A 144,179-nucleotide genomic window follows, 5' to 3' on the forward strand; every position below is an offset into this window, starting at 1 on the left:
CTAACCTAATCATGTTTGACAATGACTTTGAACTTAGTATATGTTTTTGGAGGTTTTATTGTTGTTTGTATTTACCTTGCTCTTTGACACTTTCACAAATGCAATTACTCTATATTAAGATTCAGGAAAATTAAGTGTAAAATGTTCGTTGATCTGCTCACACATATCTTTTAGTTTTAGCTAAAATCTAAACACTTTTAAGAGCTTTTGCAAATACTCCAATATTCTTTGTCAAAGGGAATGGCTTGGTGTAAATAAAACATTCAAGTTCATGACTAGCATGGGTCATTATACAATGCACTTGAAGATAGTGTTCATTCCTGTTATGCACACAATTTTAAACACTAACTTATATATATACATACACACACACACACACACACACACACACACACACACACACACTCATATATATTCCATCTGGAACCAACAGTCATCCATGCAATTATCTAATCAGTCAATCATGTGGCAGTAGTGCAGTGAACAAAATCATGATATGGGTCAGGAGCTTCAGTTAATGTTCACATCAACCATCAGAATGGGGAAACAATGGGATCTCATTGATTTGGACCGCAGCGTGATTGTTGTGCCAGATGGGCTGGTTTGAGTATTTGTGTGACTGCTGATCTCCTGGGATTTTCACGCACAACAGTCTCTAGAATTTACTCTGAATGGTGCCAAAAACATCCAGTGAGCAGCAGTTCTGTGGACAGAAATACCTTGTTGATGAGAGAGGTCAACAGAGAATGGCCAGACTGGTTCAAACTAACAAAGTCTACGGAAACTCAGATAACTGTTTTGGGGGCACGAGGGGAGCTACACAATATTAGGTGGGTGGTTTTGAAGTTGTGGCTGATTGTCCAATGAACAAGTAAATTTTTTGAAATGAGGAAAAACTGAGTATGGTCATAAAAAACACATTTGTGCATGGAACTACTTTCTTACACGACGGATCAGAATCTGCCCTTGCTGGTTCAAACCAACTGATGCATCCAAGCCTCCATTAGTAATTCAAAAATGTCAGTTCAGAAACAGTATCACGGCTTGTGCTCTTTTGAACAAGTTAGAGAGAGACAGAGAGAGAGAGAGAGAGAGAGCATGTGCGATCACCTGTTGCCACACCCAAGAAGAGATACTGTCAGCTTTCTGAAGGTCAGCTTTCTCAGTGGAAAAATAGCGTCCAAGCGGGGGTATTTCTCCCTATTTCATGGTAGCGGGTGTACAAGAGTTGATCACTATAGAAACCGCAATGTCCTCTGTCATTTTAAACAGCACACATTGTGTAATTAATCAGTCTGTTGTGTCTCTCAGCTGTGATGAGTTGTAATGCTGAAGTTGTTCGTTTAAAGCTATTTAAAGCTATTTCCTAGCTTTATTAGTGTAGTAGTAATACAAGCAATCAAGAAGAGCTGTTGTAAATGGCTGATGCAAATTCAATTCATGTCACTTAACTTGCTCATATTACACACAAAAATTATCTTTTGCCACCACCTGCTGGCTAACATATGTAAAAAAAAAAAAAGACAAACAGTAACACATATGCACTGCTCTTACACTTTAGTTTAGAATGGCACAAATACAAGCGGAGTGATACACACACAGTGAAGCGTCAGAGTGCTGATGGTGTCAGACCATCAGTTTTCACGGAACGTCTCTCGTCCAATCAGATTCGAGGATCAGAACTAACTGTTGTATATATATTTAAATAATATAAAATTATAGAAATTGGTATGATTATATGTATTATATATATAATCATACCAATGATTATGTATTAATACAATGCTGTATTAAACAGCTAATACCACAACACATAAAATAATTGTCTCATGTCTCATAGATCCAAATCTATTGCTAAAAAAATAAACACCTGGAAATAATGAATGGCCAGTTTTTCAAATTAGAAGCTAGTGCATGGGATATGATAAAATAAAAAACCTGCTCAAACCCAAGTTGTGAAGTTATTTAAAATCCACTTTTAAATAATTTTCACTTAATTATTCTGATAAAAATGTATAATAATTGGATCTTCTTCTTTTAAAAACGTTTAATATTTGATCCAATATATTAAAACATACGTATATGATGGGGACATGAAAATGTAAGGCATAGTAGGAATGACCCATAGACAATTACTGTAACTGCATAGTTATTTATCATCACTACACATTATCAGTTACACATCTGCTAATTAATTCACAAGAAGTAAGGGTTCAATTACTGCATACATTCTAAAGAGCTGCATTTTTTGTACAAGTAAACATCCATTCAGAAAAAGACATAAAATAGAGAGAAATACTATATGGATGTATCATATGAACACATGATAATTCATAACTCATAACCCATAAAGGTTTACTTACCAAAGTAAAGACTGAACATTCTGTCCTTGCTATATTTGGTCAGAGAATTATACTGCCACTAAATTGCTAAAATTGCATGAGCCGGTGCGCAGTAAATTTAACATCAGTACACAGCTCCTGTGGTGTAGTTATGCATGTGCTCATGTGCATAAAGTATGTCACACATGTGAGTCAGCATGTCAAGATGAGTTATGATTTCTATCGCTTCTGATCCATATATGGGCCATAACGCCCTGACCTGGTCATACCAACAGGCACAGAAGATGTCTGGTCTTGGCCATTTAAAGCTTTTGGAGATTTTTTGCTCATGCATACAATTGTATCCAAGAAATCCTAAAGAATCATTTAGCATTATATTTGATCTCCAAACCACCATGGCATATACATTAAATATTTTGATAAGCATCAAAACACATGCTTTATCTTTTTTCTTCTATAACTTTTTGTTGTATTTGAAAACTATTTGGTATTGCTTATATGTTGTTATACGCATTTAGTATTTTTGAAACAGTACACAAATTCAGTAGGCATATATTTACAAATGATACACAATTTTTGGAAAAAGCATCATCAATAAAAAAAAATCACAATTTTCAAGGCTCCTACACTATCGTTCTGAGTAGCACAATCTTTTGTTTTATATTGTCTTATATGAAAAATACAGCATTTTTTTTTTACATAGTTTCCACAAATATAGCCACAAATAATGCACATTTCTTAGGAAACAAGAATCAATATAACTGTTTTCTTAATGGTTCAAGGGTAACTCCAGCTTACCTTTCTCGGTGCATCATTTAAGGAAGCTTTTCCCTTTAATGCCACTGCTATGTTCGACACTTTCTCCTGGAATACAAGTTGCCTGATTTTGAGAGCATAGTTTTTAAGACCCTCTCTGCTGCATTCTCCAGCCTGATTCAGTATCAAAAGGAGGAGTCACCCTCACATCTTTGATCAGTGCTCAAGAGTAAGCCTATCCTTCAGCCATTACCCCTAAGGAGCAACAGGACACCTTTAAGGGCCATCTTAAGCAGCGGTGGCAAAGGTGAAGAGTCCTCACTCAAAGCTGAACAAAGGGCACAAGACACACTTTACAAGTAAGTTCTAGTCACAATCTTTAGTAATTATACTTCAATGCTAGATCATATGCAGAATGCATTGGCCAATCAGCATAGTTTGGGGTGTCCTAATTATCCATATATTCCTTGGATCAGTGCAGATGATTGGATAAAATGCCGCTCTGTCTTTGATCAGGTATCTATATTGTTAATGTAGGGATAAGGGAATTTGCTCAAAACTGACAGCATCATCCATGCAGATTCAAAAAGTGTGGCGAATTCCCATCTACTACATGTGTTTTGTGATGATTGGCAACGGAGCAGAATAAGTTCTTTCATGATGTAAATGGATTTTAACAATGTGACTGTTATGTAAAAAGAAAAAAAAACAGAGCAAGCAAAATGTAAGATTCCCACTGAAGAATGAGAAGCCCTTGGTAAGCTGAACAGATACATCTGTTGGTACAATTTATTTTGTCTTTATGTTCTCTATTCCAGTCAAATGGCTTTGATATTATAATTTTGTGACCAATGGATGCTACACCATCTTTTTGTTTAGTTTTGAGCAGGTTGTCAAAAACAAACAACATACAGTTTCATGTATATTCAGATGTAGATGCTTAATTAATAATTGCATTGCTTACTCTATTTAATCATTATGTCATAAAATGTACTTTTATATAATGACCATAAACGTGAGGGTGCTTCTTCATATTCTGACAATTTCATGTCCCATTTCAAGGTCACATTTAAACTGACTAAAAACTTTATTTTTTATTTTTGGTACTTTTCAAGTGATTTTTACAGTACTTTGTACAGATTGTACTGTTTTATCCTTGTCCCAGAACCAGACTTTAAAATATTAAACTATGAAATTATGAAAATACAAATTATTACATATTTTAAACTATGATAATCCAAACAAAGTGTAATAAAATAAACCTTTTCAATGACTGTAACCACACCATACAATTTTGCCCCTAATTAAGTTTGTTTTTTAAAAGTGAGTGTACTTGCTGACAAAAGCATCAGTGAAGAGCATGCTTGAGATTAAATATGAGAAACTTCAACGTAAATGTTACTTGTAAGTAAAATATTTCTTGTGATTGTCATTTCTAATGTTTTGGAAAATGATTTAGCAATATTATGCAAAAAGTGTGAAAAATAATTTTAGGATACATAAAATGTTAGCTATGAAATAATCCTGAGCAATTTGACCATTTTAATTAAAAAATGTAATTAAAATAATTATTATTTCCATAAAAAATGTAATTTAATATTTGATATGTTTTGTTTTTGGAAATTACACTGCAGTAGGAATTTTCATGACTTTCAGAAAAACAAATGACAAAGAGTTAGAAAGATTAAATTCTAAAGAAAGACTTCAATTTCGACAAATCCACAGAATGAAGTGTTGAAGAAACAACCACTAATGGTTAGTGATGATGACATTTAATCACAACATCCATAAATGTAAACTGCTCTACAAATGTTCTTTATGTTCTAATATTTACTTTTAAAACTCAGAGGGCAATAATACCCAAATATTTACCCAAAAATAACAACAATCCCTTTAAGGCCAGTGTAAGGGTATGAAAAGAAAAAAATCACTAAGTTATAAAATATTACTTAAAAAAAATTTCAAAATAGTACTGTAGGAGGTCCCGTGGATTCATTAGTTGGGGGTTGACATATCAGGTCACAACCCCTTGCAGGCATTCCTTGGGCATATTAATAAATCAATCATATGTCTCTGTTGCCAGGCATAAGAAGAAGCTGTCTACAGATAAACTTGATTTACTGCTTACACAGTGAATCAACACCTTATATATGGTGGTATGATTAAAGTATGTTCTTTCTAATAATTTTTACATTGCTGGTGGTCCATGTAAATACCTGTGTATATCTTTACAAGGAACATGTAAAATGTTTAATATGGTAAAGTAAAAGTAATTACAAAAATAATATTGAAATCTCTGTTTTGACCCCTTTTTGATTGGATTGCAAAAATCTTAAATTTTTTACAAAACACTGGAAAATAAAATTTAAAATAACAATTTATTTCCAAGATGATAAATGAACGACACTCGCATGCAACGTGATGAGGTAACGTGGCATACTAAAAATATGTAACGTACTACAGTTATGAAAATCATAATATTTTGCATACTATTTAAATCAAATAGTAGGCAGTATACTGTACAGTAGTAAAAGTAGTACCATGTAGTATAAGCTCATATTCCATAGTCTATATTTTTTTTCATATGCATACATGTATATTTGTGTACATAAAATAGATTTATGCCAGAAACAACTATAATAATTACATTTATTTTGAGAATTAAAAGGGATAATGAAGGATATAACTAGATTTATCCCCAAGGCTGCTAGCTGCCACAAAGAGATGATAGAAATATTAAAGGATTACCAATGACATTGTTTACGAAACCTTTAATCTGACTTCTATGTAGCACATTTGGGAACTGTATTACTATGATATGAGATCATGAAGAAATAGATCTCTTAAAAAATGTAGACACACTGCATTTGAGATGAAGGTTTGCGTCAGCGACAGCATTTTGATGGATAGTTTTATGAGGTATGTGACCTATAACAGACAAAAACATGCAGGGCTACTTGACTCACACCACTGAGCACATGCTATACAGATATAATAGGAAGTCCTCAATGTACCATTGCATTAAATTACTTAACTACAGAAAGCAGCAACCTTTCTATATATCGGTATCATAGCACTTCTAATAACACATGTCTATTTTAATTAACTACATGCTGGTACTGTATAACATAGAATTTGACAACCAAGTGTACACTTAGCCTAGTGTTTAAAAGGGTTTCAGTTTAGGGTATTTTAATATATATATATATATATATATATATATATATATATATATATATATATATATATATATATATATAAGTAAAATAAGGTCTATGGTTAACATTACTTGATGAGACTTTCAAGTTTTCATCTACAACATATATTATTGTATATGGGCGGCTGTGGCTCAGTTGGTAGAATGGGCCGGCCACTAATTGCAGGGTTAGTGACATGACTCCACATGCCGAAGTGTCCTTGGGCAAGACACTGAACCCCAAGTTGCTCCCAATGGCAGGCTAGCGCCTTGCATGGCTGCCATTGGTGCATGAAAGTGTATGTGAATGGGTGAATGAGTCAGAGTGTAAAGCGCTTTGAATACCGTTAAGGTTAAAAAGGCTCTATATAAGTGCAGACTTATATGAACAGTATTCAAATGTAAAACCATTAATTTGCTTTCAAACATACTTTGCTAACAAGTTGCAATAAGGTCTACAATTACCACAAGTATGGGATTTGAATTGCTTGAAAAATCTGAATAGAGATGCACTGATATATCAGCCAAGCATCGGCTAATAAAAGCAATTACATTTTTGTACTATCAGACATCGGCTGATTGTTTTAAAACAGCTGATTATCAGGGCCGATTATTTCCTGACTTTGTATTTTAGAATTTCACAAGGTGGAACAACCTTTAAAACTTTGAACAATTTCAACGTATATGATTGCTCACCTTAAAGCTCAACACAGAAAGGAATATGGCGAGTTTGTTAAATCTAAAGCGGAGGCTGCGTCAGCTAAAAAGATCCTTGTATGAAACAAGGTAAAAAATGTAGAAACACCAAACTATTAGGACTGGTATCGGAAGATGTTGTTCCAAATAACCGTTTTTTATCGGTATCGGCACACAAATTTTGTATTGGTGCATTCCTACTGAACTGTTTAAGCCCTTATTAGTATATTGTTACTTACACCAAAATTGATGTTTGAGATATGACTGTGTGTAATTTATGTGAAAGTTTCTTTAAGTAATGTTAACATCAGACCTTATTTACTCGAAAACTGCTATTCTAAAAAAAAAAAACATGGAAATTCCAGTGGAAACCCACTGGAAAAATCTTTCCAGTTATTATTTCTTAGTAATAATTTAGAACTGTTTTCTTGCACTTTCAGACACAATTACTGTCTTTCTCATGATTCTAAGAAACCCATCTAATAGAGACTTCAGCAGCAAGGGCAAGGTTTACTCAAAAAGTGTCAGCGTTACATTCCTATAGTAGACATATTGCTTAAATTCTGAGGTTGCAGATTGCTGTAAGTGACACTGTTGCCAGCTTTTTCCCTGTGACTGCCTCATGAATTACAACCAAGACAGCTGGAGTCTTCATAATGCTGCTGAGAAAAGCTGACAGCAGCTCTTAGCTCGACTTCTAAGCGCCATGGTCTCTGCCTCAGGGAACAGACCTGATTAGAGTCAGATATTCATTATGTTTTTTCATCAGATCCACATCAAGCACATTTTGAAATGCTGCAAAATCTTAAGCTTTGGTCTAATTTCCCAATGATATCAGAATTTTAAAGATTAGCTGAATCAAGGCAACAGTCAGGGAAACTCATCAATTGAACATTTATATTGTTTAGTATTTTTGGAGACTGTCCATTGCTGATTATTGATACCAAATGTAACATCCCACAGGAAAGGGGTTTCTGAATTCCACATGCCACGATGAAATTTAGGAAAAGTAAGGATGAGGAACCCACTGCACCTGGGCAAGGTAGATATCCGGCCATTTTAATTTTCAGTTTTAAAAGCTTTCATTGAGTTTTCATCAATTAAGTTTCATGTGTATATTATCACAGCTCTTTGCTATCTTTTCATTTTCTCAGTGGCAATTAGGAAGCGATCTAGAGTTCCAGGGGTAATGATCACCCAGTTTGTGGAAGAAATCCCAGAAGGAAAAAGTCACCCTGATTTCACCCGCAAACCTATTGCCCTTACTATTCAGGAAGGTAGAGTAAAGCTGAGTAAATGCCATGCGATGACATTCATGAGAATTTTGAGCTTCCAACTTTGTGGTAACATTTTTGTGAAAGACCCTTTTTCTTCTCAAGCATGACAATGCCCTTGTGCACAAATCAATGTCCATCGCAAATTATTCACTGAGTCTAGTGTAGAATACCTTGACTGGCATGTACAAAGCCCAGACCTGAACTCCTCTGAAAACCTTTGGGATGAAATGGAACACTCACTGACTGTGAGACAGGCTTCATCACCCAATATTAGTGCATGACCGCACTGATGCTTTTGTGTCTGAATGCGAACAAATCCCCTTTGTCATGTTCCAACATATAGTGGAAAGCCTTCCCACAAGAGTGGAAACTATTAGGGTGGATTAATACCCATGTTTGAATGCTCTGCAAGAACATATGGCCGTGTTTGGTGCTTGGGTGTCCATACAATTTGACAATATTGTGTGCCTTAGTTCCTAATAAATTATCAAATAAATCGCATGACTGTGGTGACATTTCTGCAAAATGATATTATGTGGCTTTAATGACATATCAGCCATACATTTTCTCCCAAACAGATGAGGTTTTAAACTGAAGGTTGATGGCCAATCAAATTTTCAAATCAACCCCTACCCCTCTAACCTAAACTTTAAACTTAAACTTAACCGAGTGTCATTAAAAGCAGGAAAAACTCAACTGCTGAAGCAACCACACCATTTTGTGGTGCTTCTACGACACTTTCGGCTCAGGTGTCGATGTGTGCATTCTTCAGTTCTCATACACCATACATATGTATATATATATTTTAGTAATGTTTCTATGAGACTAGATTGTATGTTTTTCAGCAGTACTTAACTGACTGTGTTAACAATTTCACAGGAAAGTTTGGGTTTTTCAAAGCCATTACCACTGGAGATCCAACACCAACAGTGACATGGGCTAGAAACAATGGAGACATATCTGATCCTGAAAGATATAATGTTTTGGATGATCCACTTACAGGAGAACATCAATTGCAGGTGCTATACTTGTCTGTAACTTGCATAATGGCATTAAACTAGATAAAAAAATATTTAGATAGATTTATAGTGTAATCATACAGTACATTTTAAAAGCAACAACATTAACATCATATCTCTTGCTTGCATTTTTGTTTGTGCTACTGTTGACACTATATTAATTGAAACAATATTTAATAGATGCCCAATGTTGGAGTTGATCAAGCAGACACCTACAAGTGTTTTGCAAATAATGAATTTGGACGTGCTGTGGTCACTGTCACACTCAATGTGATTGAAGGTCAGTAGAACATAACTTTGTAGATCAATGGTGTCATAATTTCAGAAGTACAAAAATTAAATGTACTTACCTCGGACATATGTGGCAAGCAGCAAGCACATATGCAAATACCGGTTTATCAATTTTAAAATTTCCTAAAGTTTAATATTTAAGAGGTGAGAGATACCCAGAGGAATGACGCCGAGCCATATGAAGAACAAGCGGTCTGTCATGTTATTAAACCAATCAGGTCTGAGTATACGGGTCTACGAAAACCTCATTTGATTAGCTACTAGAAGCAGATAGACCTGCCTTCCTCCTTGTGCTTGCAAAACTCTTTTCAGTGAGAAATTCATGCCAAAAGTGTGAGCGCAAGAAAGGGAAGATGGAACAGTGTATATTGGATTATTTCTGGAAAATATTAATGCCACAAACAAACACAAGTCATTTACATGTTTGCAGTAGTTTATTTTACACATACAGACTGATTCAATGTGGTCTATCCGTTTTGCTGTTCATGACATACTTTCTTTGCTTTCATATCGCTGATTGTAAGTTTGCAATGTTTTTAGCAATGTTTAGTGCCAAAAGTGCCAAAAGTGTAAGTGTGAAAATATAGGAAGTCTGAAGAATACACACCAAATTTGTTATTATGCAATTACAGAGTCCCAACACATGAATTACACTCATGCAAAGCGTTAAAGTATTGTTAATATTTTTTTTTTTTACACTTGCAATTTGATTTACACTTTTACAAAACTTTCTGTGTGCATGCAATTTATTTTTACACTTGCAATTTGATTTACGCTTTCACAAATCTTACACTGTGCATGCAAATAATTTAAGCACTATTATACCTTCATATCTATGTGTTTATTGATTTTAGATATCTTTAATATATAACTTGTTACAAAGCTAATTAATATTCTTTGTTTCAGTTGGATTCAAGAAGAGCAAAGCAATGCAGGAGTCACGATTAGGTCTTTTGGCATTCAAGTATTGGATAAGTCAAGCAATGAGAAAAAGAAAACATATTTTAAATATGACCGCTGTTCATCTAAAGATGAAGCGTGTAAATCTATTTCTTTTCAGAACAAAAAGAGAAAGCAGTAGCCGATTTAAAAAAGAGCCTAAGGACTCGGTAAGTTCATACTATCATGATGATATCAGCACAACATGCATAAAGAAAGACTTCATTAACTGTTTGTTGAAATGCAAACACATATGCGCCCAACAATTACAGTGATGAGGAAACCCCAGAACTGAGAATGTGTGCTCTGATTCATTAAATATTGTTGTTTTTGCAGAGCTGATCGCCAAAAGGAGGAGAGGAAAGATGGAGAAGTTGATGATAAATTCTGGGAACTGTTGCTGAGCGCTGATAAGAAAGACTACGAGAGCATCTGCGCAGAATACGGGGTGACGGACTTCCGCTGGATGTTGAAGAAACTGAATGAGAAGAAAAAGGAGATGGAGGAGCAGCGGTCGCAGGTACAGTGCAAATTATTGCAACAGTCAAAAAACACTACCTAGTGTTGAAGTATATTCATTTTAACAATTTTCTTTTCTTTCTTTTTTTTTTTTTTTTTGCCAGGCTTAAATATGGATCAAACCCATTAAAAGCTATTAATGTTGAAATATATAGCCTATACATTGGAATCCAAAAGTCTGAGATCATATTGAAAATCTGTTGTTCAAAATTGAATTTAAACAGAAAAGTTAGAGATTATAATATATAAGATTCTGCAATAATTCTAGGCCATTAATCAGATAAGCATTATGTGTGACACTCTTTTGAATAAAGGCTCAGACTGACTTGCTTACACTGAAGCACAAAAGATGCTCTTTGGAACATTTTCAAGTCATGCTGAGATAACATGGATCATCAGGTATTGCATTAACTCAAGTTCATGCCAGCCCAAATGCAAACTGTCATAAAAGCAAAAGGGAGGACAGATTCTGAAATGTTTCAATTGTTTTGCTTATAATATAGTTTAATTATAAGCAATAACAAAAACACTAATTCAGAGATCTTAGACTTTTGGACTCCTCTGTACCGCACCTGCATAAATGTTGATTTGTTTACAGGCATATGATGATGTGTGAAATACCTGACCAAGCTCTCTTACTAATTTGGCTTGAGAAGTGCATGCGTATAATGCCTCTGTAAATCTAGCCCTTGAAGTATCTTTTGAAAGTTTGTATATTTTTAACTGGTCTTTCCTCCTACAGTATGTTGAACATCTCACCAATCTGAGACACATTGAAATTAAGACGCCAGGATGTGCTGAATTTGAATTTGAGATGGCCCTTAAGGATCCCAATGCCAAAATCTTCCTATTCAAGGTTAAGAATATAAATTCATTATAATTTAAGTTTCTGGCTGGACTAATCATTTTCAAATACTTTATTACACTGTGTCCTTTGGAGAGAGCTTTTGCGTCCATTGCGCCTGACACTATTATATAGTAAAAGTAAATACATTGCACAATTTATGCAATAATTTCTGCATTTATGCAAAGGAAACAATGAAAAATGTTTTCTTGATTTCATTTTGTGTCATAGGATGGTGTTCTGGTTCCATTCAACAATGAAACAGATGAGAAGCATTCTTTGCGCCAAGTTGGCAGGAAATTCATCTTTAGTGTTCATGGTCTGAATCCTGAGGATGCTGGATTGTATCAAGTGGATGTTGAGGGGGTCAATGTCTTCTCCACTGACTTCAAAAGTGAGCTTTAAGGATTTAGTTAAATATATTTATACATATCTAGCTTTTTAAAGTGCGATATTATATGGTTATTTTACCCAGAAATGAAAAGTCTGTAACCATTTACTTTTTCAAGCTCTATATTTCTTAAATGAAACACTAAAGTGGAATGTCCAAGCTGCTCTTTCCACACATATTTCATTTCTGAGGGTGAACTAGCCCAAAAATAATAATTATAATAATAAACATTTATTTGAGCTAAAATCTAAAAGCTAATTGAGAATGGCTAATATTTGGGAGTTAGTATTCCTTTATTTCAGTAACATTACACTAAATATTTTCTTTGACTTGAATAAAACCAGTTTTAGATGTTACCATTTTAGATGGTACCACATGAAGTACAATATTTGTTCAAACATTTTATAGCATATACCAAATGATCTGTATCTCTGCAGTTCCAATGGTGGACTTCTTGGTGAAGATTCAGGAAGTGAAGGCTGTGGAAAGACAGGATGCAGTGTTTGAGTGTGTCTTATCTGCTCCACTCCCTAAGATCTCTTGGGTGGGAAAAAATGCTTCTCTGGTACCTGGTGAAAAGTATGACATCACAGTCTCTGAGGATATGCTAATCCATAGGCTGGTGGTGAAGGACTGTATGACGGTGGACAAAGGCATCTATGCAGCTATGGCTGGAATTAAGTCTTGTAATGCCTGGCTGCTAGTGGACCGTAAGATAAAATTCAGACATTATCCACGTACATTTATTTTCTGATTAACTTACACATGTTAACATGCAGATCCACACCTTTGAGAAATATACATTAACTGATATCATGACACGTTCAACTCCCTGTCCAATCATTATTTTTTATTGTTTGAATGTCTGCTTCAGAAGATTTGATTCATGCATTCATTTAGAATCCTTTATTCATATTATAGTCACATGCTTCTACTTAAAGCAACATGATTAAGTTGCATAATAGTAAACTCAATTATATAGTTTATATATGGTCCAAACTTTCAAGCACTCATAAACTATTAGTAATTTGAAATAGCAAAATTGACCATTTGAATAAAATTATTCTTTGAGATATATCCAAATGAATAAGCAGCACAAAGGAAATTGATTGCTTGGATTGTTCACAATGGCCATTTAGGTCCTCTGTATCATTGAAAGCAGGAAGTACGTGCGCAGCACCATGTAGACATTCTGAAAGTTTTCCACAGAAGGGTCAGAACATTAACACCTCATTCCTATGTTGGTCTGCCCTTGGAACAGCTGACCCGGATCCAAACAACAGGGGCAAGAAAGCAGCCCGCAAAACCACCCAAGCAGGAGGGGGTGGTGCAGACCTGGTCAAGATTGCGGCAGAGCAGCAGGAGAAGCTGCAAAAGCAGAAAGAGGAAAGGATGGAGCAGCTGAAGCAGATACAGGCTGAGGAGGCCATCACCAAAAAAGAAGAGCCACAAGAACTGCCAAAACCAAAAGATAAACCTGAGCCTAAACCCAAGTCTAAGCCAGAGCCAAAGCCGGACTCTGATAGCATAGCAAAAGAACCAGAACCAGAGCCGGAGAAAGCTGCTCCACCACCTCCAGAGGAAGAAACACCCAGTGAGGAGCCAACTAAGAGAGTGAGGACTGGACCCTTAGTCCCAGACACCATAATCGGTAAGATGGGAGTACTGATATACTGTAGTAACCAAAAGTCATAGTAAGTTGTGGAAAATGTCAGTTATAAAGAATGTGTACAGGTGTCCAATCCTTTGACTGGTAGTGTGCAATAAGTGTAAATGCTTATGTAGAAATACCAACCTTTAATCTGTTTTCAAAATAACTGTTGTTCAGACCCAGGAGTTCACTTCATCGGTGGGCTGTCAGATATTTATGCCATCATCGGTCAGACAGCTGAACTGGAGTGCAAGCTAAGCCGTGAGAACTGTGATGGCATTTGGTATAAGGATGGAAAAGAGGTAAACAGTGAAAAAAAAAACTATCAGTACGCTAAACATGTAATGCTAATGTATAATGCTCCGAACTCCAGTTTAAGAGTTATCTACAACATCTGCAACTGTAACACACCAATATTTACAAATGAGAAAATAAAAAATCCTCTAAAAATTATAAAGGACAAAGAGGATTTATTTACACAAGATCTAGAGAAGTGAATGTGGTTAGTAAGTAATAACCTTGCTGAAATATCTGTTTAGATAACAGCCACAGATGATCTGAAGATCATCAAAGATGGGGCATTTCATAAACTAATCATAACTAACTGCACAGATGAGGATAATGGAAAGTATCGATTTGAGGCAGATGGCCGTAAAACGGAAGGAATATTGGTGGTGGAAGGTAATTTTCATTAATCACTGATATAATTATGTCAAACACATAATTACTTGAGATGACTTTGATAAACAGAATACAATTTGTTTATTGTATACTATTATTTCAGACCCACCAAGACTGAATCCAGATGACTTGGCTAAGTTCTCCGAGCCTGTGATCATTAAGGTTGGCCAAAATGCAATTTTTAAACTAGACTTTGTGGGACGTGAGCCAACGAAAGTGCAGTGGTATAATGAAGGTGAGGAGCTTCTTGAGGATAACCATGTCAAGATTGAAAGGACTTCCAGTCACAGTCGCCTTTTACTTGTGAAATGTCAACGCAAAGACAGTGGAGAAATAAAGCTCAAGCTCAAAAATGAGTTTGGAACCATTGAAGCCCTTTCAAGACTGATTGTTCTAGGTTGGTATATGAAGGCCCATGATATTCTGTACAGTTTTTTTAATGCAGTAAACACTGAATTAATGATTGGCCACACTGAAATCAAGCATTTCTTAATGGAATTTGTTAATATAATCCAACTGATCTATTAGACATTTGTATACACCACTTTGAACAACAAAGACCAACAGTACTTACAACAGTAGACGTCTTCTTTTAATTGCAGATAAACCCACCAACCCATTGGGACCTATTGGGGTAATAGAGGCATCAGCATCCTGTGTGGAGTTCAAGTGGAGGCCCCCAAAGGATGATGGAGGTTCTCCTATTATAAACTACAACATAGAGCGTAACCAAATTGGGCGCAACACCTGGAAAAAGATTGGAAAAATCCCTGGAGAGCCCCATTTCAAGGACACTGATGTGGACCATGGAAGAAGGTACTGCTATCGAATCAGGGCTATAACTGCAGAAGGGACCAGTGACAGTTTTGAGACAGAGGACATCCAGGCTGGAACCAAAGGTGTGATCTCTATTTACATTTCTATTTTGTAAGTTTGGCTCTAATTAATCTCTCACATTCTTGGACATGATTTAACTGAATTATGGGATAACATCTAATGATTATTATTAGGATAATTCAAAATTGACTAATTTGTTACAGCATATCCTGGACCTCCCTCTACACCCAAAGTGGTCAGTGCCTTCAAGAACTGCATCACTCTGTCATGGATTTCTCCAGCCAACACTGGTGGAACCAACATTGTTGGCTACAATATGGATAAACGCAAAAGGGGCAGTAACATATGGGGTCAAGTTAACCCCCCTGACCAGCCAATCAAAGGTTATTGTCTTGTGCAGAAAGAAAGTAATTTTTTCAAAAGTTGAGCATTTACTAATGCCTGCTTCATCCATTGTCCTCCTCAAGGCAAACAGTATGATGTAAAAGATGTTGTTGAAGGTATGGAATATGAATTCCGTGTGTCAGCCATTAACTTTTCTGGCGCTGGAGAACCAAGCACACCCTCAGAATTTGTGATGGCCAGAGATCCAAAAAGTAAGTCTATGGCAATCCAATAATTAGCATAATTTGTTTTAAGAATTATTATGATGTAAGTTAAATGATGGTATGAATCTGCCTATTTAAAACCCAAAGAAACAAGAAGCCAGAAAGAGAAATATTTAGAAAACATAACTACACTGAGCGTTGCTTTGCACTTTAATTTGTGATTTCAGAACCTCCTGGTAAAATCATTGATCTGAAAGTGACCGATTCAACCTATACCTCATTGTCTTTGAATTGGACTAAACCAAAGGAAGAGGAGGGGGTCCAAGATGAAGCTAAGGGGTATTTTGTGGAATTAAGGCCAGCTGAGAACACAGAGTGGGGTCGCTGCAACTCAAACCCTCTCATTTCAACTTCCTATACAATTCTTGGTCTTAAATCTATGGCAATGTACTGGGTAAGAGTGGTTGCAACCAATGAAGGAGGTGATGGGGAACCCCAAGATCTGGACAATTACATAATTGCCATGCCTCCACCTGGTATCAAATGAATATACATTTTAAAATATATTATTATTGCAATCTCTGCCATCCAAAACAAGTATTATTTAATTCAAAGAAACATGAATTCTTGAACTCTTCTCTTTTCAGTACGGCCAAATTTCACAGATTGCAAAATGAAGAGCTTTATGGTTGTGAGAGCTGAAAATTCTGCTAGGATCAACATAAATTTTGAGGTATCGCAATGTCTGTTACAGTTACAAATGGTGGTATTACTGTTATGTATTTGCGTAACCCTTTACATACAGAATTTAAAACACCAAAACAATGTATCTCATTGGCAGGCATCCCCTATGCCAACTATAATCTGGCTGAAAGATGGAATGCCTGTGTCCAAACGTGTAACTGTGAGCAATACAGATGGGACATCCCAGCTTCTAATTCCATCTGCTCAGCGTTCTGATACTGGGATCTACACAATCATTGTCAAGAACATTGTAGGTCAGGAGACATTCAGTGTTGAAATCAGAGTTACAGGTGAGATATCAGTAAATGTATCAGGTTTAATGTTTTTTGTTTTATTGTTTTTTTAAGGATCCCCATTAGCGGATGCCATGGCAGTCAGCTAAACTTCCTGGGATCCAAACATGACATACTTCACATAACATTACATAAACTTAATTGTATATACGTTAAATTGCATTACCATAGTGTAAATCAATATATATATATATATATATATATATATATATATATATATATACATATATACACACATTTATAGAACATTCATATATACATTTTAAAGCATTCATTTGGTTTTTGTTAGTCTTTAAGCTGGGAACCACAATGTGACCATTACCAGCAAATCTGGTGTTGTGTTTATGTGTGTCCTTGCAGTAAACTATTTGTTCGAATAAAAATGTTGGCATCTGCGAATTAATGATGCAGCTGAAAAACGTGGCCATACTAAAGGAAATCCTTTGCTCAATAGTGAGCCATGCGGTGGAGTGCAATTTTTCGGTGCTAGTTCTAATAGAGCAGCCCAGAATAAGTCTGACTGCCCTGTTTTGTGCATCTTGTAATTTTGCAAGATTTAATTTGGATGCAGATGACCATACATATAAACAATATTCCTATACACAGCATGTGTGACTGTACATGAGGAGAACAATTTCTTGATATTGCAATACCTCTTCCCATTTTTCTAACAAATGAATTGATGTGCTCAGTCCATAATAGTTGACTATCCAAGACTGTTAAATGTATCAGGTCTGAAACATATTTACAGTGATTTCACCAAGAATGTCCGTTGTTGGTCCTTGAACAACATTCATATGAACCTTTCAGATTTTATCAAATACCTCTAGGCACCCTTTTGAAAGTTCCTAAAATATACTATTCCATGGATTCCATTTTGAAAGATCCCAAAAGAGCTACTCTTTTGAAAGGGTTCCCTAGAAGTTTCTTGAGGATGCTGCAGGTGTGGCAAACTAACAAAACCAAAAGGGGTGAATTAAGTTGTTTTTTCACAGTGTTGGGTTAGGCTTAGGGCTCTTCAAGCTTCAACAACATTCTTATCAACCGTGATAAGATTGCAAGAGTAATTAATGGTTAGGGTTGGGATAGGACTATGTTTCTTTGAGAAGAATGTTGTTTCAGGACCAACAAAAGATGTTGACCAAGGAACAATTCCTATTGGGCAAAACCAGCAATATAATACTGATTAATATCATGGATTGTGTGGATTTACAGATGACCCCAAACCACCTGGTCCAGTGGAGCTGGAAGAAAATGTCCCTGGCACCTTGACAGTTTCCTGGGACTCGTCTCCTGATGAGAAACGGGATGATCACCTGCACTATATAGTGATGAAACGGGACTCCATCAAACGCACCTGGCAGACAATAGCGGAGCGTTTGTTCAATAACAACTTCACAGCTGTTAACATCATGCCAGGAAGGGAATATAACTTCCGTGTGTATGCCAAAAATGACATAGGGCTCTCGGTACCATCAAAGTCCCAAACATGGGGAGTTGTAAGGAAGAAAGGTGAACAGGCTAATGCAATTTTTTAAGCTCATTCTTGATGAAGAATAATTAATCTACTCTTTCAGATTCATGCTCTATTTAGCAAATATTTAAGCAGTTTCACACAAGTAAGAGTGACGTAGTACTGTTTATCAGTATCAGTATCGAATATTATGCTGATTTTCAGTACAACACCTAAGCTGCAGGTGTATTATTGCTTTTATTCAACAATCCTATAAACAAGAAGTTAATATCAAGTCACTTATATTTAAGACAAAATATGGCCAGTTTGCATATTGTTCCAAAAGAAGCCAAAGCATCAAGCTTTGCTTGTCACCAAGCAATGCACAGAATGTGGAGCGACAACAATTCCCTCGAAGTGTTATGCAATCATCTGATTTTCAATAAACCTTCTCCCCGTTCCGGTTCCACTCCGCAACACTAACATACTGTGGTCTGGATTTCTGCGAACACAGACAAGCGTCCCAGTACTGTTATACTACTAAATATATTAGCACTTTTGGAAAGCCTTTTGGCAAATGAAATTAGTGGACTGGAACTAACTGTTACATTTTCCTATATCCTGCAGAAAAGTTCAGTCTTAACATAGCCCCATCCAAACCCTGCAACTTTGATGCTGCACCCATCTTCACGGTTCCATTGAAGACACACACTAGCCCAGAGAAATACGAGTGCTACATGAGCTGTGCTGTGAGAGGCGACCCCACTCCCTATGTCACCTGGTACCACAACAACGTCAGCCTCAACACGGACCCCAACTACTACATTTGTAACTCCTGTGGTGTCTGTTCCCTGCTTATTTTGACAGTCGGAGCCAGAAACAACGGAGAGTACAAAGTAGTGGCAGAAAACTCTATAGGCCGTGCTGAATGCAAGACACAGCTGAAAATCCGAGGTATGTTGTTAGAATGTGTGAAATGTCTGAGCTTATGAACTTTGTTAAAACTTTCATCACAATGGTTTTAAAACCAGCTGTAGTTTGTTGCTGACTTTATGCCAAGGGTTTGATCTACATTTACATTTATGCATTTGGAAGACGCTTTTATCCAAAGCAACTTGAAATGCATGCAAGTGCCATTCTACTGGTGTGAAAAGTATTGAATATACAAGTTTGAAGAATAATTTCTGCTTTATCGTTGTCTTTTTCAGAGTGAATTATCTGTGTGACATCTTGAAGCAACTCATCTTCATTTAAAAGATGTCAATGGAATCAAAAACCATGACTTAGCATTTATAATGTATTCATGTGAACTGCTCATGTATGATTTGATTATGTCTTTTTGTTCTGCCAGGAGAGTTTATGCAAAAAAAAAAAAAAAAAAAAAAGATATCAGTTGATTACTGTGTGCATTAGTGTGTCTTTGTCATTAGTGATGTAAGCTAAATACAGTATGAAATATAATTAGTGCATTTAACATTATAGACTATGAAGTGCATCAAACTTACAGCATAAAATAAAATATGGCATATATTGGCCTCCATCTAATGTCCTTTTTATCCTATTATTAGAACCATTGTCCTTATACTGAAATGTTTTATGTGACCCCACAGGGGCAAAGGTTTTGAACTCTTAAAAGTAAAAACAACTAATATTTGCTCTTAATAGCTAGTAAACCTGCTTGCAAATGTCAGTGTTGTGCAGTAACTTTCCTTGTAAATACTGTATTTGAAGTTGGCTATAAACCATGATCATAAAGAATCCCTCCAATCTGACAGGAAGGAATGCTGAAATCTCCCCCTATGGTAGAAAACATTTCCGAAATCATTGGAAAATATGTTACTCTGAGGCATTTTCAAATAAATGTCACAAATTGAAAAAAAAAAAAAAAAAAGAAAAAACATAAACTTGTTTTATTTATGATAGGCCTGACGTTGGTTCTGGCTTTATAGCCTTCTATTATTAACTTTCTTCTACATGTACTGGCGCACATGCTGGTAGTAAAAGGAAAATGTGCAAAACTGGTATAGCAGGTGTATGGGTTCACATGTACTAGGGAGAGAAAGCGACTGGGTCAAGTTTAAAGAGGACAGCTGGCTATGGATCTGCAGATAGGGATATGGCCTTTAGTAGTTCACTGAACACTAAGTGGTCATATAGGAAAATGTGTCCGTGTCTGTGTCTCCGTCGCTCTCGGTTTCATAATATACGTTGTCAGCCTTTTTTAACTACCCCCGCCCTTTTCTTCCTCCATGCCCACCTGAAACTATTTAGAATTTTGAGTGACCAATAAGTCAAAACAAGCCACTCTGGTGTTCTGTACTGATATTACCCAAAATTCATATCCTCTGTGTGTGCGTGCGTGCGTGCATGCATGCGGTAACATTTTAGATTGCATAATACATTTAATATTAAAGAGCGGTAATTTCAAGTTATTTATCAAGTTATGGCATGTTTTATACACATTTATATATTTACGTTTTTGAACAGCTGTAATTATGTTAATTAAATTTTCAGAAAGACTCATTTGGGTTTAGTGTACAAAACACAACACATGTTTTCATCTAGGTATATTTCCCCACTTGCGACAATGTGATCTTATTTAGATGAATTGTATTAGGGCTATATGTGGTCCGAAATAGATCAGGACGAAATCAAATGAAAGAAAGCCCATTTGGGCTAACTTAAAGGAGACCTATTTTTACAATATGTAATATAAGTCTCAGATGTCCCCAGAATGTGTCCGTGAAGTTTCAGCTCAAAATACCCAACAGGTCATTTATTATACCATGTTATAAATGCCTCATTTTGGGTGGAATCAAAAACACGCTGATTTTGTGTGTGTCTCTTTAAATGCAAATGAGCTGCTGCTCCCCGCCCCCTTTCCAGATGAGGGCTGTGCCTTTACAGCTCGTACTTTGGATACTACAGCAACAACAAATCAGAACCATTGTGACTGACAGCATAAATGCCGGAGTTCAGCATATATGTATGAATATATATGTATATCTGGTCTCTGTGAATACATCAGAGACAATGCTAACTTTAGCTGCATTAGCCATGGAATCAGCTAACAAGCACATTCAGAAAGGCGAATTGCAAACATTCACAAAATATAAAGTGCGATACTTACATTTCAGGATATAAAGCTGGAACACAGTTGGTACTGATCCATGCTTGATTTTTTGAAAATCCTGCTTTATATTGACACAAAGCAGTCCAGTGTAAAATGATTTGCACAAACAAGACTCTAAAGTTCACTTTTACAGACAACAACAGAACATTTATGATGATTACGAAGCTGAGACATTCTTCTCACTGTATCTGCTCCAGCAAGGGAAAAAATGCCTGACTGTGTGTAGATCACTCAGGGGAGGATCTATGATAATAGGGTGGAGTCCGTCACCAGTTGTGGGCGAGGCCTGCTCTAACGTGACATCACTTTAGAGCAGAAATTAAAACCATTAATTTTGACACACTGTTTTTGATTAATAGAAATATAAGAAAGAAAAGTGGGTGGACTTTTAACATTGTAGGGTGGTTGTGTACACACATTGCTGATTCACATTTATGAACAAACACCATGTAAAAGTGAATGCTGTGCCCCTTTGAATGCTGAATGCTGTGCCCCACGACGGGCCGACCAGATTTAGTCCAAAAAACAACGTCCATATGATGTCTGCTGCTTGGTGGTAAGTACTGATATTTATTTTTCCCTTCCAAAAATATCCATTGCTGTAACGGTGTATGCACAGCACAGTAGGTTTATACAGTATTAAAACTTTATTCCTTATTTTGGAGATGGCTAATCACAACCACTCTTCCACAGTGAGGTAAACTGTAATTTACATAATCACACTGTTCTTAGCAGTGTTGGTGGCTGCCACTATATCATTTATTAATGAACCAGTCAAAGTTCTCAGGTCACACTTATAAAGCGAAAGTGGGCGCACAGTCCAAACTGAGTACACGTCATGATGTAATTTGCTTAGTCCGTTAATGTATCTACAGAAATGAATCCAAAATCGGACATTAAAAAGAAAAATGAGTAGAGAAAGAGCAGGAGGTAGCAGACAATTGTTTTACAGAAGAGAAGTGAGCCATACCTGTCAACGTAGCTAGTGAGGTGATTTGTTTGATATCCATGTAAACATGGTCCAAATTCAACACCTGGCATGTGCCAAATGCAAGGGAAAAAAATGCTTTTGCCGAAAAAATAAAATGGAAATATTCACCAGGCGGTAGGTAACATTATTAGCAATTGCATCATTACATGCTTTTCATTAAACAGTGAACAACATTCAGATGCTTGCTTAATAAATTGACGTGCATAATTGTCCAACATCTGCCGCTACACACGCATCTACTGTATAAACATATTTTACTTCAATGCAAAATTTACCATCAGATGTTTATCTATAATGCTAACTGTATTTTTTTTCCAGAACTCCATGAGATACATATGAAATTTAATCACATTAAGCCACAAAAATAATATGTGTGAAACAAAATCAATTGAGCTCAGATGCCATTGTCTATTTAAAGAGACAGTACCGATATAGCATGTGTACTGAGTTTCAATGTAAATAGTTGTTATGGAGTGGTGGTGGTGTAGTGGTCTAAGCACATAACTGGTAATCTGGTAATCAGAAGGATGCTGGTTCAAGCCCCACAGCCACCAACATTGTGTCCTTGAGCAAGGCACTTAACTCCAGGTTGCTCCGGGGGGATTGTCCCTGTAATAAAGGCTCTGTAAGTCGCTTTGTATAAAAGCGTCTGCCAAATGCATAAATGTAAATAAATGTAAATGTTGTTAATGGAACAATTTATGCAGCTTGATTCATGTTTCAATTAGTCATGGTATGGGAGGGAAGGTTTGTCATGTTTGTTTTGATTATTGGGGGGTTACCTCCCCCATCCCCCCTGAATCGATGCCCCTGTTTCTCTCTGTCTCCATTTGAATACACAGCTGTACTAGCATGACAAAACATTTCTGCATGGATTTTTATGAATATAGCTTCCGATCGACACTACTTGCCTTAAAAGGATTTGGATCTGGTAGTCAGTCTCCTTTTCCTAAAAATATTCATGTGAAGAATCTACCAATAAAATATTGATACAGAAGGTAATATATATATATATATATATATATATATATATATATATATATATATAAAATAAATAAATAATACCCTCAGTTTCCTTTTCCTAAAAATATTAATATGAAAAATGTAACCAAAAAATATAGATTCTTGGAATGAGAAAAATATCGATACAGAAGGTAAAATATTTCCCCAACAACCCCCCCCACCCCAGTTTTGCCCCTAAGGTGCCCTTTATCAAAAGTGATGTTCATCCTCTCCTGACAGCGGTCAGAATGTATTGGTTTTCCTGCTGGGGACCTTAAAAACACTTTTTGCTGCCTCTAGCTTGTGGTAACATTCAAATAAATTTGGTTTCACTGGAAGGAGTTTCCAGCTAATCTTACCTGTCCTTATGTGAACCTGGTGCTTGGCATCTTAGAGACAGCTTAATGAAATTAATATATTGGATTTGCTGTGATGATTGATACACTATACCTAAATGTAAACCCTAATCTACTCAGCTGAAACTTGGACATCATCACCAAATCTGATTTATGACAGGTAATTAAAAAATAACTTATTGCACCTCTCTTTTCTCATGAAATTATAAAATGAGCCTTTTGGATGTGAGCCATTATAATTGCCAGCACTGAGAGACTCCAAAGTGGCAGTTAAAAACAAACTTAAAGCAAGAGTTTATCAGCAATAACCTTGAGGTTTACAAAACATTGCATAACCCTGTTATGAAACCACCGATGACGCCAGTAAAAAAAAAAGAATATGGTTGAAGGATGTGACTGAAAGTTTCTGGTTTGAATAAAATTATCTAATGTCCTGATTATACTCTAAGCAAATCTATCCATACTGCCTTGTTTGGCTGCCATTGAAAAACTGGACTGGTATATGCTGTTTACACTTTCAATGAAATAATTTCTGACTCATCCTCGACACATTGTTGAGTCATTGTTTGATGTGAAAAATGAGCTACAGAGTTCAATTTAGATGATAAACCATCCATGTTACAGCAGAACATAGCAGAAAAGTGATATACTATAACTTAATATGAACACGTTACATTTACATAACACACTGTGACAATGAAAACAACAATATACTGTACATTTATTTTCATATGAAAGAGGAATGTTCAATAAATGACGACCTTATTCATAAACAGAGGCAGAACATATTTGTATTTAAATTGCTAGTAAAAACCATTCTTACATACATTGATTTGCCACATTTAATTAAATGGAACACATTATGTAAGAATGGATTCACTTACACACATTTTTCTGCTCGTGTTTCATGAATCCATGTATTTGAAATCTACCTGTATATAAATGTACTGAATAACTTACTAGAAAAATACTAGGTTACATTAGTAATTACAGCCGAATTGCACAACACACTTTTTATATGCCCAATTCATGAGTATAAGAGCCCTAAAGTGCTCTATATATTAAGCTGTTTCACCCATTTAGCCATTTTATTGCCATAAGTGCAAAATACTGCCTGAAGATGTATGCTTAAGTCCTAGACTTGTAAAACTTTTATTTCAAGCAAAACACCTTGTTGATCTCTTTCAACCTGTGTTTAAAGCACACTATTGCTTAAACACTGATTTGAGCATTATGCATTGGGTCACTTATGGGTCAAAGATATGTGCGGCTCCATTACGTGATTCTCTTTTATGTTTTATTTTGATGTCACTCGTATAAGTATAAATAAGACTTTAACATGCTAAAAATGACATTACTATATGAAATAAACATTTTATCACACACAAGCTTCTGTATGCTCTCCTCCCCTGCCTGTAGGGGGAGCCATCTCACTAAATGTGGTGACCATTACCTGGCAGTTACCGGGGGAGTTAAGGGGGAATGCTATTAAATTCTTGAAGGATTTATTCGTTTTATGAAACACTGTCCTGGACAATCAGACTGTTAAGCAGAGCTTAGTGAGATGACTTTATATGGCTCTTGGTAAATTAATTACCAATCTACTGTTGCTCTGTATATTGCTAATAACTGTTGCCAAGTCATTGTGGAAAATAATTGGTTTTTACAGCTGGTCAATATCTTAAGCAGCTTTAGTACTTGCAGGAGTCCAGCAACAATGATGCTTATACTCTCAAACTTAGTTTGCAAGTTTTGCCATTTGCAGTCTCAGCAAGTTAAGTTTTGAACTTTATCAACTAACAATCATAAACTAAGCGAAACTAAAACAATTAAATATAAACATAGAATGTACCTTCTATAAATGTAATTAATGTTAACAAATTAGACATCATTTCAAAGGTCTAAGGATTCAACATTGATATCAGATCTCTGTTTCACAATAGCAATGCTCCAGAAACAGCAATTTCGTTATTTGTGCCAGGAGTACAAATGAAAACATGCAATATCAAAACGGGACTTCATACATTTGTTATGAAAACGCGATCGCCGTATGAATCCAGTTCGCCACACTTGGGTCAATTGTCCATGGCAAGCGTACATTGAAAAACATCCAATAGCACTTTTTGTCCATAAACAATATTGATATATTCTCCATTGTTTACATGAGATCTCGCCTGAAAGAATTACCTTTCGTCATCGTTCTTCAACAATCTGAACAGCATTCATGTTGCAAAACTGTATATTATCTTATATATTAGAGTCCCGTAAACAAAATGAGACTGTCTCCAAAGACTCATTTAAAAAATGCGCCATAGTTTTATTCATAATAGCACATTTTAAGGCTTACATTCATAATCAACTACGTTTACAAGCTTATTCAAGTGTGACTAAGTTGTGCGGTCATGCAACTAATAGAGTGTTGGACTTTGAACGTGGAAGACCAGGGCACAGGACTCGAGTCATCAATAAAAGAACAGAAAGTGTTTAACTATCTTTTAGGTTTAGGTGTGGGGTTTAGGGTAAGGGTGTCTGTTTTGTTCACCTTATATTTGCTTTTTATTGCAATATTGGTTAGGTTTTGGTTAAAGGTTTAAGTAAGGGAGGGAGGTTTTATTCATTTAAAATTCCATAGAGCATAAAAAATGAAATATATATATTTTGGGAGAACATTTAACTTGCTTTTAGTGCCACACAGTGAACATTTCTCCTCTAAACTGCAGCATTACATGTAATTTCATTTTGCAAAAATGTAGCCGCAGACACATAATTTCATGAGATCAGGCTGTGATAGTGTGCGTATAATTTTTTTCATTACTTCAATCTGCAATCATCATCATCATCATCATATACATTTAAAAAATATTTAATATTAAAAGAATGTTCGGTGTTCAATACAAGTTAAGCTCAACAGAAAGGCATAATGTTGATTACCACAAAACATTTTTTGACTCTTTCCTCCTTTTCTTAAAGTGAGGCATTACAATGGAAGTAAATGGGGGCCAATTTTGCAACATTAAAATACTCACTTTTGCAATATTATAGCCACTACACGTGGATGATATGCATGTAAACATGATTTTAGTGTGATAAAATCACTTACAAACCTTTTCCATTTAAAGTTATATACAATTTTACAACTTTGTTACATGACGATGTACTATCAACAAACCCTAAAACCCTAAAATGACTGTAAAGATTATGATTTAAACTACTTAACTGCTCAAATAACACACACGTTTTAACAGAAGAATTAATGAAATAAATAAGCTTAAAATGTGTGTTTTTTTGCCATTTTCCCCATTCACTTCCGTTGTACTGTAAGTGCTTCACTGTAACTCTTTTCTTTTTTAATGAAAAGGAGGAACAAGTCGAAATAAATATTTGTGGTAATCAACGTTTCAATTGAGCTTGACTTGAGCTTGAGTATTGAACCCGGAACATTCCTTTAACAATGATGTACTGTAGATAGATTTTTAACATTTATAAAAGATTTATTATGCATTTTAAACAAATTTATATTAATTAAATATTAATTAAATACATTAAATTATTAACTTCGTAAATGTCCAGTCCCATAAATAATTAATCTTAGCTGATGAGACTGTTATGAGCAATTGTCTCCGCTCCGCTCTACCATCTGAGCTATAGAAGGCACAATGCTTACTTCGCATGTTCCTAATACACAGATGCATGTTTGCATGTGCACTTTATATAGGTATATAGGTATATATAGGTATTTTATTTAGTTGTGTAGTCTCATGTGGTTCTGTGTTTGTCCTATGTTGTTTTTATGTAGCACCATGGTCCTGGAGGAACGTTGTCTCATTTCGCTGTGAACTGTACTAACTGTATATGGTTGAAACGACAATAAAAAACACTTGACTTGTCTTGTTACAGTTTGTAACTTCAGATATGCACATTGTATTTACTTGTGTTTTCAGACTAGTTGGTGTCCTTGATATATGACTTTGTTAAAAAAAAAAAAAAAAAACAACAACTAAGTTTTGATTTGATCATCTTTCTGTAATCTCAAGCAAAGGACTCGGGAGTCAGTTGCTAAAATGATTCAAATGAACTCACTTCAGAGTTGAAAATCATGAAACACTTTTACCACCTTTTTAAGTCTTTTTAAGACATTTTGACTCTGTTCCAAAGACAAGTGAGCTGTCTTGCTGTCTACTGCCTACATAGGCATCTGTCTTGTTGAGTTTAGTATTAACATGTTGCTAATTCTATGACACACTAATAAGCATAAAAATACATAGCACATGCAAATGTTGTGTAGAATGGTACATTTTCAATTAAAACTTTCAGTTAAACAAATATTAATATATTTGTATTGAACATCTCCCAGCATCTACATCTCCATTTTTTTTTAAAATCAATTTCTACCAAAAAATAAGCATCATAGCTACTAAATATTGGCTTGGTTAATTCTAAAGCTCGCTTGAATTTGTTTTAGCTTATTAGACTGTCATTATGGTGCCTTGGCAGACTGCCTGAAATCAGTGTCCTTCCGAGATACCTTTACGCACGCGCAATACGCTGCCTGTGAAGTCACTAACTGACTGTGCAGTGAGGCAGCAAGGCAGCTGCCTTAACTTTCGGAAGCAACCAATGCCCTTGCTAAGGCCAGCCAAGAGTATGTGTGGCAGGTGACTGGGGTTAACATTAGCATGCTTAACGTTCCATGTGGGCCCATAAAAACTAACCTCTACTACATCAGCCTTCTGATCTCAAATACGTTCTGTTGGAGGACTACAGATTAGCACTATGTCCAGGTGGATTCAGAAGGCAAATGTGCAGTGGTGGACGAAGTACACATACCATGTACTTGAGTTAAAGTAAAGATACTCAAGGTAAAATATTACTCAAGTAAAAGTAGAAGTGTTGCCTTTAAACATTCACTTGAGTAAAAGTACAAAATTATTTGCCTTCAAATGTACTTAAGTATCCAAGTGCTATGATTTTTTATGGCCATAATGTCCTATTATAATTTGTCACAAGACTCTTGCTTAACTCAGTCTACATGAAGACTAATGTCACTCTTGGCACACCAATCTATTAATAAAATGACATTAATTAGTCATATATATATATTTGAATTGAATACATTTTTTGTGTGTTTAATTTTGGAGGGAAGGGGACTGTTCCCATAAGGTATAATACATTTAGAGTATATATTTTTCTCGAGTGTCTATGGTCATAATTATTAACATCCTAATGTTATGATACATTCACATAAACCTGCACAACACCATTAAATATATATATATATATATATATATATATATATATATATATATATAGACACACACACACACACACATATATATATATATATATATATATATATATATATATACATATATATATATATATATATATATATATATATACACACACATGATATACACACATAGAATATATATATATATATACTATGTTATGGAGCAGCTAATTTCCTCCAAAATTAAACACAAAAACGTATTAATACAGTGTTTCTGCTACTCCCCAGAAAAAAATGCTATTATATGCAAGTCATTTTAGTGTCAACATAATAAGCAATGTACATTATGCGTCAATATTTACAGATAATTGCTGCAATAATAGCTGCTGCTCTCTGCCCCGCTTAAAATCATTGGCAACGCAATTTGTTTGGAACTATTGAGAGCTACACGAATCACGTGACCGCGCGGCGGCGACATCACTGTCGCAAGTTAACCGTCTATGTTCTCAACTCTCAAATTTAACGGCTCTGGGGTGCGTTTCCCATACAACGACGTAACTTGCTGCTCCACTACCGTAGTACGATGCAGTGTTGAAGAAATCAACTTGCTAGTCACGACTGTTTCCCGAAACCGTATTGTCGCAAATTGGTTGTTCAACCACGTTGGTTAATGATGTCACACATGTGGTGGAGTAAAAACTACTTTTAATGAATCTGTTTGCGATCGAATTAATGCTAGATGTTTTGCTATAAATTATGGACATGTCATCTGAGGACTATCTCATATTTTTCTCAGTTATCTGCTTTATTTCCAGATTCAATCATAGGCTCGTTCTTATGCCCTAGAGCACGTTCACACATGCGCACTCTTCAAAAACGGTGCTTTAAATCTATTGACAAACTAAAAGACATAAAGGACATTTGTATGTCTTCTAAACAAAAGATACTGATTGTACTGAATGTCATCTTGCTTATTTGGCTCAAGATAATAATGTATTAAGCCCACATGTTATAATAACAAGAAACTCTGCTTCTAACCACAGGTCGAGAGCTGTCGTTCCAACCACACAACTCTGCGATGCTGTTTGCAAATGTTCGTTGGAACGATGGTTTCGGGAAACACAGACTCGTTGAACTATGATGATAACGACGGAACTTGCGACCATAGTTGGCTAACGATGCTTTTGGGGTTCGAGCTTAGTAAATGCCGCCAAGGCAAGTTCAAAACAAAGCGCGCAGCTGTACTGTGATTGGTGGCTCGTTTGACCAGTTACGTTTTTATCCACTCATAAATAAAAAGGAACGACTGATTTTGAAAATGTAGTAGAGTAAAAAGTAACATATTTGACTTTGAAATGTAGTGGAGTTAAAGTAAAAGTCTCCCCAAATTTAAATACTTCAGTAAAGTACAGATACGCAAAAAAGCTACTTAAGTACAGTAACGAATTACATTTACTTCGTTACTGTCCACCACTGCAAATGTGTAACCAGGAATGTTTGATAAAACCAAGATTAACACTATATTAACAAGCAAAACAATATCTTCTCCACAGTAACTGTAAAACAACTTCAGAAAGATGATCTTATATCACTCTTACCCAACTTTTCCATTATTGATTTTACACTAATAAAAAATTCAGTTCATGCCATAATGCGAGAGCTTTCTGCACGGAAAGTCCAGCATGCGAAAAGAGATTCAGAGTTGCTAAGATTTAGAGAAGGATTTAGAGGAATTTTTTTTTTTTTTAAAGAGAGAGTGAGAGAGAGAGAGAGAGAGAGAGAGAGAGAGAGAGATTAATTTTTGCATCTACTTACAAATGTTTTTTAAGGGCACCTCTAAGTCAGTCTTTCCGATCAGTCAAGGAAAAGTAGAAAGTGCAAATAAATCACATAGTGATTTATTAGAGCATAATGTTATTTATGGTGGGACGATCATGTTTATATGTGGTATGTGACCTATCAAATGACTGCGTAACCTGCTGCAAGACCAAAACGCCCAGCTTAGGGAATCCTATAATGCCACACATACAAGGACATTTTATAATACTTGAGATGCATAAATCAAAATCTTAATATATCTTTATTAGATATTACTGGTAGGTCAAAAGCAGGGTTAAGGAGTGTGATTGAAATTGTACCAGTCTAGCATGTAAAACAACTACTGTCATTTTTTAAACTGAGATATAGCTGTAGATAAATACAATTTTTATTTATAATTTTATTTATGATTTCATTTTGCTGAAAAAATGGCTTAAACCATGCAGCTTAAGTTGGTTTGCTAGTCTTAGTTGTTTTTCAGTCTGGTCAAGGTGGTCTTCAATTGGTTTAGCTGGTCAACCAAACTTGGCTGGTTTAAGTTTTTTTTTTTTCTTTCAGAAAATTTCCTTACTACCACCACCCAAAAAATAAATAATAAAAAAAAAAATTCACATACGATAGACTTCCATACAAAAATAAATATATCTTTTTGACCACATGAATAGTTCAACCTAGCTTATTTTTTTCATAAACAAAAGAAAGCTATAGGTTTTTCAAAAACGACTTTTCAGCTTTCTACCGTGTTGTCAATATAAGATTAAATGTTTAAAAAATTAAAGCACTCATGACTCTCTCAGGACAAAGTGGCATACTGCCCGCAACAACTCTCTAAAATGAAATTTCCACATTGCTTGAAGAGTCGAACAAAGTCTCATTTGCTTTTCTGACCTACGTTTCAGGGGATACACTCAGCAAGATCAGAGATCACTCAAAACCTGTCAGCATTGCACAACACAGTGATATGTGTTGAACTCCATTTAATACTCAGGCCAAAATATGAATGACACCTGCTGACTTCTCCCTACATTGGGGACAGCACAAATGATGAGAGTCAGACAGGGCGCCTGTTTAATTAAATGTCACTCACAAATGTCACCTGGCTCAGAGCCTTGTTCACAAATACTGTATATCACACCACCAGGTAATGAATAGCATTTTAACTGTTATGAAGACTGTTGTTTGTCTTATACACCCCCAAAATTCCATCAAAAAGGGTCAAGTGCCCCTTCATCAACACCAAACCTGCATTCCTTTAACTTAACCCCCTGGGGTCTGAGGATGTTTTGGGCCCTGGAGAAGTTTTGACATGCCTTGACATTTGTGCTTTTTTCAGTTGCTTAAAAACACATTAATGGCTAAAGTCTGATAACACTGTATTCAGCACAAACTGGGCTACAATAATATGTGAGCAACATGTATGTACAAGTTTGTATTTTTGAGAAAATAACGTTTATGCATTGTTTTTGAAAAAAATATGTTTTTAAGTAATTGAAATAAGGCCATATAACACATACTAAATATTTGTCCACAAGCCTTTTGAGAACTGGATCGTGTAGCCTAGAGTTTTTGCTACAGAATGATGTGAAAACCATCCTGATCACTCATTCATACAAAACAATATAGTAATTTAACATTTGTAAGACACTTTTAGTGTTAGAAAGGTCATATGCGAGGAGGAGTAAACTATTATGAATATTGATTGTAATTCACACCTGAGGAGAAAAAAGATCCCTCCCCTGGCTCTATCAATGAGGAATGTGACAGAAAGAGAATGAATGTGAGGAGACTTAATTATCAAAATCAAGTTTTAACTTAAAAGAAGTAATCTGACTATACATTTTCTTTACATAAAGACTTTACCTAATTTTAGACGTACACTACAGTTTTCTATTTGAATATATTGAAAAATGCAATTTGTGATCAAAGCTGAATTTTCAGCATCATTACTGCAGTCTTCAGTGTCACATGATACTTCAGAAATAATTTTAATATGCTGAGTGCATTTTACTCTGAACACATATTTGCAAGCACAAGCTTTGTTGATGATAATGAGGCAGCATAAACACTATTGACTCATGCCATCCTTTCCTGTTATTATGCTGCTGTCAGTGACGAATGTCTTTATGAAAACATAATATTATCTTGATTTAAACATATCATTTCTAATATCACACTATCAGTAGCGCTAGAGCGATAGGTGATCATGACTGAAATTATACAAAAACATCAGTTTGAACAGTTGGGTCTGAAAAAAAAATCAGCTCTAATATTTTTAAATCATATTTTATTTTTCACAAGTTTGACCAGACAAATTCTAAATCTTTGCATCCACCACCTGGAACCTGCTGAAGTACCCCCTAGGGTGCATGTACCCATGGTTGAGAATCACTGCCATACACTGTCTGGCCAAAATAATAATCACACTTCAGTCGTGCTGAGATTTGCACCTTGTGAGTGAATTTGGACTCTGTTCAATAGACAGATGATATTTCAATGAATCATCAGCACAGCAGGGGTTTGTAACTACATGGAAGGTGCTAGAAAAATATTGTCAACAGCTGAGATACTTTAAATTTATGCTGAGACCTTAGTGATCAAGTGACCTGGAGAGACTCTTGAAATGCAGAGGTTTAAAGGTGAATGATTTATAGACTGAGAACTTGATTAGTGGAGGTACAGAGGGCATGTGTTTTGGTTACAGTATTAAGATTAGCCCCCATGTTTACCTGATTGATGAACAAATTTGAGAGGTATAAAATCACTCGGAAAGCCTACAGAAAACACTTTGCAATATAAATAGATTTCAGAACCACTTGTGGTCAAACATGTCATGGCCAAAGGTTTATTGTGCCAAGTGGATTTTGAATGTGACTTTTAAACTGTGACTTTGGGTTGTCTAAAATGGTGTGGCAGAAATCACGCATTAATGTCTAATTTGGTCAATCCAATTGAGTCGCACATCGTCCCACCCCCATGTCACTGAAATCATATGACATTGTCATCATCAAAATGCCAGCTTCTCTTTTCCATATATTGAAAAGCCATGGTGATCACAGGCAAAAAAAGAAAAAGAAAAAGAAAAATTATGTTTTTTTTTTTCAGTTAAAGAAAATGATTCCATGTAGATTTCATTTTAGTTTTCGTAAATGATAATAACACTTATATAACATGGCAAAATTGATGTTAAATTGAACTGAGGTTTATCAAATTAATCTGTAACACTTTACAATAAGGTTACATTCTAAATGTTAAATTAACTTTAAGCAAGATTAATAAATGCTGTTCAAGTATTGTTCATTGTTAATTCTCATCAAGTTCCAACAAATGGAACCTTATTGTAAATTGTTACGAATTTATCAAATCATGCAGTGGTTTCAAAAAGGTGCAAAACATGTTCATCTTCTTGCACCCAGAGAGCAATATTCCATGCTTTACAATATTTCCAGTGACTAGAAATGCTCTTGACAGATGGCTTCAGAAAAAATTCTATCAATATCTATGTTGACTCCGCCCAAACAATCTCTACATTGAAGAAGCACTATTATCCTGCAAAACAATTTCTGGTTTGACAGTGGCAGTATTTAAAAAATGACAGGACATATTTTCCATGAAGAGACCAATTTTTTTTCCTTGTCACCAGGCAGATCACTATCCATCAATGATCAGTATAAGTATGGTGGTTATTTGAAAATGCAAATGTAAAACACAATTTATCATTGCTTGAGAAATAAACAAAAGTCTAAACCATTTACAGCAATAATTTAGATAAATGACCCAAAAATGTGTACCACAAGCCTTGAGTAGGTAACAACACATACAGGTTATGTAATGTAGTGTGTTGACGATCACAATTAAAACTAAATTAAAAAAAAAGCACATTGTTTTCTCAACACTTTTCAGTTTTCACCACTTTTTGAGTCTTTTATCTATTATCACCAACTTAAGACTATCAAAAAAATTCATTTTAAGACTTTTATTAAAGCTGAAACATTTTTGTAAAAAATTTAAATAACGCTTTAGATTACAGCCCGCTATTTAAAGTGGAAGTACACCAAATTTACAGCGAACATTTTTTTATTAATAGTGTAACTACACAGTACTTGTAGGTATAACGTTTGGGGAATAAAGGGGTAACAAGCAACACTTCAATTTACATTATAATATAATACAATACCTATGTATTATTACAAAAAGGTATGCAGTATATTTTCTTTCTAAATTGCTCACAATCGTAAGATTATTGTTTAGCATAGTAGGTCATACGTACCATGTAATATTAGAATAGTTACCCCTTAGTTATAAAATACTTACTGTATAAATTATTTGTCATTTTCCTGGTTGTTACCCCTTTATTCCCCAAACTTTGCATATTGCTCCCTTATACCTATTTGCACATCTCTTTCTGTCCTTGTTAGAGCCAGCTGTCCTTTGTCTTTGAAGACTGTAGTGTACTCCTTTGTATGAAATCTTTAGTTTTCTTTGGCAATTTGAAGCACAGTATAGCCTTAATTAATCAAAGCAATAATTGACTGATGAGTTTCTAGAGAAAGCTGTTTCTTTTTTGCCATTTGTGATCTAATATTGACCTTAAGACATACCAGTCTATTGAATACTGTGGCAACTCAAAAACAAACACAAAGACAATGTCAAGCTTCATTTAATGAACCAAATAGCTTTCAGTTGCATTTGATATAATGGCAAGTGATTTTCTAGTAACAAATTAGCAATTTAGCATGATTACTCAATGAAAATGTGTTGGAGTGATGGCTGTTGGAAATAAGGCATGTCTAGATTTGATCAAAAATGAATTTTTTCAAGTAGTGATTGTGCTGTTTTTTACATCAGTAATGTCCTGACTGTACTTTGTGATCAGTTGAATGCCACTTTGGTGAATTAAAGTACCAATTTCCTAAACAGAAATTTATAGGTACACTATTATTACAAAAAGGTATGCTGTAAATTCGATGTACTTACTCTGTTAATTGTGGGCTGTAATCTAAACTGTAACCAGAAATTATCCTATTCCAGTGAAACCAGTACTGCTCGACCCGCTCTGAGCAGGATTCAAACCGACATCTGCGGCAATGGGAGGTGGGCATGCTAACAAGGAGGCTAAAGGCTACAGCCTCTAGTGTCAGTCGCTAATGCATCTATTGAGGCCAGGGGAGTGAAGTTTACACACTGCACAGCACATAACAGCTGGCTACCATTACACTCACCCCCTTAAACCTCTCTCCCATCCAGGTCATGGCACCACAGTAACCGGTCCTGCTCAACCCGCTCTGAGCGGGATTTGAGCCAGTGCCTCCAGCATGGGAGGCGGCGCGAACGATGAGGCTAAAGGCTACAGCCTCTAGTGTCAGTCGCTAATGCATATATTGAGACCAGGGGTGTGAAGTTTACACACTGCACAGCACATAACAGCTGGCTATCATTACACTCACCCCTTAAACCTCACTCCCATCCGGGTCACGGCACCACAGTAACCGGTCCTGCTCAACCCACTCTGAGCGGGTTTTGAGCCGGTGTCTCCAGCATGGGAGGCAGCACGAATGATGAGGCTAAAGGCTACACCCTCTAGCGTCAGTCGCTAGTGCGAGGGGAGTGATGTTTACACATACCGCACAGCTATCACGTACCAGCTTAATATGCAGTGACTGTGGTGTTTTCAAAAATTGCTCTGCATGTTTGAGTTTTCTAACCAGCCTGGTATAGCAACTGTAGCTCAAGCAATGGCATGAGTTCAGGGCAGGATTATCTATCAAATGGTTTCGGGAAACCTTTTTTTTGTATTTTTATGCAATTCCGTTTGGTGACGTTAGTAGAACAGAAGTTACAGAAGTCAGAATTAAATGTGTCTTTCTTTCTTTCTTTCCTTTCTCCAAAGGAAAGGTCGAAAGCAAAATGTGGAAGAAATTTACAGTGTCTGATCAGACCACAATGAGGTTGATCATCGTAATTAATTTACTTAAAACAATAAAACCAGTACCTGTGTACCAGTACAGCTGTTGTGCACTAAAGGATTTCTGACAAAGTAATCATATTTATAATGGTGGATGTAATATGACCAGTATGGGGGAGTTTTCTTTTTTATACAGATACATTTTGTAACATTCAAACATGTAAAATCTCAGAGTGTGTTGATATTTAATCATTTTGTGTCATTAGTGGGCATTAAAATGAAATCCAAAGAGTCCAGAGTGATGATCACGCTGTTTCTGGTGGAACTCCCTCACCCGCAAGCCTATTGCTCTCATGATTCAAGAGGTAAAACACATTCTGTGTGTATGTTTTTTGTTTGATTATACACTGGCGGCCAAAGTTTGGAATAATGTACAGATTTTGCTCTTATGGAAATAAATTGGTACTTTTATTCACCAAAGTGGCATTCAACTGATCACAATGTATAGTCAGGACATTAATAATGTGAAAAATTACTATTACAATTTGAAAAAAAATTCAGAACTTCTTAAATTACTTCAAAGAGTTTTCATAAAAAAAATCCTCCAAGTTGGCATTCTAGCTGTCAGTTTGTCCAGATACTCAGGTGACATTTCACCCCACACTTCCTGTAGCCACATATGTGGCTGTCTTGTCAGGCACTTCTCATGCATCTTACAGTCTAGCTGATCCCACAAAAGCTCAATGGGTTTAAGATCCATAACACTCTTTTCCAATTATCTGTTGTCCAATGTCTATGTTTCTTTTCCCACTCTAACCTTTTCTATTTGTTTTTCTGTTTCAAAATTAGTTTTTTCTATGCAATTCTTCCCATTAGGCTGAGTCTTCTCTTTATTGTTGTACATGAAACTGGTGTTGAGAGGGCACGATTCAATTAAGCTCTCAGCTCAAGACATGTGAGGTGTCTATTTCTCGAACTCTTGTTAGTTGTACATCTGGGCCTTCCACATCTCATTCTGTCCTTGTTAGAGCCAGCTGTCCTTTGTCTTTGAAGACTGTAGTGTACACCTTTGTATGAAATCTTTAGTTTTCTTTGGCAATTTCAAGCACTGTATAGCCTTCATTCCTCAAAGCAATAATAGACTGATGAGTTTCTAGAGAAAGCTATTTCTTTTTTGCCATTTGTGATCTAATATTGACCTTAAGACATGCCAGTCTATTGTATACTGTGGCAACTCAAAAACAAACACAAAGACAATGTCAAGCTTCATTTAATGAACCAAATAGCTTTCAACTGTTTTAATATAATGGCAAGTGATTTTCTAGTAACAAATTAGCAATTTAGCATGATTACTCAAGGATAATGTGTTGGAGTGATGGCTGCTGAAAATGAGGCATGTCTAGATTTGATTTTTTCAAATAGTGATGGTGCTGTTTTTTATATCAGTAATGTCCTATACTTTGTGATCAGTTGAATGCCACTTTGGTGAATTAAATTACCAATTTCCTAAACAGCAAAATCTGTACATTATTCCAAATTTTTTTTAACAGTGTATATTTGTATGATATATTTCATAGAGTGTATCTATTCCTTACTGTACAGGTAAACTAGCGGTTCTCAAGGCCATTGTAGTGGTGTAACCCGGACACACACACACAAGATGAGACAGTCACAATGTAAGTCAAAAAAACTGCTTTTATTGAAACAATAAAAGCAGGCAAAAGTACAAATGGGCAAATCCAGTGAAGAGTTGTCGAGGGAAGCGTAGGGTCAAAAGCCGGGGAATCAAAGAGAGTAAAGGGGGCAAATCCGGGAGAGTAGTCGAGGGGAGCGAGGGTCAAAGCCGGGTAAACAGGATCGAGAGGCGGGTAAACTAACAAAGGGAGTAGACAGGGGTACTAGGGGAACGAGGAGCTGGCAAGCTAAGGGGGTAATCAAGAGGAGTTCAAGAGGGGATCAAAACTAGACGAGACTAGCGGGGGCAAAGACACGGGTAACTAAATACAATAACCAACAGGAGTGAGACGAACGGGTTGTGAAATATATAGGGGCGAGTGCAGGTGTAAACAATGATAGGTGATGAGACGAGTGCAGGTGAAACTAATGTGCAGGAGTGCAGATGACGTGAGTGCAGGTGGTCATAATGTTCTGGGGGATTGGAAACGCATGAGAACTCGAGGAAGGGAGATTGCCTATGAGCATGTGAGCGAGTAAGAGCAAAGTGGGCGTGAGGGCTCGAGCGAGCAAAAAGAGCGTGAAAAGCTCGAGGGGGCGGAGCGAGCGTGCGAGCTTGAGGAGTGAGTGTGTGTGCGACGAAGCAGGGATGGGGCAGAGGAGCGGGGTTCGTGACAGTACTCCCCCCTCTAAAACGGACGGCTCCTGACGGCCGCGCTCGGTTGCAAGGAAGTGGTGCTGGACGATCCCAACAAACAAAAAAACCCTGAACAGACAACCCACAAAACACACAAACAAAATTGAGGGCAGTCCAAGGGGCACAGAGGGAAATGAGACAGTCCATGGGGTCAATGGGCAGTTTCAAGGCAAGGTCAGGGGGAACATAGCGGACAGGCGGGTGGTCGGGAGATCTAGGGGGCAGCCATAGGGCAGAGACAGGGTCAGGGGGTCTGGAAGGCGATTGGAGGACAGGGACTGGGTCCGGGGGTCTGGAAGGTGACCACCGGACAGGAATAGGGTCCGGAGGCCAGGGAAGAGGCCACAGGACAGGGAGAGGGTCAGGAAGTCCGGGCTGAGCCGTGAAAGGCGGTGCCGTCAGAGGCGGCACTGTAGGCGGCTCTGGAGGTGGGGTTCTGGAAGGCTCTGGAGGTGGAGCTGAAGGAGGCTTTAGGGGCGAAGGCCTGAAAGGCTCTGGAGGTGGAGCCGAAGGAGGCTTTAGGGGGAAGGCCTGGAAAGCTCAGGAGGTGGAGCCAATGGAGGTGGCGCCATGGGAGGCTCTAGAGGCGGAGGCCTGGAAGGCTCAGGAGGTGGAGCCAATGGAGGTGGTGCCGTGGGAGGTCCCTGAGGCGACGACCTGGCAGGCTCTGTAGTCTCGGGGGGTAGAGCCGTAGGAGGCCCGAGAAGTGGAGCCATAGAAAGCTCTGGAGTCTTTGGGAGCAGAGCCGTGAGGGGCTCGGGAGGTGGAGCCGTGGGAGGCTCGGGAGGCGGAGCCGTAAGAGGCTCGAGAGGCGGAGCCCTAGGAAGCTCTGGAGTCTCTGGGAGTAGAGCCGTGAGAGGCTCGGGGAAAAAGGTTGTGGAAGACTCGAGAGGCTCTAGAGGTGGGGCCCTGGAAGGCTCGAGAGGCTCGTGGGGGGGAGCCATGAAAGACTCGAGAGACGAAGCCCTGAGAGGCTTGGAAGGGGGTGGAGCCCTGAAAGACTCGAGAGGGGAAGCCCTGAGAGGCTTGAGAGGGGGAGGAGCCCTGAGAGACTCGAGAGGCGAAGCCGTGAGAGGCTTGAGGGGTGGAGCCATGAAAGACTCGAGGGACGGAGCCCTGAGAGGCTCGAGGGGAGGAGGAGCCCTGAGAGACTCCAGAGGCGAAGCCGTGAGAGGCTTGAGGGGTGGAGCCATGAAAGACTCGAGGGACGGAGCCCTGAGAGGCTTGAGGGGGGGAGGAGCCCTGAGAGACTCGAGAGGCGAAGCCGTGAGAGGCTTGAGGGGTGGAGCCCTGAAAGACTCGAAAGGAGAAGCCCTGAGAGGCTTGGGAGGGGGAGCCCTGAAAGACTCGAGAGGAGAAGCCCTGAGAGGCTCGAGGAGGAGGAGCCCTGGGAGGCTTGGGAGGAGGAGCCTTGGAAGGCTCGAGAAGAGGAGCCCTGGGAGGCTTGGGAGGAGGAGCCTTGAAAGACTCGGGAGGAGAAGCCCTGAGAGGCGGCGCCTGGGAGGCTCGAGAGACTTGAAAGGCAGAACCCTGGGGGGCTTGGGAGGTAGAGCTCTGGGAGGCTCGAGAGGAGGAGCCTTAGGAGGCTCGAGAGGAAGAGCCCTGGGAGGCTTGAGAGGAGCCCTGGGAGGCTTGGGAGGAGGAGCCTTGGGAGACTCGAGAGGCGGAGGCCACGAGGGCTCTGAGGGGCTGAGCAGAGGCTGGCAGAGCCGTGGAAGACTCTGGGGGCGGAGCAGAACCCAGCAGAGCCGTGGAAGACTCTGGGGCGGAGCAGAACCCGGCAGAGCCGTGGAAGACTCTGGGGCGGAGCAGAACCCGCAGAGCCGTGGAAGACTCTGGGGGCGGAGCAGAACCCGGCAGAGCCGTGGAAGACTCTGGGGGTGGAGCAGAACCCGGCAGAGCCGTGGAAGACTCTGGGGGCGGAGCAGAACCCGGCAGAGCCGTGGAAGACTCTGGGGCGGAGCAGAACCCGGCAGAGCCGTGGAAGACTCTGGGGGCGGAGCAGAACCCGGCAGAGCCGTGGAAGACTCTGGGGCGGAGCAGAACCCGGCAGAGCCGTGGAAGTCTCTGGGGGCGGAGCAGAGGTCGGCAGAGCCGTGGAAGTCTCTGGGGGCGGAGCAGAGGTCGGTAGAGCTGTGGAAGACTCTGAGGGAACCTCTGCGGTCTTGAGCACAAGACGAGACTGGGGAGAAGGGGCCATCTTCCTTCTCTTGCGTCCTCGGCCAACAGGGGACGTGGCCATGGGGACGGTCGAGGCTACAGGCGCTGGCTCGCCGACCGTGGTGGGCATGGGCGCTGGCTCGTTGGCCGTGGCAGGCATGGGCGCTGGCTTGTTGGCCGTGGCGGGCATGGGCGCTGGCTCATTGGCCGTGCCAGGCTTCGGGGCTAGAGCCGTGTCAGGCTTCGGGGCTAGGGCCATGACAGGCCTCGGGACTGGGGCCGTGACAGGCTTCGGGGCTAGGGCCGTGTCAGGCTTCGGGGCTAGGGCCGTGTCAGGCTTCGGGGCTAGGGCCGTGTAAGGCTTCGGGGCTAGGGCCGTGTAAGGCTTCGGGACCAGGGCCGCAACAGGCTTCGGGACTAGGGCCGCGACAGGCTTCGGGACTAGGGCTGTGACAGGCTTCGGGACTAGGGCCATGGTAGGCTTCAAGACGGGGGCCGTGGTAGGCTTCAAGACGAGGGCCGTGGTAGGCTTCAAGACGGGGGCCGTGGTAGGCTTCAAGACGGGGGCCGTGGTATGGAACGCTGGTTCAGTTTCTGCCTCCCCCACAGTAAACGAGGAACCAGCGTACAGTAGGGCGAGGTCAATAAACTGAGCCAGGTTGAGAGAGCAGCGACCACCTGGCATGAATGATGAAGTTGGCTCATTCAGTCCACATTGAAAAATGTCTTTCAGAGCCACCTCATCAAAATTCACCTGGTACGCCAGGGCACAAAAATCCATAACAAAAACCTCCAAGGGTTGAGTCCCCTGACGCAACCCCAAGAGTCGGGCCGCTGGCTCCTTAATGTCGAGGGCGGGGTTATGAGTTACACAACCGCTGCCTCGCATAAAAACCCCTTGGTCAGCGTCCGAAGAGCCAAAAAAACCTCTCCGGGGGTGGAGAGTTCACGGCGCTCAAATATGCATGGGAAGCATAAACGGGCTTAGGGGCAGACACAGGTGAAGCAGGGTGACAAAAATCAAAAATCGCACGTACCTGCTGGCCCTGGGCTGTGAGCGCGCGATCATGACTCCCACCGGTAGATCCTGGGGCAGAGTGCGCTGAAAACCTCCGCTCTAGTGAGCTGCGCGAATTTTCCGCGTGATGCATTGTGACTGTATACGGTGAGGTTGGTTATTCTGTAACCCGGACACACACACACAAGATGAGACAGTCACAATGTAAGTCAAAAAACTGCTTTTATTGAAACAATAAAAGCAGGCAAAAGTACAAACGGGCAAATCCAGTGAAGAGTTGTCGAGGGAAGCGTAGGGTCAAAAGCCGGGGAATCAAAGAGAGTAAAGGGGCCAAATCCGGGAGAGTAGTCGAGGGGAGCGAGGGTCAAAGCCGGGGGTAAACAGGATCGAGAGGCGGGTAAACTAACAAAGGGAGTAGACAGGGGTACTAGGGGAACGAGGAGCTGGCAAGCTAAGGGGGTAATCAAGAGGAGTTCAAGAGGGGATCAAAACTAGACGAGACTAGCGGGGGCAAAGACACGGGAAACTAAATACAATAACCAACAGGAGTGAGACGAACGGGTTGTGAAATATATAGGGGCGCGTGCAGGTGTAAACAATGATAGGTGATGAGACGAGTGCAGGTGAAACTAATGTGCAGGAGTGCAGATGACGCGAGTGCAGGTGGTCATAATGTTCTGGGGGATTGGAAACGTGTGAGAAACTCGAGGAAGGGAGATTGCCTATGAGCATGTGAGCGAGTAGGAGCAAAGTGGGCGTGAGGGCTCGAGCGAGCAAAAAGAGCGTGAAAAGCTTGAGGGGGCGGAGCGAGCATGCGAGCTTGAGGAGTGAGCGTGTGTGCGACGAAGCGGGGATGGGGCAGAGGAGCGGGGGTCGTGACAAGTGGATCCAGTCCCTACTGTAATATGGTCAAGGAATAATGGCGGTTTCAGAGCAAAAGAAATATTGAACCAAATGTGATTTTTTTTATTGTCTGAGGATGTTCCAGATATTATATTCCAAATAATCCATGCTCTTCTTTCTGTCCAATCAAGCTGATGACTACAAATGTTTTTCTTCTAATGAATTTGGAGAGGCAATGGTTTCTAAATGTCCTGAATGTAGCTGAAGGTAGGGACATTTTGCCTATTATATTCTAAACATACAGTGACCCAAAAAGTATTTAGACACATTAGTACAGTAAATCACACATAAAAAAGTATGAATTTCATTGGATTAGATAACAAAAATATCAAGCCAAGTGGCATCTGACAACAAATTATGCTAGACGTTAAAAAATAACTTCACTTTCACATGCCATTTAGTGCCTTTGCTTGAAAAGTGTATTTGTGCTTTCTGTACAATAAGCATGGTTTGACATTTTTTAAGCATGGTTTATGTGTCCAAATAATTTTGGGGGCCACTGTAGCAATTCATAACAATTTGTAATGTAGCAATCCAAACTAAATGAAATATACAACTGTACAAAAGTTTTAGGCACTTTTGAAAATGTTGCATGGTAAGCATGTCTTTAAAAATAATGCCACAAATAGTTTTCATTTATCAATTAACTTCATAATAATCCAGTAAACATAACAAATCTTAATCAACAATTGCCTTTAAAACAGCACCACTTCTCCTAGGTACACCTGGACAGTTTTTCTTGGTTAATGGCAGATAGGATGTTCAAAGCTTCTTGGAGAATTAACCTCAGTTCGTCTATCTATTTAGGCTTAATTGCTTCTGTCTCTTCATGTAATCCCAGACTGACTTGTTGTTTAGTAGGGGGATCTGTGGGGGCCATGCCATCAGAGGGTGGGCTCCCTGTTCTTCTATTTTATTTTATTCTATTCTATTTTATTTGATTATTGACACACTAAAGCTTAAGATATAAATAACCATCTTAACACAAATGGTTTTGTGAAACATCTTATAAGACTTTTGCACAGTACTGTATATGCAATTAGCCAAGCAAGAGGACTGTAAGTACAATAATTCTGAAACTCAATAATAGGAAATTCAAAAGAAAGCAAATATAATATCAGCAATTTTATGTTTTGCTTTTTTATGGCTGCAACTGATCCAAATGAGCTCAAGACTAAAAATTAAAGGGTGTTGTAATTCTTATGACGTAAATGTACTGTAGCTTTAAAGAGAAATTCACTTCAGGCAATCTTCGTGACCAATTCGTGGACAATGCTGCATTTGATTATTTTATGAAGATATGAACTGTTGAGATTTCCGACATGGTCCCCCAAAGCTTTAATAAAGTTTGGTGGTAAAAATGGTAGGAGATTAGCTTTAAAAATGTGATATCCTTCTCAAACCTTTCCTAAAATACCCTGTATCCTATAGCTATATTCTTCCTTTAATCAACTGTGAATTACCTTTCTACACTGCAGTAAAATTCATCCTAAAACTGAAGCAAAGAATGATGGTAAAATTGACCCAAAGTTCTAGGAGATTCTGCTGAGCGCTGACAAGAAAGATTATGAGCGCATCTGTGCAGAATATAGAGTGACAAACTTCCGCTGGATGTTGAAGAAACTGAATGAGATGAAAAGACAGCGAGAAGAAGAGCAAGCCAAGGTACACTAGAATGTTAATGGTGGTTTTGATTTGTTTTGGGGGTTACATTTGCTATGCGAATTTATATTATGAAAGTCTCTTTTGAAAAGAATCTTTCGCAGCAGTTTATCAAAAGCATTTCCAACCTCAAACACATTGATGTGAATCCTGATGGCACTGCTTCCTTTGAACTTGACCTGAACCTTCCAGACCCCAGAAGTAGGATTTTCATCTACAAGGTAAATTGACTGGTGATTATAGCACATCTGAGCTCATATATCATGACGATTTCAGAACAAGTGTATTCTGAAAGGAATAGTTCATTCATTTATGAAATTTATGTCATTATTTACTCCAAGTTCCAAGTCCCTTTTCTTGATATTTTTCCCATTGAACACAAAAGAACAAATATGGAGCAGCACTTTTACATAAAACAACTCTTCTTAGGGACCATGTCTGTCCAGCTCATTCCGTCTGGTCAAGAGACACAAGACAGCCACTACTTTAAATTATTTAACATTTCATATTTTAGCAAGCTATAGTAGCTATCGCAACACTGGTTAAGAAGAAATGGTTAATTATACAATTGATTGTATGAGACATGTACTGTATAGGCTACTGTGCACATCTTATTTTATATTCTTGTCTGTTTTTATTTATTTTATTTTTTTTTCACAATCTAGCCAATAACAACCTGTCATTGAAGGCAAAAATAATCCCCGGAAAATAGCCCAAGCTGGAGGGGCAGTTGGCGACATTGCAAATATTGATGCTGAACAGCAGGTCAAACTGCAGAAAGAGAAACAAGAAAAGTGGCCTTTTGTGGCAGCCAGTGTGGAGAAAAGGCAACAGGTTTTTCATCATTTCATAATTATAGAGCAGATAAAGACATCAGAAGTGATGACTCTGGAGACACCGGATTGGCCAGGAGTGTACAATTTGCTCCAGACACTGGAGCAAAAGAACAGCAAAGTTAGGAGAACCACATGAAAAAATTCAGTAGGGAAACCCAGTTTGATGCACTATTTAATATTCTGTAAAAGAAAGATATATTAACATGTTTTTACTTTATTATTATTATTATTAATGTGGTTTCTTTTCATTAGCAGCTATGCACAAGTTATTTGTCTACAAAATTAATTTCAAATATTTAAGCATAAGTCTTTATATCAAAATGTTCATGAACAATCATGAATCGTGTCCCAACTTTTGGCTGGTAGTGTAAGAGTATATCAATTCACACACTTCCAGGTGAATGCTTTATAATAACTGTCAAGGATTTGCAGCAGTGAAAGTGTGACTACAGTTTCTGATGAAGGTCTGGAGACTCGAACGGTGAGATTTGGTGGTGCAATACAACCCTAATTCCAAAAATGTTTGGACAGTATGATAAATGCTAATGAAAACAAATATGTGTGATTTCAAGTCAAATCAAGTCATCATTTATTTCTATAGCACATTTAAAAGCAACAGAGTTGCACCAAAGTGCTGTACAATAAAACGTTGAGCATATAAAAAGAAAGCATTAAAGGAAAACATGCAACGTACAAAATATAAACACATTAAATAAAATAAAATCAAAAAACTTCAACACAAAACCCTTAAACTAATATTGATCAAAAGCCAGAGAGAACAAATTAGATTTAAGAGCTGATTTAAAACTGGCAAGTGAAGGAGCCAACCTCTTATTTACAGGCAGACTGTTCCAAAGTTTAGGTGCTGCAGCAGATAAGGCCCGAACACCCTTAGCTTTCTGGCGCTTCTGGACAGTGTTGATGTTGGGCTTCTGCTTTGCACAGTAAAGTCTTCACTTGCATTTGTGGATGCAGTGGTGAGTGTTGTTGACTAACAAAGGTTTACTTAAGTCATCCCAAGCATGTTCATGATATGCATTACAGATGAATGATGTTTTTTAAGACAGTTATGTCTGAGGGATCAGAGATCACACACATTTAGAAGTGGTTTTCATCTTAACCTTTACGTACAAAAATTTTACCTGATTCCTTTAAACTATCTTGTGCACTATAGAGGGTGAAATGCACAAAATCCTTCCAATTAATTTTTTGGGGAACAATGAAATCCAGTGCTGGATTATTTGCTGAGGTATCTTTTGGCAAATTGACAAGTCTTGAATGATCCATGCTCTTTTTTGGAGGCTCCTTATACAGTATACAGTACTATGACACAATTGACCTCACCTGTTTAACATATGTTTCACATTGCCTTGTTATTTCAACTCGTTTATATCTATTTAATACATTGGCTTTAATTAATATGAGCAAGTGAAGTGCTGTTGATATTTCAGTGCCATATACGTTTAGCCACAGTGTGGCACTCTATGAATGAAATAGCATAACATGATAAGGCTGAGGGAGACAATAAAGCAATTATTCGCCAGAGATTCCACTGACAATATTAATAGCCCTTACTGGGCAGGGGAAGTTATTTAGGCAGTTTAGGTAAGTGATTTATTACTAAATTGATCTACCCGGCTGTATTCATTAGCTTCATTTTGGTAACTCTGTGATTAACTAGTAGCAAGCTGTAATTCTGCAAGCTTGCATATTTTTTCATAGATGTTATTTTGTTATATATGTGCTTGGTGCAATAGACACAGCTATTGTTTTCAAACTTTTTTTTATTTTTATTTATTTATTTTTTTACTTTGCTGCAGTTTACATACATTTATGGCATAACCTGTATTATATTATTAATATGATTTAACAGATTAACAATTACAATAAATAACCATAGTAGTATAGTTAGTCTTGCATTAATGTAAAGTAAATTATTCTACACTGTAATCAAGCTTTCACATGCTGGTTTTAGACATTCAAGTCTTAAAGGGATAGTTTCACCCCACATTTACCAGTTCACTATAGCATTTAATCAACCTTATGTTGTTCCAGACCCATATTACTTTCTTTCTTCTGTGGAACACAAAAGAAGATATTAGGCAGAAAGTTATCCTCAGTCATCACCATTGACTTTCATTGTATGAAAAAATTTTTAAAAAAATGATGCAATGAAAGTGAACGGTGACTGAGGCTATCAGTCCATGACACCTATTATGTTACGCTGAAGAAATCAAGTCACAAAGTTTTGGAACAACATGAGTAAATGTTGACAAAATGTTCCTTTTGGGCTAACTATTCCTTGAAGATAACAAATATTTGCCCTTTGCATTTACAGTAGAAATCCATCAGACCCTAATAACATAGAAAAAAATGCACACTTCAACTACATAAAGATAATATGACTTAGAAGTGTCTGCTAGATATTACTAACTGATGCAATACTGTGATCCAGGTTTTAACATTAAAGAGCTGTGTTGATACTACTGTTATCATTGAATACTGTTATCATAAATGATCTATCAACATAAACAAATGTTTTATAACTGGTTGCATATTTTCGACATGACCAAGTTTTGCTTTACTGTCAGAAGTGAACTAGCAGAACTTGTTAACAAGATGAGTGACAACAACGTTGGTGGTGTCTGGTCGAAGGATGGGGAGAAGGTTTGGCAATTGTTTATTATAATGATTATAAATTATTATACTTTGTAGATCACATGGTAGAAAATTGTGCTAGGAATGCCAAGGTTGCAAGTTCAAATCCCAAAGAACTGAAAATCCAGTGTACACCTTAATTGCAATGTTAAATACTTTGGAGAAAAGTGTCTTCCTCCAAAGATGGTGAGATTATATCAAAGGATGGTGGTAAAAAACAGTTAACAGTACAAAGTTGTTAGGATGCAGACTCGGGCCAGTATCAGTTTAATGGGAGTAAATGCAAGACTGAAGCCATAGTGACATTTTATTTTCATATAACTAGGCTATAATATACAAAAGTTTTGAAATACCAAAGTCTGATGATTTTTGGCTATTTATGTCCATTTTGTTCTACATAAGATCCAAAAATGTATTTGGGTAATCTTGAATCTGTGTTGAAAATATATCAGAATACTGCAGATCTTACGTAATTTGACCCTGATGACTTTCTGAAAATTCTGAAAACCTGTGGTGGTTAAATTGCTTCCTTAAAAATGTAATTCCCACCACAAGATTGACCGGAGATAAAACTGCTTTAAAGGTTTCCTCTGAGCTTGCTTTTTGATGGTGGCAGCATACAAGCAGAAAAGTAACTAAACCACAGCCATCTTCAGATTGCCTGTGATCCGATCCATTGTATTCTATATTGAATGTATCCTGGAATAAATATTCATTAGTGTTCCTTATAAATCATTATTCATATATTACCATTAAATGGGGGCTCAAATGGAATCCATAGTTGAGCATCAGCTGTAGGTAGGGAAGAAGATGTGGAAGAAGATGTGGGATGGTTCAGCTGATCGTCTGTCCTTTAGAGACAGAAATCTGTCACATGGCAAGTGACACATCTACAAAATCTATGCGGAGAACCATGAGGGCCTCAGTGATCCTTTAGAGATGGAAAACATCATGACTGGAGCTCTGAGAATCAGCATGGGTGCTGATCATTCATAAACATTTAAGAAATAATTCCCCCAAAAGTGAAAATTCTGTAATTATTTACTCATGTCATTGCAAAACTGTCATTGCAAAACTGTATGCAGTACCATCTTGCCATTGCAAAAATTCCATTCTGTGCCAAAATATGATATACATATCCAAATTCATATCATATTCATATTCAAATAACATCAAACACCTGAACTTTATAGAATAGAACAACCAGGGCTTTCAAATGATATAAATATATGTATGATTATTTAAGGCTAATCATCCTTTATCAATAAGATTTCACACAGCAATTTTTAAAAAATCTTATCCAGCCACCAAACTTCATCAGACAACTGCAATTTCAACCATTGTAATTACAAGCTAGAGGGAAACTTAGAGTGTATGAAATATCCATAATTTTGTGGGCAATGTAGAATAGCAGACAGATTAGAAATATAATCTGTTGTTTAAAAGCTATGACCATTCAAGTGATTAGTGTGAAAATGGAATAAACAAAACTAGCGTTACTCCTACAAATAAATGCTTCGTAAGTAAAACGTCTTGACTTTCAATACACAATATCGACAACACATGTTAAATAACTTGTCTTACCTCGAAAGATTGCCTCAGTTTTTAATTTGAAGCAGTAAATCCAACACTGGAGTAAATCTCCCGGGGCATCCTCTCTGGCTCCGCCCAGGCAAATGGAGGATGCCGATGATGACGATACATTTATTATTCATGCCCACTAACCCCTTAACCAATCATTTGTGCTTTAGCTTATATTGTCATGAGTATCTGACAGTTTTCAGAAATAAAATCGGTGATTGGACAGCAGAGAGTTTGAGACAGGAACCATGGGAATAATTGTTCCCAAATTTGAATGCTACGGCTAGTAAGGGTTAAAGCTTGATTCCACTTCAGAGTGCTTGCACATGCGCAAAGCACTAAATGGCACTATGGGAAGTGTAATCAAGCTTGAAATCATGATCACCAAGGAGACAGCTGTCAAGATGTACAGTGTAAAAGGAGTTACATTTTGGTCCGTTCTCACCCTATTGGATCGCTTCAAGCTGATTCACATAACAGTGGCTTGAAAGCAAGTTCTACTCTGCACAATAGAAATATTTAGCTTTTGAGATATTTTTAGAGCAGAGGTAAACTAGAAAATATCCACTATATGTTCATTATAGTAAAAATTTTCAATGGCTTTTTGATTACTTTTCCAAGCCTGAAAATCACAATTTTAAAATTCCCTGATATTTTTAAGGTGTCCATGATCATTGGAACCCTTTAACTAAATGTTATGCATTTTGTTGACTGCTAAGTGGGCCACAGTTTTCCCTGGCCCATCATCCACTTCTGAGATGGTCAGGGTTTTAAAAACATTTATCAACCTAACGTGATTAGGTTACCAACTGGAGAAACGCAAGAAAAATACCAAACAGTGGGTGACTCTTAACCCAGTCAATTAACCGATTAAAGGTACTTTTTATTTTAGTTGTTGAGGTAAAAGGATCAATTGTGAACATAGCTAAGGTAACATAAATGCCAAGAGCTGTGCAGCTAGTAAGCTCGTTGAAAGTATTACATGTGAACCATAAAATATTGATAGTAATTACTGTCCATCTATAAGTTACAATTAAACATATAATTGAATAGGGTTTGAATCAGAGAGCGGACATATATGTATGTAAATGTTATGATTGTTGTGTACCTTAAGTTCTATGCAATTAGAAAACAAGAGGTTTATGATTAGACGACTTCTCATTTTAAATATGACAAATAGGACGAAAAAATTTAAATGAGGTCTCTGTTTCTTCTGGACAAATGTGAGAATAAATGGAGGGCAAAAACTTCTGCTTCTCAGATTCTTCTCCAGAGAAAATGATGGCTTAGTCTAATTGCTTATTAAATTGATCACTTATGAAGTCTTAAACATGCATCAAATTAGCTTCAAGAGCTTAAGAGACTCTACATTTCCATCACATCCAGCTGCTAGGTCCCCCTCAGCAACCAATCAAATTGCTGCCCATCAATCTGAAAACTATCTCCTTATCTGAAAATGTAGACAGGTGTGAAAAATATATGTAGATGTAACCACAACTGCTTTCCATTCAGATGATCTTATAATTTTCTTCTACACCTCACAAATGCAGTTTCCATACTACACATTCCAAGAATACACTGATATCAAAGCTCATCTCATGGACTCTTTTTCCCATAACAATTTTCCCTAATGGAATTAATGCAACACAATCTCATCCATGATTAAAGGACAGTCAGATAGCCCTCTTTGATTTCCTTTGGTAGCCCTCTTTGATACTTCCTCCTGTTATTCTGGTAAACAGTGGAAATTTCCTGGCGAAACCCTAAACTGTAATGCCATTTGGTAGAGGTCTTTTTATTTGTGTTGCCTTTAATGTGCAGGATGGTGGAAAGATAAGGGGGATAAACCTTAGTCAGGTAGAATACATATTTAATTCTATGTAAATTCTATGACTTCCAATCATAAAGTCGCTCCAATGTTATGTTTTTACCGAAAATTTATCAAGGTCTGTTTGCTTGCGGAAGAGAATCTCTGACAGCCTGTGGCTTCTTTACTTCAGGCAGGGACTCGGCAGTCTCAAGCAACATTGCGCATGCACACACACACACACACACACACACAGCGTTTCTGACAGTGAGATTCACACTAGTGTTGATCTGCAAGATCTTCTGTAAAGCTGCTTTGAAACGGTGTGGGTTGTGAAAGGCACTATACAAATAAAAATGACTTGACTTGACTTATGTTGCACTGTACGAATTATTTCAACATTGCTGTACCTTGTTATGTACCTCGTAACGACGTGCCATTTCCCACATTCTGTTTATGTTTTGACGAGGCAATAAACGAAAACACAACAAAAACATGTATGTATGTCACTTGGGGGCAATCATTTCCATGTATTACTTCATAGATCTCGAGATGGCTAAAGACACTAGTTTGTGAGTGAAACGAATGTGCTTTCTGTACTTTACAAGTTGAGACTTTTCTAACATCTTGACTTATGACTATTCAATCTGTATTATGTTACATAATGACATTATGATTTTTGTGTTCACATTTCATAAGCTATACAATGAAACTGTCACAGATTAATGCTGCAACAAGTATCAGTGAATGAGACATGCATGTGCAAAATGCACGCACACACACCACTGTAGGCACAGTCTGGTTGCCGGCATAAATGTTAAACCATATTGGCCACAATGAGCTGTGAATTGTATCTGCCCAGAGATTCCATATCGGTGCAACCCTAGTTCCTTTTAGATGTGCCCCTTTCTCATGTGAGATGACTAACTAGATTCAACAACAATTTATTTTTATTTATTTTTTTGCCAAAATGTTTTTGGTCCAAACTGCTTGGTTACATTTACATTTGTGCATTTGGCAGATGGTTTTAGCCAAAGCAACTTACAGTGCATTTAAGTTTTAGTTTGTGTTCCCTGGGAATCTAACCCATGTTCTTGGTGTTACTAGCACCATGTTCTAACAGTTGAGCTACAGGTTCCTTTGGGGTCCCAATTCATTTCTTTACCACAAGGTTGCTGACCCCCTACTATATTTGTTATACTACTACTGTACTACTTATACAATGTCTTCTTCCTTTCCTCTATTGTTATGAATAATATTAATATTAATTATAAATTCTTACATATATAGAGGATTTTTAGGAAGCCGTGTTGGAAAGAGGCTAATGGGCAAATATGGCCATGACAAGGGGGTTACACCCCAGACCTTTCCTTATCTGTACATGGTTGACATGGGCTGATGAGATGTAAAATTCTGTACGCATGACATTGAACATTATTGTTTTCTTTAAGTTGACTTGCTTGCAAGTCATCTACTGTAGCTCTATTTAGTGTTTTGCTGTAAGTTATCGCAAAGTCTTAATAACTTTGACTTTAAATACCTTATTTAGTGTCTTAATTAATTATCTGTTACTTCTGTTTAGGAGGACACATTTGCTGTTTCATTTACTGTATGCATTTCGCAGACACTGTTGTCCAAAGCACCTTGCAGTCCATACAAACTATGGATGTTCTCAACATGTGTGTTCCCTCTAAATTGAACCCATGATCCTGAAAGTGCAAGGAGTTACTATACCACTACTAAAATCATCTAGCATTGGCCTCAAGTTATCAATGACTTGTTGTAGAATAAATGTGCCCCCTCCCCCCCGTTTTATCAGGAGACATTTCAAGTCATAGTGTGACGTTTGTGTTTACGACATTCTTTGAGTCCAGAGATGTATCTAGGCTATACTCAAGCACAGATCCTAATAATTTGCCTGGCTCCAGACTTTTAGACAAGCTGTCTGGGCACGTCAAGCCTGGTAAACCCCTGTCATTGTAAAATGAAACCTTCCCTCAGGGGCTGAGAGCGAAATATACTGCCCCATATATATATTTTTTTTACAAGGCCAGGGGTTTGCATAAGTCTATGAGCCCCCAGATATAATATTTATATGTTTAAAAGCTTTTTAGTTTGAGACATCACAATGGAAATGGTACAAATCTCCTTACACCTGTAATAAAGTTCTAATAATACTAGATCAGTTGACGACTTATGCCTTAGTTTAAGACCCATTTCAGATGTATTTTAATTGTCCAATAAACATATAATATGTTCGGTCACGTTACAAGAGATCATCATCTGACTTTAAAAGGCAAGCCCTGTCTATGACAAATGTGTCTACATTTAGGATGCATGTTTTCGACTTTAATGTTGATCACACTTCTGAAATGTAATCACAATTCTGGAATATCAGTCAAAATTAAAAAGTAAGTTGCTAGCATTGAGTTTACAGTAAAATCTGTAGAAATACATAACAATTACTTTTTTTCTTACAGTTTCTTTAGCAAACTTTTTAGATCAGCATCAATTCAGCAGATAAACATATTACTTGTATGGTCAAAATTAAGACAGTAAACGGTCAATAATCAATAGAATCCAAACGTAATGACCAAAACATAAAAACAAAAGCCAGTTTGGCTTTCAGTATCATAAAACTGACTGAAAGCGAATATGAACATGAAAATGAATGCGTACATGGGCTGAACCGCCCTCCCCAGCTACTCAAATAAAAGCTTAAATGTGACAGCTGATTGATTCAACTGCGTGGAAGGTTTCTATTAGGTCCATCAATGTTCTTTACAAAAAAAAACGGCACTGAAGAAGCATAAGGAATAGAAGATTTCAAGGTGAGTTCTCCTTTTTTTTTGAGAAGTACACAGGGAACCACTCAAGATAATTAACCATCCTGAAAAAAATTCACTGCTCGCCAGTACTTTTGCCTACACCTGTACTATGAATTTAATCATCTTTTATACATTTATGCATTTGGCAGACACTTTTATCTAAAGCAACGTATAGTGCATTTAAGGCAACAATTTAATCCACTGACGTGTTTTCTGGGAATCAAACCCACAACCTTGGAGTTACCAAGAAATTTGACAGTCTCTGAAATATAAAGACTTATCCAAAAAAGTTTCAGCAATAAACAATGGCTTTCACTGGGAGAAAATTCAGTGAAGAGCACAATATGTATTACCGCTCAACACTGGGAAGTCAGTGGAACCTGTAGAGAAGTAGTCAAACCACTGAGAACAATTTACTATGCCAGACCTAGCCAGCGTTATGGAAGACTTAATATCACCTGTGCATCCATCTTTAATTGTAGATCACTGCTATGAGAATCACTGCCATTCACATTTCATGACTTCAATCATTTCATTGTGGTTACCTTAGGATGTGTTATGAAAAGTGCTGTGAATAAAAATGTATGCAATTCTTTTTAGATAGAATCCAAATTTGTCCGTTTTGCAAACCATTTTTCCAAAATGTTATTCAGCTGTTGACTGATCGTGCATGTTGGTAACTGACATGAAAGACTTAAATGGAAATGTAACCTGTCCTGCAATGTGCCATGCAATACTTCATTTACATTTACTTTAAACAGCATTTTTAAATTATTTTATAATTAAAATGGATGGAAGCTGTTTTGACCATATTAATAAGATACTACATGGAATATTTGTACTTTTAAAATATATATATATATATATATATATATATATATATATATATATATATATATATATATCACAATGAACGTTCATTAACAGTTAACTAAAGAAGGCAAAATGGTGATTAAAAATGAACATAAAAAAACATAATGCTCACTTTGTCCATGCTTATAGACATGTTATGCATCAACTACCCTAGCAGCAAATCATTTGGCTTTGTTCTTTCTACAATCCATTTATTTGGTCTTGGATTGAGACAAATTAAGAGGGGAGACTTTTGGAAAGAATTTACAAGGTCAATTCATGTATGTCATTCTGGCAAGATGAACAATCTGAATGCAGGGTTAAGGTCTAAGTTTTTGTGGATCTGTCAAATGTTGGATAATGGTTTATTTCCCCTTTGGCCTTGTAAAAGCATTGCTGAGCACCCGGTGTAGCTTGGAATGCCATAATTTTTTTTTTTTTGTACAGCCAGTCTAGTAGTATATATAATATGTCTCAACTCCATTCTCAATATATCTTTATTGGTTAACTTTTTGAAGGTCACATTCACTGTTGTTACTGTGGATTGGAGATGATAGAATGGCGGATGTGCATTCTGATATGTTTTAACTGTGTCAAGAATGCTTGGCCTCTGATGGGTACTCCCCATGTTAACAGTGTTGACTGAGAAAGTATAAAAATAAGTATTGGTTTCATTCAGAGGAATGTCAATTCCAATGTCCACAAGCAAATTATAGTAAAGATTATTGTTATTTAATTAGTTAATTCCTGTTTTTATCTGTTCAATTTTGTCGTATAGTAGCAGATTGTTTGTGAATATTTATAGACATGTATGTATATACTATATATATGAATTGACAAGACATTAGACTTTATGTGTGAAAGATGTCAACAATTCTAAGTGCTCCAAGGTCATATCCACAATAATACGTTTGTACTTGAAAACGTTTCGGTGTCATAACATAATTGTTTTTCAAAGTATGCAGTATTAAAAAGCATTTTCGCAAGTGTCCGTTTTTGGAGGAGGAAAAGGATGCTCCAGTGTGGATGATAAACTTAGCAAAATCTATGTGATTTCAAACAACAACATACTTATGCTCTATGTTTTTCTGGTTTCCTAATGTCATAGTTTTACAAATGTATGCTGTATTAGAAAATGTGGTAACACTTTCTATGAAGCCCATATTTATAATGCATTTAAAGGCATTATAATACATTAGTAATTTCTCATAATACACCTTATAATGTGTTATAACTTATCATAAATATCTGTAACCACAATTATAATGCATTATAAGAATTTCCTATTCATAGTTATACCTTAGTGCATTATAACACTAGCAATATTTAATTTTAAATGCAGAAGTTATAATGTATTTTAAGTTATAACATATTATATATATATATATACAATATTGAAGTGGTAATAATACATTACAAGTCATGCTGGAAGCTATATACATTACACATGCACAAACTACAAAATAACACACATTCAAAGTATTTTTTGAGATATTATGAAAAACACTTGTAAAGCTACAAGGTGAAAATATATCAGAAACTCTACATGTGTGATCAACATTACATATTTAAACACACCCAAGAATAAAAAATAAAATAAATCAAACTGATTCTATACTGGAGTCTATTTAATAATCTTTATTGGTTGTGCATCTTATATTGAGAATTATTTTATCTCCCATTATATACGTTTGACTTGAAATATATTGTATGTTACAAGTTTATGTTATGGCTGTTTATAATAAGATATTGCTTTTTTAACTTTACTTACACTTTTAATATGATCACATCATAAAGCCTTTTGACTGATTACACTATGCTGCTTTTGCATGTTAACTTAATTAACATCTGCTGCGTAGAAATTGGATGTTGCTTGTGTTATAATGGATTATATTGTAAAGTATAACTATGCATAGGGAAAGTCTTATAATGTAATATAACTGTAGTTAAAATTATTTATGAGATGTTATAACTTATTAAAGGGTGTATTATGAGACATTATGAATTCAGTATAATGCATTTGTAATGTCTTTACTATGCATAATAAATATGGGCTTCAAAGAAAATGTTACTGAAAGTTGTATTTTTTTAAGTATCTAATTCATTCAGTGGATGAAAATTCTGTTCCAGTGTAGATGAGAAGTGTAAACATATCTAAATCAAAGCGTTTTAAAACAAAAACATATTGAAATCTGTTTTCGGTTTCCTAATGTCATTGTTTTTTTTACAATTATGCGGCACTATTTAAAAAAAAAAAAAAAAACGTATCTCAAAAGCAAGTGGAGGAAAAGTTCTGTGTGGACATGGCAAAAGTTAAAAATAAGCCTCAGCAGCGGATGAGAACATCAGCAAGTTTACAGTCGAGTATCTAGACTTGTGCTCTGCATCAGAGGCTACTGATTTAAGGGTCATGTTTAGCCAGATTGAATGTTTGAACCCTGTGATTGTAACAAAAAAAACACTCTTGGTTGTTTGTAATCAAGTAGTATTGGAGCATCTCTAGTCTCAAGCCAAACAACTATTTATGAAACAATAAAGACAATCGAGTTCCAGTCCAATCAAGAAAAACAAATCAACACACAAGAAAGAAAATGGAGATGAAATATGGTGTAGCAATACCCATAGGTTGCCTGGCATCTTTTAAATGGTTTAAAATATAAGTATCTGTACTATATTTTGAACTGTAATTAACTTTTATTCTTTCACATGCAGCAAATCAAATTCTTTGAACAAGGGTAAGATAACATTTTGGAGATGTCAAAGCCTGCAGAGAAGAGTCCTACTGGCCAGGGTAAGCCACACGTATTAAAAATGCAACTTATATTTATTTTTAAATCTTGTTCCAGTCAATAACTTTGAGCACCTTAAAAGTGGATAAACCTATATTGTGCATGTGACTACTGAATGTAGCTATGGCATAAGTGATGAAAACTTCTACTTCAATTAATACAACAATCCCTTCTTAAAGTTCCACCAGCTAAGCACTATCAAGCATGATACATGTATTATCATGTATGTTAAAACTGTTGTTAGCTTTATTTTAATGCACTATAATAAGAATTATGTAAAAATTCAAGAATAGGTAAACACAATTTAAAACCCCTTTAATTACAGGAAATGCCAATTATTCCATTTAAAAATACAATACAATGCATGGCATTCTCTCATGTTAAAGGGTGTATCGTGTTTTGGTCAACATATTCAAGGGAACATTGCCCTCATGTGGCCACGTGAATATATCCCTGTTCCAAAAGCAAGAAATCTGGCATGCCAGTTTAATTTTGAATGACATGAGCATATGTGGGTAGTTTATTTTCAAACACAAGGCATTCATTGTTTGATGATAATGCACATCCTGTAAAATGACTAATGCACATAGGCCTATCTTTCAAGTGGAGATCAAGAAGAGATCCAGAATGCCTGGTGTTATGATCACCCAGTATGTCAAGGAACTGCCACGTGGAAAAACCACACCTGATTTCACCAGGAAACCAATTGCCTTGACAGTTCAAGAAGGTAACAATAACACTTCTTTAATAGCATTCAGTGTTGCTAAATTAGAAACATAAAAACTATATATATAAAACATATAAATCTATTTCAGAAAAGATTGAGTTGAGGGCTGCTAGGCTATGTTGTATATACATATACAGTGGGTTCCACATTTAAAATTTGGGATACAAAATAAATTTAAACCTAGAAAAAAAAACATTGTATTTTTTCTTTTGAAAACTAAAACAGAAACGAGAAGTGTAATGAATAAAAAATACTTCAAATGCCCCACTATTTCTTACCAAATACGCAAATTTGTGACATTGATGTTAATAAATCCATTGTACAAAAGGTCAGCTTTCCATTGAAGCACACAAGATGTTCTTTAGAACATTCCTAAATCATGCTGGAATAACATGGATAATCAAGTTTTGCACTTGTAGAACTCATGCCAGCTCAAGTGCATGCTGTCATTACCAAAAGCTAAGAAATTCTGAAATTTTTATTAATTTTGTAATTCAACTTTCCACAATTTAACTTTTTTCAATTGTTATGCTGATAATGTATACAATAAATTATTATTATTAATTTTTTTTTACTCCAGGCAAAGTGGCAGTTTTCAAAGCAGTGGTGAGTGGAGATCCAACTCCAACTGTAACCTGGGCACGAAACAAGGGTGACACTTCTGATCCAGAAAAATATAAGCCAAAATGTGACCCAAAGACTAGAGAACATGTTCTGGAGGTACCTTAACATAAACAAAATTATTATTAAAGTTATATGCAAATTATTAAAGTTATTCATAAAAAAAAAAAATAATAATTATCTGAATTTACAACATTATGAGGGATCCTTCAAAAGTCAAAATACTTGTGTTCACTTTGTAATGTTGCAAACCACAACAGATACCAAATGTGAAAGTAGACCAAGGAGACACGTACAAATGTTTCGCTACGAATGAATTTGGAAAAGCTGTATGCACAGCTACATTGGGTGTCATTGGAGGTAGGCAACACATTTTCAAGTCACAAAGCAGAACTAGGCATTTGCTTGAATGCATACTTCTACATTATGTAATCTTCCTATGGTAATTCCTTACTCTATCTTTCAGTTGGAGTCAAGAAAAAGCAGATCGGTATGTCCACAATAATGTTTAAGATTGAAGTGTTGAATATATGTAAAAAGAGAGATAGGCCTGTAATTTATATTTATATTGTAATAAGAAATTAAATGTTGTTCTATTCGGTTCTTGAGATGGCCAAACAAACGACCCAGAGGACTTCAGGAAAATGCTTAAGAAAACCAAGTAATTGCATTTCTTTGTTTTCTTAACTATTGGCAGGTACCCAAGTGTTCATACTGTTTCTTGTAAATCAAAGTTGCCTCTCATCAAAAAATATAATTAAACATATATCATCTTATCAATACAAATTTGTCTAACCTTTTGTCTAGCATTGTCAGGAAGAAAAAGGAAAAACCCAAGAAAGAAGGGGAGATTGATCCAAAATTCTGGGAATTGATGCTAAGTGCCAAAAAGAGTGATTATGAGCGCATTTGTCGGGATTTTGGAGTCACTGACTTTCGCTGGATGCTAAAACACCTTAACCAAATGAAAAAGGATAAGGAGGATGAACAGGCCAAGGTATCTGTCAGAGCATCTGCAGTCACATTAGTGTTTTACTAACTTTTACAGAGAATTTTTCAAAAGCTTTAATGTTTTTAATGGACATTGAGCAACAGTCTTGTGTTTTCTTCTCAAGATGATTGTCATTAAACCTATTTCTTTTGTGTCTTACAGGTGGTCGAGAAAGTTGACAACATGAAAAAGATTGAACTGAAAACGAGTGGCAGAGCTGAATTTGAGTTTAATATGAAGCTCAAGGACCCAAAGAGTAACATTTATCTGTACAAGGTAAGTTCAACTACAAGTGGTCGACTGATATGGATTTTTTAACAACCGACAGAGAGAGAGAGATCAAGACAGCAGGGTGGCCAATGACCGATGTAATGAAGACATCCTGTATATAATTAAAAAATGTACATAAAATTGCTGAATTCTAGCCCTTATTTTACAAAATTCAAAGTACTAGCCAATGCTGGCCCAAAGATAACCATATCCTATTTCAAACTCTTCACTCTTTCAAGAATGGCGACTTGCTTGATTATGGCGATGGCACTGATGATTCTTCCAAACTCAATATGAAAAAAACTGGTGATAAGTACTTGTTTAGCATCAACAATGTTGGCCTAAATGATGGAGGAATGTACCAAGTGGACGTTGAGGATGTTAACGTTTTCTCAACAAGCTTTACAAGTAAGAGAGGCCAGAGAGCCATTACTATAGGGTATATGTTTTGTATTTTTTTCTTTTCTGATTCAAATAAATACTTAATACCTTCAGAGCATACCTCTCTACATTTGCTTCAAAAATCATTCCTCCCTCAGTCCCTGATGTGGAATTCGATGGCAAGCTGAAGGATGCTAAAGTCATTGAGGAACAGGATGCAGTGTTCGAGTGTGTTTTATCTGGTCCTGTACCAGAAATCACCTGGTGTGCCAATGACATCTCTGTTGAGCATGGAGACAAGTACAACATCACAGTCTCTGAAGACAATCTCACCCACAGATTAGTAGTGAAGAACTGTAAACCAGAGGACAAGGGTGTGTACACGGCTATTGCTGGGATTAAATCCGCCAAGGCCACTCTTGCTGTGGATGGTAGGTTACTTCTTTGTTCTTCTTGTGGACTTATCATTATCACATAGCAAAAGTGTGTGGACACCCCCTGCTTATTAATGCCACACTACACAAATATATTTTAGAGAATTGTGTGCTTCCAACTTTGTGGCAAAAGTTAGGGGAGGGCCCTTTTCTATTCCAGCATGGCACTGTCCTTGTACACAAAGCAAGGTCTATAAAGAAGCTATTTACTGAGTCTAGTATCAGGCCTGTACCTGATCCCAATAAACACTTTTAGATCAATTGGAACGCAGACTGCAGGCCAGGCCCCATAATCCTTCTTCAGTGCTTGACCTCACAGAGTCCTGCAGTCAAGTTCCACCTTCTAGAGGAAAACCTTTAAAAAGGTGAATGCAGACTACATTTTAAAATGCAACCTCCTGCAGTGTAGTATTGGCACAAGGCCATATCGTGATTTCAATCTTAGTTCAATCAACCGAGCAGTCTTAAGCGGTTTATCCAACTCATTACCCAGTATACATGTGGCTCGGTCAGTAAGCCACAATCTCTACAACTAAATTAAATATACAATTTAATTAATTAATTTAATTTAAGACATAACATAATTTCCCCATGTGGCTTGTGTAAATAATGAACATGGTATTCTAGAAAGCATTTGCTATTTTTTCGTCCCGGTTGCTTTGCCTTATTTCCAATCTTCATCCATTGCTGCTGTGTTTGTTTCAATGACTTTCCATCACACCTGCCACAGACATTCACTCTTATGTCATACTAGGACATCAGCAACAGTAGTTGACATTTTAAATTGGTGTGTTCTAGTTGATTGTGTGTGCATACGTGTGTGAAATTTGTACCTCTTCCATCTGTACATCACATACATTATGAATTCACACCATCTTGACATTTTGATATGATGTAGTACTACATAGTACATCCTATCATGTCTGTTTAGTTATCCATTCTTTTCCACGCACATGTGCAATCAATCTCAAGTATGTAATGCTGGAATTTCCCTGGACCAACTCCTTATTAATGACAATTGTTTTGAAATTGAATGCTCAATAAGCACATATTGGTATGATGTTTGGGTGCCCGCATACTTTTGGCCATATAATGTATATCAATTAGCCTAAGGTTAGCCTATTATTTTTTGTTATGCTCTATACCATTTCAGAGGATCCTAACGCCAGGGGGAAGGGTCGAAGTGGTTCAAGTGATGGAGCAGATGATCTCACAAGATGTCTAACAGATGAGCAGGCCAGGCTGCAGAGAGAAAGGGATGAAGCAGCCAGGAGAGCCAAGGGTACTGGTGGAAGAGGTGATGGAGACGGCAGTGGAGGAACTGGCTTGGGAGGTGGAAGTGGTGGAGATGCAAGAGGAAGGTATGGACTGGGAGGAGACGGTACAGATGGAAGTGGGAAGAATGATATAGATGGAAGTGGGAAGAATGGTAAAGACAGAAGTGGGAAGAATGGTACAGACAGAAGTGGGAAGAATGGTACAGACAGAAGTGGGAAGAATGGTATAGAAAGAAGTGGGAAGAATGGTACAGACAGAAGTGGGAAGAATATAATAGGGAAGAGTGATTCAGGAGCAGACGGACTGGGAGGCCAATTAGCTGGTCTTGGATCTGGTGGAACTGTTGGAGATGGTACAGGTATGTTTGTGTACTTTGTATGTGGACATCAGTTTCTTGAAATCCAAAAATAGGCAGTTGACAATGTGCCAGAACTGACAACTTACCTATGTAAAGTTATCAAAAATCATGTATTCAATACAGATGATAAAGTACACTTTGCAAGCGGGTTATCAGACCAAAACGTTCTACGTGGCAAGCCTGCCGAACTTGTGTGCAAACTAAATACTGAAAAAATAGACGGAGTGTGGTATATCAATGGGGAGAAGGTATGTGCACAAATTATAGCAATACATTTGAACTTACATTTCACTGGCAAATATAGACATATTAATGTAATATTTTTTTTCCTCAGCTGACTTCCAAAGATGGAGTGATCATTGCTAAAGATGGTTGTACACATAAGCTCATAATTCAGAATTGCAAAGATTTAGATACAGGTTTATATCAGTTTGAGGTGAATGGCTGCAAGACAGAGGCCACCGTGACAGTTGGAGGTAATAAAATTATAATTTCTTTCAAAAAAAATATCTATCTTGAAGATTCTATGGGTGTATTGATTCAAATTTCTAACAGTTCCGTTTGTGTCACGGTTTCAGTTCTACTGCCAAATCCAAAGAATACTCAGTTTGGTAACAAACACTTCCACAGGTTCTCCCTTATGAAAAATCAACACAGTTTTACCACAGTTACCATAGTTTCAGCATGGTATTTTTTTAGTAAAACTACAGTAACCACAAAATTGACCATGGATCATATAGTCATGGTTACTAAGATATTCCTAATAGTAAAACCATGGTTCCTATATGGATACTTACAGTTTTCATTAGGGTCCTTAAAAAAGATTTCTATAATTACTAAATTAACATTTTACCTTCGTAACTGCATTAATATTCTACATGCATTAACATAAAGTGCATTTCAAACTCAACTCAAAACGTATTAAACATTATAAAGCTGCATCACTATAGAAGGAATAACCCTACTATTAAAGTGGATACAACAGGGATTTTGTATAGCTGCTGTGTGTTTTAATCATACATGAAATTTCAAATCTTCATCAATCGAGTAGGGCAACATATCTTTGGCAATGAACATTCCAAGAGCTTAAGCTATTGTTTTATTTCTGTACGAATTAGCACTGAGTGCTTGCTTAAAAAAATTGAAGGTGGTGTGTGCAGTTTCGGGCTCACCTGAGAGCTATTTATAACAGATTAATGTCTTCGTTAATAGCTACTTGAGGAACAGGAACAAGAAACTTGAGTAACACATGGGACATCTCTCAGCTGTGAATCTTCTCCATCTTCCATTTTTGACTATACACCAACAAGTGCACAACTGTGATATCAGTAACTGATTTAACATTTTAACAGGTAATTGGACAGTTACTCTCCGTAGAAAGGTGGTCCATGTGAGACACAGGGGGAGTACATCCATCTGCAGTGCCATTTAGGTGCATTAGTGGAGGTTGTAACAGTTCCTGTCTATTTGACGTTGTGTTTTCTTTACCGAACTGTATGCTGTTAAAATATATATATATATATATATATATATATATATATATATATATATATATATATATATGTATATATATATATATTTTTTTACAAAGAACTGTTATACCCCTAGAAGATACTTGTAAACCATGATTTTAACTTATGCGCCAATTGCGTCGTAAAATGGGGGTGGGAAAGTATTATAAGATCTGAAACATTTTTCAGTCCTCCTTGAATGTAGTTTTAGAATAATATTTTGGTTTCTGTATTTTCCAGATCTTCCAGAATTTGATCCTGATGCTTTACAAAAGTTCTTGAACCCCGTGATAGTGAAAGCAGGCCAGACTGCATCTTTTAAGATGTCATTACCTCCACAAGCCTCTCTGGAGGTTAAATGGTTTAAAAATGGCTCTGAGATTCTTGATGGTGGTTCAGTTAAAGTAGTGAAGGAATCAAACCATAGTCGCTTTCAAATGAAAGACTGCATGCGGATGGATACTGGAGAGATCAAAATCCAGCTTAAAAACCCTTTTGGTTCTACTGAAGCCATATCAAGTCTTCTTGTACTAGGTGAGTACAATATCTGCATTTTACTTGATACAAGAGAAATGATATCAAATTCAAATATAGCCTTCTGTATGTCAGGTAACACAAGTTTGTGCCCGAAATAGACAAGCCAGGTACACCACAAAGCCCTGTAGAAGTGAACAAAAGCACCTCAGTCCTTGAATTGAAATGGAATCCTCCAAAGGATGATGGTGGGTCAACGGTATCGAACTACATAATTGAGCGCCAACAAGTTGGACAGAGTACATGGAAAAGGGTTGGGGATGTTTCAGCTGATCATCTAACCTTCAAAGATAAAAGTGTGTCCCTTGGCAAGAGGTATATATATCGCATCTATGCAGAGAACCCTGATGGCATCAGTGAACCATTGGAGACAGAGAAAATCATAGCAGGCGCTTTAAGTAAGAGAATGCATGCCTGAATATATTACATTTTGGGGTATCAGATTCATCCAATATTTGTATTAACTGTGCTGGCAGTTTTCCCTGGCCCACCGGCCCCTCCAAAGGTTGTCAGTGCTTTCAGAAACTGTATCAACCTACATTGGATTCCACCAGAGAAAGATGGAGGAGCTACAATTTTGGGCTACCTGCTGGAGAAACGCAAGAAGGATACCAACCAGTGGGTGACTCTGAACTCAGTCAACGAACCGATTCAAGGTATTTCAAATTAGAGGGGATGGTATTTGAGTTCAATTAAAGAAGAAGAAATATTAAATCTAAAACTTGGCAATTCCCTTACCAAATAATTGAGTTATTTATGATTGTTTAGGCAATAAAAACATCCCAGGTTCTACTGATGCCAAGTTCAGAGAGCAGCAGTTTCTCATAAACTTAATGAAAGGCATTTAATTCCAACTCTGTGTTGTAAAACTGCTGAGTCTGGAAATTTCAAACAATTGCTGGGACAAATCAATAACAGTAAGCAAGTGCCTTACTAAAAAATCAAGGTAACAAATCCAATATAATAGAAGAATTCTGCTTCCAACAGCTCTAAAATATGCAGAGAAAGATGTGTCTGAGGGTTCGGAATATGAGTTCAGAGTATCAGCCATTAATATGTCTGGAGCTGGAGAACCCAGCGCACCTTCTGTAATGGTCTGTGCTATAAACCCCAAGAGTAAGTCCACAAAATTTCAAGATTATCAGCTAATACTCCATAAAGGATTTTGACTGAGTCATTTCTGATATTTTGCTATTTTCTCTGGATGTGATGTATCATAATTTCCAGTGAAGCCTCATTTCAAAGATCCTGAAGACTTTATGGTTGTGAGATCAGGAAATTCTATCAGAATAAAAATTAATTATGAGGTTCGTGTATCAATACTTTATTTTAACACATTATATAGCAAGTCAATTATATTCTTCACTGCAGAATTTTGATTGTGTACATTTTTTATTTGGCATACAGGCCTCTCCACTGCCTAACATTACGTGGCTTAAGAACGGTGAACCTGTATCTCCCTGGAAAAAGATAATTAATAGCGATGGAACATCCACGCTTGTCGTACCCACATCAAAGTACTCTGACTCTGGTATTTACACAATTGTTGCTAAAAACTCAAGTGGGCAGGCAAGCTTTGACATAGAGGTCAGAGTAACAGGTAATACCACACTTTATTACCACAAATTACCTTGCTCTTAAAGGTGCGGTCACACTAGACTTCATTCACTTCCATTTTTTTGAAGCAGTAAGCAGACTTTTAAAGCGATGGCTGCTTAATGATTGGCTAGGATTTACCTAGTGTAACGTTATTCAATGGAAAGGAGGAGGCGAGAACCGGCTTGATAATATAAATGATTGTTTTAAGTTTACCATTAAACTAAGACACAAACACATATGACGGACATGTCCGGTAACGATCTCTCTCTCCCGCACGGCCCTCTGCAGTCAGCCTTTAAACCTCATGGAGGCATAATTAGCCTAATACAAGACCGGGTGTGTAGTATCACGACCCGGCCCCGCCCTCCGCCCTGCCACACCTAGCTAATGGCACAATGATGTAAAGCTGCAAGTCTTCCCGCTAGATCTATGCTGCGCTTGCATTTCTATTTAGTGTCCTGAGTGACAGCTGTCATCTAAGCTTGATTTGAACACATTTTGTTGGTAATATTAAATCATCTTTCACTTGTTCCTGCTGGAGCATTTATGAGGGGAACACATGCTCTCGAGAGAGGCAGGAGATGAAGGCTGTGTATATAATGTAACACCCCCACAGCGCAAGACTCGTGAGAGTCTCATTTGCAGTTACTAGGTTTGGTTTATGGTTAGATTTAGCGATAGGGTTAGGGTTAGGAGTAGGAGTAGGTGTAGCTGTAGGGCTGCAGTAGGAATCCAAATAAACAGCATGTGAACATTGCAAGTGGCTCTCACAAGATTTTAGGTAACCAGTAGGTTATCTTCTAGACATGACCAGCGATGAAAGGAGAGTGAAGAAAAAGTGCATATTTGCGGACTAAAGAGGAGTTGCAGGTGGTGGTGGTGGTGTAGTGGCTAAAGCACAGGGCTGTTAATCAGAAGGTCACAGGTTCTAACCCCACAGCCACCACCATTGTGTCCTTGAGTAAGACACTTAACTCCAGGTTGCTCCGGGGGGATTGTCCCTGTAATAAGTGCACTGTAAGTCGCTTTGGATAAAAGCGTCTGCCAAATGCATAAATGTAAATGTAACTTGTGTTACTTTTATAATATCTTTGCCCGGTGGAGACTGAGAAGCCGCTGCTAAAGACATTGTATAGCACACACCTGTTTCCCTTTGCTGTGTCTCGTGTGAAACGCAATATACTCAGCACAAGCTTTCCATGTCTGCCATACTTTTAACACAGTATCGTTCTTGCTGAATCAAGTTTGTTGTCTTGCAACATTCATCCAGTGTTCACCACACTCCCATGATGATATGACAGTGCTGAAGTTTTAAAGAAGCCAGGTATCTTTTGCAGCATGGGTGATCAGTTTATGTGATTGGCCATATTATGAGTCTACCAATCAAGACATAGGAAATGAATATCAGCTGATACCATTTGGTATCGATTGGAGCATCCCTACAAGGTAAATGGCGAGTTTGCTAAAGCTAAAGCTGAGGCTGCTTCAGCTAAAAAGGGACAAGCTTTCGTTAATGTGAGTTAAGGACATAAAAAAAAAATTAAGAACGCAATTTGTGAGCCTAACTAGAGGCTATTAAGAAATCTTTTAAACCAAGAATGTGAGTTGAGAAGGTTAATGTTGTTTTGGTTATAAGTGAGACCAGTTACTCTGAAACATGGACGACATCTCGAGACAAATAATTAAGTTATTATTTAAAACCACCAAACTATCAGTATCTGCAAAAGTAGTTTTAAATAATCAGATATCGGTATTTCTGATACAAAATGTGCATGCCTATTTGTCAAAATACATAAATTAAAACCACAAATTAAAAACAGAAGCCCTAGAGTATGAAATCATGTCTCGTGGCCCATATTCTTTCCAAGGCCTCAATAAATTTCACATGCTTAAAGCCTAGGTGTGACCTCACCTTATGTACAATGAACTAGAAATGAACTTATGTAGAAAAAACAAAGTTATTTGCATTCCAGCTCCTAATAGATTAAGTGTTGTGTATATAATAGATTAAGTGAAACCATTGCATAGACACTCCTATCACTGCATTTCCATAAGTTAATTAATTGATTTTTTTCTACATGTGACTACAGATGAACCCAAGCCACCAAGCCAAGTGGCGCTGGAGCAGGTGGTTTATGGTAAAGTCATTATCACATGGGCTCCATCTCCAGACCAGAAGAAGGACGACAGACTGTATTACATTGTGGCAGAACATAACTCTAATACACGCATTTGGCACACAATAGCCGATCATCTTCTCTGTAATACCTACACAACCAGCATCAAACCAGGTCTAGAATATCACTTCAGAGTCTATGCAAAAAATGATATGGGACTTTCTGATCCTTCAGATTCACCAACATGGGGTGTCAACAGCAACAGAGGTAGGTAGCAGGGCCACCACCAAAATATCAATCAAGTGGCATCTACAAACAAAAGATGCTAGAACTGAACAAACTTCACTTTTCTTAGTGAATAGAAATTGTCCTATTGCTAATACTTTTAACTAGCCCTGATATGATTTAGTTAAATAATTTATTGAGGATATGGAGTCAGTTCCCTCCGGTTCAAACAGGTATCCTAGCAGAGGTGTAGTTCATCACAATAACTGGCATATTCCATTACATTTGACAAAAAGAGTGTGTCCAAATACTTTTTGCATTCATTTTGAACAGATTATCTATGTTCCCTATAAAAAGCAACACTTTGACGCTGCACTGATTTAGCGCTTTGGGAACATCTTTAGGAGTGACCATCTGTGAATATGTCAATGAAATTAATTGAATTTATAGGCTCTGCTGGTTATTTCATCAAGATGCACCTGTAGCAGGGCTATAAATGTTGAAAATTGTTTTGTGTGTTTGGGGGAAGAGCATGCTGCTCTTGCATTAGGGCGGGGAGGGTACGAGATTTGCGATCTGTTTCAGTCAAAATGCTTCGCACTCGTCTCGCTTACGTCCAAGAGCCAGTGCCCACTCTTTCATCATGACTGAGGAGCGAGAGGCGGGTCCGTCCCTATCACTCGCTATATCCCCAGATCCAGCTGGTCCTTCTCATGAGCCTAAATGCACTTCGGCATCTCTTCGGTTCATGAGGGGGCGCTGAATCTCTTGAGTCTGCGGACTTTGAGTTACCCACCTCTGAACATTCCCCGCACAATAACAAAGTGGCTGTGGAATTACTCGATGTGGTAACTCGAGCTGTGGCCAGGCTACAGTTAGATTGGCCACATGAACAAGAGATCCCCAAATGCTCTAAACTAGAAGACAGATTTCTGTCTGAGGCCAAAAAAATGTAAAAAAAAATAAAATTCAAATAAAAGGAAGGGAACGCTATATCAGTATTTTCTCCCGCTCGAATCGTGTTCATTCAGAACACCCTGAGCAAAGTCAGGCTAGGCCAATGTTGCACTGTTCATCACTATCAACGAATACTAGGTCTCATGGCATATGCATCCTCAGTGATCCTTTTGGGCCTTCTGCACATGAGACCGTTTCAGTTGTGGCTCAAAGCCAGGGGATTTCATCCAAGGGCCAGTCCCCTAAGGCTGATTAGGGTTACGCGCCATGCGCTTGGAACCCTTTCTATGTGGTTCAGACCCCGGTTCCTCACTTTGGGTCCCACTCTAGATGCGTCTTGCCGTCGCAAGTTGCTAATGACAGATGCCTCCCTGACAGGCTGGGGAGCGGTCTTAAGTGGTCGTACAGCTCAAGGGGAATGGGAGGGTCATCAGCTCTATTGGCACATCAACTGCCTCGAGTTGATGGCTGTATTTCTGGCTCTAAAATACTTCCTCCAGTATCTGAGAGGCTGCCATGTCCTGGTGCGGGTGGACAACACAGCAGTAGTCTCTTACATAAACCATCAAGGAGGTCTACGTTCACGCCAGCACAGACTGGCAAGGCAGATTGAACAGACTGGCAAGGCAGATTCTCCTTTGGGCCCAGGGCAAAGGGTCCTGTCAATCAGGGCAGTTTATATCCCTGGATGCCTGAATGTGGGAGCAGATTTTCTTTCCAGACAGAAAATACTGACGGGGGAGTGGAAACTCCACCCCGAGGTAGTGGAACAAATCTGGTTGAGATTTTACAGAGCAGAAGTGGACCTCTTCGCCTCCCAACAGACAGCACAATGTCCCCTCTACTTTTACATGGCCCAGAATGTGCCTGTATGCATTTCCTCCAGTTTCTCTGCTCCCAGAATCTTGGCCAGAGTTCGCCAGCAAGGGTCCTGCCTCTTACTGATAGCGCTGCGTTGGCCGAACAGGGTATGGTTCTCGGAGATAATGTTTCTCCTAGACGGCTTGCCTTGGGCGATTCCGGACAGGAGAGACCTTATGTCTCAGGTGCAGGGGACAATATTTTATCCCCGGCCCAAGCTGTGGAACCTTCATGTTTGGCCCCTGAAGGGTACCAACTGAGGGACACTGGGCTTCCACCTGAAGTTATCGAGACCATTCTAAGTGCTAGGGCTCCCTCTACTAGAAGTTATTCCAATAAATGGGGTATCTTTGAAAGATGGTGCAGTGCACATAATGCAGATCCAGTTAACTGCCAGATTGCTTCAGTTCTGGACTTTCTTCAGGAAAAATTATCAGCAGGCACATGCCCCGCAACTATAAGAGTTTTTGTGGCCGCTCTATCGGCTTGCCACGCCTTGATTGTCGGGATGCTGTAGTGGAAACATCCCCTGCTCGCTCGCTTCGTTTGTGGAGCCATGCGATTGAGACCTCCTGCTAGAACCATGATCCCTTCATGGGACTTAGCAATAGTCCTTGAGGGTCTGGTTTAAACCCCCTTTGAACCTCTAGAGTCAGCGTCTGATAAACTTCTGACTCTCAAGATGAACTCTCATTTCTTATGGCAATTACTTCTCTAAAGAGAATTGGGGATCTGCAGGCTCTGTCTGCTTAGATTTTGCCCCAGGAATGGCTAAAGCAATATTGCAACCTCATCCTTACTACCTGCCTAAGGTTCCTTTCACGACCGAACATCCGGTCACTCTCGAAGCCTTCTACTCCCCACCGTTTACAACGCCTTAGCAGGACAGACTTCACGGATTGTGTCCAGTCCATGCCCTTCAGACTTATGTCCACCGCACTAGCCAGTGGCATAAGTCAGGGCAACTATTCGTTTGTCATGGGGGCCGTAACAAAGGGGCGGCTGCCACCAAGCAAACTATGTCACATTGGGTGAGGGATGCTATTGCCCTGGCCTACGAGGCGCACAGTCAAGCTTCGCCAGTAGGTATCAGGGCTCACTCTACCTGAGGGGTCGCCTTCACTAAAGCTTTGACCAGAGGTGTCCCTCTGCAACATATTTGTAATGCAGCAGGCTAGTCCTCTCCGTATACATTCATAAGATTCTATAGTTTGGATGTTCATGCCACTCCAGGCTCTTATGTCCTTGAGTCTACATCACAAGCTGATGTCTGAGACCTCGCGCTCTTGTGAGCACAACTACACAACTGTAAGGGGTCCGGACACCCACAGTGCGGCGGCGTGGGTATTCTCGTTCCCAAACAACTAAATCAGCGCAGTATCAAAGTGTAGCTTTTTGATAGAGAAAGTCTTGGGTTACTTAACTTTATCCCCTGTTCCCTGATAAAAGCGGAACGAGATGCTGCACTTCATTGCCGCACCCCAGGACTGCTCTTCAGACAAAACACCTGAAGATGCACCTGTGACGCATCTATTTATAGCCCTGCTGCAGGTGCATCCTGATGATGTCACCAGCAGAGGCTATAAATTCTAGTCAGTTTAATTGATGTGTTGCACACATATTCACAGTTGGTCACTACTAAAAACGTTCCCAAAGCACTAAATCAGTGCAGCATCTCATTCCGCTTTTATCAGGAACAGGGGTTACAGTTAAGTAACCCAAAACGTTTTGTTTTTAAAACCAAATAAACATATTTTTTTATGTTTTGCTTGAAAAGTGTGCATTTGCTATGCTTATTTAAACTAAATGCCACTTAACTTTATATTTTGTTATATAATGCTCAGAAATTCAACCATTTTTAAGTGTGGATTATGAGTTCAAAATTATAATTATTTTATGAAATTCCATTAACAAAATCAATAGCTTATTGCATTTTTGCATTTTATTGTCTTCCTACCAACTAGTTTCGGTACCCTCAAGTGTGCCGCCTGTGATCACTTTGGAAAGGCCACCATCCATTCTGGTTCCACTGAAGCAACACGCTCCACCCAATGGATATCAGTGCCACATGACCTGCGCTGTCCGTGGCTGCCCCACACCACATATTGCATGGTACCATAATGGGATTTGCATCAACTCCAACAATAACTACTACATCACAAATGCATTTGGCATCTGCTCCATGAACATCCTCAAAGTTTGTGCTGAAAATAGTGGCGAATACAAAGTGGTGGCAGTCAACTCATTTGGCAGGGCAGAATGTTCCACCAAATTAAAAGTGCAAGGTATTACAGCTCCAGTGATGATTCCAAGGCTTGAGTTTACCACAGTGACCAGATTTGCATGCTGATTTGTGCATGAGTCACGTTGTTCATTATTTTAAATGTGGTTGCACAATACAAATGGCCAGTTTGATCTATAGCCTTTGCCAGTGCATATCAACTAGTAACCTGTGGACCAATAATTTCAGGATCTTCAATCTTTTTTATGTGACTGATTTATCAAATCACTATGCTGCCTAGTGTATAAGAATGCTCTCTGTGCCAAATTCTCCAAATTCAAGGCTCTCAGCAGTCAACAATTAGCGGTCCCCTGTCCATATTCACACTGGAGTGTGTATTTAATCAGGGGATGGCAAAAGTTGTTGAGTGTGTGTGGGGGGGGGGGTGTTCACTGTCCTTTTCTGCATATTGTGGCGCCATTTTGTGGTCCGTTCTGCATAACGTAGTGGCTTGTTGTTGCTTATCACGGACCATTTGGCACATTTTGTGGCCGAACCACTGGCCCGCTCGGTTCTCCCAATGGCCATTCCACCCCTGATCAGCCCAAAAGTGCATTGGCCCCCAGTAAAAAATCCCCAGTATGCCAGATTACCAGTCCAGCCCTTTGCTCTATGCACTTCCATTCAAATGAAATTTCCCAATGCACTGCAGAGATACATTCTGTGTATATATATACACACACACTAACAATCAAAACTTTTGAAACGCTTGAATGAAATGTTTTTAAATGATCTTAAAAATCTTGAAATTATTTTTGTAGACAAAAATATAATTGTGCCAACATATTTTTTTATTTCATTATAAAACTAAAACAAAAAAACAACAAAAAAAAGATTTTCAAATCTATGACTTGGACCAAATAATAAAGTAAAGCAGCCAATAAGTGCCCAACATAGATGGGAACACCTTCAATACTGTTTTAAAAGCATCCCAGTGTGATACCTCAAGAAGTTGGTTGAGATAATGTCAAGAGTACATGTCTTCATAAAGCAACATATAATTCCCTAAATTTAAATGTTGTTGTTGGCTAAATGTTTTACCATGGTCCAATTTTCAGAGGGTTATTAAAAGGTTTTAATTAACTTTTTTTCCACTATCTCCTGTATAATGTTATTTGGCTTTGTTGATTACAAGGGGGCCAAGTCTTAAGGCAAATTTGAGAGTGAAAAAAGAGTCAACATACAGTAGTCTTTTTTTAAAGGACAGCATTACTCTGAACATACATTAATTTTAATTTATGTTTTCTTTTCTCTATATTTCAGATTAATCTTCAGCTTGCTGGATGTTCCAGTTTTTGCTCTGCATCTTCCACAACTTATTCCATTATGAATGAAGCTTGGGCAGTGCATGCATATTAATGAACATTGGTATGGTGTATTGCCTTTGAAATCACATGCAATTGGCTCCTATAATGTGTGCTCAGAAACAACTCAGAAACATAAGTAACTGGAAATTCACTGACATGATTTTCTTAAGCTACTTGTTAGACTGTGTTTATCTCATTTAAAATAAAGTCATAAATGAATTAACTCTACTGTATATGGTTGACATTAATGAAAATGCTTAACAAATACATTTAACCTCCTATGCTTGTACACATCTTTCCCTATTATCCTTCTTTTTGTAATTAAAGTTTAGAACATTCCATTTCACTAAGACATGCAACACACAGCAGTACCGTAATGCGATAGTGTGCGAACTTGGAAAGCATTGTTTCAAATTGCAACACAAATTTCAGCATGGTCCCTACCATTCACAACTGGTACTGTATGTCAGTAGGCATCCTCAATTGTTGTATTATGTTTAACAGTTATGTGGATAGTGCATAGGCTATTGAATGGCCCAGAATATTAATTTCACCAACTCATAAATACACTAATTTACGACATTTTTTTAAATATAAAATTTGGTCAACATCTCAATGAAAAAGCATACACTGCAATATTTGATGAATTACAAAAGACAACAGGCTATTTTTATAATTAAAAAGTTATGTTGATTATATGGATGCTTTTAAGCTGCTACTTTATGCCTGTCTTTATTTCAGATTTGAGATTACATTGTGCTATGAGCCGTATCATTATCGTCGACACAGTTTACAGGCACTATAAGGGCAGCTTGCTACCCATGTTTGCGTGAGATGAAGCTCACCTGAAATCAATACAGCCTAGTCATCGCTCTTATAAAAGCAGCATCACGTACTTCGTAATCCATAACAGACACCGGCCTCCTTTGTGCATGTACAGCGTGTCCACAGCCCCTTACTACATCCTCCACAGTTTTAGCAAAATGCGTTGAGTAATTAACAATAATAAAAAAATAAAAATTAAAAAATGTTATCCTTTCTTACATGTGTAACGGTTCCTAACTTCATATCTGCGTTGTGTGTAATAATAGAGACCACCAACACCATCTCACGCCTTGGGTGGATTATTTATTTCTATTAAAACACACTCAAATGTGGTGATCAGTTTCACAGCATTTTTAAAGGTTCCACCAGAAACACTCTCTTGACTGGCGTCGCTGGACTTTAAAATCAGATGATCCGCGGTACAAATGCGTACTAGCCAATTTTAATTGTGAACCAACTGAAATAATCCCAAGTCTAGATAAACGTTTTAATGCAAAGAGGAATTTGATGATAGATTTGATTATGAACTGTATCCTAATGCCCCCTCTCTACTAATTTGCTCTCTGTGCCCCCTGTTTTCAGAGATTGATTTCATAGGCTTATGCATAAATCTTGTGAATATATAATATTTTTTTCATTAGAATTAATTGTTAGAAAGGATTAATCAAGATTTACACAAATAAAATTTGTAACATATTGAACACATAGGCTATAACTGTGATAAACTTTTCTAAACTGCTTAATTGACCTAACTTACCTTCCATCATACATTAGAGTTGTGTGGGGGTAGAGTTTATGAAGTGCAATTTGCTGCTATGTCACAATCGAGTTGCATTGTGGGATATGGAGCTGCCTGAAGGATACATCAGTGTAAACTCGCTCCCTCCATCAAAATTGAGGGGTTGAAGGTCTGTCAACAGAAACTTCCCTCGCGCACTGAACGAAGTGGAATGGACTTCCAAAATGGCGGCGGGGATTCCCCAGAGGGGTAGTGCTTAGGGGAGTTTGCGAGTGGATGTTAAAAGTGAAGTGGAATACAGCGCCGCTGTACACAAATTCGTGCATTGGCAAGGGTGTTCAACCACTGAACATAATGTGACTAATGACAAAGGCATGTTTGGTATTATTTAAAATGTCTCAGTGCGACTGGTATATGGTCTCTTTCCCATGTTGAAAGAGACAATATACCAGTTTTATATATATATATATATATATATATATATATATATATATTTCTTATTAACTACAAATCTATGGTCAGAGTTGGCTTAATTAAGCTACTTCAGAAGAACCCCATTAGTTAAGTAAAAGGCTAAACGGCAAACCGTGAACCTATAACAGGACTTAGCCAAGTAGAATGAAATGGGAAAACTAAGAGTGGGACCAAGAATCTGTAAAAACAGAACTTAATTGACAGGGGCTAAATGATGAGTCAAGAATCTATGATAGAACTTAATATGACTAAACAGGTAACCTATAAGGACTTAGTCTAAAACATACTAATATCTGAAACTGATGAGTTTGTAGTTAAAGGGCCTGCGTCCGGCCGGCAAAGGACCCAAATAACATTGAAATAACAAGTACAGTCTAGAAGAGAGAATTACTAAAATAATCAGATACAAAACTTAAATTCAAAAGCATAGATATATTAACGAGGTTTTTTTCATAAATGGAGTCAGATGAAATAAAGAAAACAATAAATGATAAGATTAATAAAACATGGAACTCAAATCTAATAATCAAAGTATTATTTAATGCGCACGATAAGACAGAACACGTAGGAGACCTTCATCCATTCCACACTATTGGAAACCACCATTGGACCAATAAGTGGACACCCTTACAAATGCAACTATCCATATGCATGCAGGTGCAAAATAAATAGACCTATCAACAGGGAAGGAGGAAATGCTTTACATATCTTTTGTTGTTGATGTAAAGTGCGTCCAATCAAACTGCAATATTTTAGTGCCCATTAATCTGTTATTTAGGAGCAGCTAGCCAAATTAGGTATATGCTAACATGAATAGGTTTTTTGGTAACCCCTCATCCTCAAAAACCATGAACAAAACAATGAAAGGTAAAAAATATTGCCCAAACTATGTTAATAACGATTTCACTTGCAGTGGGAATAAACTGACCACATTTTGGGATAACCACAATTATAGTTTGTGCATGAAATTATTGGCTGTCGAGAGCATGAAAACTTTTAAGTGACATTTAGAAAACAAAATTGTTAGTTTTCCTATTTGGCCCATGTCATGTTTTTAATCTTACGTTATAATTACCACTTTCACACATTAAACCCATTAAAATATAGAAACTACAACAAAGGCTTTTGGCCCTGTGTATACCTAGATCCCGTAGAGGGCTGCTCCTGTAAGCTGTCGACAAATTTCTTCATTCGCTCCGATAACGAGGAGTGCTTTAGTTTCCCTATCTGTACAATACACAGGCGTCAAACAGGACAGAGTAACTGAGACTTCTTACTTCAGCGCATCCTGGCCTTGTATCAATTGTATGCTCAAACCGTTAATATTAGGAACTTTTCCAGTAATGTTCCTAATACTTCTCATTCGAGTCACACATGACCTCAAAACATGGGTTCATTTTCCAGAAGACCGTATGTGTGAAAGTGATATTTGATTTTAATGGCATTTTGTTTACTTTGTACGATAAACAATTTTGTTACAGTGTTGGGTCGCCAATGTAAAATCTTGTTCTTAAGTTGAGAACCACTATCCTACACCATCTTGCAATTTGCTGGTACTGCATCGCTGCTGGAGATTGAGCAAGTAAGAAGAGCCCAAGCTCTTGAGGAGCAGCTCACGTCTTTCCACAGGAGTCTGGAGGACCATCAGAAGAGCACTCATAACCTTCACTCTCACCTCGCTGCCCAGCTTGTGATCGTGCCGAGCCAGGTACATTAGGGTATGGGACTAAAGGCAACCCAGGGTAAAAGACAAGTTTGATAGATTTATTTTGAAGAATGTTCAAGTGGGCACAAATTAATCTCTATTCTGATCGGATCAGTCAATGTATTTACAAAATACTTGATGTTACAAAATACCACATCTGTTTGAAATTAACAGGAAATTGTGCAACTTTTCTGTGGTTAGTTTGAATAAGTATTAGCTTAAAGCTGCCACTGAATGGTATTGCAAAAATAAACAATGTTTTAAAGTTGTACTACGTAACTTTGTGCTCTAGCGACAAAATAATTTGCAGAAGAACACCTCCTGAATCGTGTTTCGGCACTGCCATTCTGGCGGATGAATCGCATGATTTGAGCTTTGCCTGTGTGGGAGATGTCCAGGGAGTCATAATGTGCTATTTTCATGTTCAAAGTTCAAAGTTCAAAGTACCTTTATTGTCCCACAAGGGGAAATTGAATTTGCAGCAATGCTCAACATAAAACACATAACATACAACAACACTCACCAACAAAACCAACCAGCAAAGAAGGAATTCACATTAGCGCCCAATATACATAATGTATAATAAATAAATAAGTAAAATACAGGACACCGTCAAGTGCAAAAATGCAACTTGTACAAGTTAATATGAAGTGCTAATTGCCATTAAGGTGCCTCACAGCTGCCGAAATGAAAGATATGTGCATCCTCTTTGTTCTGCATCTAGGAACTCGATAACGCCGCTCAGAGGGCAAAAGCTCAAACTCTGTTCTAAGGGGATGATCCTGTGAATGAGCTATAGCTCTAACTTTCCTCTGTACCTGTTTTATGTATAACTCCCCTGGTTGAGCCTGACTTCCCCTGGAAATCTTGCTCGCCACTTTGACCAGACTACCAAGTCTGTTTTTATTTGTCAGGGAGAGGCTTCCAAACCAAGCAGATATGCAGAAAGATAAAACCGATTCAATGAAAGCACGATAAAACAGAATCATCATGTCTGACAAAACATTAAAAGTATTCATTTTCCTAAGAACGTACATTCTTTGTTGGAATTTCTTTGAGACAGCATCAACCAACGGTTCAAAACACAGTTTGTTATCTAGAATGACTCCAAGATATTTGTATGTCTCCACGGGCTCAATATCCATGCCCTTAATAACCGTGACTGTAGGGGAAGGTGGTGACCTCGCGAAAGTCAATGATCATATCCTTAGTTTTAGATACATTCAGCTGTAAAGATGAACTATCACACCACTCTACAAAGTCACTAAGGACTGGCCCATGGTCCCGCTCATTCCCTGATAGCAAGCTGACAATAACAGAATCATCAGCAAACTTAAGTATGTATCTATCTTGGTAAAAACTGCGACACTGGTTTGTATACAGGATGTACAGGAGAGGAGACAGACAGCATCCTTGGGGGGAACCAGTAGATGTAAAAGTGACTTCAGATAGGGTGCTGTTTGCCCTCACCCGCTGAGATCTATCTGTTAAAAAATCCAATAACCAGCCACCAAATTCAAATCCAGGTTAAAATCTGCAATCAGTCTCTCAGCGAGCAAAAGGGGCTGAATAGTGTTAAAAGCAGAAGTAAAATCAACAAATAAAAGTCTGACATGAGTTTTTGCTCTATCCAGATGGCTAAAAATAAAGTGCAGTAGTGTGATCACAGCATCCTCCACACCCCTGCCAGACCTATATGCAAACTGCAGTGGATCTAACTGATCTCCAACCTGCAGTAAGACAGCCTCTTTGATAATTTTCTCAAAGCTTTTCATGACCAATGAGGTCAAAGCTAAAGGTCTAAAATCATTCAAGGATTTTGGGGAGCTGCACTTGGCTAAAGGCACAATAATAGAATGCTTCCAACTTCTAGGAACTCTTTGTTGTGATAAGGACAAATTAAAAATGTACTGGAAGATAAGACAGAGTTGATCTGCACATGTTCTTAATAATTGCCCACAAATCTCATCTGGCCCCGGACTTTTTGATCTGGTGCGCCTAAATATGTTAGCCACAGTACTACTGTCCACAGTAATTGATGGAGCTGCCTGTGTAATAGCCCTTAAACCCTCCATTTCATCATCATAATCCAATATGTTAAATCGCGAATAGAATACATTGAATTCATCAGCCAGATGTTTATCAGATGAAAAACCATCCAGGACAACTCTGTTAGCTTTATCATTAGACCCAATCAGTGTTTTCATACCATTCCAGGTTTTCTTTAAATTATTACTTCTCAAATCTGCCTCAATTTTTTCCTTATACCTTAATTTAGCCTTTTTAATTTCAGCCCTAATCTCTTTTTTCACAGCCCTGTTGTTGGTATAATGTTATACGATTAAACATTTAAAACTGAAATATTACTTGCTTTGATGAAGATAAATAACACTCATTCGCGTATTTTTAATAAATGTTACACTCATAGTGCTATTCTGACACTACACTTATATACTTTAATATAATTTTTCAAGTGTTTTATCTACTACTTAAGTTTGTATTGTACTACACTTATCAATTTAAGAGGGGATACTTGTGAATGGCTGATACAAGTTCAATGGAAGATTTTATTATTGTTGTATTGTACAGCCTCAGATGATAATGCAAGAAAACAGAAAAACTACAATAGTAGGTCTATAAAATGCTCACAATAACACAGTAAACTAAAAATATAAAACAAGGAGTTAATAATAATGGGGATAAAATATACTTTATTAAACATGAACATAATATACTTAAAAATGCAATAATAGTTACAAGAAGTACAGTTCAGAAGTCAAATATATTAGTAAACATGTCACTTGAATTCCCTCGACAATGTAGATAAATCGCGATTGGTAAACACATGAGTAATGTTCAATTCATACAAGCAATATTAGCTTCAACAACCCTACCAGACAACATTTCCAAGCATTATAGCAGGTAAACAACTTCGACAAATGGATATCAGAAACAACTATTCAGATTGCTGTCCTGAAATGTGAGTGTGATTGACTGTTTTTTTGATGATAGTTTTTTTTCTTTTTAAAAGATACTCGCAAATTTAACAGTACATTACAGACATCTACTGTTTACATGGGAACAAGACGGCTGGTGGTTCTTACCTCACGGACATGATATAATGGCACAAAGGATATACGTAATAAGCCAGCGATTTCTCGCCAAATCGAACCCGACAGCTCAAAATACAAATCATTTGTATAGGCTTACCGAAGCGAATCGGGGTAAGGACATTGTTTTGAACACTGGCTGTTTATGCAATCAAGAACTGCAATTTGTTAATTTTTAACCAAAAACTCTTAAATAGTGCAGCTTTAAAAATGCCCCTCGTCTTCTGTTGTCCAAACAGTCAGATAGTCCCTCCCCCAACTCGCACCATTGGTTGAGTAATGTTGTTGTATCGGGTCGCTCAAAACCAACTGGAATTTTTAGAATGCCACAGAGATGCAGTGTTTACGATTTCAGAATTTATCAATGAATGACAGTTGTCTCTGCACATTAAACTGGGATAAAATTATTTTAACACTGAATTACATACTTCAGCTTTAATTTATTTAAAAAGGACCTTTCTAAAAAGTATTTGCATAAGTTTACAAATGCCTTTTTAACTATATCACTATAACACCCCCTAACATGTAGTGTATTATCAGTGTTGAATTGCATTCAGAAGAATTCACAGGCACTGTTTACAAGTCATTTTATCCATGTATTATAATTTTGCCATTTAGTTATACAGGATTGCACATACTTATGCTTAAATGCTATGTATTTCAGATACATATCTCTACAGAATCAGCAGCTTGTTTCTGTAGAGAAAGAGATTTTAGAAGTGCAAGCAACAACTGAGGAGGATTTTCCCATCAAGGCTGAAGAAGTTGAAGTAAATGATAAAACTGTGATGGAGGATAAAGAAATAACTGGGGATGTTCAGGTCCAAGAAGAATTTGTTGAGGATCAAGTAGTATCTGAGGAGGAAGTACCAGCTGGGGGGGTTCAGGTCCAGGTGGAAGTTGTTGAAGAGCAAGCCAAGAAGGATGGAATACCTGAGGAAGTTCAGCTCCAAAAATATGTTTTTGAAGAGGAAACCGTGCTTAAGGGACTGCAGGTCAAGGAAGATGTTGTTGCACAGCAACCATCTAAAGAACAGTCTGAGAAGGTTTAAGTCTAAGGGGAATAAACTGTTGAAGAGCAACCATTAACTGAGGAGGATCCAATACCTGAGGACGTTCAGGTCAAGGATGGAGATGTTGCGGAGGAGAAATCGGTAAGTAAAGAGGATAAAACAACTAAGGAAGTTCAGGTCCAGGGGGAAGAAGCTCTTGAGGAGTGAACAGAAGGGACCAGGAAGGACCTGACTTCTACAGCAGAAACAGAAATCGAGGCTGAGGCTGCCAAGGACCTCTGAGATAATTGGTTGGTTGGAGATCTATGCCAGGAAGAGACTATGCAGGAATCATTTGAAGAAATGGTTGAAAAAAATGAGCAGCAGATAGACTTGGAAGTTGTAGAAGATGTGCAAGACTCTGAGGATGAAGAGGAAAAAACTGTTGAGGAGGTTGCGGAAGAGATAGATTAGCAAGACATTTCAGCATATGAAGTTGATGGGAGGGCAACAGTGCAAAATAAAATACTTTTCTTGAGGACTTTAAGTTGTTGCAATTTACTCACAGAATTATGTAAAACATGACTTCACATTTGCTGTAATGTTCCTCAGTCTTTGTACTGAAAGGAGAACTATTGTTAAATTTCTAGTGATCTCTTGAATGTTTAATTGCTCTGTTTACACATAAATGTAATGAGGGTTGATGTTTTACTGGGTTACACATTTAACAAATTGTTGCATTTTTCAAACAGTGGTTTGCCAGATCAATAACCTTAGGAGTGTCACTTGAATTAAACTCCTTTTTATGTTTTTACTACCTCCCAGACTCTCTTTTCTAGTGTTTAGTGGTCTCCTGAAATGGGACACGTGCTATGTGTATTTTGCAGCTCTTAGGTCAGGGGCTCAGGAATGTGGCACTGATCTTGGGCATTGGGGACATTTTTGTTTGTTTGGTGTGTCCGATTTGTAACTATAGGGCTGATTGGAGCTCATCAAATCCCTGAAAGATCAGATGTGTACCTTGTGTCCTCAAACAAACTACAATTTACTGAAACTCAGATGCAGTAGTTCTGTTCTTAGGCAAAACATGTTCAATCACAATTTGATGAAGTACACTTCTTAGATGAATCTATTTTATATGGTAAAAATAGACAGGAACAGAAGTTGTAAAGATTTAAGCATAAAACATTTATCAATACTATACCTCTCATGATGTTAGCCAGAAGGGAACTGGCCCCCACAGTGAGTCTGGTTTCTCCCATGTTTTTTTCTCCATTAACCAACAATAATTTTTGTTTTGTGTTTCTTGCCAAAGTTGCCTTCAGCTTGCTCACTGGGTTTTTTAAATACAATTATTATTTAATTATAATTTAATTACAAAAATATGAGTGAAAAAATACATTACAAATACCAGGGACTGATTTCTCAGTAAGGTAAGAAACAAAACTGTAAAACATAACTGTGATCTGAATCTACAAAATGTTACCTTTAGGATGATAAATCTAGCAATGTCAAAATAAATGCTATAACGAGTACTTTTATATACTTTATATTATGTAAATATATCATTATTATTTTTGTTTTTAGCATTACAGTAATAAAAATAGGAAGTGCTTCGTAAGATTTATTTTAATTCACTCTAAAAGACTTTTATTATGAAAAGTGATCACCGCTCTTCCGGTTCATAATGAACCTTTTTCATTCTCCGGGTTTTTATTATTATTAATAATAATAATAATAATTAATAAAAAACAATACAAGTTTTCAGACATTCGACACAAACAGTACAAATACAAATTAAAACACAACATAATTAAAACAAAACTAAATGGCATCACAAACATGTATTCATTTATCAAAGACTCGGTTTTCGGGCTTTTTTTTTTTTAAATGTTATAGATTGTAAATAAATTGCAAGGGCTGAAATGAACAAAGTTGTGTTTTAAATCACTCCACTTACTCTGATGAATATACAATTTTACTAGTAAAAAAACAATAACATCCACTTTTCTTTTTGAAATGTTATATTCATTCGATTGAAGTAAAAATGAGGATAGATTTAGGGCTAAGGAGAATTTCACATAGTTTATTTTTCCACAATTACAAAAAGAGCAATTGTAATCTATATCCAGATGAAAACGTTCTAATTTTTTTCACAGGTTAGTGGTTTTAAAGTATACCTCTTTAGCTTAGGCTAATGATTCCCTTCCCTGTATTTTAGACAGTGGTTTGAGTCTGATATATTATTAGTTGGTCTGTTATTGAATTCTGATGGTCAGTTTATGAGTATTAACGAACTACGTTCTAAATTTAAGTGCCATATTTCAGTTAAAGAATATTGTATTTTCACACTCCGGGATTTGGAACGCGGAAGTAAACGATTGCAGGGTAAACTTCGACAGCATGGAAAATCACAGCAAATATTACTTTCACTTACCCATTTGCTCCAAGTGGAAAATAAAAAAAAGTCCACTATTACATTTGACTGACTTTCCAGAAGAGGAAAAAATAGAGAGTGGTGGATTAAGACAGTCAAATGGGAGAAGACAGCTTTGGTAATATTTTTTTTTTAAACGAATTACAGGGTAGTATAAGACAAATAATAATGTTATAAACTTACACTCAATATATAAAAAAGATAATATCAAACTGTTTGTTAGATTTACGTTGCTAAATAAGACGGAAACGCGTCATCACAGTCTGTGAAGAAGCTCCTTTGCTGGTGAAGTGTGATGCAGGACGGTAAGAGAGGGTCTTTCCGTCTCTTCGTGCTTCAGGCTTCCCGCACGGAAACATATGCATGATATCAGAGGGGTTACAGTCACCTCGAGGGGTTTCTGCTGTCTGAAACAAGTCAGCCCTCGATCTGTTATTGGGGGATGAATGACGAGAAAAGCCCGGATAACGGCAAGAGAAACGCTTGGTTTACCAGGTAAGTATGGATCTGTTTGGTCCGAACACACTTTTTACAGTTATTATTGTTTTGCAAATTATTTTACATATTGCCATTTAAAATACACTTGGTAACCGAAGATAAACGACTGACAATTTATGACATTGGCTGTGTGTCAGTGTAGTGAGCTACCTACCTAGATGGCATTTTGGGCAGCATTAGTGCTGGCCTGCCTGCCATACACTAACAAAAAATAAATAAAATGCATTAAAAAGTAACATGGACTGCTTTCCCCCCTCTCTTTTTGACACCGTACAATTGTACCATCGTGGTATTATTATGGTTTTCAAATACTTGTAAGTACCGTGTAAATACAATAGTACATGAATATGGTAATCATTCAGTGCCATGGCACAAAAATTTGATACTTTGTTAAATGAACAGTTCACTCGAAAATGAAAATTTGTTTATCATTTACTCACCTTTGTGTTGTTCCAAACCTGTATGACTTAATTTCTTCTGTGGAACACTAAATATATTAGTAAGAGCGATCAGTCACTTTTAAATCTACGGGGAAAAACAGATGCAATGAAGGTCTGAGGTGACTAAGATTAACATATTGCTCTTGACAACATAACATACATGACAACATGAGGGTGACTAAATGAAGTCATAATTGACATTTTTGGGGAACTTTTCCTTTTAAGCACTTTCAGATTGGACTGTCATTGTTTAAAATAAGGTGGCATCACTGCCTGCTTGTTTAGCCTGAGAAACTGTCACAATCAGAATCTTTTAGAAATCCTTCTCCTTGGGGGCCTGGTTAGCTCAGCAAGGATTGACGCTGACTACCACACCTGGAGTCGCGAGTTCGAATTCAGGGTGTGTGCTGAGTGACTCCAGCCACGTCTCCTAAGCAACCAAATTGGCCCGGTTGCTATGGAGGGTAGAGTCACATGGGTGAACATCCTCGAGGTCACTATAATGTAAAAAAAAATCCCTCTCCTCATGTTACTTTGTGTTTCTTTCCACAGCATTGAGCAAATGCTGGCTGTGAACCCTGGAAAGACACCCATCAGTCTGCTGCAGGAATATGGAACGCGGATAGGCAAAACCCCAGTGTACGACCTGCTGAAGGCAGAGGGTCAGGCCCACCAGCCCAACTTCTCATTTTGTGTGTCTGTGGGAGATATCAGCTGCACCGGCCAAGGCCCCAGTAAGAAAGCTGCCAAGCACAAAGCCGCAGAGGCCGCCCTCAAGATGCTCAAAGGAATGCTGGAAGAGACTGGAGGAAACGGGATAGAGGGGGAGAGGTTTACTGGGTTTGATACGGAGGCAGAATGGTAAGAAACAATAGTGCTTAATTTGAACAAACAGTTCTTAACTCTTTCCCCGCCAGCGTTTTTAAAAAGAAGTTGCCAGCCACCGCCAGGGTTTTTGACGATTTTCGCTAAAATTTAATGGCCCGCAGATTATTTTCTTCCATGAATATGTGAAGATGCTATATATCACAATAAAGATCTGAGCCTCTGCTTTTAGGCAAAAAAAAACGATTTTATTTTATCTTCATTTGTTCTTTTTTTATTGCGACTTGAACAGAGGTCGGTTTTGTCAAAAAACAACATTTCAGACAAAAAGCTGAGAAAAAGGCATGTTTATGTCTGATATTTTGAGCTTCTCAATACTCCATTTCTTCATGTTTGAGACGATCACAGTCTGTTTCTTTGATCAAAGAGTTGCGTACTCTTTCAAAACATGCGGAGGGGTCTTCCTTACCGTATAACACCTAAAACACGGAAACCCGGAAAATTCCGTGTTTGGCGGGGAAAGAGTTAAAGGTGCATTCAGCAAAAAACCTGCCAAGTGCAACTCACATTCTGTAACCTGCCTTTTTATTGGACACTTTTGTTCATGGAATAAATTAATCATGGTTGACTGCAAGCAGCATGTTTCTACCCATCAGAGACTGAAAGCATTTGGTTTTGTGCAATCCTGCATGTATGCCACTAGGTTTCAGTATTATTCCAAAACAACTCAGTTGGCACAACATTTAAAGGAACTGTTCACCCAAAAAATGTTGCTGTTCCAATCCTAATGATTTTCATTGTTCCGTGGAACACAAAATGAGATGTTAGGGACTGATTGTCTCAGCCACCATTTACTTGCATTGTGTGTAAAAAAAATACAAAATAAAATATAGAATGAAGGTTAATGTGAATGAGACTAACATTCTCCTTTTGTGTTCCATGAAAGAAAGAACATCATACAGGTTTTGAAGCAACATACGGGTGAATAAATGTTAGACTTTTTGGGGGGTGAACTATCCCTTTAACACCTTTAAATGTACTCTTAAAGGAATATTCTAGGTTCACTACACGTTAAGCTCAATCAATAAGCGTAAGCATGATATTAGTATGATAAATTGCCTCACTTAATTTGCTTTTTTTTTTTTACAGAAAAGGGATGAGTCGAAGTTAATTTTTGTGGTAATCAACATTATGCCGCAAATGCTGTTGATTGAGCTTCACTTCTATTGAACCCTGGATATTTCTTTAAAAATTGTCTAATTAGAATGCATCAGATGATGTATACAGTAGAAATTTGTGAAGATGTTGGGAGACTCAAAATGGAGGCAAAAACAGAGGTTTTTCTTTCATGTGTTTTAGTTACCAGTCAGAGATAAAATCATCTAGTTCCACACAGCAAGCAGAGTGTAATCCAGTTGGAGCTTTGCAGGTGAGAAATAGCTTGCTTGGTTTAGTTTTTGAGAAAACATAAGTGCTTCTTTTGATGTAGCTTTGAAGCTCATGGCTAATTTTATGCCTGGAAAAATGAAAATGCCAACTCTGGTTTGTAAATCCCACAGGAACTAGTAGTGCAGAAAGGCTGGCGTTTACCAGAGTACACAGTCACTCAAGAATCTGGGCCTGCACACCGCAAAGAGTTCACAATGACCTGTAGGGTGGAGAGATTTGTTGAAATAGGTATATCTTCATATTATTGCTGTTTAAATTTTAAATATGCATTGAGAGAGACTGAATACCTTTTTTTTTGGCTGCTGCTTTAGGTAGTGGTACATCTAAAAAGCTTGCGAAGAGAAATGCAGCAGCTAAGATGTTCTCTCGTATTCATGATGTACCAGTGGACATGCGTAGCAGCCATGAGGCTGAAGCAGAAGATGATACCTTTAGTGTGGTAAGACAGGCACTCATTTTTATGGGAACTGAGTCTAAGTCTAGTTTTGAGAAGTTGTCTGGTTAAAATTATTATAATTTTTTATATATTGTAATGACAACCCTTCCTAACAGCACATGGGTGGCAGACAAGAGGCAGGCAAATCTAAAGGTCTTTGCTGTACGTGGGACTCTCTGCGGAACTCGGCCGGGGAGAAAATCCTGCAGTTGCGTTGTCGTAGTCTGGGCCAGCCCGACTCAAATTTCTGTTCTCTCCTTCACGAACTCTCTGAGGAGCAGCACTTTGACGTCAACTACCTGGACATAGGTGAGACATGACCTAAAAAAAACTTTAATAATTTGCAAGCTACATCAGGTAGTGTAGAGATGCATAGATTCTACTAAATATTCTCCTTATGTAAATAATCAAAAAATACAATCCAGTAATGGAATATCCTGTAGGAAACATCAGCCAAAGGTTTTTAACAGAGCACACCTGAATGTGCCCTTAAACAGCCCACTGTAATCTCATTTGTAAAACTATAACGGCAAAAGTATTAGATTGCATAGACATTGATTACAAACTGCAGGCTGTCGAAAACACATTGGATTTAAACACCTATAGCATGTTTAGAGCTGCAACATCATTTGCCAGGGCACAATTTTTTTAATGTTGTCGCTCTGCTGAATTTATATTAATGTGTGGACACACTTAGCAAGTTAAGGTCCTTTACAAACATTAATTTTAAAATGAATATTTTTTTGTGCTTTTTTACAACAGCTATGGTACCTTCCATTAACCGTGACAATGAACAGAGTTTGCATATTGCTTCTAATGACAAAGTTGAAATGATTGGTACAAGAAATCAGTAGTCTTATCCCTTAAAAAAATAAAGATATTGGAGCATCCATAGGAACCATTTAGACCGAACACATTCTTAACCTCCTGAGACATGAGCGTGACTGCTGTGTGCATTTTCCATTTTTGATTTGCAACTCTACAGACATAACATCAGAAATCAGCATAATTATTTCTGATTCACAGTAATGGCCAGCATCATCTAATCACTGCCAACAATGTTAAAATAAAATTAAACAAAATACATTTTTAATCTATGCACTGATTACCATTGTCCCATGTCTGACAAACATGTTTAGTGGTCCAAACTTCTTTGCAGCCTTAAACTGAACTTTTGTTTGGATTTTTGAAGTGAATGCATGTACATTTGAAGATTACATACACTTAGGTTGAAGTCTTTAAAACAAATATTTTAACCACTTCACAGATTTAATTTTATCAAACTATAGTTTTGGCAAGTCGTTTAGGACATCTACTTTGTGCATGACATGAGACATTTTTCCAACAACTGTTTACTAACAGATTTTAATTGACTATCACAATTCCAGTGGGTCAGAAGTTTACATACACTAAGTTACCTGTGCCTTTAAGCAGCTTAAAAAATTCCAGAAATTGATGTCAAGCCTTTTAGACAATTAGCCATAGAGCTACTGATAGGTGTTGTTCTGAATTGGAGGTGTACCTGTGGAAGTATTTTAAGGCCTACCTTCAAACTCCATACCTCTTTGCTTGATATAATGGGTAAATCAATAGAAATCAGCCTAGAACTCAGAAACAATTGTGGACTTCCACAAGTTTGGTTCATCCTTGGGAGAAATTTCCCAAATCTGTAGAAAGCCAACATACCGCTTAGGAAGGAGACGCATTCTGTCTCCTTTAGATGAATGTAGTTTGGTACAAAAGGGCAAATCAATCCCAGAACAACCGCAAAAGACCTTGTGAAGATGCTGGAGAAACAGGTAGACTATCTATAGAAGTATCTATATCCACAGCAAAACAAAGTCTATATTGACATAACCTGAAAGGCTTCTCCGCAATGAAGAAGCAATTGCTCCAAAACTGTCATAAAAAAGCCAGACTACAGTTTGCATGGGGATAAAAATTTTACTTTTTGGAGAAATGTCCTCTGGTCTAATGAAACAAAAATGAACTGTTTGGCCATAATGACCATCGTTATGTTTGGAAGAAAAAGGGTGAGGCTGGCAAGCCGAAAAACACTATCCCAACCATGAACCATGAGTGTGGGCAGTGAGGAGGGGGTCATCATGTTGTGGGGGTGCTTTGATGCAGGAAGGACTGGCGTAATTCACAAAATAGATGGCATCATAAGGAAGGAAAATTATGGATATATTGAAGCAACTTCAAGACATCAGCCAGGAATTTAAAGCTTGGTCGCAAATGGGTCTTCAAAATGGACAATGACCCCAAGCATACCTCCAGAGTTGTACTCTACATTTCTGGGCAGAACTGAAGAAGTGTGTGCGTACAAACCTGACTCGAAATGCGGCAAAATTCCAGCAACTTATAGCGAGAAGCTTGTGGAAGGCTACGTTTGTCCCAACTTAAACAATGTAAAGGCAAGTCTACCAAAAACTAACAAAGTGTTTGTAAACTTCTGACTCACTGGGAATGTGATGATATAAATTAAAGCTGAAATAAATAATTCTCTCTACTATTATTCTGACATATCACATTCTTAAAATGAATAACTTAACTGAAGTGTTTTAAGACTATGATTTTGCTTGCATATAAACCTCTAGGGATGATGTTGTCAAATGCATGCATTTGTATTTTGATATTTGTTTTTGTGTGTACATTTCTTGATGTCCAGATGAGCTCAGTTTGAGAGGCCTGTATCAGTGTCTGGTAGAGGTGTCTACACAACCCATAACTGTCTGCCACGGATTCGCCTCCACCTTGGATGCGGCCCGTGCCAGCGCTGCACACAATGCACTCCAGTACCTCAAGATCATGGCAGGGGGAAAGTAAGGCATTGTAACACTTCACCTGTAACTTTTCCCCATTTGCTCTCCATGGCAACATCAGAAAAACTGATGAATTTTAAGCTTACCTCTTCTGCCCCAGTTCTGTGAATTGAGGGCTGATTGGTTGGTCTTCTCGGCTTCTGTGCAGTAGACCTCACAGCTACAAATTGTGAACCTATTTGGAGGTGGAACTGGGTGCCTTTCTAATTTGACCCATGAATATCACACCAAAAGGGTCCACAATGTACCCTCTTTCCTCACCACCTCCAAAGAAAGGCTGGGAACACTAATGATTTTAAACTAAAGGTTCTAATGTTCACAAGTGTCCCATCAGGTAAAATAGTTCATATAGAATTTTTATTTGCAATTGTTATTTTATTTCACCACCAATAACTAACTAGTTGTCCAGAACTTTGCCGTGTTTTTTGTTTTTTTTTTGTCCCTCATTTTAAATTGTGCCATCTTATAGAATCTCTGCTCTGTGGAATTTATGAATTGAACCCACAACAGTTGATGTGCGTGTGACCAAAACATTCTTTTTTTTATCTCACATTTGAACTTTGTCATAAGTTTTTATTATTTTAATGATGGATGTTATTCCGTAACGTTGATTAACCCTCTTAAAATTAATACGTCTATTTTCTCGGACATTAAAACCATAATGTCCTTTTTTAATGTGGGGAAGACAATTAGTGTTCCAATCATATCTACCTCTGTTAAAGTGCTTCTATCCTCCCAGGCTTAATCACAATTCATCTGAGAAGTAGGACTGACCAAATTAAACTTGCTATAATGTTCATTTTTCATCTACATCTACAGTATATAAAACCAATAGCAACATAATAATATGTGACTATAGATGTCATTTGTAGCAAATGTGTGCATTATAGTGTTTGGTATTTTATCTAAAACAATAAACTTTTAATATTTGCAAAGTATTGAGACCAGTTGTTATTTTGTCTTGAGTTAGTAATTTGCTATTTAGCAAATACTGTTGATGCAATTTACAGAACCTTATCTTCAATGACAGCAGCTGCTTAGATCAGCAAAGGGGTGTTAATCTTTAGTACAAATCTGTATATTGGAATCTTAGTAATTCCCCAGTTTTGGGGTCATCCAAAGATCATTTGACAATTACTACACCACAATTCAAATTAATCATTTATTAACATATGGCAATTTCTACTGCTGTTAATTTTTTCTTAAGAATAAGATTGAAAAGCGCGTTGAAAGCAAGACGTTCACAATGTGTATCACTCAAGCGGTACAGCTGTTGGTTTACAATTTAAAGTCAACATGAAATCAAAACAGACCATATTTACTTTCTTAATACACATTCTTGGGATGTTTTTCCAAATAAAGAAATGTTTGTCTTTGTAATCTTTCATCATAATGTAATAACTCTGAAATGACTTTTCACCTGATGTCACCAATCTCACCTATTTTTCAAGCCCTCCCCTCCAACCCTCTGTCATGGAGAGAACTTTTCACAATTCAAATTCCTGATGGATAAAATCATCAAATCAAGTTGATTTACACACTGTTTCATGTTAGGAAGCTTCATGCAAGGGAGCTTGTGGTATGTCACCATCTGCTGGAAACTATTTTTCTCAATAAAATATCACAGATTCTAAAAGTCCCCAGAACATAAATACTAAAGCTGAAATAAAGTCTTTGTGCTTTATAGATATCAACATAGTGTAATTTCAATCACAGTTTTAGTCCTGGTGAGCATGAGAAAACTGATGCATCTTCACTGGTTTTACTGTTGTTTTCAAGTTTTCTCCGTGATGGAGGGGGGAATGCTGCACATCCTCCTCAGCATATCCACTGCTATCTGATTGGAAGCTGTCACCTCGCAAGGGGGAAGCTGATAAAGAAAAATGAGTTTGAGTTACGAGAACCACATTTTTGTTTTTAGCGTTCCTTGGAGCAAAAACTGTTGGTATGCAGATTTTCAAGTTGCTTCCTGTATGGTTGTTTTAGTGATAAAGTAGACAAGATCAGCTGCCCTCAATTCTGGCATTTTACAGTGCGAATATACTTGGCAGTTCTGCAAAACACCTCTCTCTCTCTCACCACATTAACACATACTTGTTTTTGTGAATTTGTAAGTATGAGTTTGATTATTTTAGTGATACTATTTGGGTGATTATCAGCCTCTGCATGTTTAAACTGTCAGGCATTGCTGAATAATATTCATTTAAAATAATGTTTGACTGACTTCTGTATAATAACTAGTCAAATCAGGGACTGGATTTTGCCTCATGAAGACTAATCCTGTTCTCATGTTACTCACATTTATGTTGCTGTGTTGAAACAGACAATGAGACTGTGGAGCAGAGTTCTGATGAAATGGCTTCCTCTTCTTCTGCACTGTGCACCTGAATTGAAACCCAAAAGCAATGACAAATTAATATGCTACAGTGTTGCACATAACCTTATTATGCTGCTTGTTTAATTCAGTGGCACCCAGTTAGCATAGCCAACAAATTTTGAGTAGGCCATTTGAGTGGGCAATGAGAAAAGTAACATGCTACGTTGTTGCACAAGACCTAGTCACGTTGCAGGTTTAATATTGCCAGTTGCATCGTCAGTTGGTCGTGAATAATTTCTGGCAATCCGGTCAGATAATGAGTTGAGAAAGAGATTGCAGTTGATATTGTTTCAGGCTCATTCTTTACACTGGAAATAAAGGGTTAAGTTGATTACGTTGTATTATGGACTGCAGTGTCCCATGTAGTGCTCTTTATATAATGTTCATTGTGGAAGCTGTACTATATATATATACTCAGGGTTCGTACAATCTTGAAAGTTGTGAAAAAAATGCTTTATTTTCCTAGTTAGACTTTCAAGGCTATGTTCCTTGAAAATGCTTAATATTTCCTTTAGGTTGTTGATGGCTATAAAAAAACTAAAATTATTTTGAATTTGAAATGGATATTATACAGTTATGTTTGTGATGTCTCGCAAGTGGGCCGCTCCGAATCTTGTTTTGATTTTGCGCACACACTGAAGTTCTGCACGTCTCCACTGTGGTGGATTGGTGCCAAATAAATAATTCTTGCATCTCTTGCTTCCATCGACATGCCGGAGTGCCATTTCAGTGACAGCTGGATGGAAGGGGAGACATAAAATATCACTATGCGGAGGAGCGATCAACAACGAGGGAAGTGTGCAAAGAACAAAAAACAAAAAAAGACATCAGTGGACGTTGGTACTAAGCCATTCTTAAGAAATAAGATGAGACAAAGATTTTGTTAACTTGAATATACTTTTGGAATATTTACAATCAGTAATACAATTAGTAGTATCGCATGAATATTAAGTAGGGCAGAAAGTCAATGTATGTGATAATTATGTAAAATCTAGGGCTGAATTAATCAAAATAAGATCGAAATCGCACTATGGCCCAATGCAATTTATTAAACCTCCCCAAAAGGCTGCAATTTTATTAAATAAATGTACAGTACTTAAAGTTTGGATTAACATGGTCCAAGCACAGCTACGGTTTTCAATTCTCTCGGGGTTCACGAATGGCCCGCCCACCCGTCTCGGGGAGTTTGATTTGCTTTAATGCGTGATGTGTTTTTCTTATAATGTGTTAAGAACGCAAAGTGCTACATCACTTTATTTTAATGTAATTCAAAACCTTCTTGCAATTATGTCACACTGGGGTGCAGAAGAGGAGGAGATGGCATTTCACCACATTATAAATGAGCGTGTTTAAAAAAAAAAAAAAAAAAACTTCCGTTTACCGTTAGTAAAGGCTTGAAGGGGTTTAATAGGGACAATGCTGTGTGAATGAAATGAAATTATGACAGAAATATTACTGTTGCACAACAATTAAATTAACATTCAATAATCATCATTTTATATTAGAGTAATATATTATTACAGTTTGCTTATGAAACCTCTTTAAGTTATCACAGACGTCCCCGCATGACATTTTACATTAATTTAGTATAATTTTAGGTAAATAGAGTATTGTTGTTTATTCATTGGCTATGTACAAATTTGATGAATATTATCCTTCCATTAACTTATTAAGTGGAAAACTTTATTTTAAATTTGCAGAAACCCTATTTGAAAAGCAGTGTTAAATGTTCAAAGGCCTTGTTGAATGTGTGCCCCAGCCTGGGTGTATACATTTATTCTTTACATGTATCTGTCAGAACAGCTGAAATCACTCAAATTATTCATAATAACATAATATTCTTCAAGTCAGTTTGATAATTGCAGTAATTATACTGGTGTGGGGAGAACATTCCGATCATACTACATTTATTTCTGCTGCAGATGTGCTTGTCAGAGGTGAGATTCCGCATGCATCTCATATCTTGTCACTGAATAGCTTATATTTTTTTAAAGCAGTCTTCTTTTAGCCTTTATTCAAATAGCTGGGGACAAAACATTAGTTTTAACTTTCTTTAAAATTAGCCAAATCTATTTGATATTTATTTTAATTTGCACATGGAAATAAATAAGTACAGTAACCAGGATTTTTCCCCCCTATAGATAACCAGTGTTTACAACTGTATCTGTTTGTTAATACAAGACTTTGGTTGTAATCATATTAAGGATTCCAGTCTTAAGGAATTCTTAAAACCTTAATTTTTATAGATTGGGCAATGTTTGAAATCACAGAGGATGCTTTTGTATCATTGCATTTTTGTCAAGTAACATTTAGAATTGGATAATATTTAAAGCTTTGAGGTGTTTGAAAAGATGATTAAGGTACCTTGAAAATGCTTGAAAAAAGCTTGACTTTCACACATAAAAAGCTGTACGAACCCTGTATAACTTACTGTGAAGTACATACAGTATACTTCATAATGTAGAAGTGAGTGGTGTACTAATCCAAACATAGCCTGTATCTGTATGATGCTGAATTTGAGTCATTTTGTTTAGCAGAAGAGGACTGCTTAAGAGGAAGCTTGGGGGTGGACTAAACTCTGAAGAGTTTGTGCAAATCAATATAGTACTGTCAGTGAGGTCTAATGTGCGGGCATGCTTTTGCTGTTAAGATGCAATACTGCATTGGAAGAATGCATTAAGACCGAAAATACTCTACGCAAGTATATGGATGCAGACGCTTCTAGCTACACAAGCTCCATTTTGTGCGTTGTTGCGTTACAGTACATAACACAACAAATGCTCGTTGCATTCTGAACATTGCTCAGGTCCGTTTAAACTGTCTGCTTCTAAGGTGAGGTTTCTCTTGCAAGCCAACTACTGTCATTGCAGAGCAACAGTTTTAAGAAAATGGTCTAAGTCAGTACATTTACAGCAACTTTCCCTAATATTAACATCCAGTTTAATGGCTCAGACTGCTAGGTAACTATCACTCCATTGAGTACTGAGATTTAAACAGCCACAGTAAAACAAAAAGCACTAGCTTCTGCCAACGCATACTTGCATAACGTATGTTTCTGGTTTTAAAATGATGAGATAACATACCTCCTCCAGCTCAAACGAGTTGGCTTGTTTAGGGCATTGGCTGAACTTGCTCAGGTTAAGTGGTTTTGTTGGTCTTAAGAATCTGTGAATGCTGGATGAACACGTTTGCTGGATGTCTCTGTTAGGGAGGGTAGGTTCGTCCTCCCACCCAGTGATTGTAATTTGACATAATGACTTTTGTGTGGTGGATGTGAGCATGGATGAAAGATTACTGGGACAATTATCAGCAAGTGCAATACCAAGGGTTTCAACCTGGTCATCTAATGGTGTGATACAGATTGGTGATGCTGCAGTTTTGATGGGTAAATTAGTTGAGTTAGATGGTCTTATTGAATGTTTATTTGTCATCTGGTGCACAAAAGGTAAGTCTTTGTCGTCTATATTATTTGTTTGTAGGCAGCGATAAGATGCCTGATTGACATATTCCACGACCTGAGGGGATATGACATCATGACTAATAATAGGGACGGGTTCCACTGTAATGCTGGAGCTTTTCAAGTTAACAGAAAGTGAAGTACGACCTTTGGATTCCATGACTATGTCACTTCTTGGCTCCTGGCAAGGTGTGCAGTCTAGTAATGTACTCTTGAGGTTGTGCACACTTTCCATTGCTCTAGAATCCTCTGTCGGCTCAGACATAATTTTTGTAACACTCTCAGAATCAGTTCTTTCAGTCTTTGTTTCACATGTCTCATCAATATCTTTCTTACCATTTATATAACAGTCCATGTCTGATTCCAAGTCACCTACTTCCATTTGAAGGCATTGATTTGTACCCTGGTTATTTGCATCATCATTCCCTGAACCCTCCACACCTTTCTCAACTACACTTGAGAGACTGCAGTTTCGTTTACGAGGTGAACCGCTTGGAGTAACCGAGTCAGAGCCACGGGATCCAGTGTACAAGCACATTTTGGAGATAGTATCTTTAAGCCTTTCAACAGGAGAACGTGGCTCGCTGCGGACACTGGTTCGAGACATGGTTCTCTCCACAATTGGCGAAGTGAAGGTGAACTGGGGTGGAGCAAGCTTCTGGAGCGGTGTTCGGGATACATGAGAGTACAATGAATAGAAGGCATTGGCCATCGCTGTCAATGCCTCTACTTGTCGGAAACGACCTGCAAACAACCCAACAATGAGTTGATTTGTAGAGTATTGCAATATGTAAAGTTGTAGGAGTATTGCAATTGCCTATGATATTTGGTACATTGTTTCTTACTTGCTAATGAAAGGCAGGGGTCTTCCTGGCGTATCCTGGAGAGTTGGGATTCAAGAAATAGGCGAAAGTTGATGCCTCTGAGCTGGGAGGGAAAGTTTAAGAATCGGACTGGGATGCGGGCTGTCACCTGTGGTTCTTCACAACCAAAACCTAGCTGGAAAAGAGTGTCTTCTGCATCTTCGGCACGCATCTGGAGAACCTCAGACACACTAATGTGTTAGAGGCCAAGAAGGGTAAAAGGAAAAAAAACATGTGTAGATAGAAATAACTTCAGAAATACATATCTGGCAGACCTGCAGGGAACATGCACCCACAGAGTTTGAATGTAATTCGCTACATTCTACACATGCCCCGTCCTTGCTTTCTTGTTTGTTTATTACATTTCAGAATGCATTCAGATACCAATAAGAGTGTATTATATTTAGTCTATTTAACACGCTGTACCACATTGAAATTCATGCCTCAATTCTTTTTTTCTTTTCTTTTTTTCAACAATCAGTGCAGAAAATTTGAATAAAGTGTGCAGTTTCTGTGTGGGCCTACCTGTCAGTAAGAGTCACAGTGATTGTAAAATATCTATTACAGTATCTCATTGTTGAGTGAATAGATTCAAATACTTCTACACTATTCTATGCCATTTTGTAGTGCAAGTAGTTTGAGTAGGGTGTTCAAACTTAAAACGCAACTAAAGAGTACTACGAGTACCCGGATAATGTATTTCTGCAACTGAAATAACGAAGTGCGGAATGTTGGACACTTCGTGCACTCAACGGTTGTGACACTCCCTACATAGCAACATTTTTTTTTTGTTTGGAATTTTGCAACTACTGAAACTTCTGTAAAGGCAGACCCTTGCAAATGTGAGTTTGCTTTATCATCCCACTCTGTGTGAATATGTTGGCTAACAGGCTAAATCCCGTTAGTGTACCATTTGAGATGATACATCACTTTGGAAATTCATACACTAGATGGCCAAGTCAGTGCATAGTGTAAGTTTATCTTTGTAATTTCCATTCGTAGTTTGACTTTATTATAAGCTCAAATCAACCTTGAGTGGTCGCTGGTGGTGCTTCTTGCAGGCCCAAAATTGGGCACCACCTTCCAGTGTGCCGGTCACGCTTTTAGCTTGGATATGCCTATTGCACCCTTTACTATTAGTATAATTTTGTCCAGTGTCTTTTGTCTTACCCATGTGCTTACCTGGAAACAGTCCGGTTGGTAGTCGATGACAGGGCAGTGGATGCGATGCTGTGACCCATGTTGAACAATGACAAGTTAAGCTTCTGCTGAGGTGTTCTGTTGATACACAAACATTCCATGTAAACATAATGAAAGGAGGGATTCTCTGGTGCATAACACAGAGCTAAGAATGGAGAAAACTAGGAGACATTTTAAAATCAATGTATTTCTTACCTAAACTGTGGCACATCTGACTCAGCATATAAAGCTGTTAAAAAAATAATACCAGGTGTAAGCTTTTGTAGCTTAAAATAATCATGCAGATTTTTTTAACAATATCTTGTTCTCATTTTTAGTCTTTTAAACACCATTTATTTTTTAATACAAAGACATGGAGTTTTACATTAAAGCAATGTTCTGGGTTCAAGTTTAGTGCACATATAACAGCATTTGTGGCAAAATGTTGATTACCACAAAAAATATTTTGACTAATTTATAAAAAACAAAAAAGTTACAATTGTGGTTACAATAAGGCACCTACACTAGTTGTAAATGGGGCCATTCCATAAACATTAAAATACACAGTTTCAAAAATATAGCCATAAGCCATTACACATGCTGACATGATTTTACTGTGATAAAAAAAGGGATTAAGCCCTTTATCAGATTACAAGGTTTACAAGTGTTACATCGTCATGACAACAAGTAATATTGTAATTTGCAATATTGGAAATAACTTTATACATTTAAGGTAAAAAAGTGATTATATAACACTTAAATCCCATTAACACTTGTGGCTATACTTTTGAAACTGTATTTTAATGTTTGTGGACTAGCCAAATTCACTTCCATTGTATGTGCCTGATTTTTATTTTATTTTTTGTCACCTGTTTTGCACACATTTTCTGCCTTTGACACAATATCTCGATCTCATTGTAACTGAGTTATAGTCACTATAATTCTTGTTTTACTCACCTTCTGCACCCAAACTCAGATCATCCTCAAAGCTGGTACCTGTCCTTAAAGCAGCTGTGGAGTTCAGTAGAATACATTTTACAACTTTTTTATGTTTACGACATATAGCAAAACACTATTTGATCCATTAACTGTTCTATCTATCTATTAAACACTTTTTTTCTTTTATATTAATTTTTCAATGTAAAGTTTGTAAAAATCAAGAAAATAACACCGAACAGATGGGAATGTTTGCCTCGAGATAAGCTGCCTTCTCAAAAAAAAATAAAAAAATTGTTGTGCTGATTTGAGTAGGGCAGGCTTTGAGCTTACATAATACTCTGGACCAAACATTACTGTCTCTTTCTGTTAGAAAAGTAAACTGGAAGAGTAATGAAAACTTATTTTTCTCATCCTACCTATTGTCAAGTGTCTGGTTTTTGCTGGACTGGCTTCATTCCTACAGATAAAAAACACAATAGGGAATGTAAGAAAGACAGAGGAATCGCAAATAAAAATTCACTTTTATCACACATGAATCAGCAATGGTCCGTGGGCGAGTTGCACGCATTCAATAAGATACAGTGATAGAAAATAGAAATGTGCACGAATGCAAGCACACGCAGAACGTTTTGGAAATCTCACAGCAGCATGTACTGGTAGCCTTTATAATAACAAATGTCAGATAGAATGTTAAATGGTCTGCTGCTGGTCAAAGAGACAAAGACCATAAGAAGTGAAATATTGCTTGTCTTTGCAGGCTTGGCCAAGCATAGAGCTTGTGGGTTCTGAAAGGGATGCACCAATAAAAACAGAAGGGATAAGGTTTTTGTAATCTGCTGTTCGATTATTAATTTAAAAAAATACTCCTTCGAAAAATAGGTGTCATTAAAAAGGTTGGAAAATCTTAACTGCTGCTATTTAAGGTTTGGTGGATTTAAAATGAACCAGAAATGTGCTTACATAAACATTTATGCTTATTTGAAAATCATGCAGATACAGGTCAGGAGCTTCAGCTAATGTTCACATCAACCATCAGAATGGGGAAGAAATGTGATCTCAGTCATTTGGACCGTGGAATGATTGTTGGTGCCAGATGGGCTGGTTTGAGTAACTGTTCTGTAACTGGTAAATGGTAGCTGATCTCCTGGGAGTTTCACGCACAACAGTCTCTAGAATTTACTCCGAATGGTGCCAAAAAAAAAACATCCAGGGAGTGGCAGTTCAGCGGATGGAAACGCCATGTTGATGAGAGGTCATCAGAGAATGGCCAGACTGGTTTGAACTGACAAAGTCTAAGGTAACTCAGATAACCACTGTGTAAAATTGTGGTGAGAAGACTATCATCTCAGAATGCTATTTTGAGATGCGGGTTGGTGCTGTTTTGACAGCACAAGGTGGGAACTACAAAATATTAAGCAGGTGGTTTAAATGTTGTGGATGATCAGTGTACACAGTAAAAAATAAATAATTCTGTAACTACATGCCCTGGATGCTGTGTTCAGGAGTTTTTGATGTAGTGTCTAATGAATGCTCTGTAGAGTTTATATATTGACGTGCCGTATATTTTGAGGCAATTGTTTGATTTTGCCAGAAGAGTCAAGGGTTTTGTGAATGTAGTGTGAAGATTTGGTTTTGTGTTTAAAGTTGAGAAAATGGGTGAAGGTTTCATGAAATGTGTTTTAGCAATTCAGAAAAACTGTAATCACTAACAGAGAGAGGATAATTAACTTCCAACAGGTGCAACTTGAAATGTGATTACAATAAACATAATTTGAATTGGTTAAAACATTATACAGATCGAATAGTCATGAGTCATAACATTTGTAAAGTCTCAACTCATAAAATACAACAAGGGCCTTAGTTTACCTCAAAACTAGTGTTTTTAGCAACCTCAAGTCACTCAGTAAGGATAATTTCAAGATCTATGCATTGTGTTTGGGCTTGTTTTAATCTTGATCCTTTGCTGAAAGTAAAGATATGCTATTGCCCATATTCTGTTTTTGTTTTATGAATAAGGGAAAAGTATTGCTCCCTAGTAACATACAGACAAGTTCGTTTATGGGAAATGGCATGTTGTTACTTACAGCTGATGATCCTGATTAAAACCAGTCCCAGAACAATGTAATATGGTGCAGAGATGTTAAAATAATCCTCATAGTGACATAATGGCTTGCAACTCTACACATGTGCATTGCTGCTTAAAACAGCCTGAGTCCTGCCTGAAGGAGAAGAGCCGCGCACCGTGAGATTCTCAGCTGCAAGCAAATAAACCTTAATAAATTATCTCCCCAAAAATTAGTGGAATTCCACTATCGGAGCAATTCATAATATTTCAATTTTCCCAGTTATCGGTCAATAAAGTATCGGCTGCCGATATATCATGCATCCCTAGGTTCTGTTGACTGTTAATCATCCATTTGTTGGGTATGTGATCGAGGAATTTAACACAAATAGGGTGTGCTCAAGGAGGTCTGCAGAATATAATTCCATTACTTTTTTTATTCAACACAGGCAATGCTAGAAAACAAGACTTAACATATTTTTAATCTGCTGTATTTGTTTAAATTTGAATTGCTTGAATAATTCAAACTAATTTGCACTGATCTTTTTTCTTGTAATACATCTAATTTCTTTATGGCTTTTATAAAACTTTTAGGAGCTAAATTGTGGGGAACAATAACAATTAGTCAAGTTTGTTCACTATTTCCTGAACCTGCAGAGTGCTAAAAAAAATGATGGTGTGAAAACGGAATCTTCCTGAATGCAATCTATTAATAGAGCAAATAATTTAGTAAAAGATTTAGCAATGACAGTTTTCATATGAAGCTATACTATGAGAAAATGTAGTCCTTGTGGTCCGTCTTAGGCATTGCTGATATCTTTTGAGCATTGATGACTTCAACCAGCCAACTAACATGTGTGGTTTTCCACTTACTTGCTTTTATTGTATTACAACTGGCAAACAATGTGCCTCATGTCTGTCTTTTACATAGAAATCACAAACAGACACACAAACACTCACCCACAACCTTGAAGCCAGGTTTCAATCTTTCCTGCAGAGCATCCTGTGGAAAAAAAAAAAAATGAAGATGCACATGGTTATGTTGTGTGTGTTAGAGAGAGAGAGAGTGGTGTAAATGAGCTTCTGTTTTGGAAATCTAGTTTATCTAGTAACCGCCAACTTTCTGTGGACTGTCATTTATCTGTGAGTTATAATTTTAGTGATCTTAGAGGTGGCCTGATTCAAAGCATCCACTGTATAATTTCACTATTATTTCAATGCAAAAGTATGCCAATGTTCCATCATCTTGTCACAAAGATCATTGCTGTGTGTGTGTGTGTGTGTGTGTGTGTGTGTGTGTGTGTGTGTGTGTGTGTGTGTGTGTGTGTGTGTGTGTTTTGGTAACAAAAAATAAACTATGAATATAGAATGACCCCAATGTACATGTTTAAAATTAAGACAACATGTATTTTTACACTTTCTGGTTGTCAAATTAAGTGTAACCAGTCCAAAGTTTATGTGTGAACTTGACTATTTTTATCTAAAAAAATGTAATACCTTTTAAGCATGATTTAAGTCTCTGGAGCCACTGTATAATAAAAAAAAAACGTAAAAGTGAAGCCCAATAAAAACTCAATATGTCCCTGTTTGCACACTGCAAGATTAATGCATTCACATGTGCAAGAGAAAATCAGATATGCAGCTTCTTTCCACATTATAGAGTGCAATTGACACACGTTGACTGTTAATCTTTAACCTGATGCTCACCATCCAGAAAGACGTCATCTTGGAGGGAGAAATGACGGTGAGGCTCTTGTGCTGTCGAATTGCGGTGTTCCGTGTCTCTAAACGTAAGTTTGCGGCTGCTACTGAGCGCCCACGCCTGCCGCCTGTCAATCTTCGAAGGACTCTCCATCACTGCGTTCACCTGCTATGAGAAAGAGATTATTATTTCTCCAAAACATTGGCTTTTAGATCTTATAACCATTTTAAGACGCCGTGTGTCAGGTTAAAATTGTTTAAACTGTTAAAAACCAGACACTCCTGTTCTTTTCAGGGCGGTTCACATCCAACGTGTTATTGCGCAAAAGAATCAAATAGTACACAGGTCTTTCAAAACGTTTTAAATTTTCAGAACGTCTAAAAGAGCGGAAAACACAGCGAGACTGGGCGCAACGATCAAAAACGTCCGTCTAGCGCGTTTATCTAGAACGACAATAGAAAAACAGCGCTGACGGGCGCAAAAACACATTCGTTGTGAACTGCCCCTAATTCCTCCATTGCTACATAATTCTAAGTTTTACTTATTAAAATAGTATGCTAGTGGGCTATTGTTGAAACACGTTTCAATTTCTTAAATTGCCTCAACAATACAAAACAACGCTTTTCACTGCGCACAAGGTAGCGTCATGTTACATACCTTAGAACGTGAACCGATCACTCCATTCTCGTAGCAACGGCACAATTCATAGTTCTGGTGTCCATCCCACTTACAGTTTCGTGTTCGAGGATGTCCATCACAGAACTAAAAATAACGCACTGTAGATTTAGAGACATGATCGATTGTTGAGCCGCCAACACAAACTTTCTGCTTAAGGTTGAGAGTCATGACGCGCTGTTAACTGACGGAAGCGGTAGGAGGAAGATGTGTTGCTGTGAAGAATAGAATGGGAACTGTTGCCACATACCGCACTGTTAAAGACTGTAACACACCATTTGCACATCAAGTGAGCGGCGACGAATAGTGTAGGTAGACAGCTTCGATGATTGGAGTAGACAACATGTAATCTGGAATTAAATTATTTGACATAGATTTAAGATTAGAAACTAATTTAAGACTGCTTATTCGTAGGAAGGTAATCTAAACTACACAACTTTTTTTTTTTTAATTTGGTTGCAAATATTTTTTTATTTCTTTATTTTTTATTTTATTTTTTTTTGTGATGAACGATTGTTTTATACAATTATTTGTTCAGAGTAAAACTTTCACTCTTAATAAAAGCTAAATAATACAGTATTAAGCTCTAAAGTACACAATGCAATAAGCATCCTTTTAATGCAAATGAATTTAATGGAGGTGAATGCAATTTGCCTACTATTCATGTGATGACTAGATATAGGCTAATATAGCAGTGGTAGGCGTTGGCTTATTTAACAATTGAGTAAAATAAGGGTTTCACTTGCCCATGGAGTGGCCTCAAAAGTATTTGGACAGTTAAGCCACACTGAAAATAATACAATAATAATAATTGTGGTGAAATAAATATAGCAGAAAAGATTAAGTAGGCAAATTTCAACACTGAATAAGTTAAAGTGTGAAATTGAAACTAGTATGTAAATTCTACATCTGTACTCCATTCAAGCATGTTAAAATTTGATTAATGCTGTGGCTTATAAGTAAATATTATTTATGATGGTTTGTAATCTAAAGGAGATAATTTTCATATTGATTTGCTAATTTGAGTAAATTTCACAGGTAAATAAAATAAGTAAATTTGATTTACTTTTTACTTTACTGGTGTTCCCAGCATGCACCAGGCATAACTAATTAATGAGCTTGCATAGTTGCACTGTTTGCAAGTGGATTTACACTATTTTATAGTCGATGTTGTTGTTATGTTTTGTAACTACATGATTTGTGAAGTATGATGTATATTTTCTACTCAAAATGACCTGTTCATGATTAAAGTAAAAGATCTGTCTATGGTTACCATCACCGTGTTTTATGCACCAAATGTTGAGGTCTGCGTGCCCGGCTTTTTGATATTGTTTCTGACACCATTAAAGCTAAATAATATTTCCTAGTAATAAAATAATTATGTCTAGTTGCATTCAGTGTATACATTGCTTCCTTGTATTGGCTGTTATGAGGAACATGATAAAGCATGTTGAAATGTCAGTACACATTTATATTGTTTTATTTAGTGCTATTTTGCTTGAGTAAAATATACAAACAAGAAGTACAATTTACTTGAAACATTTTATTGTAAAATAGCAATAATAGTTTAGAAGATAGCTTTATCAGGAAGATTACACAAGCAAATTTTTTATAATGTAAAAATGATTATAAATCATATTTGGACACCCTCTAGTTGTTAAATTTAGTGGAAAATGTCCATTGTTAATTTGCTGAACTCATTATTCTGCAATGCTAGGCCACCTGAGTACACTTCAGGATGGTTGACTTCATGGAAATATTACATTAGTAGTATGGCAAATGGCAATAAAATGCAAATAAATTAAAAGTGAAGTTGGTTCTGTGAAAAAGTCTAGTTTTTGCAGATGCCACTTTTGATGGATAGGTATTTTGTAATCTAATTCAATGACATTCAGACATGTTTATGTGTGGCTTAAGTGTCCAAATATGTTTTGGGGCCACTGTGTGTGTCAAAGTCAGTCACTTTGTGTAGAAGTAGTTGACAGAAAGCCATATCTAACCATATCTTAATCCCAATGTTTTTGTGCTCATAATCAAGTATGTATCATAAGAGCCCGTTTTCAGGCAAATATTTTGTTTTGTTATAAAATGTTGTACATATGTGGGTAGAGTTTGGTGCCGTGGAATGTTATTGAGAATTTGTGAGAGTGTGACATTGGCCTGCTTTACTGTAAAGGAAGTGTTTAGAGTCTCACTGTTAGATTAAAGATATCATTGCCAATGTGTGTGTGTGTGTGTGTGTGGTATTGTGCAGTTACTAGTGATCAACTTACATCATTAGCTGTGAATTCCAGTAACCAGCTTCATTGTCCACAGCTTTTGTTAGACAAATTTTAGAGAGTGACGCAACCCTCCCTTTATTCGTTAACCCTATTACCTCTTCTTATTCAACCCAAGAACAAACATTATAGTTCAGCAGTTGCATTGCTGATGAGAAAACATATACAAAGTAAATACAGAGTCAGCAACACTAAAGAGATTGACCTTGCCAAGTGTGAACCAAGAAGTATTAGTTTGGATGTGATAAAGATAGGCCCAACCTTCTCTCTTTAGATATGTCAGTTTTTTGAAAATGTGTTAATCTTTGAGGGAACAATTTACAGATTACAACTGACAATTACAGACTTTTTTCAACCTAAAATGTAAAAAAAGATTTAGCAAATTTTTTTAGATGTTTCCCACAGAATCCACTTGTGGTGTGTATATATACTCACCAGCAACTTCATTAGGTACACTTGACTGGCTATCGTTAGAACCGGGACTTTTCCCAATGGGCCGGCTGTGAAACGGTGCAGAATGCGCCACAAAACGGCACTAAGATATGCTGAAAGGGGTAGAAAATGACAGCAACAACACCCCCTCCCCACACACCCAACTTTTCGGCCAGATTTCCACCTCCCCGCTCAACAACTTTTGGGCCAGTTTCTATGTAAATCCTGGGCCGATTTCTCTCCCCAGTCTGCCCTTGCTTGTACATCAACTTCTCCATGGGATAATGGGATGATTTGAGTATTTCTGTAACTACTGATCTCCTGGGATTTTCATGCACAAGTCTCTAGAGTGTGAAGAGAATGGTGCGGAAAAACATCCAGCGAGCAGCAGTTCTGCGGGCAAAAACTGCTTGTTAATGGCAGAGACCATAGGAGAACTGCAGCCCCAGTTTCCTGTTTTAAGCTGTCAGTAGTAGTACCTGGAGGGGTCTTCTGCTGCTGTAGCCCATCCGCCTCAATGTGCAACGTGTTGTATGTTCAGAACTGCTTTTCTGCAAAGAACTGTTTTAACCTGTGGCTATTTGGGTTACTGTCACATTCCTGTCATCTTGGACCAGTCTGGCCATTCTCCTCTGACCTCTGTCATTAACAAGCCATTTTCTCCCACAGATCTGTCACTCACTGGATGTTTTTTGTTAGCCACTACATTAAAACCACCTGCCTAATATTGTGTAGGTCCCCATCGTGCCACCAAAACAGTGCCAACCCGCATCTCAGTATAGCATTCTGATATAATATTCTTCTTACTACAATTGTACAAAGCAGTTATCTGAGTTCTTATAGACTTTGACAGTTCAAACCAGTCTGGCCATTCTCTGTTGACCTCTCTCATAAATAAGGTGTTTCCATCCACAGAACTGCTGCTCACTGAATGTTTTTTGCTTTTGGCACCATTTCTAAATTCTAGAGACTGTTGTGTGTGAAAATCCCAGGAGATCAGCAGTTACAGAAATACTCAGACCAGCCTATCTTGAACCAACAATCATGTCACTGAGATCAAATTTTCCCCATTCTGATGGTTGATGTGAACATTAACTGAAGCTCCTGACCTGTATCTGCATGATTGTATGCACTGCACTGCTGCCACACAATTGGCTGATTAGATAAACGCATTGATGTTGGTTGGTGCCAGATGGGCTGGTTTTAGTATTTCTGTAACTGCTGATCTCCTGGGAATTTCACCCATAACAGTCTCTAGAATTGACTCAGAATGGTGGCAAAAACCTCCAGTGAGGGGCATTTCTGTGGACGGAAATGCCTTGTTGATGAAAGAAGTCAACAGAGAATGATTTGAATTGACAAAGTCTACGGTAACTCAGATAACCACTCTGTACCATTGTGGGGAGAAGGATATCAGAATGCTATTCCGAGATGCGAGTTGGCGCTGTTTTGGCCGCAGGACCTACACAATATTAGGCAGGTGGTTTTAATTTTGTGGCTGATATATAGCTCAGCATTCAACAACAAAGTGCCCTCCAAGCTTGATGTGGAACTCTGGGCTTAAACAGCTCACTGTGCAGCTAGATCCTGAACTTCCTGTCAAGCTGATGCCAGGTGGTTAGAATGGGCAGCAACATCTCATCACTGACCCTCAACACTGGAGCCCCGCAGGGCTGTGTTCTCAGCCCACTCCTATATTCCCTGTACACACATGACTGTGTTGCAACACATAGCTCCAGTGCCTTCATTAAGTTTGCTGATAATACTACTGTGGTAGCTCTGATCACTGACTATGATGAAACAGCCTACAGAGAGGAGGCGCACACTCTGACATGCTGGTGTCAGGAGCACAACTTCTCCGTCAATGTCAGTAAGACCAAGGAGCTTGTGGTGGACTTCAGGAGAAAAGACAGAGAACACATGGTCCGTCCACACAGAGGACGTGGTGAAGAAGGCTCACCAGCGGCTCTTCTTCCTGAGATGGCTGAGGAAGTTTGGAATGAAACACCACATCCTCACACAGATCTACACCAGCACTGTAGAGACCATCCTGATTGGCTGCATCAATGCCTGGTATGGCAACAGCACCGCCCTCAACCACAAAGCCCTGCAAAGTGCGGCGCGAACTGACAGACACATCATCGGAGGTGAGCTTCCCTCCCTCCAGGACATCTACACCAGACGGTGTGTGAAAAATGCTCGGAGGATCATCAAAGACTCCAGCCACCCGAGCCATGGGCTGCTTTCACTGCTACCACCAGACAGGCGGTATCGCAGCATCAGGACTTCATGACAGCTTCTTCCCCGAAGCAATAACACTTTTGAACTCTTGATTGCACATGATACATATATCAGCACTGCACTTTATTAGCCTCAGACTGGACTCACATTTTACACTTCTCTTAAAAACACCCTGGCAACTGACTATCAACCGACAGCTAAATGTCAACACAACACTTCATATTTATTTCCACTGATTACATGGGAAATAAATCTTCTTATTTTGTGTATACTGTATATTGTATATTATTAGGTGTATATTTTATATTGTGTAGCGTAACAAGATGTGTAAACTGTGTTTTGTGAAAATCAGATATTTATTGTAATAATTGGATCTGCACCCAAGACTTCCATTCACTGTTGCACTTGTGTATATAGTTGAGTGACAGAAAAGGGATTTGATTTATATATATATATATATATATATATATATATATATATATATATATATATATATATATATATATATACACATACATACACACACACACACACAAACACACACACAAAACGGTTAGTTCTGGTCCTTGAATTGGATTGGACAAGAGACGTTCTTTGAGTACTAATGGTCTCACACCATCAGCACCCCGACACTTCATTGTTTGTATCACTCCGCTTGTGTTTGTGCCATTCTAAACTAAAGTGTAAGAGCAGTGCATGTGTTAAGAGTCTCTTTAAATGTAATTTTTTGACATTCATATTTTAACCAGCAGGTGGTGACAAAAGACCATTTTTGTATGTACTATAAGTGGTTTCTTTCATCAGCTAAACTGTTCAAAATGGCAGAGGAGATTGCAGTTTCTATAGAGAATGACTCTTGCGCACCAGCTTCCACGAAATAGGGAGACATACCCCTGCTTAGACAGCAATTTTTCCACTGAGAAAATAGGATGAATTTGAACAAAATTACATTATCTTCAGAAAGCTGACTAACATACTACAGCATCTCTGCCTGGGAGTGGAAACATGTGATCGCACACACTCCATCTCTCTCTCTCTCTCTCTCTCTCTCTCTCTCTCTCTCTTCTCACACACACTCACACATACATACACATCCTTGTTTCTCCAATAACTTGTTAGAAATGGTCCAAGCCGTGATACTAGTTCTAAAGTGATATTTTTTAAATTACTAACGAAGGCAATTTATGCATCATTTGGTTTGAACCAGCAACGGCAGATTCTGATCCATCACATAAGACAGTAGTTCCATGCACAAATGCACTTTTTATGACCTGTGGCCGAATAACAACAGTGTGGATGTAGGGACATATCGCACTCTTGCACCTGTGATATTGCTTAAATATATATATTTCATGTGTGTGCTGTGAGCTATGTCATCACAGTTTCAATGACATATCTGACAATGCCTTCCTTTTAACACATGGAAAGCTGTAAAATGTTCCCAGCCTTTAAAATAAACAATTGGATTCATATTGAGAATAATCGACTCTTTTAGATACAGTGTGCATATGTGTGTGTGTTTGTGATAGAGCTTATGTCTTCACATAGCCAATGCAGAAAACCTGAATTACTTTGGTGCTAATCAAAGTTTTTAAATTTGAAATCAAATGTCCATCATTAATTAATTACATGCATGCAAAATCACATATCTACAGAAGTTTATTTTTTTTTTTCAATTTGGAATTCCCAATGTGCTCCTTCCATCACGGCATCCATGCACAACTCGCCACATGCCCCACCAAGAGCGAACCACATTATAGCAATCAAGAGGAGGATACCCCATGTGACTCTACCCAACCTAGCAACCGGCAATTTGGTTGCTTTGGAGACCCGGCTGGAGTCACTCAGCATGCCCTGGGATTCAAACTAGCGAAATCCAAGTGTGGTAGCCAGTGTCTTTACCACTGAGCTACCCAAGCAACGTAAAATGCATTTGAAACACAACAAATTTTAATAGCTGAGCTGCTGTGTGTAATATATAATTTTTTTACAAAGTACTAATATAGGCAGTAAGCACACCATTAAACATAAAAAATACTGAATATTTACATTATAGGGATAGTTCACCTAAAAACTATTTTTTTCCCCATGTACTCACCCTTATACCATTCCAAACTCTTGTGACTTTCTTTCCTTGGAACACAAAATAAGATATTGTGAAGAATCTTCAAGTTACTCTTTTCCATATAATGAAAGCATTATTACCAGAGGCTGTCAAGCTCCTTTTTAGACAAAATACATTTTAAAAGTAGTCCATATGGCTTGTATTGTTTCAGATATCTTGCAAAAATAGCAGTGTGATAGCTATTCTATTTTTTTCTATGTATGTAATTGCAAAATATAATATGTAATTTTGTATTCCTCTGAAAAAAGTAGGTTTGGAACAACATGAGGGTGAGTAAATGTTGACAGAATTTTCATTTTTGGGTGAACTTTTTATTTAACTTCTCTTGAAAAAACATTCACATTCAATTATAAGACGTGCTGATTCTGAATGAATGTTATTGATAACTTATCAAATCTGATGCATACCATCATGTAATACTAGTTAATTCAAACTCTTAAGAGTACTCTAAGATCTCTTCTTGTGTTTCACAGAAGATTGAAACTTTCATTAAGTTTCCCAGGGGGGAATTCAGAACACAAGTTGAGTAGATCTCAATTATGGACAGCAAGCCAGACATCTTTGCATGAATCATTCAGGATTATTTGCACTTGAATTAAGTGTATAATTGTGTTATGTGATTGCTGAACAGTGGGTTGCTCCTGTACCAAAGATGTCACATTGTTAAGCACTCAAGCATTCATTTTTTGAATTGTGTCTGTCATTTTTTGACAACTGTCATAATACCATAACTGATTGATTCTTTAGCTTATATTATCATATTGTTCAGTCCATGATGGTTATATGAACGGCAAGTGTTCCCACATGTTCTCTTCTGTGAAGAAGTGTCTCATGAAGTGGAGGTCTGTGTCACACTCTTCTGGCTGCTGGTGCTCCTCATTGCACCAGTGCCTGAATGCTTCCTAGATCTCCAATATCTCTTACAGCCACAGTGTGATGTCATAAGACAGCGTTGCATGAGATCCCGGAACAGATGACCAGCGAAAAACATGTAGATCCATGGGTTGCAGCAGCTGTTGAGACTGGCCAAAAGCATGGCAATGATGAACGCCATGGCTATTAGGGACAAGATAAAAAAATACATAAAAAAAAAGTCTTTGCAAATTTGTCATGAGACAAGTAAATAACAAGGTAACATACAGTATTGTCAAATGTATTACAGTAAATGAATACTTTTTAAGTATATTATATTGATGACATCTGCCCTGTATGTCTTGCTCTTAGTCCTCATTATACAAAACTTTATGAGAAATCCATGAACTTGTACTTCCCTTACTAAAACCATATGATATTGACCAGGCAAAACAAATAGCAGAATAAACAAATCAACGCTAATTCCAGATGTGAAACCCTGAACCGAAACAGAAATATAATGTAATGTAATTGTAAGACGAGTTTTCTAATTATACGTCTTTTTTAAATGGGGCTTCAAAACTTTATCTTCACCATAAGGTGGGGACATCTCTTGCTTTAATCACTATTATCTTTTTGAAATTGAAAAATGATGGTTTTAGCCAATAAAACGGAAGCAACTGATTTTCAAACTAAAGGAGGCAGGAGTAAAATAGCTCTGCCCTTTTAATAATGAGGTAAATCAATACTTAGGGGTATACATGTTATGATCTTAATTGAATGTTTATTAATCAAATTAATTACTTTAATGTAATTGCTTTTAAGTTATAAAAGTAGTGTAGGGAATTACATTTCTAATTCTTGTGATCAGATTGCAGTTTCTGTTTTCAATCAAGTTAATTACTTGTTAGTTCATTAGATGAGTTATGCAGTATTACTAAATAATAGTATGTAATTCATTTAAAAAATTAATTAAATTAATATGTACATCTGTTAGCGTTTCTGTGACAGCTTGATGGTGTGCACCCATAACAAGTCAATAAAGAAGGTAAAAATAAAGACGTTATTTTGATTAATTAATTAGTCTTAATGTAAGTAATCTGATTAAGAAAGAATTCATTAGTTCAGTTATTTGCCATGAATTACTTTTTTCTTTTTACATAAGTAACTTATTTATCATTGACTTTTTTTACTTGAACAAGTAACATATATATAATATACATAATGCTACTGGCGATTGCATTGAAATATGTCTGGGGTTAACAGTATGTCTGAGGCTATACAAATCAGAATAATGAACAAAGATGGTCAATGCATTGAAAATCTTCTTTGAAAAGAATCACAATGATTAAAAGTTTTGTATGCTAAAGATGTTTGGCACTGAAACTAGTCACTTTCCCAAAAAAACTGCTGAATAACATTAGTCTGTTTTTACAGTTTCTCTCTAAAATTGCTTTTTAAATAAGTTTACATGAGTGTTTTTGTTAATGGATGACAACTACTGGGGTAAGGAATACTTTTATGGTGCTTTTGTCCTTTTTATGACTTGACAGATGTGGTTAGTCATTGGCTGGAATAGAGCTGCATGAAGATTCTTCAAAAAAATATATTTTAGAGTTCCACATGGGAATAAAAATAATAATAATGCACATTGTTTTGGAATGGTAGGAGGTTGAGTAAATACATTGATTACAGAATATTTATTTTCAGGTGAACCAATTTTTTCAAGTAAGATTTTACTCGCTGGCTAATTTAGTCTCTACGGTATTCGAATTGCAATTATTTTGAATTTGGCTAATTCAAATGCATTGCCCTTACATATTAGATTATAGTCTTTTAGCTAAGATAGTTATCTTGGTCATTTTCTTTAGGCAGAACTCCAGACTCTTAAGAAGACTAAAATGTCATCTTAAAGCAATCTTTTAAAAGACTAGAGGGCATTTTAAGCACTCCTATCCGTTTCTTTAAACATTTGAGACCTCTGTTTACATTAAAATTACATTTAAAGTGAACAGATGCTGTCCACATTTAGCTGTCAAAGCTCTTGCCATGTTCTTAATATTTTCAGAATCTCAATGAATTAACTTCAGTTGCACCCATTTTTACCCCACTAACATTTACTGTTGAGAAGTTATATTGAAAAGGTAGAAACCCTTGTATGGTCACGATTCAGGCATTGTGAGATTGATAACAGTGCTGGACCTCCTTACAAATTATGTCTATGAAATTACACAGAAATGGCACTCCACATAACCAAGTCTGGATAATGAAGAACCTCTTTGATGTCATACTACATTTGCTTTGACCAAAACCACATGAGGTTCAGTGAGCTTTGAACTGCTATTTTGAACTGCTATTCTACTGTATATTGTTTTCATCCTTCTCTGTCTATATTAGACTCTGAGAGCTATATTTAGGTTTGTGCAACAATCAGTTATCTTAGAGCACAATATTTATGAGAGGACTGAAGGAGAAATCCATGCCAGTGGAGAGCATAAACAGTGTATACAGACATCACTTCCTTAAGTAAATGTCTGTTTGGGAATACATTGGATAACACAAGACTGTGGCCCCCTCCACTGTACTCATGCCTATTTAGAAGTGGGGGTTTTTTAACACTCACAGACCAGAGCATGGTATAACCTACTGATAATATGGATGGTAACATTTAAAAAAATTATAAGGGCAAATCAGGGCCAACAAAGCCTACTTCACTAAAGTTACATATGTGGCCCCAAAATATTTCAGGGTTCCCACAACTTTTGACCAATTTTAACTTAAGGATTTATATATATATATATATATATATATATATATATATATATATATATATATATATATATATATATATATTACATATTGTTTTCTTAAGTGGGGCAAATATATATGAAAATGTTCAAAGTGGGCTCACATTGACTGATCCAATCACAATGGACATTCATTTGTTAATAGACTACTTAAGATGTATTGAAATGTAATGAACAAGAAATTATGCATTATTTTCTGAAGTGGTTATTTTGAGTAAGCGTTTTCTTAATTTGTTACTCAAAAATGCTTCTTGTTGTCTCAAAAGTGTTTGCATAAGTTGAAAAATTGTTCCCTATAACTATTGCCCAGGCATGTACTCTACATCACTATAACCCTCCTGGGGGCCTTTTCCCTAAAGTGTGGGAGCATTTTACCCCAGGTGTGGGGTAAAAGGCTTCCTCGCCACTTTTTCATATTTTTTTTTAACTGTATTCAAAATTTTATTTATAATTTTCACTCAAATGTTCCATCAATTTTCAATAAAAATAAATGTATTTCTTAGATCTTGAGATACATTGTGACCAGAAAAAAGCGCATTTTCTTTAATGTGTGCCTTTTGCCCCATTGAGAATATATATATATATATATATATATATATATATATATATATATATATATATATATATATATATATATATATATATATATATATATATATATATATATATCTTAGTCTTATTCTTATTATTTGTTTCATTTATAATGGGGACCATTATATTAGTTAGATATTTATTGGCCATAACATAAAATAATTCTGTAATATTATTATTATACTACCTTCTCTTGGAGCCAATGGATCCCATGCTGACCACATCTGAACGAAGAAAAACGGGGTCCAGCAGATAATATAAGCCAAGACGATAACAAACGTCATTTTCACCGTCCTGATCTTAGCTTTGGAGATCAGTTTGACGCTGCTGACGCGAGAGAGCGCGATGCCTTTTCTGGGCCGCGGAGTCAACGACAGGCACTGTTCCCGCCTGGTCTTCAGCTTAAAGTTTTGCCATATTTTATAACTTATTAGGCCATAACAAACACTTAAGATGGTCACAGGAATGATATAGATGGTGAGACTAATCCAAGTGATATATGCCTTCGCGCCCCATGGCTGAACAAAATCTGCCCAGCAGTCATACACTCCGTCGCCGACCTCTCTGAGCGAGAAAATGTACACCTGTGGCACGCTGAAGAGCAGGCTTAAAATCCAGGACGCGACCACGTAAAAACGATCTTTTCGGCGGCGTAAGGACCGTAACGGCTGCCATATAGCCAAACACCTGTCAACAGACATCAGCACAAGCATGTACGTGGATGCGAACATGCCAACCACCTGTAGATACTTCACCAGGCGGCACAAAATGTCTGGTCCATAAAAGCGAAAGGTGATGTCCCAAATAAGTTGGGGGAGCACTTGAAAAATCGCCACCACCAGGTCAGCAATACTCAGGTGTTTCATTAAATAATACATGCGTGACTGGCCGTGTTTACTCGTCTGGATGGCCAAAAGGACGCACAGGTTGCCGGCGAGCGCGAACAGCAGGATGAGAACCAAAACTGTTACTTCAACTTTAGCCACTTCTTCGTTACGCTTTAGAGGGTTTAGTGTTTTATTCAATCCGCTGCTTGAATTCTTCCATGAGTCGTTTAAAGGCCTGAAAAACGCATCTTTCAGCAGGCTCTCCATTGCGCGTAAAATGCGCCTCCAAGCGCGCTGCTGCAGCGGCTCTTATGCGTGTTATAGATTTTTACGCATGTGTGATGTTGATATGAAGTGCACTTAAAAACATATGTTGATGATCAACAAGACAATCACGGATAGGTCCTGTTCATGATTCACTGCAAAATAAAATAACGTTACTTGAGATGCAGTTGAGGCTATATAAATATAGGGATGCTGACGATTACTACAATAAGACAAGCAATGCAAACTATTATACCTTTAAAATTATTTAGCCCTACTCTTTTAATTTTAATTTAGTATACAGTTTTTTGCCCCCTCTAAACAAATAATAAACAATAATTAATATTAAAAGTAACATTTGGTGCAACATATTTAGACTACTGTAACTCTGGACATTGAAAACACGAACACCTACCTTAAATATCCTTCAGTAGTCCATGTATTTGCTTTTAAATGAAGTTTTCATTGATGTGCAGTAAAACTAGCGTTTCTTGTGGATGCACGGACAAAGCGGATCTGTCTGGAGCATAACATGGAGCGCAGTTTTGTGTGCATTGGGTGGATGTCTTGAAGTAATGCACATACACATTTCTACCACCGAGTGGCATTGGGATGTGCTGGAATATTTAATGTATTTTTGAAGCGAAATCAAAGTATACAAATATGGAAAAAAATACATTCAAAAATGAATGTGTCATTCAAAAAAGTGAAATAAATAAAGTAATTTATTATTAAACTAATTTTAAAATAGTTGATGAATAACTGCAGTTATTTATTAATAAATTATCAATAAAGTTTAATAACAGATTATTATAGAAATTAATGATAAAAGGGGCCAAATACTGAAAAAATAATAATAATAAAAAAATAAATAATAATAATAATAATAATAATATATATATATATATATGTTATTTACCTTAAGTTTTTGACTACCTATTTGAAAAATATTCTTAAAGGTTACGTCAATAAAAACATTTAAAAAAAAAAAAAGAATTATTTAAAGGTGATTTGTGGCATATGTATTTCCAACTATAATATACTTAAATACGGCCAGTCCATAAACATAAAAATACACAGTTTAAAAGGTATAGCCAGATGACTCTAATATTATACATGTTAACAGGATTTTAGTGAGATAACTTTGCTTACTAACCTTATTTATGTAAAGTTATTTCCAAAATTACAACTCTGTCGCCATAATGACACAACACAGGTAAACCCAATCTCTATCAGCAATTTTCATCACACTAATATCATGTAGAACAGAGATTTTATCACACTTGAATCATGTAAACACAATCAATGCTGGTGTATTTTGGTGGTTCGGTACTGGCCCCATTCACTCTCATTGTAAGTGAAGTGCCTTATTCTAATCGGGAATTTTGAATAATTGAGGGATGAGTTTATAATAATTTCATAAAATCAGTTTTATGGCACAAAAGATGTCTATTGAGCTGAACTTGTATTCAGGGGTGGAGCCAGGAGTTTTTCAAAAGAGTGACCAGGCAGGGGCAAGCGGTCAGAGACTATTTGACCTCTAAATTATTTATTTTTGACCAGTCAAAAACATTTTTCTGATTAGGTCACTGAGATCTAAAAATGAGTAAATCAGACATTTTATTTAACAATGTAACTAACTCTCCAATTATTAGTAAAGGCTAATAATAAAAACATTATATGAATATAATTCATATTACTATAATATGAATATTGATTTTGTATTGACAAAAAGTTTACCCCGTAATTGTTTCTTTTTTCAGTGTTTCCTTTTTTCAAATGAAGGATGTAACTCCTCTCCGGTGCACCTCCGAATCTTTCTTTCTCTGTTGTTGTGTGTTGTTTTGTCTTTGCATTTATGAAAACATCTTTGTGGAAATCCTCAGCAGGTATCCAAGCAGCTCTTACAAGACTCACTCACTCACTCACGCACTCACTCACTCACTCACTCACTCACTCACTCACTCACTCACTCACTCACTCACTCACTCACTCACTCACTCACTCTTTCTTTCGAAAGAAATGCAAATATACCAATAAGAGCAATTATCCTGTTATTCTTGCTATGAACCTTGACAGAGAGGCCTAACACATAGGCCTATAATTAAATCACTGATTAGCATTAACTTAGTGCGTAGGTAAAGTGTAAGTGGGGAGATTCAAACAGCCTAATCTTTTGAACTTTTGGATATTGGATATCAGTAATTCCTGTAGCTCCACTGGCAGATTCTGAATTCACAAATATATTTCCACCATGACATGCACATACTGTAAATAATGTATAAAAAGTCCCCGCCACATTATTTGGGTTCAGCACAAGTTTTTCAATTAATAGAAGAACAATAAGGAAAATGACGCAGAGGCCGATTATAGCAGTTTATATAGTACATTTTAAAACCTCTTTTCATATTTTTTTTTTTATATTTGTTAAATGGAGCCGTTTGGGTTTAAAATGTTCCATCTGGACTAACAATATAAATGCAAACCCAAAGGCACAATGCCGCAGATAGATAGAAGTCATTTTGTTGTATATTTCTGTGATGTAAGATGCAAGCCATAGCTGTGTGCTGTTTATTGCTTTAGAGTGAATACTAATGCTGAGATTTTTCCATTAAACGCAGTGGTCGATTTGTAAAACTTTTTTTGGGGGGGGGTCTAATTCTTATGGATTATTGACAAAAAGGTTTTCCGAGATATTAAAATTAAATCTAGTTTGTGTCAAGGTTTTAGAAATGTAATCTTTGTGTCATATTTGGTTTCATAGAGGGGACTGCCCAAGGGAGACGCGGGTCCGCCGGCAGGGGGGCCGAAGCTTGTAAAATATACACACAAAGGGGATTATCCCATGAAGGCCAACCCTGTGGAGCACCTATTCCAGTACAGAGTAGTTAGTACCCGTAGTGGTCTGGTCGGGAATTCCTCAGCTGAATTCGTGGACCAGAGGGCTAGGGAGGAAAGACATCCAAGGAGCACGAGTTTAGTGGACTCTCCTGGGAGAAAGAGCGCACATGATCGCCTCAGTGGAGGGGAAAGGCGCTATGTGCAAGCGGAACACCCCTTCAGTCGTTCTGTATTCCCGAGTTCTACGTGCTCAGACCTGAGAGAATACGGGATGAAACTGACTCGACCCTGAGGTTGTAGAATCCCGTAATGGTATTGGGTGTTGCACAGCCCGCCACTCTGCAGAGGATGCAACACTTCTCGTCGAGTGTGCTCGAACCCGCAAGGGGGGCGGGCAAGGCCTGGTTCGAGGTCTCCAGGCAAGTGTCACTGACAGTGTCGCTCTTGATGAAGCGAGCATGATCAGGAGGGCTGTCTTCAAGGAGAGGGCTCTGAGCTCGACTGACTGTAGCGGCTCGAAGGGGGGTGTCTCTGGAGGCCTGAGAGGACTATGGAGAGATCCCATGAGGGGAACAGGCATGGCCTGGGACGGTTAAGCCTCCAGGCGCATCTTAGGAACTTGATGATCAGGTCGTGTTTCCCTAAGGACTTACCATCCACTGTGTCGTGGTGAGTTAATATAGTGGCTACATAAACCTTCAAGGTGGAGGTGGACAACGGGCAGTGGGAGGTCTCTTGGGAAGCGAACAGGTCTATCTGTGCTTTGCCGAACTGCTCCCAAATCAGCTGGGCCGCCTGGAGATGGAGCCATTACTCTCGTGTCCGCTGCCAACCTGAGTCACTGCTGACTTCAAAGGAGAAGATGGTGGGCGAGCTGCGACATGTGACGAGAGTGCACACCGCCTTGGTGATTTATGTACACTATCGATGTAGTGTTGTCTGAACGGATCAAGACGTGCTTCTGCCGAAGTATCCGGAGAAACCTCCACAGGGCAAGAATTACAGCTAGCAACTCTAGGCAGTTGATGTGCCAACCCAACCGGGGCCCTGTCCAGAAGCCGGCGGCTGCATGCCAATTGCACATTGCGGCCCAATTTTTTTGGCATGTGTGCAAGATGTTGTTTGAGTGTGCGAGAGAGAGAGAGAGAGAGAGAGAGAGAGAGAGAGAGAGAGCGAGAGAGAGAGAGCAACTTACAAGGATGTAAATAGCATTAATAGCTTAGAGAGAAAGTGTAAGCGCAAAAAGAAGCAGTTCTAGAGGGGGCCTAAATAAGTGGCCATAAAATCTCCCAAAATGGCATCAACTGAGAGAGTGCATTAGGGGAAAAACATCTAGTCTGGAACTGATAACTGTACGAAACTGGAACTGCGATTCTAAGTACCTTAATAGATTCTGACTATTAAACAAAACTAGATTTTAAAATGTTCTAGGTGGTTGGAAGGACATTGCTATGCAGTTGCTAAGACATTCTTAGTGGTTGATATGGTGTTTGGGTTGTTTTATGTTGCTGTTAGTGTGTTCTGGCTGGTTTCTATGTGGTGATGTATTGGCCCAAGTCAAAAGAGCCCTCTATTGTACTCCCTATATGGCTCGGTTACCTCCTTCAATAGAAGTAAGTGGGATTTATTTTTTATATCTTTAGCTTTTTAACATGATAATTTTTATTTTATTTTTACATTTGATTACTTAGAAAAGTAATAGCACAACTTTCCTCAACAAGACACATAAATTGAGGTATCATTCCTGTCCATTGTACAAAAGTGGAAATTTAATTCTTAAGGTTTGCATTTAAAAGAAATCCCCTTAAGTAAGCTTCACTTAACAGTATACGTGAAGCTTACTTGAGCAAGCTCTCCAAATGATAGCAGCAAAGCTCATTGATTTGTAATACAATCAGTCAGATGAAGTCCCTTTCAAGGCATGTCAGTCTACTCAGTGGCCATCTTGGGAACACACCCAGGTAGCTATTTTCTATGGATACAAACAGCATACAATACAGCTCCTATCTACTTCAATGGGGAAATATTTCAATCTTAAAATCCAAAAAGGTTGGTCAAGATTTCTATTTAATAACATATTCAAATCTGCTGTAAAATCTTATAACAACAGAATCACAAATCGTGCTTAGTTCAGATAATTCTAAAAAGTGCAATTATTCAGGCTGGTCCAGCTGTGCATTTGGAAGTTATCTGACAGACAATGTCTGTATATAAAAGGTGATTAGCTCTTTTACCTCTAAGGTAGGACTTCCTTTTCTATACCGTCATATTGGGTGTTTCAATTTCTCCCATTAATTTTAATACAAGTGGTCTATCTTGGGCTAAACAGTCTCTGATATGGCCAGTATATCTTGTGATCTGTATCCTGCAAGGCTAAATCTATTTTACTTTGCCATTTTAGCTCTGGTTTTTGTCTGAGTACATTTGCAAGATTATGTGAAAAAAAAAAAGAAAGAAACAACAGTTCACCTCAATTCAACTAAACCAATTAGTTAAAAAAACAATATGTCATGGAAAAAGTGTCAGCTTTTTTCATTATTGAGAAATCCTTCTAACATCAGGTATGACAGATCCATCTGGGCCACATTGCATGCACATGGTTTACAGTTTGGGGTTTATAAAGGCATCCATTTAATGCCTCTTTCTGCCAGAAAACTCCTTTAAGCCATGATCAGGAACATCCAGCATTCAATATTGGTGAAATAACTGAAGAGAACAAAGCCACTGTTTTGCTGTTGGGTTCCAGCATTTAGCAATTTAGTTATGTTTGGAAAACTTAGTTTAGCACAGACTTTGAGATTCATATAAACTTACTTTTTATCATCCAAGACAAGCAACAACAATGTTCTGATACTGTAGATACATTCCTAAGTTGCTGCAATGTTCTGGACATGCCCGGGTCTACCACTTGCCCACCCTAAAGTCAAAATTCCCCCTCTGAGACTGCATCTTAGTACTGGCCCTGGTTCCGGATTGGGATAAGCAGAGATTTATAGATGGAAAAACTATATGACGCACCACTGGTTCTTGGAATAAAGCAAATTAATAGCTTAGGACCTCACTGTGTCTTAGCTTTGTCTAAGCTTAGACATATATGTGTGTTTACATTTGTAACATGATACAGACTCTCTAGTGTTTGACTAAATGAGCCTCACGGACGATAAACTTCCAGAAAGCAAGGAGAAATGAGGAGAATTTGACCTTTTCTAATACATTTCGCAATAAATCATCTGTTTGTAACCTGTCTCATATATCCTCTTGATTCCGATGGCTTCAAGTTGTTTTGACTCTTGCTCTGTTAAGTATAAATCATTAGGTTAGATAAACCTAAAACAGGTCAGCATAAAACAACAGAAGCATAAACTACCAGACAGTAAAGTAATGTTAGCTTGTGATATTTGAAACCTGACCTCATAGATTCACATTGCTATAACAAACTTTTTGCTAAATTAGATTTACGTAAGTATCACAGCAGTTTTCTGGTGAAATAAACACAAAAGTGACTTTTATTCACTTTCACATAAATCACGAGGAAAATGGCAGATTATCACTTACTTTTCCCTCTGTTCCTCACAATGCTATCTTATGACATCAAAACACTTTTACTATACAGCATGATTTACACTGATGAGCCAAAATATTATGACCACCTGACTAATATGCTGGCCAAAACAGTGCCGACCCACTAAAGGCATGGACTCTACAAGACCTCTAAAGTTGTCCTGATGTATCTGACACCTGGTCATTAGCAGAAGATCCTTCAAGTCCTGTAAGTTTCAAGATGGAGAGTGGGGGACTTGTTGGTCCAGCACAACCCACAGATGTGGAATTTGGAGGCCAGGGCAACACCTTGAACTCTTCAGCATGTTTCTCAAACCATTCCTGAACAATTTGTGCAGTGTGGCAAGGTGCATTATCTTGCTGAAAGAGGCCACTACAATCCATGTAGCCATGAAGGGGTGTATCTGGTCTGCGACGATGTTTAGGTTGCTGGCACATGTCAAATTATTCAGACCCAGGGTTTCCCAGCAGGACACTGCCCAGAGCATCACACTACCTCCCATGTCATCTTCCCACAGTGCATCCTTGTGCTATCACTTCCCCAGGTACATGGTGCACACATACATGGCTGTGTCAGACCTGACAGGATAGCCTTTGTTGCTCTCGCGCATCAATGAACCTTGGGCACCCAATGCCCTGTCATCGATTTGTGGTTTGTCCCTCCTCAGACCACCGTCAATAGGTACTCACCTCTGCTGACCAGGACAACCCCACAAGCCTTGCCCATTCAGAGATGCTCTGACCCATTCATCTGGCCATAACAATGTGGCTCAGGTCTTTTTTCCTGCATTCAACATGTTGACTCTGAAAGCTGATTGTGCGCTTACCATCTAATCTACCCAGAACTTGACATGTGGCCTTGTTAATAGATGATCAATGTTTTGGCTCATCAGTGTAAAAGACGATACATATTTATGTTTGCATTACATTTTCAAGCTTACCAGTGTGACTAAATTGCATGGTAGCTCAACTGATAAAGTGTTGTCCTTGCAACACAAAAGAACAGTGTACAATCCCCAAAAATCATTCTCGTTGACACGCAAGCTGAAAGTGACATAGTGAAAGTGTTTTGTATTTGTATGCACACACAGCACATGCTAAACAACACTATCTAAGGGCGCAACTCTTGTTAGTGAATACCCCTTTAAGTCTCTGATTAAGTTTAATGCAGAGCTGAGGCAAAAACGCATATTGATATTGACATATTGACATATTGCAGGAGTTATACCACATTAAAATTGACTCAAGTTTTGCAGCATAGATGTGTAAGTGTACAGCAGAAGCAGTAGATGGTGTCACCGTCCATGTGCAGATTTACATTAACAGTCATGCTCTTTCTCCCAGGTACAGGAAAATCAGCTTCCAGTTTCCTGCCATGCATGTTCTTTTTTAACTCTTTCCCTCTCTGCCTCTCTCTTACACACACACACACACACACACACACACACACACACACACACACACACACACACACACACACACACACACACACAGAAACACACACGGCTATCCTTATGAAGACTCTCCATAGATTTGATGATTTTTATACTGTACGAACTACAGATTCTATCCCCTAACCCTACCCTAAAACCTAACCTTCACAAAAAAACTTTCCACATTTTTACATTTTGAAAAAAAACATCGTTTAGTCTGATTTTAAGCGATTTGAATAATGGGGACACTAGAAATATCCTCAAACCAGAGCATAGTATAAAGCATAATACCTTTGTAATTACATTTGTAACCTAAAAAAATTCACATACACACACAAACACACACACACACACACACACACGTAGTGTTTCCATGTTTTATGGGGACTTTCCATAGACATAATGGTTTTTATACTGTACAAACTTTATATTCTATCCCCTAAACCTAACCCTACCCCTAAACCTAACCCTCACAGAAAACTTTCTGCATTTTTACGTTTTCAAAAAACATAATTTAGTATGATTTATAAGCTGTTTTCCTCATGGGGACCGACACAATGTCCCCACAAGGTCAAAATTTCGGGTTTTACTATCCTTATGGGGACATTTGGTCCCCACAAAGTGATAAATACACACTCACACACACACACACACACACACACACACACACACACACACACACACACACACACACACACACACACACACACACACACACACACACACACACTATAGAGACCATAATGTCTCTAGCAAATGCCAAAGTACAAGTCAAAATCTAACCACTTGGATCAGAGTTGTTTGGTAATGTTTTTCTTGTTACAGTGAAGAATTTTTGTTCTTGAACTGGGGAAAAACAAGTTTTCTTAATCAAAATTGCATTATTGTTTTGTGATGCTTTTAGGTGACTCATACATGCTCAGTAAGTCTAATTTATACTTCATTTTGAGGTACAAATCACAGCACTGTGGGTGGTTGGTGGGTTCAAGTACTCAGATTGATGTGATTTGAGTGTTTGGGTTTAAATAAAATATATATTTAAAAAAACTTTCTTTGACAACTTCTATTATCCTTGTTGTGAAAACCACCAGCTGCGTTAAGTACTGCAGTGCATCTCCTCCTCATGGACTACACAAAATGTGTCAGTTCTTGCTGTGAGATGTTACCCCACTCTTCCACCAAGGTACTTGCGAGTTCCTGGACATTTCTGGGGGAATGGCCCTAGACCTCATCCTCCGATCCAACAGGTCCCAGACGTGCTCAATGGCATTGAGATCCGGGCTCTTTGCTGGCCTTGGCAGAACATTGACATTCCTGTCTTGCATTAAATCACACACAGAACAAGCAGTGTAGCTATTGTATTTCAGACTGTGGTGCGAAGGGCTAAATTCACAGGCAAGGTTAGGCAAACAGCATGCACAATATATATGATTTAATCTTAAAATGTCTTAAAGTATTTTAAGATGGAATATAGCTTGTCACATATACCCATTACACTGCAGGATAATGCATTTCAAGGCTATTTTTAAACATTGTTTCCAACTGTTTATTTATAATAAGCATTTAACTTATGCTTATTAATGCAGAAAATCATACTTTATACATTTGACTTGAAATTGCTAAAGAAATCACAATTTAAATAAAATAAAATAATAACAATATTAATAATAATAATAATAATAATTATTATTATTATTATTATTATTGCTGTACTGCTAAATAATGAAAATATATTTTTTCAATGAGGATGACATGTCATGTCAACTACCCAAGTATTAATTCATTTAATAACTCCAATAAATTGGGTTGAATGTTACACACTGCCTGTGGTGGCCAGAGCAAGAGGGAGAATTTTTCACATGTTCTGCATTTTTAATCTTGATTACTTTCACCATATGCTCAGGTAGCAATTCATTTAAATGTTATACCTCAGTTGCGTTATTTGTCACCAGGGCAACAGCCCTCTGAATGTGCTGTTGAGGGAAGGAAACATCATCGTTTATGAGCAGCCACAAGCATTTGCTGAAAATAATGGTTATCTCATCTGGCCATCTGAAGTGCTGTAATCTGTTTAAGACCAATAAACGTGTTTCTCAGCTTGTGGACATAGGAAGAGGTAACTGTATGACCTTTTGAAAATGCTATCTATAGCTGTCTGAGGAATTACGGACGATTCCACATTATGATCCAGTGTGCGCTCAAGGGAAAGTTGTATTGCTCAGAGGTTGCTCTTTCATAGCTCATGAGACTTAATGGAGTGCTCAGTCATGTTTATTTTAAGTATAACATTTTTCAGATTTTACTTAAAGTTCCTTAGGATAATTACTTATATATTATATACTTTATATATATATATATATATATATATATATATATATATATATATATATATATATATATATATATATATATATATATATATATATATATATATATATATATATATATATATATATATATATATATATATATAAAATATATTTATATTTATATTTTTTATAAAGAAGCATCCTATGATATGACATATGTTAGATTAATAAATTATGTATTTCATAATTATATGTTCTTTTGTTATTTAATTAATTATTATTAACTCTAATTAATTATTTAATTAATAATATTAAAAATAATACATTTCATAATAATAAAATTATTATTTATTAATAGTAGTAGTATTATTGATTACTATTATTATTATGATGATGATAATTATTATTATTCATAGTATTAATAGTATATAAATTATTATTAATATATTATAATTAATAATAATTTTAATAATGAATTAATAATTGATTGATTTTTCTAAAGAAGCATCATTTGATATAACGTTAAATTAATAATATAATGTATTTCATAATTTTATATATTTTTTTATTATTTAATGTAGATTTATAGTGCTTTAGTTTGTGTTATGTTTTCCTGACATTAATGGTAAAAAAAAAGGAATTGAATGATGTGATGGGGTTTCAATACAGCTAAACTTAATAGTCGATTTTTTCCTTTTGATGTTGGAGTAAATGGGAACACAAAAATAATATTGGCTATGGCCTCTAATGTACTGTACCCTATATAGAAGTTTACCCTGCTATGGTTTACTTCTATGTTCAATGAAAATGTTCTATCTTAGCTTGCAAGAAATGTAATATTTACATCCTGACATGCACTTGACGCACATGCGTCTTCAAGCGTTTTTTTCAATTTATACTTCAGAAACAGTGATATATGAAATCATCCTTTATTTCCTGTCAATCAATACTGATTCTATCGCACTTGTCTTCAGAGACATCTAATGAATCACTTTGGAGTTTCATCTATTGAATGAGTCAAATCAGTCATTCTTTGGCAGTGACAACACTGTTGATTTCGATGTAATGGAGGACAAAATGAAGATGTGTGCGTTTACCTCACAGCTTCACTGATGACAGAAGTGATATATCTTCAGAGAGTAGATGTGAATGGATAATGGCATGGTGTTCAGAAAAGCAAAAAGAGACACTGCATTTAAGGAAAATAGAATCAGGTGCAGGATTTGTAATTGTTGGAAATATTGGTTTGGTGGAGCTTGTTTCTTTTTTAAGCAGGGTTGTACTGTCACTGCAAATTTCCATGCTTGAATTAACAGAGTCAGAGTGAGATGTTCTCACTCCTTTCACAAAGCTGTCACACACAAATGATGATATTGCTGGATCTTTGACCGCAATGTGCAAACTGGTTGATTTATTTTAGTCCTAAAATGGAGTTGAATCTATAGCACCTGTGTAGTTCTTGACAGCAAATGTAATTAATTGTACAGATTGGTCCCTGCCTTGAACAGACTGTTCCTTGGAGTGTTCCCAAGTCCTTTAAATTTACAAACAATTACCATCAGAGCGAGTTTTGACAGTGCTCTGGGAATCTTTTTGGCCGCTCGCAGAAACCTGATATACTGGTACAATGTGCGTGAGTGGATATGCAGAGATTGCAAGCTCACGCTGTCAGATTGTTTTTCTTCATAGCTCTTATTATGCTTCATTGTTTAACAAGAAAGTGTTGGCAAGTATCTTCCACATCAATGTGTGTGTGGTAAATAAATGATCACATATGCTTTGGAAAAATGGTCTGTCTTTTTATATGGCTCAATTCTAATCTAGTTGTCAAACCTAAGATCTTGTCCCTCAAGTTTGAGTAGTACCTTGATCTTCTTGTGAATAGACATCAACTATTGCTCTGTTAACAACTGGTATCAACACTCATCTTGAGTAATCCGATCATCCAAACACAGGTGGTCAGCCGAAACAGATTACAGTTTTCACCTGGGATGAACATGCGTTTCAAATGTGTCTCAAGTAAACTTTCATGGAGCTGAGGATCTCGGATTATGCTACTACATTCTTCACTTACTACTAGGGCTGTCAATTGATTAAAATCTTTAATCAAATTAATTACATGGTGTCCCAATTAATTAATGGTGATTAATCGCATATAGATTTTTTATGAGGGCTTGTTTAAGGACCGTCAATTTACACCTGCGTCAGACATGCTTGTGTAGCATCTCGGGTGCGTTGTGTCATAAACATAACATTTTTAGGTCACTGTGTCAAGTTAAATATAGTTTAATATTTAGAACACATCTTGAGATCCCTTAGTTCAGATTTCCATCGCTCCATCAAGTGTTTTGAACGCAAGAACATAACGCATGTCTGTGTTGTTCTGCTGCTCAGGGGTGTTTTTCTTCACTGTATAAACTGCCCATTGCCACACAGCTGAAGTTTCACTTACTGCCCTCTGGAGTAAACAGGTGGTACTACAAGCTTGCATTTCTCAGGAATCTTCCATATTATTGTGGGCATTGCGATTAATTGCGTTAATTTTTAAACGTGTTATTTTTAGTCAAATTAATCGCACGAATTCTAAAAAGCATTAAATTGACAGCCCTACATTCTACTGTATGTAATTGTGCTATTGCATGTTTATTAACTTCAATAATGTAGACTATTTCAAATGTGCACATCCAAAATCCAGCTACAGGTGTTTTTTTCAAAAATGCAATAATGTTTTTAGAAAAAAACACCTGTAACTGAATTTTTGATGTGCATGTTTGAAATTATCTAAATTTTTTCATTTTAAAATAAATAATTTAACTAGTAACACTTTACAATAAGGTTCCATTCGTTAACATTATTTATTACACGGCGGCCTGGTATAATCGATTCTAATTGGTCAATGGTGCCATCTAGCGGCCTGTTATTGCTCTGTAACAACCACAGCTCCACGGATCAGGCCACTTATCTGGGTCCTTGCATGGCATCTCTCATGCTTCTCAAGTTTAATTTCCATTTATTCGTTTATTTTGCAAGCAGTCTTGTAATAGGATGAATAATGATGAGTCAGATGATTTCATCTGTTCAGCTATTTCTTTCTTCTCAAATTACATAATTTCAATGCAAATCAATATATTTCTCTCCATGTATTTATTGATTTAGTTAGTAGCCGTGTAATAAGTGGGATAATATACAGTCAGCTGGTTATTATTGCAAAATAAACGCCTTCAGGGTGATCACCCTATAGGGGTTTATTGTGCGATAACAATCGGCTGATTGTACATTATCCCTTACTTAATGCATTAGGCCTCATGAACAAACAATTAACAATATATGTTTTTACATAATTTATAAATCTAATAAATATTTAGCTACTAAAAATACAATTGTTCATTGTTAGTTCATTTTAGTTCATAGTGCGTGAAAATAGTAATTGTTAACAAATACAACTTTTGATTTAAAAAAAAATTATTACTATATGTTGAAATGAACATTAACTAAGATTTATAAATGCTCATTGTTAGTTCATATTAACTAATTTTGTTAACTTATGTTAACAAATGAAACCTTTTTCTAAAGTGTTACCATTTTAATTTGTTATATTGAATGGTAGTTCAAATCAGCTGTCAAGTGACAATGAAAACATCAAATGATCACACCATCCAGAACAAGTCATGACAGCACTGAGGATTATAGAAGCAACAATTAGAGAATGTTACATAATATATTGACATATAAAGAAAGCACACAAAATCCAACGATCCTTAGAAGCATTTACATGAAACCAAGCAACCTTACGTACTGTAGCATCCTTGACATCTCAGGTCAATTTCACATTCTCGATACCAAGACTACATCAGGTCCAGTCAATCTCAGAAGAAACTATGCATCATTATCCAATCAATTCTCTTTCTGCCACAAGAATGGAATGTTGTGATTCAACTTGACTAGTCATCAAGACACCTTGTCTCGCTGACTAGCCCTTATTAATCATACAGACCTGAAAACACTTTTCACCAGCCTTTGATCTGGAAGTATTTTTCCCAATGATTTTTTTCTTAGGGTTTTCCTAAAATTCTTAATAAAAAAGTTCAAATTGAATTGTAACATTGAAAACTTTTATTTTAAGCAAAAAAGTATTTGAAAAGTGGACAAAATGACTGTGCACTTTCCGTCCTTCATAAGGGCATGAATACTTCAATCCCATGAAGTATTGCGAAAGACATAATGAAATAATGGAAAAATATTAAACTATGGTTTAAATGTAATGATTATAAGTATAGAATCAATATATATTAATCTTACTGTAAAATATTCATATACTTGCAAATATACTAGATTGAAAGTCTAAAGAGGACTACTTCATTTCGAGGGGACGGTCAATGCTGGGCCCTTTCTCTGCAGATTTTTCCAGTGATTCTCTGATTGGTGGATCTTTCTCTGCTGGATCATGGGCTAAGTGAATTCCTAGACTAAAGACAACCAAAAACAAAAAAGAATGAAACAAGATTAGAGGTGTGGGTTAGAGCTATTTTGACTTAAAAAAATCACAGAAAAATTTTTAATAGTTTGTTATTGACCAGAAGCATCTGCTGATGTGGACCATGCCTCGCAAAAAAAGAGATTCCAGAAGATCTTCGATCAAGATTTGTTTCTTTGCCTGATGCTGGAAAGGGTTACAGTTTTCTCGAAAGGCCTGGATTTTCATCTGTCCACAGTTAGACACATTTTCTATAAATGGAGATGATTTAACACTGTAGCTACTCTCCCTAGAAGTGGCCATCCAGCCAAGATGACTCTAAGGGCTCACCACAAATGTTTTCTAATAAAAACATTGCTGCACTCCAGAAGTTTGCCAAAGACCACCTTTACACTCCACAACTCTACTGGGAAAATGTTTTGTGGACTGATGAAACTAAGCTTGAATTGTTTGGGAAGAACATGCAGCACTACGTATGGTGTAAATAGGGCACCAAACACCAGTATGAAAACATCATCCCAACTGTGATATACGGTGGAGGGTGCATCATGATTTGGGGCTGCTTTGCTGCTTTGGGGCTTAGACCGCTTGCTATCATTGAGTGAAAACTTAATTCCCAAGTTTATCAAGATCTCCTACAGGATAATGTCAGAGTGGCTGTGTGCCAGCTGAAGCTCAGTAAAAGTTGAGTTGATTCAGCAGGACAATGACTTTAAACATCAAAGTAAATCCACGTCAGAATGGCTTAAAAAAAGAAAATACATCTTTTGGAGTGGCCCGGTCAGAGCCTAGACCTTGACCCAATAGAGATTATGTGGAATCACCTTAAGAGAGCTGTTCACACCAGACATACTAAGAATATATCTGAGCTGAAGCAGTAATTTAAGGACGAAAGGTCCAAAATTCCTTCTGAATGTTGTGCAGGTCTATTCTGCAGATAACATAAACGCTTGTTTGAGGTTATTGCTGCCAAAGGAGGATCGACCAGTATTTAAATCTAAGGGTTCACATACTTTTCCACAGCACTGTGAATGTTTAATGGCATGTGTTTAATAAAGACATGAAAGATAAGACAATTGTTTGTGTGTTGTTAGCTTAAGCACATTGTGTTTGTCTATACTTGTGAGTTTGATGAAGATGAGATCATATTTTATGTCTAATTACTGCAGAAAACCAGCTAATTTGAAATGGTACACATACTTTTTCATACCACTGTAGTTCTTCACAAGCAATTCCACTATTAAATATGATTTTTCCTTTTTTAATGAAGTTTAAATAACATGGTGTAGCGAACACAAGTTGAGACAGTCACAATGTCGGGGAAAAACTGCTTTATTAAATAAAAGCAGGCAACAGTACAAAACAAGGGCAAATCCAGCGAAGAATGGTCAGGGTGAGCGTTAGGTCAAAAGCCGGGGAATCAAGATATAAACAAGGGGGCAATCTGGGAGAGAGTAGTCAAAGGGAGCGTGAGGTCGAAGCCGGGGAATAAATATACTAACAAGACAAGCGAGAGGAAAAGACAGGGGAACAAGGGGGGCTGGCAAGCTAAGGGGTAAACGAGAGGAGTACAAAACTAGACGAGACTAGCGGGGGGGCGAAGATGCGGGGTAAACTAGAACAATAACCAACACCCGTGAAACGGATGTGCTGTGGTATTTATAGGGGAAGGTGCAGGTGTAAACAATGAAAGGTGATGAGACGAGTGCAGGTGAAACGAATAATGGGGTGATTGAGACGAGTGCAGGTGGTCATAATGTTTTGGCCATAAGAGCGTGCATGTGAGCCCGAGGAGAGAGACCTGCTAACGAGCAGGAGATCTCGAGGGAGCAAAACGAGCATGAGAGCTCGAGGGAGCAAAATGAGCATGAGCTCGAGGGGGGCGGAACGAGCGTGCGAGCTCGAGGGGGCGGAACGAGCGTGCGAGCTTGAGGAGTGAGTGTGTGTGCGACGAAGCGGGGATGGGGCAGAGGAGCGGGGTTCGTGACACATGGACTATTGTCTTCATCAGAAGCATCAATCAACAACCTCTGAGCTCACGGTAGGTCTGCCTTTAAAGGTTTGTAAGTTATCTTTAAATATCATTTCACATATAAAGAAAATGAATGAGAAAATGAGCAACCCAAAGGTTGCACTCTATTACGTTGTGAATTTTTGAATTCCCCACCTTAGACAGCAATAGACACTTAGTCAGCTTCTATGAACTGTGACCAAGGATATTTCAGGAATACAACAATTAGTCTGCTAACACAGCACACACAAGTTGATGTACCGGCAGAGGCTCAGTGAGGTGCAGAGCAAGTAATTGTATACACCTTGAAGGCTGTTTGTCCCTTGTAGTAAAGATAGCCTTGCATGCAGGCCACATCTTTTGCAAATTAGTGCTCATATTTGAATTGATGGCTAATTGGTCTCAGCTGCAGATGCTGTCATCCAAGCTATTCCGTTGTCAACAAATGGAGCTGAATTTTAATACAGGCAAAAGTGATGTCCAAGACTTATTTATAATTTAATGATCTGCAGCATAGCATAGTATCAGTGTTTATCATAAATTAGCATATTTGCACAGGGTGTCTATGAGACATAATTAGCTGAGTTAGTAGGCTATATGCTTACAACTGTCATAGAATAAGATGCTTTAAGCATGAAAACTATTTTTAAGTAGTCTTTTCAGTGTGATATAATAAAGACCATGTCATCATTTTGGAAGACGTTGACTGATAATTAATTAGTAGTTAATTTCGTAACTTTTCTGGAAAGAGAGATGTTGCGAAACTCCACCAAGTGCCAAAGAGAACCACGGTATTACCATCATTTTTTGGACAAGTATCTTACAGTACCATGGTACATGGATATCTGATACCATCAATGTACCAAAGTATTTTTTGAAATGATGTACCACGGTACACAATTATGTAATCATTCAATACCCTGTTATATGTCAAAGTACCATGCTACTACCGTGTGATACAATAACTGTACCATGGTACCGACATTTCTATAAATCAAGAATGCTTTTGCCTAGTTTAGAAACGTATAAACATATTATGTAGGGCTGTCCATTTAACACATTAATTCAGTGTGATTAATTGTATTAAAAATAACGTGTTAAAAAATGTTACGCAACTAATCGCAATGCCCCTGGACTGTAATAAGGAAGATTCCTGATAAATGCAAGCTTGTAGTACCACCTGTTTACTCCAGAGGGCAGTAAGTGAAACTTCAGCTGTATGAACAACGGGCAGTTTATACAGTGAAGAAAACAACCATCCAGCAGACAGCACAACACAAACATGCGTTACGTTCTCACGTTCAAAACATTTGATGGAGCGCATATTCAAAATAAGGGATCTCAAGATGTTTTCAAAGTATTAAACTATATTTAACTTGACACAGTGACCTAAAAATGTTATGTTTATGACGCAACCACCCAAGACGCTACACAAGCATGTCTGACGCTTGTTGAAATTGACGGTCCTTAAACAAGCCCTCATAATAAATCTCCAACTGATTGACAAATTCTCTTGTGAAATGGATTGCACTGTGTGCCAATAATTGACTTATGTTCAATAATATGGTAGTAAACAATACATTGTATTCTAAAGCCGTTTTTTTATTTGTCTTATCAATTATTAACTCTTCTGCCACAAGAAAGTAATGCATTTTAATTATCTATCTATCTATCTATCTATCTATCTATATATATATATATATATATATATATATATATATATATATATATATATATGTATATATATATATATTTTAAATATTTAAAGATAATTGCATATAATTATTTCATCATTATATATTGAATTATTGTTATATGAGGGGCTTTCTCAGCAAATATTTGTATATGCGATTAATCACGATTAATTAATCAGGACATCATGTAATTAATTAGATGAAAATTGTTAATCAATTGACAGCCCTAATATTATGACGTTCTTATCTGTATTATAAAACCATATATTTTATTTACAGTTCATGTGGCACTACATATTTTCTACATTTGCTGCGGTTGTTTTACAGATGTTAATTTCTTCATTGGTTTTTGCCAATGGATGCATCCGGTATTCTTATTTATTTACAAAGTGGTTAAAGCTGGTTATTTTTGTATTGCTAGCTGTAACCCGGACACACACACAAGATGAGACAGTCACAATGTAAGTCAAAAAACTGCTTTTATTGATAATAATAAAAGCAGACAAAAGTACAAACGGGCAAATCCAGTGAAGAGTTGTCGAGGGAAGCGTAGGGTCAAAAAGCCGGGGAATCAAAGAGAGTAAAGGGGGCAAATCCGGGAGAGTAGTCGAGGGGAGCGAGGGTCAAAGCCGGGGTATACAGGATCGAGAGGCGGGTAAACTAACAAAGGGAGTAGACAGGGGTACTAGGGGAACGAGGAGCTGGCAAGCTAAGGGGGTAATCAAGAGGAGTTCAAGAGGAGATTAAAACTAGACGAGACTAGCGGGGCAAGGACACGGGAAACTAAATACAATAACCAACACCCGTGAAACGGATGTGCTGTGGTATTTATAGGGGAACGTGCAGGTGTAAACAATGAAAGGTGATGAGACGAATGCAGGTGAAACGAATAAAGGGGTGATTGAGACGAGTGCAGGTGGTCATAATGTTCTGGCCATAGGAGCGTGCATGTGAGCCCGAGGAGAGAGACCTGCTAACGAGCAGGAGATCTCGAGGGAGCAAAACGAGCATGAGAGCTCGAGGGAGCAAAATGAGCATGAGCTCGAGGGGGGCGGAACGAGCGTGCGGGCTCGAGGGGGCAGAACGAGCGTGCGAGCTTGAGGAGTGAGTGTGTGTGCGACGAAGCGGGGATGGGGCAGAGGAGCGGGGTTCGTGACACTAGCAAATATTGCTAGCAGTGTATTGCTCTTTCTTTTGCTAATAGAATAGATAATGATATTGGTGGGCATGTAGAAGCTGTCAGAATGAAAATGGAGCAGTCTTGGGTATCATTCGAAGCCTGTTGTGATGCAATTCTCTGGTTTGAGGCAAGATGATACAGTACATGATCTCTGTTTCAAATCCAGCAGTGATGATACATGACATTATTATCTACAGTGCCTAAAGGAAACTCAAGATCATTTGCACAAATGTTAGTTTGTCAAATAGACCTTTTTCATACTCTGGGTTTTGGAACGCAGAAGTAAACGATTGCAGGGTGAACTTCAACAGTGGTGAATGGGAGACCACAAAACATATTATTTTCTATTACCCATTTGCTCCAAAAGCAAAAGAAAAACGCAAAAAGAAAATAATAGAGAGTAGTGGATTAAGGTATTCTTTTTTTTTTTTTTTATAATTCCAGGGTAATATTACACAAAGCATAAAGTTATAAACAAACTTACACTCATTATTGAAAAAAATTTATCATATAAAACATTTGCTAGATTTACACTGCTAAATAAGGCAGAAAAGCATCATCGCAGTCTATGAAAAAGGTCTATATCGGTCTGGGCATAAGTGTAAGTGAAATATGGCAAACAGCACAAAATGTATTATTCCATTTGTTCTCAGTCAACACACAGGCTTATTACAGGCTCAGTCCCCTGGCCTTTTTTATTAAACATAATTTGCAACCATAACTATCTCAACAGACAAACAAACTACACAGAGAAATGCAATCATGATTTGTGTTTGAATGTGTGTCAGCACATTTGTATGCATGTTGATGCAGTAAACTGAAACAAATCTTAAGAAGTCAGATGAATTAATTGTTTTAATACAGCAGATGTCTTAACAAATCTCCATTAGGCTCATGTGCTAAAACCACACACTTAATTAAGCATGGCACATATCATTAAAATTTGAAAGCCTTTCAATTTTTTGTTTTTTTTTGGTTTTAATGTATCCATTTACTGCAGTGCAATGGAAGATATCCAGTAATGATATAATTAAACTGTTTAGAATCTTTAGTAGTTAAATTATTGTCCAGTCCCCAAGATAAAATCTTAGACATTAGTACCAGTGTAGTTAAAATACTGTAGTTTCATCTGCAATTAAATATGAAATGTGAGAGCAATTGTCTATTCACAGTGTCTATCTTTTAAAAAAAAAAAAGCAAGTCGTATTTAACAGCCGTTTCAAACTGTAGCAGAGTGTATTATTTAAATAATTCATGGCCACTAAGAAAAGCTGATCAATGACTCTTCACGGTCATTATTCAAATGTGTTTAAGAAATCATCTGAATAGCAATCAGTTGTCTACCACTTTTCCTGATTTTGTCTCTTCTGTCAAAGTAATCTTATTGAACTAATTGCACTCAGAATTCAATATGAGTTGGAGGTTAAAAAACAATACATAAAGAATAATAATGCTAAATGTTTGCAGTGCACTGCCTTTGGGTAGATGTTATTAATGAAAAATCACACAAGCAAGACTTGAAGCTGTTATGGCCGTATATAAGCACCTCTGTGATTCAGTCAAGTTAATAAAAAAACAAAAGCATCTCAAACACCCTTGTGTGTGGAAAAACTTTCATATGCCATAGGTCAGGATTTGCCATTGCTAGCTTGAAAGATGTGCCGAAGCCTCTGTTACTAATTAGAAATCATCACAGTAGAACTAGTATTGACGGCTTGCACATTTTCTAACAAGTTACTGGAATAATAAGGAAATGAGAGAGAGAGAGAGAGAGAGAGAGAGAGAGAGAGAGAGAGAGAGCAATGGAGAGAGAGAGAGAGCAATGGAGAGAGAGTGGTGATTACCTGCCTCTGTCATATTGATGAAAATTAATGCTGACACTGTGAGTTAAATATTTTACTACTGCCGTGGGGTGGAGTTCCACTCCGAGTGATCGTGAAGTGATACTGCCATCTGAATGATTCTACATCCCAGTTCTGAAGTTGCAATAATGAGTCTATGTTTTATTAACCAGGACACCAGTTTCATTTTTGTATATTTCTTAGGGAGCTCTTATTTTGACACCAACACATATTAGTGTCTCTTTTCAGATTAGTACTGTCCTCCGCCATGTTGAAAGTTTATGGCTGAGTTCAGATTTACATACAGGTGAAACTCGTAAAATTAGAATATCGTGCAAAAGTTCAATAATTTCAGTAATTCAACTTAAAAGGTGAAACTAATATATTATATAGACTCATTACAAGCAAAGTAAGATATTTCAAGCCTTTATTTGATATAATTTTGATGATTATGGCTTACAGCTTATGAAAACCCCAAATTCAGAATCTCAGAAAATTAGAATATTGTGAAAAGGTTCAGTATTGTAGGCTCAAAGTGTCACACGCTAATCAGCTAATTAATCCAAAACACCTGCAAAAGGGTTCCTGAGCCTTTAACTGGTCTCTCAGTCTGGTTCAGTTGAATTCACAATCATGAGGAAGACTGCTGACCTGACAGTTGTGCAGAAAACCATCATTGACACCCTCCACAAGGAGGGAAAGCCTCAAAAGGTAATTGCAAAAGAAGTTGGATGTTCTCAAAGTGCTGTATCAAAGCACATTAATAGAAAGTTAAGTGGAAGGGAAAAGTGTGGAAGAAAAAGGTGCACAAGCAGCAGGGATGACCGTAGCCTGGAGAGGATTGTCAGGAAAAGGCCATTCAAATGTGTGGGGAGCTTCACAAGGAGTGGACTGAGGCTGGAGTTACTGCATCAAGAGCCACCACACACAGACGGGTCCTGGACATGGGCTTCAAATGTCAAACGTCTTACCTGGGCTAAAGAAAAAAAGAACTGGTCTGTTGCTCAGTGGTCCAAAGTCCTCTTTTCTGATGAGAGCAAATTTTGCATCTCATTTGGAAACCAAGGTCCCAGAGTCTGGAGGAAGAATGGAGAGGCACACAATCCAAGATGCTTGAAGTCCAGTGTGAAGTTTCCACAGTCTGTGTTGGTTTGGGGAGCCATGTCATCGGCTGGTGTTGGTCCACTGTGCTTTATTACGTCCAGAGTCAACGCAGCCGTCTACCGGGACATTTTAGAGCACTTCATGCTTCCTTCAGCAGACAAGCTTTATGGAGATGCTGACTTCATTTTCCAGCAGGACTTGGCACCTGCCCACACTGCCAAAAGTACCAAAACCTGGTTCAATGACCATGGTATTACTGTGCTTGATTGGCCAGCAAACTCGCCTGACCTGAACCCCATAGAGAATCTATGGGGCATTGCCAAGAGAAAGATGAGAGACATGAGACCAAACAATGCAGAAGAGCTGAAGGCCGCTATTGAAGCATCTTGGTCTTCCATAACACCTCAGCAGTGCCACAGGCTGATAGCATCCATGCCACGCCGCATTGAGGCAGTAATTAATGCAAAAGGGGCCCAAACCAAGTACTGAGTACATATGCATGATTATACTTTTCAGAGGGCTGACATTTCTGTATTTAAAATCCTTTTTTTCATTGATTTCATGTAATATTCTAATTTTCTGAGATTCTGAATTTGGGGTTTTCATAAGCTGTAAGCCATAATCATCAAAATTATATCAAATAAAGGCTTGAAATATCTTACTTTGCTTGTAATGAGTCTATATAATATATTAGTTTCACCTTTTACATTTATTACATTTACATTTATGCATTTGGCAGACGCTTTTATCCAAAGCGACTTACAGTGCAATTATTACAGGGACAATCCCCCCGGAACAACCTGGAGTTAAGTGTCTTGCTCAAGGACACAATGGTGGTGGCTGTGGGGTTAGAACCTCTGAGCCTCTGATTAACAGCCCTGTGCTTTAACCACTACGCCGCCACCACCACTACAAGCCTACCTTTTAAGTTGAATTACTGAAATTAATGAACTTTTGCACGATATTCAAATTTTTCGAGTTTCACCTGTACTACCATACTACTCATACTTTTTCTGCCATAGACACAAACGACAGAAGTAGTAAGAGTAATATGGGCAGTATGCCATTCCGAACTCAGCACCTTTCTTCTCTCAACGGCCATGGAAAATGCTGCCTTCAGATGCTGTATACAGAGGTAGGCTAAGGTGCTTTTCAAACTATTCTGAGATCAGTTTTCTAAGAGTTCCATTAATTAAAAAAAAAAAAATGTGTTATATAAGTGCAGACCATTTAATTTGTTTGTTTGTTTGTTTGTTTGTTTGTATACTTTATTGTCCTTTTTCAGGAAATTTGTCTTGGACTCAAAGCTGCATTAATACACAACATACATACAACAAATGGACTCAAGGCTGCATAATATATACATATAACAAATGCACACACAAACTATAGCCCTACATTACTGCATCTTGCTATTTAACATATAAATTGATAGAGGAATAAAGGATTTTTTATAACGGTTACTCTTACACAGTGGGACTCTATACCGTCTCCCTGATGGCAGCAACTCATACTAATTGATGCAGCCAACTCGCAAATTCAGGTATCAAAATTATTTCTGTGTTTCCCGGTTGTAATTATGACTTGAGGGGGTGTTTATGTATGTCTTCCAAGTAAACATGTATGATAATTTCATGAAGGCAGCATGAGAGACGATGCCGATGTTCTGATTTCATATAACTAATCAACCGACCGACCAACAACCCAACCAACCAACCAACCACTAACCTGTTAAACAAAAAGTCAAACAATATTTTTTTTCCTGGGAATCAAACCCATGACAATGCCCATGCGATGCTATCTAAATAGCTATAGAAACATTTTGTGCAGATGTTGAAGCGATAGTTCCCCCCAGATAGGATCTTTTCATGTGCATTGTGATTGTTGCTGTCTTATGTAATCTATGTCCTTTTTTATTGCTTGTCCATCATAGTAGTGCCAGAGATTTGTTTTTATGAAACCCGCATCCATTTGCAGATCTAAAATGGGCTCAGTGGAGAGGTGCTAGAGATGTTTAAAGCCGTTGGGTATTTGATGGGCCTGTCATTTCAGTCATTTATTACTGAGAGGATCGTTGCTTTGAGGAATGTTTTAATGGATGGTAAAAACAGCAGGGATGAGAGAGAGAGAGAGAGGATACGCAGAAAAGACTCAAACAAACTTACTGAATTACACACACACAGAAAACTAGAATTCTACTTAGCGCCATATGGAAGCAGCTTTTAAATGCTAATGTAGCACTCATCTGCCATTTGCACCCGAAGATTAGCAGGCAATGCACATAATAATCCTAAACTCTATCTGAAATCACTGGTACAATTTACTAGTTCATTTTCTCTGTCCTTTTCACCACATGGAGCTCCGAACAGTGATGACTCAACCAAGAAAAAAATTGAAAATGTTTTAAGATGTTGTACATTCCCCCCTGAGAAACTTGTTCAAAGCTCTTCATTCACAAGTTACTGCTTGCTTTCAGTAAAGATGCACTCTCGGTGAGTGCATCTCACACTACTTTGAGAAGGCACTCAAACAGAAATTTCGGGATGGTGTAACTAACTAATCCTCTTCTCAAAAATGTCACACTGAACCTGTGCTAGTACCTTTACCATTAATGAATTTGACTCCAGTGTTTATCAAAAGATTACATATAATATTTAATATAGTTAATTAATAATATGTAATATGTTCTTTGATTGTAATATTGACAACTGTTTTCCCCCATTCAAGTAGGTAGGAAATGCTTTTTTTGTCGCTTGTTTATGTAGAAAAATGGCTGCCTGAGATCATTCCAAAGATGGCCGCCAAGTGGACTGACATTCTAGAAAGACTATGTACATTTATAATGGCTTTAAACATGGTTCATTCTATTAGAATTTTAAGTTGGATATATTTGTTTTATAAAACAATCCTACACAAACTACAGCCTCAAATATAAATTCAGCATTTTACCAAAGTCTTTCTGGCAAGTCAGTCCACTATCATCTTTGGAATGCTACCGGGAATTTCCAGTCATGAATGTGCAGCTCCTATCTACTTAAATGGGGGAACACCGAAATCTCATAAATGGTTAGTAAAGATTACAATTAAAGAACATACTGTATTTCAAATGAGCAATAAAATCTGCCAACACTTTAATCATGAATTATGCTTCTTTCAAAAAACATTTTACCAGCTTGTATAGGTAATGCACATGCGCGTTCTCGAGTTGATTGACAGGTGATATCTGTATCTAAAAGGTGATTGGCTCTTTTACCTGAAAGGCGGGACTTCCTTTCTACATCCCTTGACCATTGGGCATTCCAATTTCTCCCATTCGTTTTAATAGAAGTGACCCGTCTCTGCTAAATAATCTCTGATTTTACTTTTTACTACTTTCTGAAAAATAAAGTAAAAACACAGTCATTGTGAAATGTTGCTGAGAGTCTACAGTGGCAAGCAGATCCACTTTGTGGACATTCATAGGACTATTTGTTCAGTGGGTATGACATTTAGTCTGTGATTTTAAGTGGCAAAAGTGGTAAATAATCTAAATAAATTAAAATAAAAGGTTAATGCTAAAGGCTGTTTTTGAAGCCATCTTTCTCAGTACGTCAGTTTTTCCTTTTTTTAAATAAAAATGTCTCATATTTATTATTTTCATGTCATACAGAAATTGTTATTCTTTCTATCGCTCTGTACTAGTGTTGTTTTCTGTGGTTTCTGTGGCTAACTGGTTTAATTTAAAATGAGTGCTCTGATTTGAAAAATAACTTAATCTCATGTCGTTAATATTCATGCTTACATTTTTTCTTCTCTGCAACTATGACAAATTTGGCGTGCAACTGTGTTCAACAATCACCATTTTCAAATGTCAAATGCCTTTCTTTTTTTTCTGCAAATAACTTACGTCAAGCATAACCTTCAGTCACATCGCCTCTTAAAGTGTGACTCACGTGTATTTCTAAAGCACAGTATTTTGAACATATCCAACCTACTGTTCAATGGTCCATGTTTCTTTGTCTTGCATTTGGTATGAACAATCATGAAATATAATGGCAAGTGACCATAAAAATTGTGAGGAATCTTGAGATTCTTCAAAAATGGCTCAGTTAATGTCATATAAATTGTGTGGACACAGGTTGATTAACCAACACCATAAAACTCTCTCATATAATTTAAACTAAGGTACTTAGTACATTTTTACAATGCACTCAATTACTGTAAAGAAGTGTTTTGCAAACTTTGCAGACCCAGGAACCACAAAACATAAAAAAACAGAAACTTAAGACATCGGTCACACTGATAAAGAAAGAAAAGGAAATGTTGCAAATTATTTTAGGAGCTATAAGAAATCAGAGTAATGAGGAACACACTTCAAATGTTTAATCCACACACAGACTTCAAATACTGATTATTGCATGGTCAATACATTTGTTATTGACTTAACCCACATCAAACATCTCACTGTACTTATCTAGATATATTAGATTCTAAATCCT

General features: G+C 37.4%; 5 protein-coding genes across 6 annotated transcripts; 3 read left to right on the forward strand and 2 right to left on the reverse strand.

The window, feature by feature from the left end:
- The first annotated feature begins 7,983 nt into the window (after nucleotides 1-7,983).
- On the forward strand, nucleotides 7,984-19,826 carry LOC127646620 (immunoglobulin-like and fibronectin type III domain-containing protein 1). Its single transcript, XM_052130379.1, has 21 exons — nucleotides 7,984-8,032; nucleotides 8,145-8,267; nucleotides 9,147-9,286; nucleotides 9,467-9,566; nucleotides 10,484-10,525; nucleotides 10,647-10,686; nucleotides 10,853-11,036; nucleotides 11,778-11,891; nucleotides 12,111-12,273; nucleotides 12,708-12,980; nucleotides 14,099-14,223; nucleotides 14,461-14,602; nucleotides 14,706-14,999; nucleotides 15,643-15,822; nucleotides 15,907-16,035; nucleotides 16,215-16,523; nucleotides 16,635-16,720; nucleotides 16,829-17,021; nucleotides 18,240-18,536; nucleotides 19,105-19,431; nucleotides 19,686-19,826. The coding sequence occupies exons 1-21, from the start codon at nucleotides 7,984-7,986 to the stop codon at nucleotides 19,688-19,690; spliced, it is 3,315 nt and encodes a 1,104-aa protein (XP_051986339.1). The 3' UTR covers nucleotides 19,691-19,826.
- A 39,148-nt stretch (nucleotides 19,827-58,974) lies between these two features.
- On the forward strand, nucleotides 58,975-82,731 carry igfn1.4 (immunoglobulin like and fibronectin type III domain containing 1, tandem duplicate 4). Its single transcript, XM_052130331.1, has 22 exons — nucleotides 58,975-59,101; nucleotides 59,682-59,821; nucleotides 59,983-60,082; nucleotides 60,189-60,226; nucleotides 60,346-60,383; nucleotides 60,530-60,719; nucleotides 60,876-60,989; nucleotides 61,223-61,391; nucleotides 61,523-61,795; nucleotides 62,952-63,434; nucleotides 63,558-63,682; nucleotides 63,769-63,910; nucleotides 65,186-65,479; nucleotides 65,581-65,877; nucleotides 65,956-66,135; nucleotides 66,467-66,595; nucleotides 66,707-66,786; nucleotides 66,887-67,079; nucleotides 69,169-69,462; nucleotides 73,203-73,523; nucleotides 78,385-78,572; nucleotides 82,360-82,731. Exons 1-22 carry the CDS (start codon nucleotides 59,002-59,004, stop codon nucleotides 82,729-82,731), a joined length of 4,260 nt encoding a protein of 1,419 aa, XP_051986291.1. The 5' UTR covers nucleotides 58,975-59,001.
- A 2,208-nt stretch (nucleotides 82,732-84,939) lies between these two features.
- Nucleotides 84,940-92,507, forward strand: LOC127646669 (RISC-loading complex subunit tarbp2-like). The gene is made up of 7 exons (XM_052130469.1): nucleotides 84,940-85,603; nucleotides 86,599-86,907; nucleotides 88,231-88,300; nucleotides 88,431-88,548; nucleotides 88,632-88,759; nucleotides 88,873-89,065; nucleotides 91,428-92,507. The coding sequence occupies exons 1-7, from the start codon at nucleotides 85,551-85,553 to the stop codon at nucleotides 91,583-91,585; spliced, it is 1,029 nt and encodes a 342-aa protein (XP_051986429.1). The 5' UTR covers nucleotides 84,940-85,550; the 3' UTR covers nucleotides 91,586-92,507.
- Nucleotides 92,508-92,761: 254 nt separating this feature from the next.
- On the reverse strand, nucleotides 92,762-105,049 carry tespa1 (thymocyte expressed, positive selection associated 1). 2 transcript variants are annotated; one of them, XM_052130508.1, is made up of 11 exons: nucleotides 104,818-105,049; nucleotides 104,166-104,325; nucleotides 103,419-103,461; nucleotides 100,813-100,853; nucleotides 100,415-100,468; nucleotides 99,674-99,707; nucleotides 99,461-99,556; nucleotides 98,261-98,469; nucleotides 97,042-98,159; nucleotides 93,881-93,965; nucleotides 92,762-93,451 (listed from the first exon to the last, which is right to left on the reverse strand). In XM_052130508.1, the coding sequence occupies exons 2-11, from the start codon at nucleotides 104,311-104,313 to the stop codon at nucleotides 93,300-93,302; spliced, it is 1,980 nt and encodes a 659-aa protein (XP_051986468.1). In that variant the 5' UTR covers nucleotides 104,314-104,325; nucleotides 104,818-105,049; the 3' UTR covers nucleotides 92,762-93,299. The 2 variants fall into 2 exon arrangements, with proteins under 2 accessions (XP_051986468.1, XP_051986466.1); XM_052130506.1 differs by having other exon boundaries at nucleotides 104,166-104,328.
- Nucleotides 105,050-112,276: 7,227 nt separating this feature from the next.
- On the reverse strand, nucleotides 112,277-117,256 carry LOC127646684 (isotocin receptor-like). The gene is made up of 2 exons (XM_052130496.1): nucleotides 116,350-117,256; nucleotides 112,277-112,968 (listed from the first exon to the last, which is right to left on the reverse strand). The coding sequence occupies exons 1-2, from the start codon at nucleotides 117,254-117,256 to the stop codon at nucleotides 112,742-112,744; spliced, it is 1,134 nt and encodes a 377-aa protein (XP_051986456.1). The 3' UTR covers nucleotides 112,277-112,741.
- Between the last annotated feature and the right edge of the window lie 26,923 nt (nucleotides 117,257-144,179).

The sequence above is a fragment of the Xyrauchen texanus genome, chromosome 7 (genome assembly GCF_025860055.1).
Source record: "Xyrauchen texanus isolate HMW12.3.18 chromosome 7, RBS_HiC_50CHRs, whole genome shotgun sequence".
Lineage (NCBI taxonomy): Eukaryota > Metazoa > Chordata > Actinopteri > Cypriniformes > Catostomidae > Xyrauchen > Xyrauchen texanus.

Coding starts and splice junctions, on each gene's coding strand:
- LOC127646669 (XM_052130469.1), top strand. CDS start 85,551: ATGAATGACGAGAAAAGCCCGGATAACGGCAAGAGAAACGCTTGGTTT. Junction 86,908..88,230: donor TTTGATACGGAGGCAGAATG/GTAAGAAACAAT, acceptor CATGTGTTTTAG/TTACCAGTCAGAGATAAAAT. Junction 89,066..91,427: donor CGTCAACTACCTGGACATAG/GTGAGACATGAC, acceptor CTTGATGTCCAG/ATGAGCTCAGTTTGAGAGGC.
- tespa1 (XM_052130508.1), bottom strand. CDS start 104,313: ATGGAGAGTCCTTCGAAGATTGACAGGCGGCAGGCGTGGGCGCTCAGT. Junction 100,469..100,812: donor AACCAGACACTTGACAATAG/GTAGGATGAGAA, acceptor TGAACTCCACAG/CTGCTTTAAGGACAGGTACC. Junction 99,557..99,673: donor TCAGATGTGCCACAGTTTAG/GTAAGAAATACA, acceptor GTGTATCAACAG/AACACCTCAGCAGAAGCTTA.
- igfn1.4 (XM_052130331.1), top strand. CDS start 59,002: ATGCCTGGTGTTATGATCACCCAGTATGTCAAGGAACTGCCACGTGGA. Junction 59,102..59,681: donor TGCCTTGACAGTTCAAGAAG/GTAACAATAACA, acceptor TTTTTACTCCAG/GCAAAGTGGCAGTTTTCAAA. Junction 63,435..63,557: donor AACTGTTGGAGATGGTACAG/GTATGTTTGTGT, acceptor TATTCAATACAG/ATGATAAAGTACACTTTGCA.
- LOC127646684 (XM_052130496.1), bottom strand. CDS start 117,256: ATGGAGAGCCTGCTGAAAGATGCGTTTTTCAGGCCTTTAAACGACTCA. Junction 112,969..116,349: donor TCCATTGGCTCCAAGAGAAG/GTAGTATAATAA, acceptor TGTCCCTAATAG/CCATGGCGTTCATCATTGCC.
- LOC127646620 (XM_052130379.1), top strand. CDS start 7,984: ATGAAATTTAGGAAAAGTAAGGATGAGGAACCCACTGCACCTGGGCAA. Junction 14,224..14,460: donor GGTATAAGGATGGAAAAGAG/GTAAACAGTGAA, acceptor ATATCTGTTTAG/ATAACAGCCACAGATGATCT. Junction 16,036..16,214: donor GATGGCCAGAGATCCAAAAA/GTAAGTCTATGG, acceptor TTGTGATTTCAG/AACCTCCTGGTAAAATCATT.